Source organism: Osmerus mordax, chromosome 28 (assembly GCF_038355195.1).
Source record: "Osmerus mordax isolate fOsmMor3 chromosome 28, fOsmMor3.pri, whole genome shotgun sequence".
NCBI classification, from domain to species: Eukaryota; Metazoa; Chordata; class Actinopteri; order Osmeriformes; family Osmeridae; genus Osmerus; species Osmerus mordax.
This window is the reverse complement of record NC_090077.1, coordinates 4,957,108-5,087,059: the sequence shown is the minus strand read 5'-3', so window position 1 is coordinate 5,087,059 and position 129,952 is coordinate 4,957,108. Positions and strand designations below refer to the sequence as shown.

General features: G+C 47.6%; 9 protein-coding genes across 9 annotated transcripts; 7 read left to right on the top strand and 2 right to left on the bottom strand.

Annotated features, from left to right (window-relative positions):
- Positions 1 to 13,540: 13,540 nt before the first annotated feature.
- LOC136938063 (protein kish-A) lies at positions 13,541 to 16,498 on the bottom strand. The gene is made up of 4 exons (XM_067231288.1): positions 16,449 to 16,498; positions 15,584 to 15,693; positions 14,449 to 14,483; positions 13,541 to 14,355 (listed from the first exon to the last, which is right to left on the bottom strand). The coding sequence occupies exons 1-4, from the start codon at positions 16,449 to 16,451 to the stop codon at positions 14,285 to 14,287; spliced, it is 219 nt and encodes a 72-aa protein (XP_067087389.1). The 5' UTR covers positions 16,452 to 16,498; the 3' UTR covers positions 13,541 to 14,284.
- A 341-nt stretch (positions 16,499 to 16,839) lies between these two features.
- LOC136938074 (DNA repair protein XRCC4-like) lies at positions 16,840 to 45,229 on the top strand. The gene is made up of 8 exons (XM_067231300.1): positions 16,840 to 16,922; positions 20,762 to 20,940; positions 22,249 to 22,460; positions 32,392 to 32,558; positions 33,130 to 33,309; positions 33,900 to 34,009; positions 36,016 to 36,151; positions 44,302 to 45,229. The coding sequence occupies exons 2-7, from the start codon at positions 20,802 to 20,804 to the stop codon at positions 36,141 to 36,143; spliced, it is 936 nt and encodes a 311-aa protein (XP_067087401.1). The 5' UTR covers positions 16,840 to 16,922; positions 20,762 to 20,801; the 3' UTR covers positions 36,144 to 36,151; positions 44,302 to 45,229.
- Positions 45,230 to 49,138: 3,909 nt separating this feature from the next.
- vcana (versican a) lies at positions 49,139 to 90,277 on the top strand. Its single transcript, XM_067231550.1, has 11 exons — positions 49,139 to 49,490; positions 50,643 to 50,817; positions 50,951 to 51,078; positions 52,406 to 52,699; positions 82,641 to 82,754; positions 82,860 to 82,973; positions 84,973 to 85,131; positions 85,455 to 85,537; positions 87,792 to 87,936; positions 88,060 to 88,242; positions 88,416 to 90,277. The coding sequence occupies exons 1-11, from the start codon at positions 49,139 to 49,141 to the stop codon at positions 88,565 to 88,567; spliced, it is 1,899 nt and encodes a 632-aa protein (XP_067087651.1). The 3' UTR covers positions 88,568 to 90,277.
- LOC136937791 (uncharacterized) lies at positions 64,639 to 66,091 on the top strand. Its single transcript, XM_067230912.1, has 3 exons — positions 64,639 to 64,947; positions 65,065 to 65,932; positions 66,057 to 66,091. Exons 1-3 carry the CDS (start codon positions 64,639 to 64,641, stop codon positions 66,089 to 66,091), a joined length of 1,212 nt encoding a protein of 403 aa, XP_067087013.1.
- On the top strand, positions 66,166 to 67,268 carry LOC136937790 (uncharacterized). The gene is made up of 2 exons (XM_067230911.1): positions 66,166 to 67,028; positions 67,181 to 67,268. Exons 1-2 carry the CDS (start codon positions 66,166 to 66,168, stop codon positions 67,266 to 67,268), a joined length of 951 nt encoding a protein of 316 aa, XP_067087012.1.
- LOC136937789 (uncharacterized) lies at positions 67,678 to 68,911 on the top strand. The gene is made up of 3 exons (XM_067230910.1): positions 67,678 to 68,274; positions 68,362 to 68,559; positions 68,900 to 68,911. Exons 1-3 carry the CDS (start codon positions 67,678 to 67,680, stop codon positions 68,909 to 68,911), a joined length of 807 nt encoding a protein of 268 aa, XP_067087011.1.
- Positions 69,238 to 71,795, top strand: LOC136937788 (uncharacterized). The gene is made up of 4 exons (XM_067230909.1): positions 69,238 to 69,987; positions 70,069 to 70,479; positions 70,564 to 70,725; positions 71,715 to 71,795. The coding sequence occupies exons 1-4, from the start codon at positions 69,238 to 69,240 to the stop codon at positions 71,793 to 71,795; spliced, it is 1,404 nt and encodes a 467-aa protein (XP_067087010.1).
- On the top strand, positions 72,205 to 73,205 carry LOC136937787 (uncharacterized). Its single transcript, XM_067230907.1, has 2 exons — positions 72,205 to 72,977; positions 73,109 to 73,205. Exons 1-2 carry the CDS (start codon positions 72,205 to 72,207, stop codon positions 73,203 to 73,205), a joined length of 870 nt encoding a protein of 289 aa, XP_067087008.1.
- A 2,128-nt stretch (positions 90,278 to 92,405) lies between the features above and the next one.
- hapln1a (hyaluronan and proteoglycan link protein 1a) lies at positions 92,406 to 103,201 on the bottom strand. The gene is made up of 4 exons (XM_067231253.1): positions 102,913 to 103,201; positions 96,894 to 97,268; positions 94,985 to 95,287; positions 92,406 to 94,673 (listed from the first exon to the last, which is right to left on the bottom strand). The coding sequence occupies exons 1-4, from the start codon at positions 103,004 to 103,006 to the stop codon at positions 94,384 to 94,386; spliced, it is 1,062 nt and encodes a 353-aa protein (XP_067087354.1). The 5' UTR covers positions 103,007 to 103,201; the 3' UTR covers positions 92,406 to 94,383.
- Between the last annotated feature and the right edge of the window lie 26,751 nt (positions 103,202 to 129,952).

The following is a 129,952-nucleotide window of genomic DNA, read 5'->3' as shown; positions in this document are numbered from 1 at the left end:
AGAAAGAAATACTTATTTAATTCTTATAGTGTGTCCACTCTTTGTTTTAATAAAATACCGGTAGACCGCAATCCTCTGTTTCTATGAAATTGGATGTGTAGTCTACATAATCAATGTGGGGAGTTCGCTTACTTATAAGAGCCTAACAACACTACGTTTCTGTCTTTGACTTTTTCTTTGTAGCCGCGTAATTACGCATAACCTATTAAAGGGCCATGATTGAGATGCACTACTGACAAAATGACGAATGATGACATCCTACAATGGTGCAGACTATTGATTGCAGTCATAATAATACACCAGAGAGTTCAAGCAGAGCACGAACCCAGCTCATTCATTCATAAACATGTTTCCTCCAACAGGTTCTTACACGAAACTGAAGTCCCATAGGCTATTGTGGGGAGTTGGGCCGGCCCTCTATTCTATGAATGTGGGCCGTCCTTATTCTTCACAGGAATGTTTGAGATAGGCTATGGTTGATGTCTGTCTACATAACTGTCTACTACATAGAAATAGTTATCTCATTTGCAAAATGTAGTGACGTGACGCAATAACGCAATTTAAACCACCCAAACAAAAAAACGTTTTTGTGTACATATGTTCTGATGTGTATACGAGGAAATACCCCCATATTGCATTCGATTGAGTCAAATACGGTATAGCTCTGGTACGTTCTGTTGGAAGGGCAGTTCTCACGCCTGCTTTTACATCTGAATCGTCAGATACTGAATCGGTCGACATTACTATAAGAAGATCTGCACTTATGGGTAAATGATACCTACATTGGAACTAACCCTTTGCAGCCCATGTTTACCTATTTACCTATTTGGATCAATGAAAGTGAATGTCCAGTCATACTTCTATGCCTGTATGGTACAATCACATGCACAATTCACTAATGGTTCCTGAGGCCAGCCACAGGAAACTCAATAACCCTTACAAAGCTATTACAGGTAATGACTTAGTTATTCCGTAGTGGTGCTGGTGTCGCCTTTGCTACAGCTTCACAGAGGTGCAGTTCACAACGGGGGCAGGAAGCTAGGAGGCCCGAAAGCCTAGCAGAGGCCGATTTGCCTGAAGAAGAAGAAAAAAGAGAGGGAGAAGGAAAGGGAGAGAGAGAGAGAAAACAAATCCCGGCCGTGGATTCCTTGCCCAGGAGCCTCGGGCCTAGGAGGAGGCTGCCTAGACCGTGTCCCTCCACGGCGGGGGGATGGGCAGAGAGGGAGAGAGAGAGAGAGAGAGAGAGAGAGGGAGAGAGAGAGAGAGAGGGAGAGAGAGAGAGAGGGAGAGAGAGAGATGGAGAGAGAGAGAGAGAGAGAGAAAGAGAGAGAGACAGAGAGAGAGAGAGAGAGAGAGAGAGAGAGAGAGAGAGAGAGAGAGAGAGAGAGAGGGGGGGGGTTCTCCAGAAATTCTGCAGCCGCGGCGTGACTGCCTCCATGGTTGGGTGAGCGCTTGGTCGCTGCCCCTCGGCCTCACGGGGAGCACAAGATTTATGTCTCCTCCTTTTTCTTATTCATGCACGGATAGCCGTAGACTGCGTGGTGTCATGTTGCCCACTGGCCCTCTCCGGGCTGCTGCTGCGTGCTGCTGGAGAATCTTCATTGTGTGTCATCCGTCGGTGAATCGGGACCTGCGTGTAGCAGTGTAGGACACAGGAAAAACGAGTGTGCTAGGAATAGGAGGGGTGTGTGTGTGTGTGTGTGTGGGGGGGGGGGGGGGGGGGGGGGGGGGGGGGGGGGGGGGGCTGGGGGGGGGAAATGAGAGAGACTGTGGTCTTGTGCTTAAAGATATCCGGCCCTAAAATAGAAGTAAGGGAGAGAGAGAGAGAGAGAGAGAAAAAAAGGCTCGCTCCAGCGTTTCCAGGCCCCCGGAGCGCAGCACTGCAGCAGACCCCTCAGAGACTCCCGTGGTGGGGTGGGGAGACGCCGACCAATGGGGGCTCAGGCACCGCGTGAGTGTGTGAGTGTGTGAGTGCGGCTGACTTGAGCCCTCACGTTTTCCACACGGGCGGATGGGTTAGGAGCTGGTTATAGACTGCGTGTGGAGGTCATTGATGTACCGTGTGTGTTCTCGACGCAGCAATGTCGAATGAAATGCTTGTTGTTGGGAGAGGAACCTTTTTGAGAGCGACAACAATCGGACAAGCGAAATGACCGTCCTGACATCTCGAGGATGGCAGACATTGTAGTTATCGTGGTTACGTTTGCCACTACACTCAATAATCTGAGCCTTGTTGAGTGAGGCACTGTTACTCCTGCTCAGAGGATGCAGCCAGGGGCAAATTGTGACCTTGAATAACATTCACCTGCTGGCCTTCTCCCTCCAGATAGCCGTGAACACACCTCCCCCTTGTGGGGGACAACGAGAACGGCATGTATTTCCTAAACCACATTTTTGTCTTTAGAAAAAAAAAAAATTCTAGCTGTAATATGCCTCAGATTAAGGTATGTTAGTAGTATGTATGTTGAAAGGGGAAAATGCTGACCTTTAGCTCAAAGTCTAAACAACTGTCACCCATTAATGATTTAAATAAAGGAATTTTGTGCAAGCATATGTATACATTGTATGCACACATGTATGTTCAGATGTGTCCTAGAATGAGAGATAACGCAAAGGCATGTTTAATTCACTACAGTAGCGGTGAAGTAGCGGCCACAGCTGTTCCGTGAAGGGAGAACCATGGAGGTGTTTGAAACTAAGCCACTAGATGGTGCTAAAACACAAGGCTGCAGCTGGAATAACTCTTGTCCGAACGGAGGACGTCACGTACCTACACAATATTGTGGTTCCAAGTCCAATATTTAATAATTCAAACGTGTTGTGGCGAAAAGCAATTTCTAGGAAGAAAAAGGAACAGACTGCAGTCGAACAGATGATGTGGCCATGAGTTAAATTATTTTGCTGTCACTGAACTCGTCTAAGAATTCAATTGTCAGGACAATTGAATTCTACTGACATGTGGTGGAGAAACCTGCCCAGTCACTGGAACAGGGGAACTCTCCAGCATTATGAAGGACAGGGCCAAACGTGTGCACAGCCAATACAACAGACATGTTTGAATGAGGTGTAGCTATTCACCCCCATGCAGATCACAGAGTTAGATTAGATGTTTCTGTCTCTCTCTCTCTCTCTCTCTCTCTCTCTCTCTCTCTCTCTCTCTCTCTCTCTCTCTCTCTCTCTCTCTCTCTCTCTCTCTCTCTCTCTCTCTCTCTCTCTCTCTGTCTCTCTCTCTCTCTCTCTCAAACACATACACACACACGCACGTACACACAAATACACACACAGCTCTTGTTTGGTTGCCATCGTGGTGGTCAGGACATGTGTTCCTCATTAAAGCCACTTTGTTGGAGCACAACGGATGGACTGGATCAGAGCAGCACCAGTTTCCCAGCCTTCTCTGTTTTAGACATGTGACTAATTTGTTAACTGTATTCTCCAGGATGGAATACATTTCCACGTGTAGAATAAATGACTATCAATGAACATGAGTCAGTACAAAGGAGACAAACAGTGTGAAACCCAATGGAATGAAATGAGTGAAAACCCCTGTTTCCATACAATGATCGGAACCAGTCCAGTTAGTCAGTAGCAGGGCCCACTGGCTGCATACACTGACTGTGCATGCACACACAGGGACACACAAAAGCCTGCCAGTGGATGATTATGTGCAATTAAAACCCCATTTCCAATGTTAACACATCTCCTCTGGTTCAACTGGCCCTCAGCCACCTTGGCCCCCACTCTCTGCCTTACTCTCCCTGCAGACGAACACTAGTCCCCCCCCCCCCCTCCCTCTGGTGCCTGACTAACAGGCAGAGTGGGGTCTGGGGCAGAAAACAGGTGAAGATTATCTTTACATTATTCTACTTGTCTTTTCAGGGCAAAGGAAGATTACTGAATGTGTTGAGGTTTTTATTGTGCTGTTGAGGAATACTGTACAGCAGGGGTGTTCAAATGAATTGTGGTTATCAGGCTTCCACAGAGCCCTATAGAAAACGGTCTCTGTTTCCATTTTATCGAAATGATTTTGGACGAGAACCTCCCTTACAATTATCAGTTATTCCATATCATCGGTTTGTTTCATAAAAACCTGTCCTGACTTTTAGATGAATGTTGTAGTCATACCCAACTTTTCTCAGGCCCTGGTACTTCCATTCTCGAAGAGACAGTAGGGGATTGGTTGTGCAAGAGTTTTATTGGTCTAGCCCATTAATTCAATTCATGATTCCACGGCCGGAACAATTTTAACTCAGCCGAATGTCGTAAACAAATAGACTTCGCCTTCATTTTTTAAATGTTGTTGTCACAAATCCTTAAACACATTCAATAATTCATACCATCTTTTGTTTGCGTGGGAAAATAAGAACGGTTGTTGATATGTAGAGCCTAATAGACTAGAGACTATTATGACATCCATTGTGTGAAATCTTGGCCTCACCCAAAGATGTGGTGGATCATCGGCTTATTTTCCTTAGCTAAATATTGCACTGATTCTTTATTACCTCCATAAATAGTGTTCTGTAATTTTGTGATGAAGTTGCCTTAATCAAATTCATTGTTTACATGTCACCTGTAAGTTGGTCCTGTCATGTATCTTCGAGTTGACACTGAGATTGTCTAGGCCACGAGGCCTACTGTGAGCATAGTTTGGTACAGTGCAGCACTTCCCAATGAATAATTTATCACTTAATAACCATGGGAAATCAGTGGGCAATCTGGTGTGGGTCAGAGGGTTTGTCTATGGGAAGACAAATATGGCGTGAGCCAAACATTCAGGGGAGTCTAGATGTTTCTGTTTCACTTTATCATCAGTCTGGACGCATAAAACCACCAGATTCTACACAGACATAGCTGAGTGGATTTGTGTTTGTTTGATATCTGCTCTGAACCCTACCCGACAACGGACTCAGAGCAAATATCTTCTTTCTCTCTTTTTCTCTCTCTGAGGGAGTAAATCACTAGTTTTCCTGCCACTGCCATCCTGTTAATACGTTCCCCTCAGGTCTTGGGGCCAAAGGCAGGAAGTGGCAGGCCACATATGGACCTTGTTACTGTCCCCTGGGTTTGGCAACATTTCTGACATCACAGAAGATCATCTATCTTCAGACATATTACCAGCTCATCTACATGATCTAGTTGATACACCATCTCTAACGTTACTTGACCTGAAGCTTTGAAGAGTCAACAGGATAGACTATTGTGTTCACTGGCTTCATGTGTCTCTGCTGAATGGAGAAGGAAGGGGCCAATGTTTCCTAGTAAAACAGTCTCCTTCCCCCTTCTGGGAGCATCATCTAAACTATGGACGTAATGGACCGGGTAGACAGGGCACTTGCAGCAGTTTGCAGCAGCCTCCATCATCTGAAAAAGTCTTGACGTTTTTTTTCTTTCACACCTCATGTACGCCACACTTGGAATTGTCACCACAAAGGTGACAATTCCAAGATAAATTGCGTCGACACATCACCGAAGGCTTGTTAGTCTGGTGCCTTTACGAAAAGCCCCGTGCGTCAGTGGATTCTGATGCTGCGGGCTGTCATTGACGTCAAGAGTATCGCGCAAGACATTTGGATTTGGGATTCCTTCGTTCTCGGGATGATGATGCTGGGGATATCCCTCTTCAAATCAGTCATTTAACCACTATTGTGACAACACATCACATACCAACCCCACCCAGGGAAAGCAGGATATTAATGTTGGTTTGGGGGATTCAACAATGCAACTAGAAAACAACACCCACTTGCACAGTTATGGAATTAACAGCAGGACTTGCCATTCCTCGACAGATAGCCACTAAAACGTTGCGGCTGTTTATAAAGAGTACCAAGAAAAAGAAGATGAAGCTTGTGATAAATAAAATATCCATGACAAAACATCTATCGCTATTGTTATAGCTTAGACAATAGAGTTTAACAAGCTCCTGCTATTTGTCATTTGTATGTGTTCAAACTTTCTGTTTGTCACGGAACATGGTAATCTTCAAGCCCAGAGCTCTCGTCATGATTCCCAGTCAAGACCTTCTGTTCTCAGACAGAGAGGAAGACATGGGCGACTGTCTGGGGGTGTCTCCAGCGTTGCCATACCACCTGGTTCCCATGGTGACCCGAGCTGAGCCTGCAAGGCATCTTGAGTCCCTAACAACCTGTGAACTGGAACGCCTCCATGTCCAATCCAGGTGACATGCGATCCGGAAATATCCCTCGTACAGTTAGACACGCACGGTAAAGGAAAGGCTTTTAGCCCGTACATTTGCATCGAACCCATCATTCGTCACGTTGAAAAACCATATGGGTCAGCCATGGAGCCAAATTGCGCATCTATTGTGGGCAAAATGTCGATCACTCGAGAGGGCATTGTGACTTCAGCTCACATGACGGCAGACTTTTCAACTCAGGCCCATTTTCACATCGCTGTGACACGAATACGCAAATTCCTGCCATCCTTTCTTTCCTAACAGAGGAGAGCTGGCTTCCAGTGCTGCGGAAAGTCTGAACAGGGAGATGTTCACTGTGGCCTGGACCCCCCCCCCCCCCCCCCCCCTCGCTGCCAGGGAATACCCTCTCTGACCATCACTGTGGATGGCATTTGAAAGTAAGGGTCTACAGCCCTCTGTTTAAGTCTGACGAATCTTCGCTATGTGTGGTACGATCCCGTGACCTCAAGCCATTTGACCTCTAACCTCTGACCTGTCCATCCCAGCAGAGTCCAGCTAGTTTGTTTTTGCCGCAGAAAGAAAAGCCTTCATAGCGGAATCCGGATAAACAAGGTGTCACCCAAAAAATGAAATAGATAAATAAATAGCATCTGCTTTTGGAGGGATTAGAGAACGGAATAATCACCCACCTCGGGCAGCGTAAGACACTTAAGAGGCCAGGGCTGGGTGGAAAAAGCACTTCCTGTTGACTGATGAGTCGATGAGTGTGATTGATGTCGCCTCTCTTCTTCAAGAGGGCGTCTTGATGAGATGTGAGACACGAGTGTTCTCCGTTCAAGTTTTAACAAGCCTCTTCGTGAATACACAGATTTGTATTTATTTGTTTGTATGTTTTTTTATTGAGTAAATCAGTCTTGTCAGAGTCGACTTTTCCAGAGTAATAGCAAGGTGTACAGTGTGGGCATTTCAATACGTGTCCTGCTTCGACGCTGTGATTGGACACAGCTGTAGCTTTGTGAGGAGAGACACGGTAAGACTGTTAGAAAACAATGCAGAGCAGTGTGTTTGTGTGTATGTGAGTATGAGCCAGCCGGAATAGTCTAATGCTGTATTCAACAAAAACGATGATGTTCCTCTGTTTTAAAACCAGGCCAGAGGTCAAAGGATCTGAGTGTTCTGAATATCAGATAACTCACCCAGAGTGCTCCATTTTTTCGCTTCTTTCATCATGTAGATTCAAGAGCACTGTCTGAAGTACTGAGATCTGAAGGGTCAGTTAAAAAGCGGGATACTGCTGTAGGCCTGTCATATTCCTATAGGTTTTCCCGTCTCACTGAAGGGTTTCTGACAGTGCTTTGATCTCACAGTCAGGAGAAGATCACTTCCTCCCCTCATCATTAGCCAATTATCAAATTAAGCATTGAATTTAGAAAGACTTACCTCGACAAAAACACATTTCTCCCATTTCCACAGATGAATCCAAAGACTGAGATCTGAGTGAAAGGGGATTAAACATCTGGGCAGAATGTTAAAACATTTCTCCCGCCTAAACGGATGCTTCTGTTAAAAACCACCAGCAAATCCATCCTGTCTCAAAGAGCTGACATACAAGCATAGGTTGTTCTTTGTCTCTTTCTCCACTGCTCCTAAATATGTTAAATAATCATTGAAATGTAATAATGTAATAATTTAAATAATCCTAAATAAACCCACATGTTCCACATGTACACAGCCAAAGAAAGAGGAGACAGGGATTCCAAGTCGCTTCAACGAGGAGAGCAAATACAAACAGTCTTTCTCTGCTTTAGCTGTTTTTGGACCGAGCTACTGTCGCCCAATGGGGATTGTGCTGTGCCCAAAGTCGGATCACCCATGACAACGATGATCCTCTGGAGGTTTTGAGCAATGCAGTCCCTTTTCTATCTGTGCGAGCTGGGAAGTTACACAGTACTGCACCAGAGGCTTATCCAGCCAGCAGGGATGAGGATGGGGGGGGGGGGGGGGGGGGGGGGGTTGTGCAAGGTAAGGGGGGGGGGGCTGTTCATGTGTCATTGCACCACAATGACTCTTGGTTACTGTGTTTTTGTTGTCACTGTTCAAGTCTTTGGAGATGTGCCGAGACAAAGACATGTCCCACATGTACGGCCAATACAAACTATTACCAAGGATTGCTCAATGTCTCAATCCCATTACTGTAAAAGATGATTTCTCCTTTCCAGTTGGATTTTTTGAAGGTAGGTTATTTATTCTAGATGGTGCTAAACAGGCTCAGATATTTCTATAACGTCTCTGCTTCTTCAACGATAACTTAATGGATATTATATATCAGCATGGGCTTTATGAAAGGCACCATTGTTCTTCATCCAAGAGGAGAAGGCTGGACTGAAGTGACCTTGGTCTGCCAGAGCTCTGAGGAACACTGAAAGAAAAGAAAAAAAGAAAACTAGGACTTGGATGGAAGGAATGAGGAGGAGAGAGGGGTCCCAGAGCACAGTTCCCGAGTAACATCTTAGAACATCTAAATCTCTCTCTCTCCTCTCTTTCGCTCTCTCTCTCTTTATCTGGTTTCAAGGACCCTGATGCCAAAAAACGAGATACCAGTGTGAGGGAATTGAACAGGAGCGTAATTCCTACAACAACAGCTCGGCGCCAAGTACCTGAGGAATGGAGAGCATCAGAATAGGGGCTGATAGTTGTCTGGCTCCGTCCGGCCGCACATGAAGGTTCTGTTGTTCCTGTGAATCCCTGACAGATGAGGTAAGAAAGACGAGAAGGTAATGAAGACAGAAAATCCCGTGAGCTCTCCCAGCTCATGTTTGGACCCTTGCCCGACGGACTCGGTAGTCCATCTCAAGTGCCTGTGTGGAAACACATTTCGATCCCGGAAGTCGGGCCGAAACACAAAGGGCTGCCGGTCAGCGGAACCTCAAAAGACGACCTCGTCTTTCTTCTTTGTTGGTCTCCAAATCGTTTCAGCAGAGTAAGAAACACTCGACGAAGCGATCGCGTCGCACACATATCTTCTCATACCGCTGAGCGATTTTACGATGGGAATTCCATGTTAAGAATGTCTAACTCTGCAGTTGAGAATGAGGCAGTGATAGAGTGAGTGAAAGCAGTGCGAAGCTATATTTGCTCCACAATGTCATAACGACCATGGTGGAATAGGGAATATATTTGCTTGTAAATATTATTCATGTATCAGGTTTATATAGCTGATGTCCTTGTGTTCCTGACTACAAAATCAAACTGCAGACACGCACACACACACACACACGCACACACACACAGTCCAGGTGGGTGGTTGCTGAACCAGAGGAAGATGAAACACTTTGTTCCAAAGAGGAAAAGAGGATAATGTTACTGATTGTCCCCCTCTCTCCTGTAAAACTTCAGTGAATCTTTAAATTGGTGGTGGGCTGTGTTCAAACGGAAAATGTGATTGGATGACCGTAGTAAACATTGCACGCTCTTATAAAAGTCTACTTAGGTGCCAACTGAGGCCTCCCACATGTGCTGGCTTGATACACAGATATAGCATTTTGACATTTCTGATATCCAGTCCTGTTAAAGGTACTGTGGGTTCGGCAACAGTGTAATACGGGATTTTATAATTCGGACATTCCTATGATAATGTAGTACAGGACTATTATCAGAACCACCTCCACTATCCAGCCCTGCTCTAACCCCCATGGCTGAGACAAAGTCAAGCCCTCCTTGCATCAGTCACCATCTCCCCCTCAGAGATATCTCATCCTCTCTGCTCGATTGAGCCCCAGTCATGACATGTCTCACTGTTATCTTTACCTGTTCTACCACCCTATTATCCTGCATCGCCATCACAACGAGTCAAGACTCTAATGGTAGTCCGGTGTCAGCGCCATGGCAACAGCCACTCAGGAGTGAAAGGTTAAGATACTGCTTCTGTCTCCCTGAAGACCTAATTATCTGTCAGGGGTTTCCATATGGGACAGACTTCAGACCACACCTCAGTCTAGCTTGGGGTGCTGACCGGTCACGTGAGTTCTAATCAAAAGCGAGATCTTCATTTGCTCGACATATTTATCCACTGTCGTTTTCCATCAGGGTTAATGCTATAAATCTGAGGTCAAATTTAAATGAACCATGTTCTCTTTGTAAATCTGTTGTATTTGAAAGTCATTGTAGACGTGATATTTTACAGAGTGGGCTGACTGAAAAAAAGCGAAATCAGAAACAGAGTATCTCGTTCCCAGCATCCATCTTGTAGTCTGGGGAGCCATGACCCAGATTGAGGACAGATTTCCACAGCGGGGGGGGGGGGGGGGGGGGGGGGGGGGCGTAGGCGTTCCCGGTGCCACTGGGTCAGGTGAGCTTTGAAGGTTTACCACGACCCTTCCCAGCGAGTGCTGAGTCAGCGCCCCAGCCCAGCATGCGGAGACCGTTTTTTCTTTTTCCTCCCGGGGCAGAATGGACTGGAACAATTCGTCCTGGGAGCGATGCTGTCTTCAGAGGAAGTGCTCGCTGCCCCATTTTCTGAGGCCGTAGGGAGCTAGCTTGAAGGCCTTTGTTGTTCACTGTCTCCCTCCCCTCTTTTTTGGTTCGAGCTTTTGGTAGATCAATTACATTTAGTTGAAAGTGACCTACAGTAGATGTCGTCAGTGTTGATCCTCTTTGTGCTTGTATTGTAATGAAGCAACTTCCTCTATGTCAGCGATGCCTGCTCTGGCCAGCCATTCTTCATCTTAAACTCCTTCACTCACTCTAGATTTCTCTCTCCCCCGAACACAATTCCTGTAGACACACATACACACACACACTGTAATCAGGCAACTCACAGACCCTGCACAGAAGATATCGGTGGGGTTCCAGTTGGCCACAGCCCTCCTGTCACCCCTGCGTTTGTCTGCCCTCTTCCTCCGAAGCAAACCAAAGTCAGCAGAGCCTTTCATGGATACGTGTAAATGGAACAAAGGCAGGGCCACAGGACTGACGTCAACCCAACACACAGGGAGGACATTGTTTACGTTTTGCGTTCATTTCTGTCTGACTAAGACTCCAGTAGGGAGAAGTCTACTGCAGACTTAGCTGCCTGTGGTAGCCCATGTGACACCACAACAAGAGCAAAATACACCCAAAGCTCGAACAAACAACTCAACCACAGATGTGGAAATACAAAGCAACACCAATACCAAACACAGGGTCAAAGAGAGGTGAAGACAGACAGACTGTCTCACTGTAGGACAGACGTGAACAGATGAGTTACAACCACACCACCACCAATGCTGTATGTCTCACTTCTGTGGAACATGTAAGAACTACAGGATTGAACCATCCCTTCGCTCTCTTCTCTCTCTTTTCTTCTGGGGCCTCTCCAGCCACTCGGAAAAGCGAATAACTGCACAAGCTCCTGCTTTCCTCTCAGGCGGTGGAGCAAAATTTATAAGCTAAATTTCCTTTGAAGAAGTCCAGCTTTAGTCTACAGGATGTTTACCATCGGTGTCGCACGACCCGGACCCCACATGGACACACTGTAGCAAGTCTCCCCTCCCCTTGGGAAGAGATTTGACTCGCAACTGGCTCTAAGCGGTCAAAGATGCATGGCGTCGGCACGCTCATCCACCAAACACAGCCAGGAGACACATGGAGAGAACATGACCCCCACCGTGCCTTCGGAGAGTTGTAGCTCGATTCCATGACACTGTCATTTATCCTGGTTGTCTGTTTTACCTCTCGTAACCCAGGAGATCATCTGGGTTTATACCGCAAGAGGCCCCTATTAAGTACCGAATTACAATCAATTTGAAATGTTTTTGGAAGCCACGATGAAACAGGAAATCCAGTGTATTGAGTGAGGTGGGGGATAGTTAAAACTGATCAACCGCGACCAGAGAGCTCACCCAAAAATATTTATTACATGCGGTGTGTGCTTTTCTATACATGGTTGACATAGTTTCTTTTCCACTATTTTCTTCTGGGTTTTTTCTTTAGCAGCATACAGAACGCCAGCCAGAGCCCAATAGCGACAGACACAGCTTTGTGTTCAGAGCAGACTCTTTCTGTCATCATCAGTCTGTGAGCCACCGTGGAGGAACTTCAAATAGCTATCTGTGGTTACCTTTCTCTTCACAGAGCCAAAGTGTGTTTTGCTCTGTACAGTCAAATCCAGTGGGCTTAATAGTATAACCAAATGAATATATTGAACTTATCCAGAGTTTAACATTGTACAACTTGGATGGTTTCTGGGAATTCGGAAACATGCACTGTCTGTTGTGATAGTGTGGTTTTCACATTCCCAAGGCTGTGTATCTAAGTAATGACTTGTAAATACAACATTGACACACTGAACATAAAATTACACTAGTATCTTGTATTCCCTATGGTCCTTACCCATGTGGCATCCCTGTAGGTAAATATAGACTGGCCAACTAAAATACATTACCAAGAGTCAATAGAGATTTTATAGTTTGTTTCTCTCTAAGATGTATACTAAGTAATATGAATTAGTGTTATTTTGGGCAACCAATCATAAAGTAATTGCCAAGTATTCCTTTTTGTCACTGGCACACGTCAAGCTATCGAAGTATGAACCAAACATCAGAGATCATTTACATGTCATGCATCTCAAAATCTATGATTCTCTCCTCATGATTTTTAAGTGACATCCCAATACATGAACACGGAATTAGGCATTTAGAGACTGGAACCTCAATATCTGGCTTTGCAATGCCACCATGAAGACACAAGGATAATTATTTCCACACTCCAATAAACGACAAACGATCAACAACATTCCCCAGTTCACGTGTTGTTTTCCTTTCATCCTGAACCAATTCATCAGTTTGACTCACGAGCACACAACTGCTTCCTCAGGTCCATATCAGACCTCTTAGAGATAGCGGCACATGACTGAGTTCATTTCTCCTCCATTGTCAGTATCTTCATCACGGGCCTGATAATCACTGCATTACTGGCAGGCTTCGCTTGAAGAGTCATCTTAACCGATGTGGGCCAAAACGGATACACACTAAAACAGGTCAGGCCATGAGCAGTCACTGCCGGTAAAACTGTGTCTTAGGTTGTAAACGTATCTTCCTACTCACCTATACTTAGAGGAATGTTCAAAGTTAGTATCCGTAAAGTCATTCTATTACTCACAAAAGCATAAACAGTGTACCGTTGAGGTTTTATGGGGGAGATCAAAGACACGTCTTAGACCATGAATCATCCAAAAATAAAGTCAGGTCGAACCTCTCAAACACATTATACAGTAAATGTTTTGAATAAACATTCTCAGCTGGATGACTCTCAGTAGAACTTCCTTAGTAATAAAAGGAGTAACGAGCGTCAATCCAGTTCATAATGGGCTCTCCACGCCACACAAACAAATAAACCGGACTTCATATGGAGAATTTCGAAAAAACGGTTATTTAATAAATAGCGCCAAAATGACACATTGTAAAAACCACCACTGCTCTCTGAGGTGAACATTAAGACATGAATGAAGCCGCTCGGCTGGTTGCAACCAGCTCGTTCGATCCGGAATCCTCACCGACATCCAAGTATATCATCACTGCAAACGAGTATCCTAAATACACAACAGATACCGCCCAGTCCACACTAGAGATACAGCAAGCTGACAGCGAGATCACATCGACTCTCACGCATTTCCATTTCCAGACACAAAATTACTTGTGAAATTGATAATAGCTGATTATTAGACATTACAGATCTTACATATTGGATAGGGCTTACTTAGTTGATGACGATGTTTAAAAAAAAAAGTGTTACAAAAGAGGTTTAAGAACAACAGACAGATGCGTGAATTGCTTGGACCACCCCCACCCCCCAAAAGACAGGGAGACAGTTTGTTTTCTTGATTCAGAAGAGGAAACATTGGTCCGACACAACAGAATCCATGGTGAAAGTCGCTCACACTGTGGGGCAACGACAACACCCCTGGCCCCACCCTCATACAAAGAACCACCCCCTCTCGCCACCTCTCGACATAACCATGACTTGTGGCCGTGATGGGTCTCCCCCCCACTGTCCAGGTGACTGAAACTGGATTTTCGGCTGTGCTTCTTGGATCGTTATGTCCGTGGTCCCTCTCGGTTCTTCCCTTTTCACATCCTTCCGCTGTGCGTTACGCTACTGTACAAACAAGATACTGAACGCCATGACGACACAGCAACAGGCCACCCAGGGACTCTTACGTTCACCTGTCAGAGAGGGAAGAGAGCGAGGGATTTCATATTGGTTTGACAGCTTAATATCCACACACGTCAATGTTATTCACAGACCAACTCACTTACCTATTCTGGCACACTTCCAGAAAATCCCCAGGAGCCTAAAGAAAATAGTAAATACAAATGAATTGGTATGATTCAATACTTATACCTTACAGCTTCAACCATGTGAAGCAGCGATTGCAACCTCTCACTATTGCAGCCTGCGTTAACCCATTCAGATGCAACATTTGTGCGAGCGAGTCTACAAAACCATTATGTAAGCCAGGCTGACCCTCTTTTCTTTAGAAGACAAAGATCAAAACGTAGTCGGAAATACCCGGGCTCCAAACCTAGCAGTGGAGTCATTATCATCCGGCTCCTGGTGTAGGCCTGACCGGTGTTGGTGGAGGATTAGCGGGTTAAATATAGGGCCAGGCGCTGAGGATGAGCTGCTGGCGTGGGAGGGAGCCAGGCTTCCCTCGGTCACCGTGGTGACCACTGGACGATAACGCAGGCCAGAGACCGGAGCAGGGCATCGTCCACCGCGGGGTGCCGAGCTAACAGACAGGGCAGGCCACATCCGCACCCTTGTAGGGACTCTCATTCCGGGCGTGGAGGCTGATAAAAGATATCTCCTTTCCCAGTTGTCACTTCACACCGGCAACTCCATTGTGTTTATGTCAGTGGGGACGCTATTTTCATTCACCGTATGCAAATGAACCCGGTCCCTAACTCGCCAGAGGGTTTCCGCATACCATTCGAAATATCACTGTTCTGTAACTATGTTGCAGTACAGCTTCTGCAGGCTGTGATCTCGCTTAAAGCCTTCTACATTAACAGCTATCCTCTAAGGGACAACTACATGAGACGTCCTTTGTTTATAAAAGTTTAAGAAAATTAGTTCAAGAAATTGGGTTGTGACAGACTAGGAACAAAAACACTGACTCGAGACAACAAATTAATCTTGAGCAAAAGGATGCATTTCCCTTTGGGGAAAGTCCTCCCTATATCTAATGATGCCCCAGACTTATTAGAGAGTAAATCATGGATGGTGTTCTCCCAAAAATATAATGGCTCTATGTTAATGAAGATGAATATTTAAATGGTTGGTCTCCTGGCATGTTCATTAGTTCAGAAACACACCAACTTTCTTTAGGACTACTTGGTGTTGCTGAAAGGGGGGGGGGGGGGGGGGGGCGGCGCTGTGTGAGGTACCTACCCCGTCTTGTTTTTGTCCAGCAAACTTGGGGCTAGGGCTCTCAGGTAAGCACATGTACAGATGAGCAACAGAATCACTGTCAGCAGACTCTGGAAGTTGAAAATGGCAGACTGCACGGAGAGGGGGCGGAAGAGGGCAAATGGTGTGGACGGAAAAAGAGAATTACACATTTGTTCGCAACCAATATTTCATTACAGGTATGTCCCAGTGTAATAAGCTTCAAAACAACCGACAAGTCAGCTGCATCCATATACTGCTTCCCCTACAAGCCACGCTCCGATCTGCACCTGGAGTTAGCTATAATAGTTAGCTACCAGCTGTAGTCTAACTGTAGAGCAGCTTCTCACGGAGAAACTGTAGTTGGTGTCTCACTGACACTGGATATCTGTGACATCCAATGCAATGCAGACCAATCTCACTTGGCTCGCCCTATGCCTATGGCGTGCATGCACTGTATATCGTAGACGTGGCACCACTTCGCACAGCACAAGGCAAAGGTTGTTATCATAGAATGGGTTGATAGTAAGATATAGCTAAAAGCTACAACTTCGTGGTTGTTGCCGTGTAAATGTACGATAAGCACCCCCAGTACAATTAAGTGAGAGGTAAAAGAGTGTGACAAGCAACAACAAGACGGCTCTTTCCATGGAATCCTCAATACTAGCTGCTAATATAACGCTTGCTAGTTTTCGCTACATTGCTACTGTTTAGCTGGCACCATCACTACGAAGCTTCATCATAAAACAAATAAGACGCATCGCAATATGAAGTGAATAGCGGTGAAGGAGTGAAACATGGGTTTTTGCCACGGTTAGAGTTATCATGTAGCTAACAGGTTAATTTAGTTTGAATGCCAACAGCTTACCATTGTTGTTGGTTTTCTCAACGCCACATCACACTTCCCCGTAGTCCCTGGAACTTACGTAATGCGTGGCTGAAGGGAGGCAGTCTGTGATTGGCTAAGACTTGAATATGTCGGGCTTGTCAGACAACATGATAAAATGCGCAGTACATGCGTTTGCTTGAAGAAGTAAAACAAACAAAATTGCTCACCAGATGAAAATGATTTTTTGGTGTAATTCTTCACACATAGGCTTAAAATAAATATTAGGGTGTTAATTAGATTGTGTCGTCTTTACGTGGACATCTCTTGGTGTACAATGTGTACAGTTCAGTTCTGATGCTCAACAGCAGAGCATCCGTGACGTCAGACTAGATTATATGAATTGAAATCAAAACTAAACACATGCTTCTCAGGAACGCGGAAATCATTGCATTTGGGGTGGATTCAACAACTGAAGTAGGCTATAACAACTGTGCTATACAACTGCATTTTTGGGTTTGTATTTCCATACAAAAGGCTACACTATACGTCATGTTTTGCAAATGAAATTCAGAAATTAGGTAAAAGGGTTATAACTTGACAACTAGGGTGGGCGTAGGCTAGAATCGAGCACTTTGAGAGAATAATTGCTGTAAATTATGGCCTTACAGTGTTGTCTTAATTGTTCAATACTAGTGTAATTGGAGAAGCAAAAAGAGGTTGGGGTAAGGAAAATCTGTCATGGAGCCATTGGAGGTTTACTGTAAATGATGCCTCTGGAACGTTGTGCCCTGCTGACGTTAGACTGAAATGCTTGTGGTCCACTTCCCTCACAAGGTTTTCACAATGGGTCTCCTCCCTACAGCCATGCGCAAGTGACAGCATCTTGATCACATTTAAACCATGTTTTCTGATCCACCCCACCCCACTTCCCCCCAACCCTTAGGTCCCAGACACTCCTCTTGTGCCATGTAAGTAAGCAGGAAAGCGATGGGGTATTGAAACCACACATAAATCAATGTATTTTACAGCAAACGTGCTGATGGGATTTAGCTGTGAATGTTTGTTGTTATGATTTGTTGGAATGGAGACACTGGTACATGAGCTCCCAGAGGGATTGTGGAATCCCTCAGGCAGGATGTGTAACATGGCTGGATTAGTAATGAGGCAGTTCCCACCAAGACATGATTATTCAGTTAACCCCATGTTCTTAACTTTTCCTATAAACAAACCTCATTTTTAGGTAAGTGTGCTTGGTGTGCACTCATGCTAATCCGTACTGTTGCTGAGACCTCTGTAGAAGATCCCGGTACATTCCTCTGTTGTCGGAGTGACACATACAGTAGGCCTAAAAAGAGCTTTCTCTGATGTTCCCGCCTATGAGCAAATCACAAGTTAGTGCAGAGCATGTTGGGAATGTGAGTTAATTACACTGCTGGTTGGCCGGCCGTGGCTGTGTTGGCAGTGGTCTGTGTTATTAGGGAACCACTAATCTCTAACAAGCACCTTGAATTAGGGGCTGAGGTTATGTATGGCTTCACCCCAGTTCTCACAACCGTAACTCTTTCTTACTGCTGAGTTCTATGCAAGGCTGTATTGTGAGCCGGCTCAATATAGATTACAAGGAGATTCACAAGTCTTCAGGCTTGTCCTGTGTTCGTTGCTTGGCTACATTGGAACATTTGTTTTACTTTGAACAGGATTATCCGAGGCTGTTTCCAAAAATATTTAGTGTTTAATGATGATTCATTGCTGCTGTGCTTAGGCCAATTTTTTTTGCAATGAATAAACCTGACTGAAAAACACATCCTAAGCTTAGGCCAAGGCTATTGGCTTGTTAGGTCTAGGTAAAGGGGTGAAGGGTTTAGTCTTTTGTGGAACAGCTTCTTATGTGGCTCCAGAAGAGGTGAATCACCCTTCAGTTGCATCCATCACCTGGGGACAGCATAGTGCTCAATGTCTTATCACGCCTATTCGGAAACACACTGTTAGGCTTTAACCAATCATCACCTCATTCCAACCTCATCAACAGCGTCCGCTTTGGGCTATAATCAGACTTGCTTTACATTAAATTGCACCTCAAGGCCTTAGCATGTCAAGACAGAGTGTACAGTACAGTGCGACAGCCTCAAATTCCGTTGACGCGTGTCCAGTACAACACTGCCCTTCTGTCAAACTGTCTTCTCTGGCTTGCAGCTCGTTTGGGGAAATGGAGCTCAGTTAAGGCGTTGTGACTGAGCATTTTGCCCTGAACCACACTGTGTTGAACTCTGACCCTTGCTTCTCTGTGGACGGTCCATTATTCATTTACATTTACATTTAGCAGACGCTCTTATCCAGAGCGACTTACAGTAAGTACAGGGACATTCCCCCGAGGCAAGTAGGGTGAAGTGCCTTGCCCAAGGACACAACGTTATTTTGCACAGCCGGGAATCTAACTGGCAACCTTCAGATTACTAGCCCGATTCCCTAACCGCTCAGCCACCTGCTCAGCCACCTGACTCCCACCTGACTCCCTACTTATTCATGTCAGCTGCAAGGCTTGTACTGGACGGTTTGTCCTTAGCAAGTGAAGTTACCAATGTCTTCAGTGCTTGACCCCTATGGTACAGCTGTTTCAGTCATAAACCCGGCCAAATATTGGAAGAAGTTTGGCATTTAACCTCAGAACAAAGCAGGGCATCAGTGTTATTCAAATGTAACGAAGGTTGCCAGGTGAGATGTCCAATTTGTATGACGGCAGTGTCCACCCTCGAACGGTCACTTCACTTAAAACAATGAACTATGGTGCTGGTCAGTCGTGTCAACATTGCGTTATGCTTTGGTAGTGATTTATGGATTTTATTGAGGGATCAATATATATATATTTTTTATGTGAGTGATAACGTGATATAGCCTAATAAAAGAAGAAAAAAGCACTTCATTGAAAGTATCGCAGAGGCTTTTTGAAGCTTCAGATGAAGGGGTTTGGACGCGCTTGCTCAGCAACATCCATCAACCAAGTCACAGGTTGTCAATCATGCGTCCACGAGCTGATTGGCTCGTGCCCACGCTGACTGACACATTGCACGGGGGTTAAATGCATTCTACTGATGTGAATGCAAATATTCACTCTTAATCTCTGGATTACTGTTATCACATTTTCTTATGACCCTAACCGAGGATTGGACCTGCTTCAAACCTGCCTCTCCAGCTGTACTCTACCTTTGATAAGGGAAGCAGAAACTGTCAAATGCAATTCAAGTCAAAGACTATAAATATAGAAAACGTGATTACAGGAGCAGGGGGAATGGAGGTACTAACAGAGGATCCAGGAACAAAGAGAGGGAGAGAGAGGGAGGGGGGCAGACGAGTGTTGGAGGTGAAAGGCAGAAAGTTGAAGTGATGATTTAGGGATCCAGAGATTGGGCCCAAGTCAGGGGATAGGGCATGGTCAGGATTCCAGAGTTAGCTTTGAAGCCTGTCTCTGTGCGCTCCATTCCTGAGAGAGAGAGAGCTCTGTTTATTTAATTGGAGTGTCCTTCTGTCATTACAGTAGGGTCATCGTCCCCCGAACAGCAGATGGTACCATAACTAATGAATAGCCAGGCTCCCTTTATGAGGTTAAAGTTGAAGCCCCTCCCTCCCGTGTCCCTTTTCTCTCTCTTCCCCTCAATCCTGCCACACCCCACACCCTGTGTGGGGCTCCTGAGGTCAACTTGAATCTACCTGGTGCTCTGTGCGGACAGACAGTATGTGCATGTGTGTGGTGAGAGAACTCGACGTTCTAGCCCTGGTTTGAAGTCACCTTGACTTGCTCCTTGGGCGTCGCAACTCACGGCTTCCACTCCAAAGGGGCCAATTATCTTTTCGTTCTTTTTTTCAAACGTGTCCAAATGGCCAACTGCCAATTAAGCGTCCCTTTTCTCTAAGTCTGTACACAAGTTGCCTTGTACTTAGCAGAAAATATGTCCGACTCACTTCTCACCTCACGTGAAAGCTGTAATCACAGCTTCTGGCATAAGACATACGTAATCAAGTAAAAGTGTAGCTGTGTTTTCCCAAGACTATAAAACCAATGATTTTTGTGATTTGTTTGATTAGAATGTGTTTGCATGCACACACCAAGGCATACACACACACAATACACACAAACACTATTAAGCCAGAAGGCACTGTCCAATCCCTAAGAGAATTTTTTGGGGTCCGGTATGTACTATAAAACACAAGATACTTTTTTTTACTCTTTGCGGGTAAAAACACAAAACAAGGGTAGAGGCTGTCCTTAAGATTTATCATGGTGGCGTTTATGACCCTCATCCGAAGCTCCTCCACGGGTGTTCACGGTGTTGTGTTTCTCTTGTCCATCCCTGCAGGTCTGCAGCACCAGGCACAGGTCCAAGCTGGGGGGCAGACATGAGCGCTACGGTGCGCCAGATCGGCGTGTCGTCGGACCCAGGCAAGCCCTACTTCCTGCGGGTGGACTGGGCCACTGACCTGGGCGCCGGGTTCACTGTTGTCCTCAGTGACTGCGGCTCTGCCTGGATGGGAGAAGGTACGGCCACACAAACAGTGGGGATCACTGGATATCCGTTTGTACACCTGGGTGGTCCCTCACAGATAAGCAAGCGGGATAGTATAACCGCAATGTATGACAGCACAGACTAAGAAAGTGATCAAAACTATTACGATGAAAACGTTCGCATTTTTTTATATTTAAACAAAAGAAAAAAAACAAAAACACAACTTTTAGTCTTCAAATAGCCACAAAGACATGCCAAGCCATTGACGTACAGTGTGATACTGGCTAGGCCATATGACAGTTGTAATTACGTGAAGTTGAAGCTCTCTCCACGGAGAGCTTCCAGAATGTGTTTTCAGTAGATATCCCTCTCATCACGGTACTGAAGGAGGCACCTGGCCTAACTATGCATCCCAACACTCTGACTGGTGGACTGTTCCAGGAGAGCAGCCCCGACCTTGTTTCATCATTCTTCCTCACTCAAGAGTAACAGCTCACAGGTGTACAACATAGAGTTGTCTTTGTGTGTGTGTGTGTGTGTCTTTGTGTGGTGTATGTTTGGTGGGGCTTTGAGGAGTGTTACGAGCAGAAATATAGGCAATGGGCAGAAATATCAGCGTCACTAGAAACGATTTTGAATCATTTATATTAGAATTTGAATCACTCGACTTGAATATTCAACCTCACCAATTCAAATTAGGTAATTCAAATTCCGTTTTTTTTTTTTATTATCCAAGTTTAGCAATTCAAATGATTAATATTCAGTGTCTAGTGACTTATGTCTGCCCATAGAGCATCTGCTGAGTGTTTTGCCACAGCTTCAGGGAAAAAATGAAAGTTCAGACTAAGTGTATTGTAATAAACGTAAACAATGTGCATCTTTCCTCTGTGTGTTCGGTACATGTTTGTATGCGTGTGTGTGTATGTCTATGACTGTCCTCCTCTCCCAGTGCACCTGGAGCATACCTGCTCTCCCCCCTGCTCCTGTCCATCTGCAGAGATGACAGGCGGAGAAGGGACTGTGACAGATATACGCATGAATGTGTCTGTGTGTCCTCTCTCCGTGTACCGCGTGTGCGTGCAGCGTGCGCTCGCGTGTGCGTTTCTGCGTTTGAACCTGCGCTAATTGGGACCCTGGATCGCCTCTGAGCAGCTGGAGACCAGCTGACACCCTTCGGCCCGGCTTCCCGAGGGCCGCGCTTCTTGAAACTGCCACACGCCTGCAGCCGGCCCTTTTTTGTTCACGTGTTTTCTTTCGGGCCTTTCCGTCGGTGGCGACTCTTTTCTTTTGTGCCGTCCGTTCGTAAGGGGATGTTTAAAACGGCAAATTGTTGTTTACAGTGTCGGAGGAGGAGTTGACGAGGGAGGCGAGGAGCGTGGGTGTGGAGAGAGAGGCGTACGTCGAGGACCTCCATCGGGCCTTGACGGGAAAAGGAGGAAGACGAGGCGAGTGCGAAGGAGGCAGTGAGGCTTCCGGAACAGAGGTGTATTCCTTCCGCCTCTCGGCAGACCGCTGTCGTCTGTCGTACGACAAGAGCCTCCGGGGCGTCCAGGTGAGCCGCTCGCACGGGAGTATCCATCGGTACGAGCTCACGGTTGCATGTGCGGCAAGGCATCGACGCCAGACGTTTTTTACGTCCCCTTTGAAACGGGGTATCCCTACTCACTCCGCTATCTAGTCTCTCCGTCACCTTCCATCAGGTCGCCCCAAGGACGTTCGTCCATAATGGCGTACAAGCATGTTGTAAGGAAGCCCATGAGAGGTTTTACAGGGGGCTGTTTCTAGATAAGCTTTATTGTGTCTGGACAATAGCTACACCCGTAAACCAATCAGTTCCCCTTAGGCTGCTAAGGTGGTAGCCCGAATAAGGGCCTTAAATCTGGCTATTTGTTCACCGGTCATGGTGCTAGACTAGCTAGGTAATGATAATGGGTTTGGTTTAAGGATTAACCATGAGATGAGTGCGACAGACTGGTGCTTTCTATACCATGCCTATGTATGTTAGGTGAGGCCCCTTGGACTGCAGGTTATTAGGGGTCCTGGGGCCCTTTCCCAGGTAGACTACAGGGGCTGGAGGAGGCTGCAGGCCGCGGTCAAACAGGCCTGTTGTTAGCCGTGGACACAACAACTTGATTTATGATCTGCCCTCTGTGATATTCAAGAAGACACAGCACAAAAGACTCATTTCAAAGGAATAGCCACAAGCACGCGTTTGTGTTTTTGCGTACTGCTGTGTGTTTAAATGTGAAAGAGAGAGAGAGAGAGAGACAGGAGATGAAAAGGCGTGATTAAATTTTTCTTTTTGGTTTTTCTGCAGCGACAACAGAGGAGCAAATGAGCACTGTCTCTTTGGCAGCTCTGTCTCCTTAAGAATGTTGCCCGATTTCCTCGGACAAACTCTCACACCGAACACTCATAAACGAAACACCAACAAACAAACAAAACGTACTTTAGAAGACATGGCCTAATTCTACAGTTCTACAGTCTATTAACGTTACATCTGTTACATTGACTTTGCACTTTTCACATCTCCTGTATCCTACATTTGGTATCTCTTGAATATCCTCAATCACATTGTCTGTCATCACAAGAGTATAACAGGGTCTCATGCACGCGTGTGTGTGTGTGCGGTAGGTAGGTAGGTAATCTCAGCAGGCTGTTTGCATTAAACGTTAACAACCTCTCTGGTTAACACCTGCTTCTTTTCTTCGCTCCTTTCCCCCCCTCCCTGCCTCTCGGTCTTTTTCTGAACATGTCCCCAAAGTTGAAAAGTGTAACATAACTTCTCAGCAGGATAATTTCAGGGTACGGAAATGAGACAGGCTTCCTTCTGCTGCAGAAGAAAGACATCGAACCAGGTGGTGAACTTAACCTGACATTAATCTTTTATGGATATGACCCCTGTAGTTGTAATCATACGTGTAATACGCAATGTCGCCGTTAAACTGCTCCCAAGCAGGTGTTTAAGAAGTCCTACTCAAACATAAACTCTTCCCTAATGTGACTTTAACTGTCTCCATCATTTTTTGGGAAAATATATGGCTTTTCAACATCATGAATGCACTTTTAGCTTTTTATTTGATCTCCAAATGGAAATATTTTCCAGTCAGTTATGTGTTTTCTACAGTGATATTTTTGCTGTGCTTTGAGCAGAAAACAAGGTCTATACGAGTCCATATGAGATATGTAGTATGTTGTTCATTCAGCGACAGACAGAGTTTAGAAAGGAGGTCTGTTTTGGGCCAAACTAGCTCACCCATCAACCCCAGCAGATGTCCCGCAGGGCAGAACATGTATACAGAGACGAGCTCTGTCTGTACCTGAGCCTCCAGCAAAGGGCGAACACACAGAGGTCCTTCTCAGTCCTCACCTGCCACCTACACCTGCCCTGCAGCGGGACATGAAGAAGCCTTGAACATGATGACACCGAGGCTGAAATCGGCTCTTTGTTTGGCCCTATGAGAGCACAACAGATGTGATGATTGGCTGTTAGACTTGAGGATCATCACGATGATGACGCGAACGCAAGACTTTGCCATCTGGTTGTAGGGTTGCCAGGTTTGCCCCAGTGCCTCCCCCCAGTCAGAGGCAGCTTTGTGGCAGGGAGAGAAGCAGCTGAGTAGCATTCTGTAGGAGTTCAAACTTCATCGACACAACAGCCCTCCCTGTTCGCCCCTGACCCCACCTGGGTAGCAAAGCTATGGATGGCACCCCTCTTAAACCCGCACTGGGGTCAGAGAAGCCCTTTTACTCTGAGGTTCCAGAGCTAGCAGCAACACCTGGATATTATCTGTGGAAAGGGTTTGTTTACGGCTCACACAAGCACATCTCCTAAATGCCTCTACTTCAAGGTTTAACAGAGTTAGATGAAAAGAGATATATCTATCTATCTGTTGAGCTGGACCCATTTTACTGGTCTAAAACAGATGTTTTACTGAACATCATGTACCGCTAGTGTGGTCTTGTTGACAAAGACAAGATAGCCATGACAGATAGCCATAAAGGGGGTGTAAAAGATAGCTATTTGTGAGTGTGTGTGTGAATGTGTGTAAGTGTGTAAGGGTGTTGTAAAGTGATGACAAGCCCACACACTGAGTCACCTGCATATCTGTGTATGTGTGAACATGTGTGGGTGTGAACGTGAGTGTTTGTCTGCCTGTCATCAAGCAACAATGTACTAGTTTTACATGTATCTGAAACTGGAATATGAATCATCTCCTCTACTTCAATGTCATACACTGGATGCAAACTCAATTTGATCCCATTATGGTTACTGTAGTCTTTACAACCCTGCTCTTCCCATTAGCTTCATCCCAGGCAGACCACCCTGATCCTGGGGAGAGGTGTTAATTGAGACCCCCAGCTCCTGGGTGACCCTGGCTGAATTGAGCATTGTCTCATGTTTGTTTCAAACAGCTCTAATGTTACGACTCACCAGGGACCCCTGACTTCTCAGCAGGACTCGGACTCCAACCAAATTAACCTCAGGCCTCCGACTGTCAGTGTGTGTGTGTGTGTGTGTGTGTGCGCGCGTAATGACACCGTGAGAAAGGCGGTTTAATGTCATCTCTGAGAGAAAGAAGGAGAGAGAAAACGATTACTGACAGAATCTTGCTCCAGTATCAATCTCCAGCCTTAATTCCATGTACAAAAAACCTCAGAATGGCAGATCTCAAGGATCTCCCCATTTACAGTCCAACTGGAGCCTTAAAGGCTAAATTGCTTCAATGTTGAAATAGTCTCCCCGTTACAGCCATTACTGGATGGTTATTTCCATTCCATAGACCACATCTTAATGAGTGTGGCTCATTCTTTTGGCTGTGGAGGGGTGGGGGGTGGGGGGGGGTGCCGGGGCAGGGCAGGCCCCCACCCCCATCCCTGGGGGAAAGGTGGATGATGTTCAGATGGAGGAGGCTTTACGGATGAAGTCATTCTTACTGCGTATCCAATGAGATGGAGTGTTCTTTCTACTAAGGGCTTTGACGAAGGGAACGGTACTCTGCCAAAATGAACTTTATCCGTCCGTTTCTGATACTGTCGCTTCAAATCAACAGTGCCCGAGACTTGTGTCTGGCTAATCGCGTTTGGTAGGAAAAATCGTTTGTGCTGCCATACATGCTACTTGGCTGTCTATAGGAGTGAGGTCTTCTAGGAAAAGCTCCTCATCTTGCGGCTCGGAGCTAGCATCCCGGTGTTGAGCCCCGCTTATCCACGCGCCGATAACACGGGACCTTCTCCTGCCCCTTGGGGGCCTTGCCGGCCGAACGCTGGGCCCCGGCAACATCCAGGAGGCCTCGACCCCTTCCTCGTTATCAGTGTTTATACCCGAGGACACCTCCGCTGCCACCCTCTCCTCCGTCTACCTCCGCTGGGCACAGTGTCGTGCCAACGCTGTCGCACCCCCACCGTGGGAGAGGAGACGAAGGGAAGTGGGAGACATCGGGACGGAAGAGCCCCCAATGTAAACCCAAACCCCAGATTAAAAACCGGCTGCACGATAATGCCGTGTCGCGACGTGTTCGTCAAGGTCCTTGGCTATAGGGTTTGAAGTGTACGGATGGCACCGTGGGCTGATACGGAGGGTTCTGTCGAAGCTGCCAACTGATAGAGGGGAACCGTGCCGGAGGAAACGGGAGAGGAACACGCTGGGCAGAACAGTGTCTCCGTATGTCCCGAGAGGCCTGCCTGGATGTCTGTCTCGTCTCGATGCTCTTGGTCGTCTCGTTCACGGCATTGTTCTGGGTTCTGAGAAACGAGAATCCCGCATCAAGATGTGTTGTGGCTTCATGCTGAATAGTTTGATTCCATGCCAGACCTCATTCGGTTTGGACAAGCTGAAACCGTAACAACAGATGGTGTCCAGTTTTGTTTTCCCCTTTTTGTGACTTAAATTTGATGAGTTGTAAATCAACAAAACCAGACATCCAGGCCAGAAAATTGTCCAATGATAAGTTAGCATAACAAACCTGTGTGTTTGGCCACTGATTTATGAAATCAGAGAGGAATACACCACAGCGGAATGCACGTCAATGGGAAAATAACAGTGTGGTCAAACTGAGAAGCACCATTCAAACGCAGGCCAGAGAACACAGAAGCCCAGAATATCCTGCCTTCTCTGTGTGCCTGTGTCTCGTCTGAGGACTGGATTATCCAACACGTACAGTATCTGGCACTGTGGGGACAGGACTTGTGACTCATTCTTGTTCCAAATGAACAACCCCCGTTATGGAAAGGGCCGGCTTATCTCCCTCTCTCTCCTTGTTCTCGGACGCCTCTCCCTTCCTCCTTCTTATCTGAGGCGCTGCCTCTGTGCGTTGGGCACGAGAGCTGGTGGGCACAGCTCTCTCTCCAGCGGGTACCCACGCTTCCCATACTAAAGGCACTCCGTCTACACACAGACACACACACACACACAGGCACGCACACACTTACAGTGCCTGGGTTGACATGCGTAGGTCTTGTGATGATAGGGAAAGAAACGAGCCTTCGGACCACATTTTTGTTGATGTTCGAGACTCCAGATAAGACAGGACAGCGTGTCCTGAGGAGCCCCTGGCCTGCACGTTCTAGATGTTTCCCTGCTCCAGCACTCCTCATTCAAATGAATGTTCCGTATCAGGCTTCTGCTGAGCTTTAGAAACACCCATTCATTAGAATCAGACGTGTTGGAGCAGGGGAAAATGGAGAACATGCAGGACAGTGGGTCCCGAGGACCAGGGTTGAGAACCACTGTTCCAGAACATGCCGGACAGTGGTGTCATGGCCCTAAGCTAATCAGCCTCCTTCCCCCTCCTGTGTGTCACTGTGGCTGCTCATGACCTCGTTACTTTGATAATTTACACCTGTTGCTGTTGGTTCCTCCATTTAAACCTCGTTTGTTCTTCTCCTCTTTGCCAGATTGTTTTGCAGAACTCCTGTGACTGCCGGGTTGGTGTCAGACTCCTCGTGTCTGGATTATTATTTGGAATATCCCGGAGCATATCGTTTATTTGCACTTGTTTTGAGGATAACCTAGAGCTTTCAATATTTTGTGGTATTTTTCCCAGTTTTTTGTACTCTTGGAGACCTGATAAACCCTTGTGCTGCTTTCGGGTCACATGACCCAAAGATTCATAACAAACCATTGTTGTGTTTACCCAATTTTACCCAATACAAAAACAAATACAAATAATTTTCTTTTAACCTTTGCAATGTGGGGGGTCTGAGACAGCCCAACGGTTAAAAGAAAATTCCTCACTTTATTTTTGTATGCGGTAAAGTTGTCGCGATACGACGGTGGGTCACAATGACTGATGGGTCAGAATGACCCGAAGATAACACAAGGGTTAAAGAATTCTTCTTTTTGACATCCGCTGCATGTGATTCCTACCACTCCCAGTGACGAGTGGGTTCCGAGGACCAGGGTTGAGGTATTAAGGAATGCTTTATTGTGTTATGGTAACATTTTCACTGAGGTCATGTTCCTTTTCTTTGTCTTCCACACCTACATCCCTACACCCTTCTCTTTCTCAGTGTCACTTTTGGGCACTGGCTGTCTGGACACACACACACACACACATATGCAGGGAAACACTCCCATCGCTTTTGCCTCTCTTGAGGCCATGTATATTGGCATCAGATACAGCTATTTACTTATGAAATCCACAGCTCCCTATTTCTCTGCGCGGTTGCTTACACAAGTGCTTGAACTTATCTCCCTCACATGACATCTCATGTCAACGGCAGTTTTCTCACAGATTACGTCTCCTTGAATTATCTACCAGGCCATCTACTGCGCAAATCCAGCGCAGGGTTTAGCGTCCGATGAAATGTTTGCTTCGTGGTGGTCATTTCTTATAGAGAGGATAGGGATTGAAGTGTTGGAGAGATGATTGACACCCTATACCAACAGTGTTGTATTATTTGTCCTCCCAAGTGGCTCAGGGTGGTACCTCCCATATTGCCTGGTGCCTTGCCCACGGGACAGTTACATGCCAAGACCAGCTGGCATGGTCCGGCGAATTGGACCTTTCGCTTTATCGCCGCTTCACAGAAGGGCTAAAAGAAAGCAAAGGATTGTGGGAAAGAGACAATTGACAAGGTGACGTTGATCGCGCTGCCAGCCTTTCCACAGGGACCTTCCACCTCGGGAAAGGAGCGTGTTTGCCGCCGTTATCACTGATAACGGGCCAACAATGGATTTCAAGCCTTTTCTTTCCTCTGCTAGCTGTTGAGCAGTCACTCGCCTCAGTACCTCCTTCAGTAGGAGATGGAGATATCTCTCGGAGAGGAGTGTTCGCGTCAATACTTAAACAGTTTGACTGCCTCGGTCACCCAGAGGGGTAGAAGCGTATTCAAACACAAATCTTTCCTTCACAGCAAAGCTTTGTAGCGTTGCCAAATGCTATGATTACCCCCGTATTAGAACTCTGATCTGTTATTACTGTTCAGCCATTGTTGAGACAGCACTGTGCTGAGGCCCAGTCGGGCGCATCACGTAGACCTAACCGACAGGGTCAAAGGCGTTTACAGTAGTTTACAGTAGAGGGCCGCACCAGACCTGTCATTAGAGCACGGTAATTACTAGGAATAGGGACTAACCCTATTGCACAGCGCATATACCAGAGGGGGAACGGGGATGTCAGTGTGACGGTGTCACTGTCTCTGCCCTTACATTAAGACCTCTCACTCCTGATTTATCACCTCAGCACTTTCTACTGGAAGCGTCAGACAGGGGACGACAGGTCTTCTCTGGCACGTGGGGCCAGGTGTACTGTGGGAGGGAGGGGGGTCGCTGGTGGTAGAAGCAGAGGGGGGAGGTCAGGGTTCAAAGGGGAACTAAGCATATAACCCAGAGTGTGTGCGGTATTAAGTAGATGCACAGATACCGATTATCCATATGATAGGCAGGCATACACAGATAAACAAGCATGTCAAACAAGAAAAACTCTAGCTGTTTACAAAACACGCCATCACGGGTCAGGTGGCTGAGCGGTTAGGGAATCGGGCTAGTAATCTGAAGGTTGCCGGTTTGATTCCTGGCCGTGCCAATGACGTTGTGTCCTTGGGCAAGGCACTTCACCCTACTTGCCTCGGGGGGGAATGTCCCTGTACTTACTGTAAGTCGCTCTGGATAAGAGTGTCTGCTAAATGACTAAATGTAAATGTACAATAACAACAGTGTCCATGGTGTCATTAAGGTGTATAATAATTCTTTTTAAAAGTATGATGGCAGATACTGTATCACACGTCTTTTCAAATGTTACAAGCTGCAAGTTTTTAGACCTGGGTGACATGTATTCATCATGATCGACAATTGCAAAATGTCAGTACAACTTTGGAAATCTTGCCTCTCAACCACACATTTCAATGGAATGTAGAAAACAAAAATGCTGACAAATCTTTGTTTGTGTTTCCAGAGTTGAGGCTCAGGCCTCCTCACTCACAAATACATCCCTGGGGCTCTCGATATGCAGTTAAATGCTCTACCGCTGAACTATACCTATCCCTGGAGACAGATGGAAAACGCAGAAGCTAGCAAGGATACATTGTGATTAGACAGAAACACAGAACTATTTATTGACAGTTTCCCGAGGCAGGACTGTACAAATATCGCTGGCCTGCAGTTCATCAAGCAAAATGTGTTGAAAAGCATGCTGTGTAAACCAAATCGATGGTCTGTAAACAGAAATGAGTGCTTTTGCCTTGAATCAGGCTGCAGGCTGTTCATGAGAGACAGACACAGGGGAATAATGGTTGTGTGTGTGTGTGTGTGTGTGTGTGGGGGGGGGGGGTTGTTTATCAAGGTAAATCGAAAAACTGTGAACTGGAATGACGATGACTGCGAGGATGCTGTTGCATTTGCTGTATAAAGTACCTGAGCTGTGAGATCGAGCAACGGGAGGGATGGGTGGAGAGTGGAGCGGAGAAGAGGGGAAGGGAGAGGAGGACATGCAAATAGGCAATGTCGGCGAAGGGGAGAGATGAGCTGTGTGCTGTCCACTCTGCCTCCTCGGATCAGAGGAGCTGTGGAACAGCTGTGTAACCTGCCCGGACAGCTCCGTGCCTGGACAAAAATGGTAGGCATTTAATGGTGCCGTTTGAAGACGGCGGCTTTATTACAGTGGGTCGACGACCCCGACGCAGCCCAGCGAAGATTTAGCACCCCGGCCTTCTGGTTTTCCCTGGGCCACTGTGGATAGGGCCTCTCATGTTCTCTATCTCTGGCTCTCTCTATTTTTCTCTCTCTCTCTCTCTCTCTCTCTCTCTCTCTCTCTCTCTCTCTCTCTCTCCTGGGTGTGATGAAATCAGCATGCATCAGCTCTATACTGTACATGACAGTTGTTGACAGGGATTCAGCCGAGGCATGGTCCAGTATAAATGGCCCTGCTATTTCACCATCCTGTTTCACCGTGTTCTCCATGGTTTTAAAGTTTGAAACAAAGCTGGAAAGATACGATTTTGGTGCACTACCGTTGGTATTTGATCCCCAGAAGCGAAAGCAAGACCAGATACAGCTGTAGGCCTACAGTCTATTTAAATATCTTTGTGCTGGTTCAGCTAGCCTGCGTAGTTTAGCTACGTAACCTGCAGCGAGACAGACCCTGTCAGACTTCCAGGTTCTGGAACATTCTCTGCAGCAGTCTGAACCCCTCAGTCTGTGTCTGCACGGAGACACCAGCTCACAGTGACATGACCACACCATCTCAAAGCAACGCTTTGCGTCAATAGAAGGCATGTCGCGCACAGAGATGCTATAAAACAACTCCCATCCTGTCTCTGTCCACTGAGCTCATCCCCGGCAACATTTGATGACATCATTCCTCATACTTGTTGAACGGCTCCTTCTTTTCAACTTGTCTGCAGTGGTAAAATGCCCCCCCCACAGGACTGTAGAAGGGCCTATCATCAATTCTGTGCACACGGTCAACTTTCTGTCTGTGAAAGATGCGTGTTCTGGTGCTGCGACCTTTGTGGTGCTGACGACACACGCTGCCTGTTGAGGTGCTCTCGCTTGAGTGGTGGGAAGGACGAGGAAGACAGTCAAGTGGAAGTGGGTAGCTTCTCTCTTTCTTAACCCAGGGGCTCTTTTAGTTCTGGTGTGCGTGTGGGTGTTTTCGGAGGCGGAGGGAGGGAGGGGGTTTGGTCTCCCGAGATAACCGATAACCCTTAACCCCTCTCGGGGTGAAGAGGCTGCCGCCCTGGAGCTGCGTGTCCTTCCGAGTGTGTGGAGAGTGGGCTACTTGATGCTGGAGGAGCTCCCGAGGTGATAGTAGGGAGTCCCACACTGATAAACCTTCCCCTATCCTCCCATCCTCCAACTCTCTCTCTCAAAAACCCTTCAGTTCAGAGTCATGGACCCTTCTCCCTCCCCAGCCCAGCATGTGAAGTCCGGCCTGTTCCCACACACTTACATGATCACCTCTTCTGTTCTTCTCTTCCTCTATCTCTCTCTTTCTCTATCTCCACCCCCCCCCCCCCCCATTGGCTCTCTCCTTCTCTAGATGAGTATAGGTTCGGTGGAGCTACTTCCTGCTCTAGATCACGTGGAGATGACCAGGGATCTGATTGGTCACAGTGTGAAGGGCTGCTCTCAGCTGCAGTTGGAGAACAAACAGCTTCTGGAGCAGAACCACACCCTCAGACACAACCACCAGCATCTCCTCGCACAGTAAGGACATGTGTGTGTTGTTTGGCCAGCCCCGTTTGTTGTGGTCTAGAGGTTGTTTACAAGTCTACTTTGCTCAATGTTGGGCAGACAACTCCTTTCTGGACTCATCCAGCAATGACATCATCATCAGGGGCCAGGGCAGGGAGGGTCCTCTGACTCAGCCACAACAAGGAATTTGTCTCATTTCATTTGTATTTACTTCTGTGGGGAGAAGTCTATTCGCTCATGGGTGGATGGAGGAGGGTCAGCACAGAGGCCAGACAGCACTGTCTCATCATCATGGGCAGGGCCCTCTGTCTCTCTCTCTCTCTCTCTCTCTCTCTCTCTCTCTCTCTCTCTCTCTCTCTCTCTCTCTCTCTCTCTCTCTCTCTCTCACTCTCTCTGTGTCTGTCTCTCTCTCTCTCTCTCTCTCTCTCTCTCTCTCTCTCTCTCTCTCTCTCTCTCTCTCTGTGTCTCTCTCTCTCTCTCTCTCTCTCTCTGTGTCTGTGTCTCTCTCTCTCTCTCTCTCTCTCTCTCTCTCTGTGTCTGTGTCTCTCTCTCAGGTGACCCCTCTGTGCTGTTTCTCCCCCAGACTGGAGCAGTGTGTCGAGGAGAAGGTCGGCATGGAGTCCGACCTGTACTCTCGTTTTGCCCTGGTGCTGCACGAGAAGAAGGCTCGGATCCGCGGCCTGCAGGACTCCCTCAAACAGCTGCAGCAGAGCAGCCTGGACCGGGAGGGGGAGGACGAGGACGAGGGGGAGGACATGGAGCGGTCAGAGGGCTTTAACACGCACACGCACACTCAACCGCACATATACACACCCACTTGCGCGCACGCACACACGCGCACGCACACACACGCACCCGCACATATACACACCCACTTGCGCACACACGCTGACTCACAGAGGCTTTATGGCAGTTTTTATGAAAACATTGTTGATATATCTAGCCTTTCAAAACTATTACATTATTTAAACACCCAAGTGCCAACTGTGAGACCAGTGTGCAGGCTCCTGGTCAGTGTGTGTGTGTGTGCCCGTGCGTGAGCGAGTGTAACCCGGCCACACCCATGGCACTTGTAAATGGTGGTTAATATATTTCAACGTTTGTTTTTGTACCTCCCCTCAGGGCTGTAAGTTCAGTCAGTCTCATTGCTGGACAGTGGCTTGTGTCTGGCTGTCACAAAGACCATCATGGCTCACCTAACACCACTCTGTCTCTTTTTCTCTCTCTCCCTTTCCTTCTCCTTCTTCCTCCCTCTCTCTGTCTCTCACTATCCTTCTGTCTCTCGTTTTCTCTCATTTTTCCCCTGTCTTGCTCCTTCCCTCTCCCTCTCTCTCTCCTTCTGTCTCTCTCTAGGGGAGAGACAGTTACTGACCAATCGGAGCGTGGCGACAACGTTCCAAAGATGGGAGAATCGTCCCAGAGCTTCCGTTGGTCCCAAGCCCCAACCGTCCTCATCCGCAGAGGTGTGTGTGTGTGTGTTCATCGATCATCCCATTCGTGTGTGTGTGAATGAGTTTACAGTAAGTGTTTTTGGAACTAATGTTTAACACAGGCACGTGTGTGTGTGTGTGTGTGTAGTGTGTGTTTGAGTCTGTGTGCATGTTTGCATCGTAAAGCCTACGCGCTATTGCAATTCCATTGCTACTCCGTTTGCAGGGTTTCATTGATTGAATTATCCCAAGATTTTTAAATCGACTCTGGGCCAGTCTTTTTTTTTTTTTAAGTATATATTATTATCAGAACACAAATGGAGGTCCTTATGGACGGGTAACTTTCCATGTTCCTATACTGTGTCTAGGGTTGTTCAGACCAGACCAGTGTTTACATAGGTGTCATCGACCATAGAAATACACGAGTGTTAGGACATCTTCAACTCTTGCCCAGTTCGCTGGTGTATGGTACCAGATTGGGTGGACCACAATCAGAGCATGCTTTCGCCCATTCCCGGTAACGCGGGCTAATGAGGTCATGGGTCACATGACTCAGCGTGACGACACCAGCGAACGCGGTCTCTCCCATGCACAGGTCCCTCCCTTTACTGCACAACACTTCACTGCTTTATAAATCAGCCTCCAGATCCCAGTCAAGTGCACGGCGGAAAGGGGGAGGTGATGGGGCGTGGGAGGTAAGGAGGGGGGGGAGGGGGGGGGGGTGGTTCAACTCAAACTGTCTCCCAGAGGGAACGGAGATCCGAGAAACACTCAAGTTCAGAGTCATGTATAAGAGTGTGTGTGTGTGTGTGTGTGTATGCTTGCACATGTGCGGCAGTGTTTACAGTCGTTCACCCATCCAACACATCCAGAGTCGCTGGGCGTTGTCCTCTTGGCTAGGAGGGTTGAGCTGAAGCGCACAGCCCAGTCAGATCCAGCCCTGGCTGTCTGCTGCAGACTTCCATGTACATGTAGCCATTGAGCTGAGACTTGATAAGGTGACGTGAAATGGTGCATATAGTAAGTAAGACGGGTAACAAAGGCACAGATCTAGCTGTATTTCCGTGGCTTTTGCCAAGAAACATACATTTTACAGCGAAGTTCATGCACATTTTGTAAGTGCAGTTTGTTAACAGTGTTGAACATTGTTAATGGTGTTAATATAAGGCTGGCTTTGGATTTGCTCCTCCCCACAACCTTTAAAGAGAACCGTGTTTTTAAAAATGTGCACAATGTTGCTGCTTTTGTACTGTGGTGTGTTTGTGTGGAGTCATTTGACTTCCCCTGACCCCGGTTGACCCTTGTCTTTATAGCAGAGGTAACATTTTATTGGGCCTAGTAAGGGAGATTAGATGGACAGACTGAAGCGGGGCAGGTAAATGAAGAGATGGCAATCTGAAGCACAAACCTGCAGCACAGGAAGAGCTGAAGACCTCAGTGGTGAAAGGATGGATGGATTAGTGGCTGGATGGAGAGAGAGAGAGATAATGGCGGTGAGCAAAGCCTCAGAATGATAGGATGATTTGGAGGCAGGTGTGAGAGGGCAGGAACACGACGCGTCCTCTCTGCAGAATTCACCTTCAGTTCAGCCCACATGTTCCTGCTCATGACTCACAGCACCGCCTCTCTAGATGGGGAACTGTTGCCTGGGTCCACAGGTTAAGAGTGGGGGTGTTTATGTGTGTGTGTGTGTGTGTGTGTATGGACTTGTTGTGGAATGCCCAGTCTGTTATCAGTGGTCAGCAGGATTATCTAAGGTCATCATCCCTCCTAGTAATTGGTCATTGGATGTGCGTTAATGTGTAAACAGTGTTAAAGTCCAAGCAAATATATACTTCAAGTATACTTCAAGTATAAGTACAAACAGTACTTATATACAGTATATTCAAATTTCCAGTAAGTATGTGAATATATGATTTAATAATGGTCTCTTGTACTTAAATACTTGTACCATATGCCAATTTTGTTAACAATCCCATGTGAAAATGGGTATTTCTTTACTAAGTGAGTGTGTGTGCGCGTGTGTGTGTGTGGCCTAGACGTCAGCCCGGAGAACTCCATGGAGGACAGTGTGTTTGACAACTCAGGTGTTCTGCCCAGCAGCAAGCCTCGTCTCCTCTATCCTCGAAGCCCGGAGTCTAAGAAGGCCTCGCTGGACAGGAAATGAACCCTGAGGTGAGGGAAACATCTCGTCAGACATTCTAGAAGATTCCTAGCCTGGGAACCAGACGAATCTGCCGGTTCATGTTTTATTTACATTGGTCTGGCCACCCTCCCATTCAAATAGATTTCCATCCAACTGGTATCTGGTCTGGCCAATCACATTAGTTTATTTGATATGGGGCGGGTTTAGTACGAAGAGCACCATTGAGGCATTGTAGTAATCAATCAAGATGATGTTTCGTTGCTCTGATTGGTTGTATCTATCCAATTCTATACAGTTGCATTTTGGTCTGCGCCCATTGAATAGCGCCCCTTGGATATGCATTTGCAAATTGGTCTGGAGATGCATGGCTAGATGATATCAGTGTCTATTCGAAATAAGAAATACTTTCTTTTTTTTTTTCTTTTTTTACTTTTATTGTAATTCTTATTGCATACTTGTCTACAGCCTCCACTCATTCCTCACAAGTTTCTCCCATTTTTCTCTCTGAAAGTTTTCTCTAGGGTTTAGGTTGGTTATAGCTGCTAAGCTGTGGTCTGTGAAGTCCTCTGTGACATTGCTTGTAAAAAGGGCTATACAAATAAGATTTGTTTCAGCCAGTGTATTTTGACATTGAAACCTTGTTGTAGTGTATGTCTGTTTACACAGCGGCCTCTGATATTAGCAAAAAAGAGAAACAGATGGTATAGTAAGACCGAGTTTCTAGTATGTTCTAGGTCAGAGAGTGTTGGTCTAACCCATATTCTTCTCGTTGGTTTTCCAATATAATCCATTCTATATGAACCAAAGCCAAAGATAAACATCTATCAAATGCAAAAATCATTATGTTTGTTTAGACACCCAAGTGGCTCGGCGAGGAATTCTCACAGGGCAAATATAGGCCTTTATCCTGGACCTCGCCTGTCAGTGCTGTGCTGTTCTCTGGAGGTTCTCATACGACATCCTGGCATCTGATCCCAGTCATCTCCTGGAGTTATTAGACGTCCATTCCATTACTCACTACACACATGCATCTTTCATACTGGGGCATTGAGTCAGAGGTAAATATCTGCAAACTAGGAATCTACAGCCGCACTGCATTCAGAGGGCATCCCGGATTGCTAGTTTACTGTTACTCATCGCAGCATAACCTAATGTGTGCACTGTTTACTGGGCAGACTTTGTCTCTCAGTCACAGCAATGTGTAGTGACTCATTAGTTTGAATTATTGCAGATATCTGTTACTTGTTTCCTATCTCATACAGAGAACAAATAAATATATTTACCAGTTTTTTCCCCTCCCTCAAATAATGTAATTATTTTACTAATTATTTTACTAGTGACAAAGAGATCCCCTAGTTCAACAGCTTTACGGCAGGAGAACATTGACTGGCTCCAGTTCTATGATTATCAGAACTCTCGTCTCTCTGTGTCCCACCTTCACGGACGTATCCCAGTGAGTTGTCTAATTAACCACCGCACCAAACACCACGTGAAACAGCTTGTTCAGCGACAGGAGGTGTTGACAACAGCATCTTGTTCGCGTCATTAAAACATGCGGGTCTCTCATTTGGCACCCTGGCTCTTCCAGAAGGCCTGAGTTCGACTCTTGTTAGCTTTGTTTTACTCAAAACAAATAGCACCGTTTCCCAGAGTGGGACATACAGTGTAATTGAGCTCTGGCTTGTGCGATGGCCTGTTTGGAAAATATTAACTATTAGCTAGCTTTACTGTAATGTATTTCTCTCACTCTCTCTCTCTATTTCTCTCTATTGTTCTCTCTCTCTCCCCCTCCCTCCCTGTCTCTGTCTCTCACTCTGCTTCTCCCTCTACCTATTTCTCTCTCGCTCTCTCTTTCATTCTCTGTGCCAGGAATCAACACCACCCTCGCCCGAACACAATGACAAACACAACCAAGCCACCTGGAGACAGACTGTATGTCTTGTCTGGACACTTGTATTCAGACTCTCTAAATTATACTCAGCATTGTCCATGTCGATTTCTCGCCGGTCGCAAAGGACATGAGCTGCGCTCCAGTTCTCTTTCAGTGATCTTCATTCAGTGTCCTGGCAACGCGTTGGTGCTTGACGTGACGACAGCGGCAGGCGGTGTGGCGGTGGTTAATGACGTAGAGGCCACAGTCGGGGCAGGGGGGCCTGGGATATGGAAGCAATTTCTCAACAAGAGTTTGACTGCGCCCTGAGCTGGAACAGGCTGCCAAGATTCCCAAGGCTCAGAGTGGAGATGCACTGAATGGATGTATACATGACATGATATATCTATCTACTGCCTGTCTGTCTGCCTGCCCCAGAGGTGTCCAGCTTAGCGAGGGCAGGGTTGGAGTGAGGCTTCCGTGTGTCTGTACCCGCTTGACACCACAGATAGGCGACCTTTGACCCCTTGGCCCCCTCCTACAGTGCGCTAAGGACCCAATGATACCTACACATCTGCTCCTGACAACAGGAGGTGGCTGGGCTAATCCCACCACGCGCTGGGTAACCCGGGACCTAATCCCTGCAGGAATGTCCCGCGGTGCCTCCTCTTCCTCACAGGCGAGACACACAGAATAGTCTGAAATCAAGTTTTACATTTTGAGGTCAGAATTTAATATGTAATCCTTTTGGGGGCTACATTTTTAGGCAAAGAGAACTGGAGGGAAAAAAAAGAACTCATCTGTATGGTTTATTTTCTTGTTATATGCTGGTTCATCTTTAAGTAGGTCTGAACCTTTTATAAGCATCGGATTTGACCTTGTGGGGACACAAAATACCCACTGGAGGTTGGTGGGTCAATGCTGGCTCGTCACCCTCGGTCGAATCGGGTTAACCCTGTTGTGAGGGAGCGTTGACGGCTATGCTAGCCTTCAATTAAGCGTCCACTGACCTGCTTATCATCGTTATCCACTTAACCGTGCACCTGTGCCCTGCTCCCTACCCAGGGGGAAGGACAGGCCTCTTCCTGTCCTGCTCTGTTCCACCGCTACGTCGAGAACGAGAGAGGAAAACGAAAGGAGGGGGGAGAGGAGGGAGACTAAGAGGTCTTTGTGTGCTTAGGGAGGTACCCTGTGTTCTCACAACCTGCAGAGATTACCCGAGATGGCTCTCGTGTTCAATAAGCCGTCGTTTGAAATCAAGAAATATGAACGGCTTTGCTGGTGGGGATTTCCCATTCAGCAAGATAGACAGAAAGGGGCTCAGTATGTCTATCGCAGACCCCGATTAAAATGGTTAAACAGTTTGACGTTCGATGAGTCAAGCAGTTTTTATTTAAAGATCCCCTCGTGGTTACACCAACCCGACTTTGAAGTGTCGATTGACAGTCGAAAACCCATAAAAGATGGAGGACGCGTAAGTGCTTGTTTTTCGCTTCTCGGCCTCCTCTTTCAGCAGCTTAATTGGTTTTGTAGCCACAGTCGTGTCATAGTGCATTACCCATCTGGCCTTCAGGCCTCTGTGGGCTGTGTGGCTGTGCGTCAGGGGCGCTGCAGGTATGCGAGTAAAGCAGCACGCTGGCAGTTGGATCAGGAGGAATACATTTCAGAGCGATACAAGCGCGCCAGGAACCCTTCCTGCTCTCCTGCTTTGAACTGACTGTGCCAGCGTTGGCAGATGTGTGTGTGTGTGAAAGAGAGAGCTGCTGTATCAACCTTATCAATCCCACAACAAGCCGGGTCCACATTAGGCGTTTTGTTGTTCGTTCAACTTTAGTGTGTTGGTATACCTTCGTAGGCTTAGAGCTTTTCCCATACTCTCTGTGAATCCTCACACGATTACTGAATGTTCACCCAGGGAATGGCGTTAAAATATGCTTGTTTTGGAATAACAGGATTATATAGTGCTCACTTGGCCTATGTCAGTGTCATGACATAGGTCTTCTAGCAAACTGCTACCAGATGCAGGAGAAAGACCTGTGAGATGGATATAGAATGTCTGCACAGACCAGTCGAACATAACTGTTTACCTTCTCCTTAGATAATGTCATAGATGATGTCATCGACTAACAAAATATAGTGGACTATTACTCTGAAGTCAACAAATTCAACTTGGGAAACATTTGAAAGTCGAATGGATTGGGGTCAACACATGCTTGAAGGCAGGACAGGTTAAACTCTCAAGGCCTCTGGTGTGCCTGTTAGGATGTATATTTTACTAGAGGACTCGGTCTTCCTAAGAGATTTTACTGTCCTCAGTGGGGAGGATCTGACCTTGTGAAAAACCTGAGGTGTTTACTCTTTCCGTGATCAGTACCTTCTGGACCGCTATCTGTAGCCTACGTCTCCTTTTTAACAGGTGTTTAATGTGTGCCCCTATGTTCTGTGCTGGGCCCCTAATTGCCTCGCAGAGGACATTGACGTCCTCTTTCCTCCTCTTTGAATTCATCATTCGGTTAACGAAACAAATGAGCCAACCGAGTGGTTCCTGGTTGGATCACATGACCCATATATAACACTGCTTGGCTTCTTTGAAACGGGCATTTGATTCGTTACAAGTAATGAGTGGTTTGTCTGTAATAAAAAAAAATCGAGTGTTTTCGGATTTGTCTAATTATGTGAAAGTAGCACGAGTGCTGTTATCGACTCGTAAGCTGTTTGTTGACCTGTTCTGTAACTGTTTTAATGACAGCTTTGCTGCTTAATGGCCTGGAGCCCTGGTATAATAAAACCAGGGTTGAGATCAGCTCTGGATTATACTATTGAATTTGAAGATTGTTTAAAGTGTAAACTCCCCTCTCAGTGCTCGACACCTCAGACTTTAGGTGGGTGGCCCTGCTCCTTTGACCAAATAGTATTTAACTTAAACTGTTTCTCATCCAAATGACATGATTGTTTGATTACAGGAATTTCTTGTGAGCGGTTTGGCAGTCTTATGAGTCATCTTCGTCTTGGTCAGAAAGCACCCAGGCAGAAAGCCTCGCCTGGCTAGACAGTCGACTGTACTGTACTTTCTAAAACATCTGAACCAAGAACCGAGAGCTCACGTCTCCCTCATTGATGTAGCAATTGGGAACCGGGGAATTGTGCTTGGAGAGACATTCATCACGCCATGGTCAGGGGTGGGGGCAGGGGAATACACAGAGCCCACCCTCTATTTACTGTCACACGTCTGTGAGTCAGCAGAGTTTCTGGTTTCCCAAAGCCCTGTTTGTCTTTGTTTCTGTCATATGTGACTGGGGTTCGTTACTGAAGGGTAACGGTTCTCAAAATAATTGATTGTTTCGGGCAGAACAGACAAACAAACTTCATCTTGACTGGTATTAAACTCAGCTTGGTCGTTTTCCCCAGACATTGACAGTAAAGGTGTTCTAGTCTTTACTTTCCGCATGCATAGTCATATTGGATCAAAATGACTGTATGTTTGATGTAGTCCGTTCTGTGAATGACATATAGTCACGTGAACGAATCCGAAATTCCGATTCGTGTCCCCGGCGCGGTGAGAAGTGAACCTCCTTTGAAGGAATCTCTCGGGGCCCTGTCTGCTTCTGATACCCGGGCAGACGACCATGTCCTCCTGCATGTGTCTGTACAGGAGCCCCACTAACCTGAAGCAGCTGTCTGGGTTTGGCCCTTCTGCCCCCCCTCCTCCTCCTCCTCCAAACCCCTTTTTCTCTCCACCTCCACCCCCCACCAGCCCCCGATGGGAACCGACCGACCCCCATCGCCGCCACTCTCTCCCTCTGTCTCAATTCATCCGAACTCCGTCTCAACACTGTGGATCTCTTCCTCTCTCCGTTGGGTTAAACCCCCGGTGTCTACCCAAGTGGAGTCACGGTCGTGGAGGATCCGGATAGGAACAGAAGGGTGTGGAGGCAAAGGACCAGGGCCAGTGTGAGTGGCCCCCCCCGTTAGGATGGTGACCTAGCCCATCCCAGGATGACCCCTTGCCATTGACTGCCCCCGTCGGCTGTCTTGACGTGATTGACAGCTCCTCGATTGACACCTGGCGCCAGGCCTGCTCTGATGATTGACATCTGTTAAGGGCACGCAAGTCGGTCACCCTAGTCTTCCCTCGTCGTCGGACGGGAGCATTTCTGTTGACGTCCTTTTTCTCCTTTTCATTATTTTCAAGGTGTTCGGAAGTGATAAAATAGGGGGCGGGGAGGGCTAAGGAGGAGAGTGGCTCTCTGTCTAGCATAGCTGTGTCTGGCCTGTTACTCTGGAGTCAGACCCACTTGTTGTCTAAGTGCTGGCCTCTTGACTAGGGTCCGGGGCACAACAGCTAAGACACAGAAGTTGGTATAACATACTGTTCAACTATACAAGCCTGGTTGAAACTCCACTCCTCAGTTTTCAACCTCTTAATCAGATATGGCGAAAATGTTCAGGAGATGCAATATTTAAATTTAGTCATTTAGCAGACGCTCTTATCCAGAGCGATAAGATATGAAGATCTTTCATGTAGATTGTGTTTCGGGATTCAGTTACAGAAACATTCTTCCGTTGGTCATATTTGGTCAAGTCGTATTTACAGCACTGGAGCAAAACTGGGAAACATTCTCAACTCCAACAGTCCTGCTTTGACCTTGTTATGCTTGAGCCTCATGGAATATGATTAATATCAGCTCCTGAGCTGCCTGCTTAGCCTACCTAGCCCAGAGCTAAGTCTGGGGGGTTCAGCCGTGGTGGTCTTCCCCTGCATCACAGGCTTCTGGGGATCAGGGTCCAGCCCTGTCTGGGGGCAATGCTGCTTTCCCACATTTGGGCTCCGACCGGGGGGTTCACATCCCCCCCTGAGCCAGCTCCCCAGCATCTTGGGAGACCGCCTCCTCTCCGTCGGCCAGCATCAGCCATCTCGCCATGTTCGACACTTGAGTTGTGCACGTTAATGTGCTTTTTTACCCCCAAAGCCAGGGGTGCAATGTGTGCTGAGTCGTGCGAGTTGTTTTGAGGCGGTTAGTCGTTTTTGTTTTGGTCCCAGTTGTTTTTAGCTCGATACACTGATTACATTTACATTTAGTCATTTAGCAGACGCTTTTATCCAGAGCAACTTACAATAAGTACAGGGACATTCTCCCGAGGCAAGTAGGGTGAAGTGCCTTGCCCAAGGACACAACGTCATTTTGCACGCCGGGAATCAAACTGGCAACCTTCAGATTACTAGGCCGATTCCCTAACCGTTCAGCCACCTGACTCCCTGTTAGATGTGTGACTAAATGTTTCGGGTCGCTGAATGAATGAGATATACCCTCATGGTTGCATGGGGATTGCTTCAATGTACAGTACTGCATGTATAGGATATGAAGTGCAAACTAGCGGGATTTAAAATTCACCTACAACCTCAGGCTTAAATCTCCGAACATCATCAGATAGGCCGTGTGTAATTAGAACAAGACCTGTTTCCCAGACTGGGTTTGGCGATGGAACGTGTCCTGTCGGGTCAGGGAAACTTAACGGCCGTTTTATTCCGTCTGAGGTGGCATGGGGCCGGAGGCGGACCCCCTTTATAGGTCATGTGATATGTGGGTCATCTCAGGGCCCCCCCCCCCCCCCGGCGCATCTCCAGGATCAAACACTCTTTGATTCGCCGTTTCTCAATGATTTACAGGCTCTGGAAAGCAACAGGACTTCCTCAATTTCAAATAGACTCCTTTTACATAGCAGTGCCTCTTCACGCTGCCTGAACTGTGAGTCAGTAAAGCAGGTAAAATGACTCGATGGTACCCATAGCACCGATGGGAAAAGTCAAATATTTCGAACATAATCGCGTGGTAAAATTCACAGGATGAATCGGGTCAGTGGTGACATTTTTGTTTACGGACCTGGGACGAGACAGGCGCCTCCCTCGATGACATCAATGCAACCTCTTTTTCAGGTTTCTCCCTTCTAGGGCTGTCCAGATCTTGGGCACGGTTGGCCAGTATTTGTGACCAGTTCCATTCCTGACAGGCATGGAAAAGACACCTAATTGTTTTACAAGGACCCTCAGGGGCAGGCCTATCTTCATTCCAGCAGACAGTTCAGTTCACCTTTGCTCTAGGTCTCATCTGGTCTGAGCCAGTTACACACAACAGTTTCACACAATTAGCATGCGCCGCTAGCGTTGCTAACTTGACCTGCTTGTCATAGTTTGGCAGTGAATCACAGAGCTCCCTGTCAATGACCGTTATTAAGAGCTGTAATTAGTGGCATTATTAGCACTTTACCGTGCTTTAAGTAAACTAACCAACTCGACTTTTGTATGTGCAGGAGGGACCTTCCAACTTGAGACTGCCTTCATGAGAATGCTGCTCTGCCCACTGCATTCACAGTTTAGGTTCTAGAAAAGTTACGTTTTATTTGTAATGCATTGATGTTAATATTGATGTTCAGATTGTAGGACATTTAAACGTACCAATGTTTACAATGTACGTTTCACAACTAAAACAAAGTTTTACACAACAATTTTCTGTTTTATTGCACTGTGATTATAGATGTAAAAAAAAAAATCCTGTTTTTTGACTAAAGCAGGGAAATCACTTTGTCAATACCAGTGACACACAGGGAATGTAATATGTATATTTGTTTTTATTTTCTCATTTACAAAAATGCATGCAGAAATGAATGAATCCCAAATACATATTTTTTCCTGACCGTCACTGAATAGGTCTATGTGGTTGTTTTGAATCCCCCTCCACTGAGATAATTATAAGATACTGTATGTCAAATTGTAACCACTGAGGTCAGCTGCTCATTTGGATGTCCAGGTCTAGAGTACATGGTGACTGTGCTAAACAAAATCTCAGGGTTGGGCAGCGATGTCCAGAATATTGTGGGTTCTAATCGTAAACTGTTTTGGAAAATTGGTGTGCTGAAAGTTGACCACCAAAAGTCAATAACAATAATCCCCATTCTACAAATCTAGTATGTATGATGTTTGTAATGCATCTATGTGTCTTGTCACCGAAATCCAGTTTGAGTGCCAACAAAGCTTCTATAAATAATACATTGATTGTACTGATTAAAGAAAAATATGAATAGAATAGCAAAAGTTTAAAAATAATATTAGTAAAAGTAGCCTACTCTATACAAGCAGCATGAGAGAAAATAAAAAAATCTGTAATTTCATCCTTTATGTCAACAGGTATTTGCTGTAATCCCATAAAAATGTTCTACATTAAAATCCTACCAAAAAGTTGATGTTTCTTCAACTTGTTTTTGACAAATGCTGCTATGCAAATCCCAACAGTGTACATACACCAATAGCATTCTAATAAACTATCACACTGACGTAAAAGATCATCTTGAACAACTAGAATCGTTTCTGGCAGTAGGCTACTGCAAACATGTCTCCTAATAGCAGTAGCCAATGGCGGTGATTCTCCGACAGCAGGTAATGAACCGTACGTGGTCCGGTCTCTCCCCCGTGTGGAAAAGACATGCACAGTGGCTTCTCGCGTGTCATCCGAGGCCCGTTACTGGCTCTCCTCACTGCTGCCTTAATCGTGCTTCTGGTAAGACGCATCACAACGCATAACTGGGCTTAGCGCGTGCTCGATTCTCAAGGTGTTCTGTCCCCATGCAAGTGAACCTTTCGCGGCCACTGTGTTTGAATGTGTAACTTCTATCAAATACTTTTGATTTGTTCATTAGTTTTGATATCTTTTTTTAGTTTTTTACTCAGCACAAATCTTTACTGTAAAGAGCATGCGCAAAAACATATTTTAATGGATTGACCGTAATGGGAGGATACAAATGATGTCAGTTGTGAGTGTGATGGCTAAACTGTGCGAGTAATGTTAGGAAGTTTATCCAGAGCGGAGGTGATCTAGTTGCAGCCTCTCCAATCTTTGTTCCAGTGCGCGCTTGGGTATGCGCTCTCATAGAGCATAGGTTTGGACACCGCGCAGTTATCAAAGGTATTGGATGATTTTCTAAATGCATTGGCCTAGAGTGTAACTAGACATGGATGCCATGAGCATCACCTGTGTTTGATCTGTAACGTAATAGATGGTTGTTTGACAAAAAGACATCTGACAAGAATGAGTGGCCCCACATGAGGAAAAACTCTCACTTAGTAAAGTCTGACCAGTGCAAGTGATTTGTGTGGTGTAGCAACGACGTTATTGGATAAGGATGCTCTTGGACGTGTAATTATGCGTTTTCCCTCCCTCTTGTAGGTGTCCACTCACTTTCGGATTGGGCACGGTGCCCCTCCTCTCCAAAACCTGACGAAATAACAGTGGATGTAAGGCGAAATTTACCTTGAAGACTTCTGGCACTTGTAAGTTTGTCTTGCTTGCATCAGAACATCCAGCGCTGTGGAGTGGGTCCCTGTGCAGCAAGCGCACAGGACGACAGGCGCAACCGGGAAATAAGTGCCACTGCGCCCGATCTGAGGAGGACATAATTTGGGCACTTTTTACGCATGCCTAAAACTCACTGGGACTAACTGGAAATACGGATATTACAGTAACAGTTTTATTTTCATGGACTTACAACTTCGTTTACGGTGAGGTTTAGACCTAATTATTATCACAGAGTACAATTAATTGTATGATGTTTCGGATATTAATTTCACTATTTGAGTTGGAATTGTTCAATTTATAGTCAAACGCTTTTTCTTTGCTCTTTTTTCACTTAAATATTACACCTGGAAACACAAGTGCTTAAGGAGATTTACCTAAAAAACGCAATCCCCAGAGTCCCGATATGGTCAAATAGAAGTCCAGAACAGACATTGCTTTAGTGGTGTTTCCACTCAGTTTACTTCTATTTTCCAAGTTTTTTGTTTTGTTTTTGAGTATCACTGAGACAGAGACTGCAGGTGTTTTACAAACTAAAATAAACGGACTCTGGAATATTTTTTTATTACATATTTTATTCGCAGGGAACTTTCAAAGTGACACATTGGCAACTAGGCAGCAATCGGTAACCTCACATACTCTCCAATCTGCTACCAATTATACGGCCGTACAATGAAGCAAAAGTAGATACGATTTATCATCAGGCGTGACTGCAAAACTTTCCAAGAGCGCAAGACCACGGCAAATGAGTCTGTGCGCAATGAGGGGATTAATATTTTAACTATAAAAAGAAAAATTGCGCTCCCTCACAATAAAAGCCAAATAATATTTGTTTATTGATCATTTTTAGTGTCTGACTCATTCGCTGGTAGTCTCTGACACTTTCTTTTTATACATTTCAGAAACCCTTGCATGACCGTGAAACGTTGGGGTTCGCTTTAATAAAAGAAATCTGTGACAAGTAGCATTGTATCTAAACGACAATGTAACAGTTTTACAACCTAGGCAATCATTAAACGTCCTTTGTTGCTTTTTCATTTGGTGGGGAGACCAAAACCTGCCGTGGGGTCAAAATGCAACAGCCGCGAATGTGACCTGGAACTCGTGTTGACATAGCAGCGGAGCAAATGAGGGCACTCAGGAGGTCTGTTTAGTGTCCCCCTTTCTCCCTAAAGTCTGACTCAGCCCCCGTTGGTTATCTGTATGGGGTACTCAATCTCACCACCCACGCATTCAGAGTAAGTGACAAATTAGACCACCACACACAGATCATACCAGCCAAAAGCGCCCTGGGGATGCTCTCGAGGACAAAAGCACACCACCAACACTCGGATAGAAAAGAGCATTAGGCCTACGTTCAATTCTATCCGAAATAGATTTTCAAGGATTTTCTTCCACAGAGCTTGTCAACTAACATTTGTTTTGGAGTTTATTATGCAATGTGAGGATGTTCTGGTATCCATAACATGAATTAATTCATATTCTCCTTACATCACTCAGGCTCAAGATGATGCTGAATGTCAAACATATCCTGTGGTTATACTGTCTTTGCCAAACAGTATCTGGGCATGGTAAGTCTTCATCTTTGAATGAGCATTATGCAGAGAGATAGAGACTACGTATGTGTCAGTGAATGAGTGAGTGATTGAATCATTGCCTGTAACCCTGGATGCAGTCCGTACAATGACTCTTCAAAGCTTGTAGAGTCAAATCCTACCCGTGACATAGGGTCACCTCCCTGTTTGGCTTGCTGGCGCTGAACAGCAGGAGGTTGGGGGTGGGGGGGGGGGTTTGGGAGCCCAAGTCCCTGGCTGTCTCCATAGGTATCAGGGGGAGTTGGGGACACCTTTCAATTATGGCATGGTCCCAGTCTGGAGCTAACAGCTGGTTTTACCTCTTATCCTAATAAGGCCCTGTATTTACTGCTCTCATGCCTCTAGGGCAGTCCCACTGCTATCCGAAGCATTCCCCACATTGTTACAAAGTTGTGTTCACCAGTTTCCCATCCGATGCGATAATTCCCTGCCTGTGACGAGTGATGATTCAGCCTGTTGTCACGGAGTTGCGTCTGGCATTTTCTTTTTTTTGAATGTGTGCGGCTGTGTGCTCAAACAGACTCTGTAGCTGTTGCCCAGTAGCTTTGCACAGGGGGGGGGGGGGGGTATGACCTGAGGGGGTGGGGAGGGAGGGGGTGGGGGGTGGTCAGAGGAAGCACCGCGATTAAACGCCCACTGCTTACTCCTAAATGTAGCGCTTCAAGCAACAACAAAAAATGGCTCACCAAGGTTGCCATGTTTGACTCCCATAAAGATAACAGAGGGGAAAACTGTGAATCAGGACCTTCTGTCATGGAACTACTAGGATGAAGCCAAGCCAAACTCCTTTAGATGTCACACACGTGTTCACTGTGTGACATGGCCAGTTTCTACACCCATCATTTTCAGGGTGAGGATTGACTTTCCGAGAGCCATTTTAGGGCTATGATGCATGTTGTTTTATAGTCTGGGAGTTGCTGCTACACCCTCTGTGCTGTATTGAACATGCAGCTCACAGCAAAACAGCAATACACATGACACTGTAAGGGATGCAGTTTGAGGTGTCCACAGAAAATCATTTACAGCCGCTTTGATAAAGAACGATAAAGCCTCACTAGTTATATAAAAGACCAAGAACCCTGACTCCAACCCCAAACATGTACTTTTTGGTTTCCCAAATCGAATCCCACCTCACCCACAGTCACTGAAGTGCATCTTGCTAAATCTGTTCTTCTCTGCCTGCCAGCCTCCAACACGTTAACCATGATGAGACCAGTGAGTGGATCTCTCTCGGGGAAGGTCGTTCTGCCCTGCTACTTCTCCACCATCCCCACCTCCGTGCCCGCCATCGGCGCCACCGCCAGCACCGACCACCTGCGCATCAAATGGACCAAGATGGAAAACGAGGTGGAGTCCACAGTGCTGGTGGCCCAGAACGGCGTCATCAAGATCGGCTCCAGCTACAGGAGCCGCGTGTCGGTGCCCAGTCACCCGGACGATGTCGGCGACGCCTCCCTGACCGTGGTCAAGCTCCGGGCCAGCGACGCGGGCACGTACCGCTGCGAGGTCATGTACGGCATCGAAGACACCCAGGACACGGTCGACCTCGACGTGAACGGTGAGCAGTCGGCCCCTTCTTCCTATCTCCTCTCTGTGGCGCTCACCTCAGCCAGTCTATTGATCCGTTGCTATAAGCAGTTTCGTGTGATGGTGTCTGTATTATGTCTTACCATTACTTCTACCTTACTTTTGGGTGTTTGCCATCCTAGAGTTGTTTTATCCTCCCTAGGTAAATTTTTAAGGACTGGAGTTAGTTCCCCTGTTTCCCTCATGCTGTTGGACATATGTTAAGCACGTTGATGCCCTGGAAAGTTACTGTAGGAAAAGGTTCCTGCGTTTACGAGGATGGTGAAAGACTGTCTGAGTGCAGCAGGAGTTGCAGTAGGGTGGGGGGTAGATGAGCACTTTTTACTGATGTGTCACTGAGTGACGATGAGAGGATACCACATGTGGAGACTGGGAATGTCTGTACCTTTGCCAGATATCCTGTGAGGCTCCATAGCTCTTGATAGCTCTCTGTGAGTTTAATGAACATGGTTATTCATCATTGCTGGAGTACTTACTATACTATACTAACAATATGCATGCCAAGATACTTGCCAGGATATTAGCCATAGTATCTAGACTAACAGATGCAATTAAAACCAAATCTTCTCAGATTTGCATCTGGAGGAGGGCAGTGTATACCATTGTGATAAATATCTACTTCATCTTTCACAACTTATCAACCTTATATTCCCTTATTTAAAGAGAAAGATAGAGTATAGAGAAATCTGTAAGACATCATTCATGAACGACGAGGTTGGGGAAAAGGCGTGATCGAATTGAGATAGTTTTGGCTATCGACTGAGCCCGCCCCAATGTCTCAAACTCTCTGCAATGTTAATTGGAGCAATCAGTCATGTCTTCAGCGTCTCATTGCTGTCCACAAGTATGAGGAGTCAGGGCCGTGGCATCGTCAAACTCATCCACAGATATCTTTGTGTTCACTGCAACAGTCTGACTACTCTTCACAATCCATTGCAAGTCTCCTAACAGACAGCAAAAAAGAGGCACTGATTTATTGGTTAGCATTACATGCATTGAGATGTGCCTTGATTTACAATGCACTGGAGTCTGTTTGAGGTGGGGGGGGGGGGGGGGGTTACCAAGACATGTTTATAACAGAGCGTGTTGCTACACGGGCCCTAATTTGTGTGTTTGTTCCCAGGTGTTGTGTTTCACTACCGGGCAAGCACCAGCAGGTACACCCTGGACTACCAGAGTGCTGTCCGGACCTGCCAGAGCATTGGAGCCTCCATCGCTACCCCAGACCAGCTGAAATCGGCCTACGAAGACGGCTTTGACCACTGCGACGCGGGCTGGATCTCTGATCAATCAGTCAGGTGAGATGCCATTCGACCTACGCGGTGTTCACCATAAGCTAGGACTTACACCGCATCTACCGGATCATATCTGTGTCTCTCTTTCTAGATGTTTCCTTCTCTTCTCTAACTCTTCTGATCCTCTCATCTGTAGGTATCCAATCAAGAGGCCCAGACCTGGTTGCTTTGGTAACCTGCTTACCAAGCCTGGTGTGAGGACGTATGGAACCAGGAAGGCCACAGAGAAATATGATGTGTACTGCTATGTAGATAAGCTGGATGGTAAGAGAGATTTCATGAACGATAAGCGCTGAGCAGAGTTCTAAGATCTAAGACCATTTGGTTTGACCGTACAGCTTAGGAACCCGGCGAGAATCGGATGAGAACAGGCTGCTAGTCTCCCATCTCAAATGTCGTCCCATGAATCACCCTCGCATGAAGGCTTAAATAGACACCAGTGCTATGTGCTAATGTGAGCCTTAAACGCCTCTGGCACTGTTCATGAGGAAGTGTGACTGCAGCTAAGCCAATACACATTTTATCTTTGTGTTGATCCACTGTGATTCAACGGCTGACACCCTGAGCTCCCCTCACAGCGTGTCTGTGTCAGCACAAACCGCACCAGCTCTACTCCAGTTTGAGAGGTCGAGGATGTATTCCTAACATGCAGTCCAACCCGCATATTCCGTAGGCGGTTGTTTATCCGAATGAAAAAAAAAATGTTTAAACGTGTTCTCCCCCTCTCAGTTGTATGGGTTTAACTTGATCGGGTAGATTAAAGGTGGAGCATGATGTTCTCATTAGCTTGGGTAACATCTGTAATCGTGTTTTTGATGGCTGGCTGTGAGGTAAAGAGCGCCCCTAAGACCCTTGAGACAGACATTAATTTTTGTTTTGCTCATACTTCCCTGTGATACATATGTCAGTGTGCCAACAAGCCTTATTCAATCAAACATAATTAATACGCATGTATATTATTATTCACCCACTTGGTGAACAAACCTAATCAATAATTGAAGCAGGTTTGGTCATATGTCTGCCACACCTTTTGCTCGAAGGGACATGACACTGGACAACATATGCCAGTTCACAGACTTTCTGTTGTTTGTTGTTGTATTGGACATGTGAAATATGTCCTTTAAGAGGCGGGTAAGAAGGGAATGTTCGACTCATTCGGCAGTTGTTAATCTAGGGGTTAATATGGAAACCACTTTGGAAGACATTTTGAAAGTCCCACCCAAATGTTTATAAAAACACACAGGGTTCCTCTTGGGCTCTTGTTTTGATTAAACCTCAGTTGCTTTTCTGTGAACAGTTTGTGTTGAAACGTGAAATGATTACAAGGTTCAGTAAATTACAAAATACATTTTCCGTCGCTGTTTCCGTCACTGACGGTGGCCTGCTGGATTGAGCAACGTCCGTGGATTGACAATGCTGGCACATAGTCAGCATAGCTCACGCACATCAGGATCACCAAGAAAAAACAATATCTACTCTTAGTGAGGATTGGTTTGGGCCAGAGACAACTGTGATTCGTTTTTACACATATCAGTTAGTCTACAATCCCTAGCAGATGTTTCCCGGATGGTAAGTCAACTCTGTGTTCCAGGTGAGGTGTACTTCGCCCCTGTGACCCGTAAGATGACGTTTGAGGAGGCGAGGGAGGAGTGCGAGAGGAGGGGCTCTGTCCTGGCGTCTCCGGGGCAACTCCACTCGGCCTGGCGTCAGGGTCTGGACAAGTGTGACTACGGCTGGCTGTCCGATGGCAGCGTGCGTCACCCCGTGGCGGTTCCCAAGATGCAGTGCGGCGGAGGCCTGCTGGGAGTCAGGACCATGTATCGCTTCAGGAATCAGACCGGCTTCCCGGAACCCTCCACCAAGCTGGGAGCGTACTGCTTCAAAGGTAGGAGTTCCTTACAGATTCCTCTTGTGTTCTTCTGACAATTTTTGACAATTTCACATCCATGTTTCTGAAGAGACTTGAGGTTCATTTAGGGTTAGTAACCATGACAACCGTGAGGGCTGTGAGCAATCAGGATGTCACCCCCTTATGGTCTGGCTGTGGATGCATTCCCCTCCGTCCTCCGCACCCCTTTACAGAGCTCCCACACTAAAACCAGAAGCCAGAATATATTCATTCCATTAGTCATCTCTTTTTGAGGAAAAATATCGATGCAATCGAAGAAAACGAGAGTCCCCTTAACAAAAGAGCTTTGTGGCTTGCTAGACTGCAGCGACAGACTGCAGTCAGTGAATCACTGACCTCACTGTATTTCATGTGGAGTTCCCGCCCGTTACCATGGTAACTAAAGTGGAGTTGGCTAGGAGGAGGGTGAAATCATAGTTCTAAACGTCTGCTGTCTTTGAACTTAATTAACGCCTCAATCTGAACAGAATGGGTGATTATTGACCAATGGTTTGTTGAGAGATACTTAAATAGTTATTTTCTGAGTTGTTAGCTTGATGACTTCCAGACACTGCACAGCCTGTATTGCTAATCTGTGTCCTCATCTAACCTCTGGTTGAGAAGAAAACACTCAGTAACTACAGAAAATCCTATTAAATCCTATATTAAAACTAATTTGAATCTAAATATATCTGTGTTCTCTCTTTTAAAGCTGAGCTAGTTAGGATATAACGCAAACTGAGCATATAGGTTTATAAATGCACATTCTTTCACTAATCGCTCCCCCCCTCCCATCCCCCCCCAACTGACAGTCGGTATCAGCTTCTGGTCAATGACATGGAAGCTGCCATCACAAGACCTGTCAGCCATTTTAGTCCCCACTATCTCTCCCTTCTTTTTTTGTTGCCTTTCTCCTCTCATTTCCGCTGTCACAGTTTGTCCTTTTCCAGTCACTCTCACTTGTACTTATCACAGCAGACGTTTGGATAATGGACGGAGCTACCGGCGGACTTCTAAAACCAGTCAGCCCTGCTGACCTCTGACCTGCCCTTTCCATCTCCCTTAACCAGGGTCGCTTAGATAAGCCGCACCCTTGGCCGGCCCTTTTGCTCCGCCTGAGTCACTGCTGTCTCCGGGGTGATTACTCCCCACGGGGTTCAGAGGGCACACAAAAAGGCCGCCCCCACCTCCTGGCTTTTGTATTGTGTTTCGGGCTCTCTCGGTCATGTTGGTTTTACTCCTGGCTAAGTGCTTTTCAAGTACCTCCTTTTCCATTCAGGGGTTGGAACACCCCTCCTCACCATTTCCAGTAAAATTGTTATTATTATATATTTTTTATAAACATTTACTCCTAGATCTTACACTTAGATGAGAGCGTAATAGAGAAGGAGAAAGTGGAATATGAGGGAAATTGGAGGGAGGGGGGGGGGTGTTTATGAGGGAGGAAACAAAGGCCTCTGTAACAGTGACGCCTCACAAACACCACAGTGAGATAATGCTCTCTGCTCCAAAAAGAGCGGGGTCTATTTTTCCTCCAAGGGAAAAAAGGGTGTCACACCTTACATCAGAGATAGCCGAGGAGAGAGAGAGGTGAAACACGTCATGGACAACAGCTGGAGTCTGCTTCGACATGGCCTGTCGCAACAGAGAGAGGGAGGGAACAGAGAGAGAGAGAAGAGAGAGAGAACAAAAGAGAGATCGAGAGAAAACAAAGGGATGGAGAAAGAGATCGTGTAATATAAGCAGGCATTCTACATTACGTTTTCGCGAGAGACAGACACAGGAAGATCCTTACCCTCTGACGATTCACCAGTAAGAGTGTTTCCTCAGCCTATCTGTGCAACAGCCATAGCCAAAGCCTGTAAACAGGATTTAACAGTTTTAATTATATGACCAGGGGCCACTTGCGAAAACCACAACAATTGACATTCCTAAACTGTATGTGCTATTTAATACTGTAAAAAGCCACATGAAAACTCCAACTCTGACATTTCATCGTTGGTTTCTGTGCTCCTTGGAGAGTAGAGGAACAGGAGCGTGTCTGCTGGATTCAGAGAGAATGTTCCACTGTGTGAATCCTGGCAGACAGAGGCAGCTGTCATCGTCCCGCCAATACAGACATTGCCCTGCTGCTGCCAGCCAAGCGGCCTTAGACAGGAGGTGTCTAGTTTGAAAATAGAAGGAGTGATCCTAGATGAAACATGAACATGGTCTCCACAAAAAACAAAACAATTTATACTAAGTTGCTGTGTACTGTGACCAATATTAATATTTTTAAAGAACTATTAGATCTGATAGTAAATGTGTTGTGTTGGAGGCTTTCTTTCCACACAGCTTTGACAACCATATTCTCTCTCTTTGTCCTTGTAGGAAAGCGGGATGTCATTAACCAGACCACATGGGTTGACGTGTCAGTGATTGGTGTGACTACAGACTCCCCCGTCATGGTTACCTCTACCGTTCAGCCAACCACAACCCTCGCACCGCAAGACAGTAGCCCCACCCCTCACTCCCCTGAGGCTGTGTCTGAAACGGACGAGTCTCCTGAAGCGGTCCCCTCAGAACCACCATCTATGTTCTCCACAAGCATGGCTCCTCCTCGTTCCACACAAAGCCTGGACGACGATGCCCTCGAGGAGGACACCGCCCCACCAACCCCCTCGCAAGAACACACCGCGACCCCTACTGCTGTCCTCAACGTCGACGACTTCACCGCTAAGAGCCCGAGCTTTGTGGAGTCGCTCCCTCGGGGAGATGTGTTCCAAGCGCCGTCCACCACAACAGGAAGTCCCCCAGTTGTCAGAGCTCTGTCTCCTGCCACTGCTGCTGTCCAGGTCGGGGAGGCACCCCAGGAAACCACCCTCCCGTCCTCCAGCGCCTCCACCCAGGCTCCAGCGGGCAGCAGTGAGGGTTCCGTTTCTGGAGGTTCTACGGCCCAGCCGTCGAGCAGCAAGCCTGGGGAGAAATCGCCAGAGCCCACAGAAGAACCAGAGGATGATTCAGTGATTCTCGTTGGGACGATTCGACCGGACGTTCTTTTCGAAGTGGCCTCTCCTAGCACAGTGCCCATGTTTGCCGTTGGCAAAACCGAGGAAGCCACTCTGGACGGACTCACAACAGAGATGACCTCAGATCTGACAGAATCCACAACAAAGCCATCTGTTCTAATCACCTCAGAGGAAATAACAGTTGACCTCACTGGACACTCTTCGTCAATCGAGAGTCTCACTAGCTCAACTCTGTCCTCAAGTACAGATACTATACTGGAGGAAGACTTCCACACAACCCCCTTCCCTGAAATTGACTATGGTCCAGATATCTTCTCCCCTGAGGACGAGATACAAACCGGAGGATATGTGGAGGCTTTGCCACATACGAAGCCAACAATCACCTCCGAGGAAACGACTGATGACCTGGCCGGACAACCCACTTCCATCGAGAGTCTCACTGTTTCAACTCTGTCCCCAAGAACCGGGGCCACAGCCGAGGAAGGTCTCCACTCAACATCCCCCTTCCCCGTGGAGATCCTAACCAGCACCCCAGACTCTAGTGCGAGCCCTGCTGTTCATTCACCACAGTCCCCATCCCCTCAAACCAAAGTTGTAGGCCAGGTGATATCTTATCCTGACCCCAGCAGTGGAGAGACCATCAACAAACCAGACACTGTGGTACACTCTAGTGCGAGCCCTGCTGTTCATTCACCACAGTCCCCATCCCCTCAAAAAGAAGCTGTAGGCCAGGTGATATCTTACCCCGACCCCAGCAGTGGAGAGACCATCAAAGAACCAGACAACTCAGAGGAGACCTTGACCAGTGTGTATCCCTCAACCACATACCCTCCCATAACCACAACCACCTACATGTGTAACACAAAGCCTGGTGAGCCCTTGGAGGGGTCGGACTCTTTGTCCCCAACAACTCCATCTCCTGAATCCCCACCGGATCATTCCACCATAGACCCGAGACCAGTAACCGTGGAGACGAGCCAAACACAACAAACGGCGTCGAACGAACCCCCAGCTTCGCCCGCAGCTGCGACCTCGCGGCGCCCGTCGTCGGTGACCTCACCCTCGACGACGACAGCCGCGGCCGTCCTCATCGACGGCGACCTCTCCGCTGAGGACGTGACGTCTGGCGTTAGCGTCATCGACGAGTCCACCACTCGTATCCCAGAATCCCCCAAGGACGCCATGACGGAGGGGCAGGAGATGACACCAGACATTGACACCGAGTACTTCTCGTCCACTTCCATGACTTCCTCTGTGTACGTGCCCACGAGTGCCCCGTCTACAGTAGCCCCCGAGGGACAATCCATCCAAGTCACTATTGGCCACGATGACAAGCAGGCGAAGAATGAGTCAGGTAGGGTTCAATTCTCGTGTCTTTCGATAACTGACTATTTCCATTTCCACATTAGCCTTCTTGCATTTCTATTGCTCCACAATTTGCGTGAACTTTACATAATTCTACTGTCTCAGTATTGTACTCATTCATAGCTAATTCATAGCATGTGAGTGGATAAATATTTCAAGTGTCATCCTTTTTGTGGTACTTCTGATCTTGGTTGAAGCATGCTACTTTACATAGCTAAGACAAAGTCCATGTCTTACTCAGTTTGGATGTTGGTCATTTAGTCCAGGTTCAGTTCATGTGTGTAGCTCAAGTTTCAATCCCATCGCATGGAAAGATCAAAACGTTGTCTAATTGGACTTAGCAGTCGTGCGGTGGACATGGGTTTGTTCCAGAAACCCGTCCCATGAAGCAGTTCAGTCTTCTCCAGTTTCAGGTCAAATGTGTTTGGCTCCTTTAATGAAGTGCGCCTTAACCTCCTACAGAGAAGCTTTAAGCCGTCTGTACGGCCGTGCACCGCTCTGCACGCGTGTACAGTAAAGGGGCTTTATGCAAACGGTGGAGCCTGTGCTGTCCAGGGTCCTGAAGTGGAGGAACTGACTCTCTGCCAGTGAGAATGTATAGAGGGAAGGAGTTTGGTGCTGCATTCACACAGACACAGCAGATGTAGCCGTGGGCTGTCTACAGTCGGCTTAGCACGTGCTGTTCATGGTGACACCATGTCATGGGACACCACGAACCAAACAGGTTTTTGTTTTTGCATTCTTCTGAGGTTAATTACAACCTATGCCACGATACCTTGGGTTTTAGTTCCAAACCTCTACTCAAAGCAATTATAGAGCCTGGAAATAAACTGTCCGATTTCATTTTGGTGCATGGAATCCCTCAGAATCACTCAAAATAACCAGGTGACAAAGACTTTTCTTGCCCTGCCTGTGTGACTCATGTGTAATTCTAGGATTCAGCCCAAGTCATCATATGCTCATAGATTAGTTCATGGGCATTTTACAGTTAGTGGTTTGGGCTCTTTCGGTTCCTTTCAGCTCAATCTGTGTAACAAAATCTGTGAGGCGTTGTGCTAAAGTGCATTGGCGAGGCAAGTGGTGTCGTTATATGAATCGGTGGCATGACGTTCTAGGTTCTCCACTTCGAGTTTGAAATGCTTTACAGTGCAGACTTTTTTATTCCTAAGAAGGCTGCTAGTGGCAGTCTTCTTAAAAGGAGGTGAGAAGGAGAGAGTAAAGGGAGTCTTGGACACGCACACTGGTGACATCAGGTTCTAGTCTTTTTTTACACCAGAGATGACTCATGTGTTCCTGAGCCTCACTGCTCTCTTATTGCAGGGCTCAGGCAGTCAGGTGGACACCTGGCACAGCGACACTCGGTAGATCCAGCAGTCAGCCGTCATGTCCATGGGGCCTGAGCACAGGTGATGTGAGGCCCCTCTCAGAGTAGCTGCCCGTGGAGTCTTGAGAGCGACAGCAGTGTGTGCGTGTACGTGTGAGTTTTCAGTCTGTGTGTTTTTCTCTGTATTAGGTTACTAAGTGGTGTGTTTTGGTGTGGTCGGTGTCATGGGTTGTGTTTTCGCAGTATGAAGTACGTGTTTACGCGATTCGTTTTGGGAGAGCGTGTGTGTGTGTGTGTGTGGGGGTGTGTGTGTGTGGGTGTGTGTGTGTGGGTGAGCCCCAGCCTGGCAGCCAAGGAGCAGCTTGGCTGTCTACCTGAATAAGCACAGATGCCTTTTAGTAGTCTGGACACCACCTCAGAGGTGATGTCACCACTAACAGTAACGTCTACCCTCTCCGTGAGGACAGAGAAGAAGAGAGCAGAGAGGGGCATTATGGGTAGGTTCCGTGTCACGTCGTTTGTTGGGGACACTCATTTTAACGTTCCAAGTCTGTGGGGAAATGTTCTGGAAAATATTGTGCATTATTTGAATATGGATAGATGTCACATTTCATTTTAAGTTCACAGTAAACAAAGGGGTGATGGATTTACAATGGGTGTAGATGAGAACAGATGTTACAATGATCCTCCATGGAGAATTGTTCGTTTGTTTTCATTGACATGTTGCAGCGGTGGGGGGTGTTGTCTGTTTTTCATGGAGGAGAGGCGTCTGACACGTCAAAGACGTGTTGAAATATGGATATATGTGGATGCTGTCAGGTTGAAACTGCACAAAACAAAGATGATTCATTTGGTCCCACCAGAGCAGAGAATAATTGTACTCAATTAAAAAAGTGCCTGTTCTTTATCGTTTACTTTGGCTTTCATATAAAAAGAATCGTTGTTTCGGTGTGTGCTCTGATTATGTCGTCCTTGTTCGGTGTCATGGCTGAGTTGCCACATTGCTCCAGCAATCCAATCGCACAAGTGCCTACTGTACCTAACCACCAAATAAGAGTAATGATTTACGAGTTGTGAGGTGAGGTCATGATTTGCGCACAGCGAAGCATCTGTGTCTGCTCTCACAGGACAGGAGAGGCGATGGAACCGTTGCTGGCTGTACCAGTGTTGGTTTTCGTTCAAAACAGAGATGTAATCTAGCACCAGGAGCTTGGACACTGGTCACCCGTGAACCTCAGAGGGACTGCAAGGTTTGTTCCAGAGAGTAGACAAGAAAAGGTGGTAGGAGCGGAGAGGAAGGGAGTGAACAGGGGCTGGTAGGGGTTTCAAGTGAGGTAAGGACGCTTCAGGAGAGAGGGAGGTGTGTGTGTGTGTGTGCGCGTTTTCATGTGTGTGTGAGCGTAAAAGCAAGGGGTGGGTTATTAGACCCTTGTGTTCCCAGGTTGGCTAGCCTTAAAGCAGATGTCTGCCTCTCCTGTGCATGGCTCGCACAGGTGTTCTCGGAGGCAATGATCTCTCTGATCCACAGCTGGCGAGGAACGCCTCTCCTCAAACGGAAGCCGGGGCGATCGAGAGACTGAGACGGAGAGGGGGATCGAGAGGGGGCCGGGACCAGGAGAGGGGGGAGGGAGAGTGAAGAGAGGGGGTGAGAGGGAGAGAGGAATGAAGGAGAGAGTGGAGCGGAGCGGAGTGGAAAGGAGGAGCGTGTGCGGCGTGAATAACCCTTCCCTCCTCATTGTCGCTTGGATTGTAACATGTAAACCATGGTAAACAAGCAACCGGCCCAACAATACCAAACTGTCTCTGAGAGACCACCGCTGAGACCTCTGTTTGTCCAAACCATTTGCCACCTGCTTTAGACATAGCTAGGGTTGCTGTGGTGCGGCCAGACAAGGGCGTGAAGTGTCCGCTGACTCACGGCATTTGTTATTAATTTGAGGGCAAAGAATGGGAGTTGTCCATGTGTGTGTCTTTTTTATCCGGGCAAGTTATGTGTGTTTATGGGACACGCAAGCTCCTCTCCAGGGAGACTCTCAGACAGCCCAAAGGAGGTGTGTCCTGTCCAGGGCTGGTCCCCTCAACAGCAGGCCCCTGTTTGCCTTGCCGGGTAGGACAGGAATAGGATGTCTGTCTTTGCTTAGTGCTTCCTGCTTCCTGGAGCTCTTAGAGAGACCTTCCAACCCACAGAACAGGAGCTTAATTTCCTCCTGTGGTCACCCTGGTTCATTTGAAGTCATATCCCCCCCCATGGGAGACAGATATTGAGGTCACATCTTTGCCAAACATGGTCACCTTGTCACCGAGCAAAGTACTCTCACTGTAAGTTTGAGGTTTGTGAGTGGCATTGCTCTTTTGTTCACTTTGTCGTAGAGGGCGAGGGACATGAGGCAGCTGCTTATGTGTGAGATCACTGTAGGTCATTGAACCGTTATGTTTGTGGTCTATGGCGCAGTGAATGTTATGATGCGGTAGGTCTGAAATATGTGAAGAAATGGCTTCACTCTGCATTGAGATAACTGGCTGCCACACAAATTTTACTGAGGCACGGTCGTGTGTGTGAAATGAAATGGTTATAGCAGAACTGCCAAACACAGAAACATATTTTTGTCATTATCAAACTTCTAAACATTTACAGACAAAACAATCCCCAGAAAATGTCCGCTTACATATTTGAGTTCTCCATAATATTTGTATTCCAGATTAATTTCGGGCTGTAAATCAGAATTATGGTTTGGTTGAAATTCAGTCAACAGGAAGAGGAAAGATAGTATTTCACAGTTTCCATTTAAATGTTGTGAGGGTACAATGTGGTGATGTGTTTGTTTCTTGACGGAAAAAACACTTTCCTCTATCTGTCAGACACAACCATGTGAACTGGAACTGAACAGGAACTGAACAGGTCTGACGGCTTTGTGATGCCTGAGTGGCCCTGAACAAGTTGACAACGCAGGAATGTGGGATTGCTTTTTTGGGGGGATTTCCATTTACCGACTGTCTACACACAGCCTCAGGCACTCACCTTTAAAAAGAGAACTGAGGAGGTGAACCAACTGTCTCAGTTCATGAAGTATGAACAGGACTGTGTTTTCATTCCATGTAGCCTACTTTCAGTATTCTTTCTTGGGAAAATCTTTTAACATAACACGATAACAACATGTTAACAGATATTATTAGACCAGGTCCTAAGACAATATATCACTGACCAACTCCTCCATGATCGAGGTAGAGATATAGTACCATATAATAATATATTTGATCCTTTTCCTGTCTTTTCAGATGGCTCTCAGTTCCTGGTAATCCCAGTGGTGCCTGATCAGGCCACACCCTCTCTGGTGGATGGGGAGCCAATCAGTGGAGACCTTGACCTGTTCCCCTCCATCGCCGTCACCATCACTCCCACACTCAGCTTCGTCAATGGCAAGCATGAGGTCACCCTGGAGCCTCAGAGCCGGGAGGTGGAGAAGGAGGCCCGAGGAGACCAGTTTGAGAGAGTTTCCCCGGCCGACATGAACATGACCAGCCCCGGAGACAGTGACAAGACAGCCCCCGAGTTTGACTACTCTGTTATCGACCTGGGCTTGACTGACCATCTCAATGCCACGGAGGAGATCTTCTTGGATCGCACAGAAGACCCATTCTCGACCACCACAATGCCAGACGTGACAGTTAACTTGGATTATGATGATAACAAACAAGACATCAGTCCAATGGTGGAATCCACCCCCCCTACTCCCCTCCCCGACCAGAGTGAAGGAATCACACAGGGCCCAGCACCGACAGACACGAGAGCAGAAGTGACGGTGACCTCGACACCAGATTCGTCAGCGGAGTGGACCGCTCGGTCGGATTCAGAGCAGACAGCTGCTGCCGTGACGTCACCCGCTTCGGGCCTCACACAGGGACCCAGTGACGTCACACCTACCTCCGCGGGCACTGTGTACACTGTCACACCATCTGGCAGTGCCGTGACAACAGCTACAGAGCAAACCCAAACATCCCGTGCACCCACCACTTCTGAGGACACCTCGGCTGTCGTCACCACAGCCAGTCACCTGGAGGAGGAGGGGACAAAGGTGTCCACCACGGAGGGCGATGGCGACTCCGACGGGCCCCAGGGGTCTGGAGACCACTCCTCCACTGCCGAGCCACGCGTGGCCACAAAGGACCCGGAGATTACAGAGGGAACAACAGACCCATCTGTTTCTCCGGACGTTTTTGTTTCCACTCAGAGCCCCTCGCTTGCTGTCTCCACCCCGGCCTCTGGGGACCGTGACACACAAGCACCGGGAGCTGCCACGAGTGACGTCACAGGCTCTTCATCTGGTGAGGACGGCTCATCACAGGACGCACACCCTCCTGAGGAACACCTCAGCACTGCACTGCCTCCGCCGATGACCGATGGCCAGACAACCTTAGGAGAACCCGTCAAGATGGAGGTGACATCCTCCACAAAGGAAGGCACCACAGAGTTAGCCTCCGTGACAAGCCACGACCAAACAGTCACTCAAACACTGTCCGCTTCTCCTACTGTTCAGCACGCTACTGGAACCGCAGAGTCCGCACGGACAGGTGACGAGGGCTCAGGACATGAAACGCCAGATATGTTCACAACCAGCTTCCCACAATCCGGGACAGACACATCTGCAGGGGCAAGCGTAATCTCAGTAGACTCCACACAGTCAAGTACACACTACACAGAAGCCCCAGCTCAAACCGGACAAACAGAAAGCCCAGAGAAACCCACTCCTGATGTTTCTACTGACAGGGAGACTGCTGCAGATAAGACAACTGCTTCTCCAGTGACAGAATCTCATGTCACAAGTGGTTGGCCACTGTACAGCACTATTGAAACAATCTCTTCAACCATGGCTTCCCTAACAGACTTTGTCATACGGCTCACGAGTCAGGCACCGGAGCAAAAAGAGGAGACCACAGGTGGAGAAATGCCATCCGTCACTCCGGTCGTGTCAGAGGAGGAGGGTTCAGGGGAGCAAGACCCTGGGACGTCCCCTAGCTCCTCTGTAGCGCCACCTAGCCCCACGGTCCATCGTTCAGAGACAAGCCCGGACACTGCGACTGTGTCTCCTGTTTACGGCGCTGAGAAACCTGAAGACGTTATCGCAACAACGTTGTCCGCGTCGACCGTGGCCCAAGTAGCAGAAGAGACCGTGCCAACGTCTGACCGAGAACAACTATCAGCTACTGCTACGACTAAAGACACAGACACGAGCTCAATCATAACTGAGGAGGACACTTCAAGGGACCTGACACCTGATGTGTTCACTGAAGAGACCTCAACATCTTCTTCAACATCTTCTCTCTACAGCACAGAGAAACCAGTAGTGACAGCATCCTCACTTGAAACAGGAACAGCAGATATGTCAACATCAGCCATTACTGCAGCCTCCTCCTTGTACAGCACTGGGAACCCTGCAACCATGACCCAGGAAACAGAGAGTGAAGCCACAGACAAACCCTCAGTTACTCCTGGAACAGATGTGACAGGAACCAGCTCTACTCTGACATCTACAGAAGAGGAGGGTTCAGGAGACCTGACCCCTGATATGATGACCCAGACTTCCTCTGTTACACCAGCATCTTCACTGTTCAGCACAGACACACCAAGTGTTGCTACTGTCAAACCAACTGAGGTGGTGGATCCCCTGAAGGTTGAAGCTACAACTGACCTTTTGGATACAAGATCTAATGCGGAATCTACAATCATCACATCTCCTCCTTCCACAGACACAGCTATCCCAGACCTTATCGAGACAACCTCAACACCTACGGAGCAATCGACAATCATCACACCTGCTCCTTCCACAGACACAAGCTCACTGTTAATTCCTACAGCATCTTCATCTTCAGAGATGGATGTAACCGCAGAGGACTCCACATCAAGCGTCACTCCTAAACCTTCTGAAGGCACCTCATCTTCATCTGGTGTCACTATCCCAGCCACCTCTGTGGACTTCATTTCTACAGAGGTAATTAAGATGGACACTACAGCTATGCCAGAAGAAACATTTATTGATGAGGAGGTGGACTATGAGAGTTCAGGATCTCCAGCTGTTGTGGAATCTATCCCTGCAACCATCCCCTCTTTTGCCTCAGCAGAGACAAGCTCAGTGTTAATACCCACAGATGGTGACGGTTCAGGGACCCTGAGTCCTGATATGTTCTCTAAAGATACTGCTACTACCACCATTACTTCCCTACATAGCACAGAGAAACCAGTAATGACAACTGTCTCACATGAAACAGGAACAGCAGACTCATCAAAGACTACTGCTACTGGAGCCTCCTCTCTGTTCAGCACTGAGAAACCTACAACTATGACCCAGGAAACAGCAGAGAGTGAAGCCACAGACAAACCCTCAGTTACTCCTGGAACTGATGTGACAGGAACCATCTCTACACTCACATCTACAGATGAGGAAGGTTCAGGAGACCTGACCCCTGATATGTTCACTAAAGACACCTCTGAAACCACTGTCTCTTCACTCTACAGCACAGAGAAACCAGTAGTGACCACAGCATCACCAGTGGTGACCACAGCATCACATGAAACTGGAGCAGCAGATTTGACAGCAACAGCCATTACTGCAGCCACCTCTCTGTACAGCACAGAGAAACCTACAACTATGACCCATGAAACAGCAGAGAGTGAAGCCACAGACAAACCCTCAGTTACTCCTGGAACTGATGTGACAGGAACAAGCTCTACTCTGACATCTACAGATGAGGAGGGTTCAGGAGACCTTACCCCTGATATGTTCACTAAAGAGACCTCTGAAACCACAGTGTCTTCTCTGTACAGCACAGAGAAACCAGTAGTGACCGCAGCCTCACTTCAAACTGAAACAGCAGACATGACAACAGCCATTACTGCAGCTTCCTCTCTGTCCAGCACAGAGAAACCAGTAGTGACAACAGCATCACATGAAACTGGGACAGCAGATATGACAGCAACAGCCATTACCGCAGCCTCCTCTCTGTACAGCACTGAGAAACCTACAACTATGACCCATGAAACAGCAGAGAGTGAATCCACAGACAAGCCCTCAGCTACTTCTGGAACTGATGTGACAGGAACCAGCTCTACTCTGACATCTACAGATGAGGAGGGTTCAGGAGACCTGACCCCTGGTCTGTCCATGAGGGCCGTAACTGCAACTCCTGTCTCTTCACTCTACAGCACAGTCCAAACAGACCAGCCTCAAACCACAGCATCTCCAACCAGGTATACCACACCCGACGGGACAGTGACGCGACAGACAGGGAAAACGACCATCATTCCACTCATTGATGATGGAGAGACAAGCTCAGTCTTGACTGCAGCAGAGGAGGAGAGTTCAGCGGGTAAGACAAGTGAGATGCTCACCCAGGAGTCTTCGAGGACACGTGGGGTGTCCACCGTGGCGCAGACCTTGCAGCCAGAGGGAACATCCGTCTCAGTCATTGGAAGCTCTCAGGACGCCTCAACAGATGGGACGGTGAGCCAGTCTACAGAGCAGCCAGGGAAATCCACAAGTACTACTATGATTGATGAAACGGAAACCAGTCCGATTCTCGTTTCGATCGATGAGGGAACCTCGGTAGGTACCTTTTCTACAGGCACTGTAACTGACACCGTAACGGTGTCTTCTCTTCATAGCACGGAAACATCTGGAACAGCAGCGTCACATGTAACAGAACCAGCAGACGCATCAGAGACAGCTGTCTCTGTAGCTTCCTCTCTGTACAGCACTGAGAAACCTACAACTATGATCCAGGAAACAGCAGAGAGTGAAGCCACAGACAAACCCTCAGTTACTCCTGGAACTGATGTGACAGGAACCAGCTCTACTCTGACATCTACAGAAGAGGAAGGTTCAGGAGACCTGACCCCTGATATGTTCACTAAAGAGACCTCTGAAACCACAGTGTCTTCTCTCTACAGCACAGATAAACCAGTAGTGACTACAGCATCACATGTAACAGGAACAACAGACTCATCAAAAACAGCTGTTACTGCAGCCTCCTCTCTGTACAGCACTGAGACACCTACAACAGCAACCCATGAAATAGACGGGGAGAGTTCAGGAGACCAGACCTCTGATATGATTAGCCAGACTTCCTCTGTGATACCAGCAACAGTTTCTTCTCTTTTCAGCACTGAGAAAATCACCATCAAGGTGCATGAAACATCAAAGTCAGACAGCACAGAGGAATCATCCAGCTCAGAGAGACCATCTGTGACTGACTCTAGCTTAGTCCTCACACCTGCAGAGGAAGAGGGTTCAGGAGAACAGACCTCAGACATGTTCACTAAAGAGACCTCTGAAACCACAGTGTCTTCTCTCTACAGCACAGAGAAACCAGTAGTGACTACAGCCGCACATGAAACAGGAACAGCAGACATGACAACAGCCATTACTGCAGCCTCCTCTCTGTACAGCACTGAGAAACCTACAGCTATGACCCAGGAAACAGCAGAGAGTGAAGCCACAGACAAACCCTCAGTTACTCCTGGAACTGATGTAACAGGAACCAGCTCTACACTCACATCTACAGTAGAGGAGGGTTCAGGAGACCTGACCCCTGATATGATAATTCAGGCTTCCTCTTTGACACCAGCATCTTCTCGGTTCAGCAAAGAAACACCAAGTGTTGTTACAGCTACTGTCAAACCAACTAAGGAGGTGGATCCCCTGAAGGTTGAATCTATCCCTGACCTTATCGAGACAACCTCAACACCTAAGGAGCAATCTACAATCATCACATCTGCTCCTTCCACAGACACAAGCTCACTGTTAATTCCTACAGCATCTTCATCTTCAGAGATGGATGTAATCGCAGAGGACTCCACATCAACCGTCACTCCTAAACCTTCTGAAGGCACCTTGTCTTTATCTGGTGTTACTAGTTCACCCTTCATTTCTACTGAGGTAATTAAGATGGCCACCACAGCTATGCCAGAAGAAACATTCATTGATGAGGAGGTGGACTATGAGAGTTCAGGATCTCCAGCTGTTGTGGAATCTATCCCTGCAACCATCCCCTCTTTTGCCTCAGCAGAGACAAGCTCAGTGTTAATACCCACAGATGGTGACGGTTCAGGGACCCTGAGTCCTGATATGTTCTCTAAAGATACTGCTACTACCACCATTACTTCCCTACATAGCACAGAGAAACCAGTAATGACAACTGCCTCACATGAAACAGGAACAGCACACTCATCAAAGACTACTGCTACTGGAGCCTCCTCTCTGTTCAGCACTGACAAACCTACAACTATGACCCAGGAAACAGCAGAGAGTGAAGCCACAGACAAACCCTCAGTTACTCCTGGAACTCATGTGACAGGAACCAGCTCTACTCTGACATCTACAGATGAGGAGGGTTCAGGAGACCTGACCCCTGATATGTTCACTAAAGAGACCTCTGAAACCACAGTGTCTTCTCTCTACAGCACAGAGAAACCAGTAGTGACTACAACATCGCATGTTACAGAAACAGCAGACTCATCAAAAACAGCTGTTACTGCAGCCTCCTCTCTGTACAGCACTGAGAAACCTACAACAGGAACCCATGAAATAGATGAGGAGAGTTCAGGACACCAGACCTCTGATATGATTAGCCAGACTTCCTCTGTGACACCAGCAACGGTTTCTTCTCTTTTCAGCACTGAGAAAACCACCATCATGGTGCATGAAACATCAAAGTCAGACAGCACAGAGGAATCATCCAGCTCAGAGAGACCATCTGTGACTGATTCAAGCTTATTCCTCACATCTACAGATGAGGAGGGTTCAGGAGACCTGACCCCTGATATGTTCACTAAAGAGACCTCTGAAACCACAGTGTCTTCTCTGTACAGCACAGAGAAACCAGTAGTGACTACAGCATCACATGAAACAGGAACAGCAGACATGACAACAGCCATTACTGCAGCCTCCTCTCTGTACAGCACTGAAAAGCCTACAACTATGACCCATGAAACAACAGAAAGTGAAGCCACAGACAAACCCTCAGTTACTCCTGGAACTGATGTGACAGGAACCAGCTCTACTCTGACATATACAGATGAGGAGGGTTCAGGAGACCTGACCCCTGACATGTTCACTAAAGAGACCTCTAAAACCACAGTGTCTTCTCTCTACAGCACAGAGAAACCAGTAGTCACCACAGCATCACATGAAACTGGAACAGCAGATATGACAACAGCCATTACTGCAGCCTCCTCACTTTTCAGCACTGTGAGTGCCATTACTGAGGAGGAGGGTTCGGGAGCTGAAACTCCTGATTTTTCTACCTTGACCACATTGACCACAATTGCTCCTCTCACGCACGGTACTGAAAAATTCACATCGTCACCAATGGATGTCAGCAACACTTTCACCACCCCTTATACCTCAACTGAACATGAAGCTTTAGATCACACAACTATATTTGTAGACATGAAGGAAACGTCTGGGGCCACAACTGTCGAGGGTGACCAAACACAAACTCTCCCAGAAAGCTCTGTAAAGGAGGAACTTGTGGAGACAACCACCAAACCACAAGACCTGTCCATCCCAACCACAGATGAGACTGAAACAGAAGAGGCTGAGGACATATCTGGGACAACCGTAACTAACGAAACACCCCTAGACACTCCCACGACATCTACTCTAGAACCTTCTGCGGAACAGACAACCGGACCGGAAGCCACCACAACGCTGTTCACTGCCTCGACATCGGGTGAAATCTTTACAGAGGATTCAGGCTCGGGTGACCCGACTGATCTTGCCACGACAGCTTCCCCAGAGCACGCCAGTGCGCACGCGACACAGGCAACATCTACCTACGTAGACATGGAGGGGTCTGGGGCTTCTACCACAGAGGACGACCAGGAGACATCTCACCCCGAGGGCTCAGGAGATGAGGGACAATTTGAGAGCACCACTAAACCCGAGGACTCGTTCACCGTGGCAACTGATGAAACCGAAGGGGAGGAGGCCGATAGCACGTCCGGCGTTGATTCCGTGACACCGTTCACCCAGGAATCTACATCCACCCATTCTCCCCCAACAGCGAGTACAGACTCGTCCAGAGAGGAAGGCAGTGCCGATCTTTCGGAAGAGACTACAGCGGAGGTGGACGGAATGGAGGACGAGACTTCGGGTGATGACATCTCTGAAGTGTCCACTCAGCATCTAGTCGTAACAGCCACCCCATGGCCAGCCAGCATGGCGTCAACTTCCCATACGGACAGTTTTACAAGCTGGACAGAAAGGCCGTTGGTACCTTCCATTACAGATGCGACCTTCACAGATGACAAGAGCTCAGATGACCAAACCTCTGAGATTGTCACCCAAACAACCTCTGCGAGGACAGCCTCCTCTCTGTACAGCACTGAGAAACCTACAACTATGACCCATGAAACAGCAGAGAGTGAAGCCACAGACAAACCCTCAGTTACTCCTGGAACTGATGTGACAGGAACCAGCTCTACACTCACATCTACAGAAGAGGAGGGTTCAGGAGACCTGACCCCTGATATGTTCACTAAAGAGACCTCTGAAACCACAGTGTCTTCTCTCTACAGCACAGAGAAACCGGTAGTGACAACTGCCTCACATGAAACAGAAACAGCAGACATGACAACAGCCATTACTGCAGCCTCCTCTCGGTACAGCACAGAGAAACCTACAACTATGACCCAGGAAACAGTAGAGAGTGAAGCCACAGACAAACCCTCAGTTACTCCTGGAACTGATGTGACAGGAACCAGCTCTACTCTGACATCTACAGATGAGGAGAGTTCAGGGGATCCAACCTCAGAGATATTCACTAAAGACACTGCAACTACCACCACTACTTCCTTGTATAGCACAGAGAAACCAGTAGTGACAAAAGACTCACATGAAACTGGAACAGCAGATATGTCAACAACAGCCATTACTGCAGCCTCATCTCTGTACAGCACTGAGAAACCTACAACACTAACGCCTGAAATAGATGACGAGAGTTCAGGAGACCTGACCCCTGATATTTTCTCAAAAGAAACTTCAGTGACCAAAGTCACTTTTCTCTATAGTACAATTAAACCAGTGGTGACCACAGCATCACATGTGACAGAAACAGCAGACTCATCAAAAACAGCTTTCACTGCAGTCTCCTCTCTGTACAGCACTGAGAAACCTACAACTATGACCCAGGAAACCGTAGAGAGTGAAGCCACAGACAAACCCTCAGTTACTCCTGCAACTGATGTGACCGGAACCAGCTCTACTCTGACATTTACAGATGAGGAGGGTTCAGGAGACCTGACCCCTGATATGATGACCCAGACTTCCTCTGTGACACCAGCATCTTCACTGTTCATCACAGAAACACCAAGTGTTGCTACAGCTACTGTCAAACCAACTGAGGAGGTGGATTATGACAGTCCAGATCCCCTGATGGTTGAAGCAACACCTGACCTTATGGAGACAACCTCAACAACTAAGGAGGAATCTACAATTATCACATCTGCTCCTTCCACAGAAACAAGTTCAGTGTTAACACCAACAGATGAGGAGGGTTCAGAAGACCTGACCCCTGATATGTTTACTAAAGAGACATCAGTATCCACTGTCTCTTCTCTCTACAGCACAGAGAAACCAGTAGTGACTTCATCACAACATGAAACAGAAACAACAGACACATTAAAGACTACTGTTTCTGCAGCCTCCTCTCTGTACAGCACTGAGAAACCTACAACTATGACCCATGAAACAGCAGAGAGTGGAGCCACAGACAAACCCTCAGTTACTCCTGGAACTGATGTGACAGGAACCAGCTCTACTCTGACATCTACAGATGAGGAGGGTTCAGGAGACCTGACCCCTGATATGTTCACTAAAGAGACCTCTGAAACCACAGTGTCTTCTCTCTACAGCACAGAGAAACCAGTAGTAACTACAACATTGCATGTTACAGAAACAGCAGACTCATCAAAAACAGCTGTTACTGCAGCCTCCTCTCTGTACAGCACTGAGAAACCTACAACAGGAACCCAGGACATAGCAGAGGAGAGTTCAGGAGACCAGACCTCTGATATTATTAGCCAGACTTCCTCTGTGACACCAGCAACGGTTTCTTCTATTTTCAGCACTGAGAAAACCACCATCAAGGTGCATGAAACATCAAAGTCAGACAGCACAGAGGAATCATCCAGCTCAGAGAGACCATCTGTGACTGACTCAAGCTCAGTCCTCACATCTACAGAGGAAGAGGGTTCAGGAGACCCGACCCCTGATATGTTCACTAAAGAGACCTCTGAAACCACAGTGTCTTCTCTCTACAGCACAGAGAAACCAGTAGTGACTACAGCATCACATGTTACAGAAACAGCTGTTACTGCATCCTCATCTCTGTACAGCACTGAGAAACCTACAACTATGACCCACGAAACAGCAAAGAGTGAAGCCACAGACAAACCCTCAGTTACTCCTGGAACTGATGTGACAGGAACCATCTCTACACTCACATCTACAGATGAGGAGGGTTCAGGAGACCGGACCCCTGATATGATTACCCAGAATTCCTCTGTGACACCAGCATCTTCACTGTTCAGCACAGAAACACCAAGCGTTGCTACAGCTACTGTCAAACCAACTGAGGAGGTGGATTATGACAGTTCAGATCCATCCAAGGTTGAAGCAACACCCGACCTTATGGAGACAACCTCAGCAACTAAGGAGCAATCAACAGTCGTCACATCTGCTCCTTCCACAGACACAAGCTTAATACCTACAACTTCGACAGATCCCATGGCACACACAGATGTTTCTGAAATGAGCTCCAGCAAGCCGTCCTCAGAGGAAGTGACTTATGGAGAGGCCACAGGTGAAACGGAATCCTTTGTGTCAGTCGCCCCAGGTCGAGATCAGGAAACGTCACAGGAGATTCATGGCAACCCTGACGCGGAACCGACCGCCAGCCCACCGCACATCTCTACACATGATCCTGCTGATGTCACCGCTCCTCATCAGACGACAATGGGTACCCATTTGACCGAGAGCTCAGGACTCGAGCGCACAACCATGGTGGACCTCACAACTCACAGGGACCACACGACTGTGAGTTCAGCCAGCGAACATGTCACGTCTTCTCATGCTTCCGGGACTCCCATGACCACCCCGATCCCTTCTATCATCTACCAGGGAATCACCGACCAGCAGGTTGTGATCATCAACTCAACCAGCAGCCAAGCCCCATCCGATCTCACCGACCATACCCCGACCATGGTTTTGCACGGCACCAAGCCTTCCACCGGCACAGCGATCATCTTCACAGAGGAGGCCAAGAATGAGGAAGAGCTGTTTTCCACTGTCACCAGCACTGTGAGGGAAGGTAGCCTCGCTCCGGAGATTATCGCTAAAGATGACATCATCATCGATGCCGACGCTGTGTCTGTGGTGCCCTCCTCGCAGCTCGACCCCACAGTCATGACGGAGGAAGCAACTGGCATCCAGGCTGTTACCATGACGCCGCAGACCTTATTTCCTGTGACAGACGAACTGGAAGGTTCAGGGATTGATGACGGTGTGTCCTCCACCCCTGAAACGTTTACCGTGTCTACAACACAAAATCCATCAGTCGCCAGCTCTGTCCAGACATCTTCAGAATCAAGTTCTTCTGAATCAACATCCTCTGAATCAGTATCCTCAGAATCAACTTCCGAATCAATGTCCTCAGAATCGAGTTCTGGATCAACGAGCAGATCTACAGAAGTGATAGGTCATTCAGGGACAACAAAATCAACCACCCAACCAATGGAGGAAGTTTTCAGTGAATCGTCAAGTTCAGAGACATTGCCATATGTGTCTCAACCCACTCAATTCACAAATATATCCACAATCTCCAGCTCAAAGATAGAGTTTGCCACACCACAGACAGTTTTCTCCACAGAGGAAAAGTCGGCGCAGACAACCAAACCAACCATTCAGACATTAGTTGATGACCCCAACGAAGGCTCTGCAGTAGAAATGTCCAACACTGGAGGTGAAATACCCCAGACTAGCTCTTCTCCCACAAGCACAGCAGTTCCTGACGAGTCTGAGGTGACCGATATTATGGTCAAAACCACGCCAGCACCAATGTCCTCAGAGGAAGATGTGACTGCTGAAGACTCAACATCAACCACCACCCCTGAACCTTCTGAAGGCACCTCATCTTCATCTGGTGTCACTATCCCAGCCACCTCTGTGGACTTCATTTCTACAGAGGTAATAAAGATGGCCACCACAGCTATGCCAGAAGAAACGTTTAGTGATGAGGAGGTGGACTATGAGAGTTCAGGATCTCCGGTTGTTGTGGAATCTATCCCTGCAAACATCCCCTCTGTTGCTTCAACAGAGACAAGCACAGTGTTACTACCTACAGATGAAACAAGTTCAACTGACCCGATCACTATGTTCAATGAAAAGACTGCTACTACCACCCTTGCATCCCTATATAGCACAGAGAAACCAGTAGTGACAACAGCATCACATGAAACAGAAACAACAGACTCATCAAAGACAGCTGTTACTGCATCCTCGTCTCTGTACAGCACTGAGAAACCTACAACTGTGACCCATGAAACAGCAGAGAGTGAAGCCACAGACAAACCCTCAGTTACTCCTGGAACTGATGTGACAGGAACCATCTCTACACTCACATCTACAGATGAGGAAGGTTCAGGAGACCTGACCCCTGATATGTTCACTAAAGAGACCTCTGAAACCACAGTGTCTTCTCTCTACAGCACAGAGAAACCAGTAGTGACTACAGCCTCACATGAAACTGGAACAGCAGATATGACAACAACAGCCATTACCGCAGCCTCCTCTCTGTACAGCACTGAGAAACCTACAACTATGACCCATGAAACAGCAGAGAGTGAAGCCACAGACAAACCCTCAGTTACTCCTGGAACTGATGTGACAGGAACCATCTCTACACTCACATCTACAGATGAGGAAGGTTCAGGAGACCTGACCCCTGATATGTTCACTAAAGAGACCTCTGAAACCACAGTGTCTTCTCTCTACAGCACAGAGAAACCAGTAGTGACTACAGCCTCACATGAAACTGGAACAGCAGATATGACAACAACAGCCATTACCGCAGCCTCCTCTCTGTACAGCACTGAGAAACCTACAACTATGACCCATGAAACAGCAGAGAGTGAAGCCACAGACAAACCCTCAGTTACTCCTGGAACTGATGTGACAGGAACCATCTCTACACTCACATCTACAGATGAGGAAGGTTCAGGAGACCTGACCCCTGATATGTTCACTAAAGAGACCTCTGAAACCACAGTGTCTTCTCTCTACAGCACAGAGAAACCAGTAGTGACTACAGCCTCACAGGAAACTGGAACAGCAGATATGACAACAGCCATTACCGCAGCCTCCTCTCTGTACAGCACTGAGAAACCTACAACTATGACCCATGAAACAGCAGAGAGTGAAGCCACAGACAAACCCTCAGTTACTCCTGGATCTGATGTGACAGGAACCAGCTCTACACTCACATCTACAGATGAGGAGGGTTCAGGAGACCTGACCCCTGATATGTTCACTAAAGAGACCTCTGAAACCACAGTGTCTTCTCTCTACAGCACAGAGAAACCAGTAGTGACTACAGCCTCACATGAAACTGGAACAGCAGACATGACAACAACAGCCATTACTGCAGCCTCCTCTCTGTACAGCACTGAGAAACCCACAACAGGAACCCATGAAATAGATGAGGAGAGTTCCGGAAGCCTGAACCCTGATGTTGTCACTGAAGAAGATTTGACTTCCACAGTTTCTCCTTCTCATAGCACAACCGTACACACTTCAGTATCAGTAGAAGCATCGTCACTATTCAGCACTGAAAAACCGTCAGTTGCTTCCATCGTAGATATTACAGAGGAGAGCTCTGGTGACCACCCCTCTGATATCTTAAGTAAGACAGTGACGTCAGCAGCCTCCTCTCTCTATAGCACTGAGAAGCCTACAGTCAGTCCCATTGCAGACATTACCACGGAGACTACCGCTCCTACGTCAATGATTCCTGGGAGTGACAAGATTTCAGCCAGCACGGTTTCTTCTCTTTTCAGCACTGAGAAAACCACCATCATGGTGCACAAAACATCAAAGTCAGACAGCACAGAGGAATCATCCAGCTCAGAGAGACCATCTGTGACTGATTCCAGCTCAGTCCTCACATCTACAGAGGAAGAGGGTTCAACAGAACAGACCTCAGATATGTTCACTAAAGGGACTGCAACTACCACCTCTTCTTCCTTGTACAGCACAGAGAAACCCGTAGTGACCACAGCATCACATGAAACTGGAACAGCAGATTTGACAACAACAGCCATTACTGCTGCCTCCTCTCTGTACAGCACAGAGAAACCTACAACTATGACCCAGGAAACTGCAGAGAGTGAAGCCACAGACAAACCCTCAGTTACTCTTGGAACTGATGTGACAGGAACCAGCTCTACTCTGACATCTACAGAAGAGGAGGGTTCAGGAGACCTGACCCCTGATATGATGACCCAGACTTCCTCTGTGACACCAGCATCTTCTCTGTTCAGCACAGAAACACCAAGTGTTGCTACAGCTACTGTCAAACCAACTGAGGAGGTGGATTATGACAGTCCAGATCCCCTGATGGTTGAAGCTACACCTGACCTTATAGAGACAACCTCAACAACTAAGGAGGAATCTACAGTCATCACATCTGCTCCTTCCACAGACACAAGTTCAGTGTTAATACCAACAGATGAGGAGGGTTCAGGTGAACTGACCCCTGATATGTTCACTAAAGAGGCTTCAGAATCCACTGTCTCCTCTCTGTACAGCACAGAGAAACCAGTAGTGACAACAGCCTCACATGGAACAGAAACATTAGACTTGTCAAAGACATCTGTCACAGCTGCATCTTCTCTATATGACACTGAGAAACCTACAACTATGACCCAGGAAACAGCAGAGAGTGAAGCCACAGACAAACCCTCAGTTACTCCTGGATCTGATGTGACAGGAACCAGCTCTACTCTGACATCTACAGATGAGGAGGGTTCAGGAGACCTGACGCCTGACATGTTCACTAAAGAGACCTCTGAAACCACTGTATCTTCTCTCTACAGCACGGAGAAACCAGTAGTGACAACAGCCTCACATGGAACAGAAACATTAGACTTGTCAAAGACAGCTGTCACGACAGCTTCCTCTCTGTACAGCACTGAGGCACCTACCGTTGCAGCCATATCAGACAGCACAGACAAAGTGAGTTCAGTTAACCAGACCCCTGACGTCTTCACCGCGCAGCCTGTAACAGCAGCCGTGTCTCCTCAGCACAGCACAATCAGTGCTGAAGCCGTGTCCTCCACTCAGTCACCTGCTACTGGAACAACAAAGACCGCGACTTCTCCAGCTTCCTCGTCGCATGGCACCGAGGGACCAACGATCGCTAATATTTCAGACGTCACAGACGAGGAGAGCTCTGGGGCGGGAACACCTGAGACTTCCGCTCCAACCGCAACAGGGACTCCTCCGTTCAGCGGCAAGGAAGGGACGCCAATGACGCCGGAAACAGTCCCGTCCGAGACGGACAGCGCAGAGGAATCGTCCGGCTCAGAGGGACCGCCTGCGACTGTCCTCACACCCCCAGAGGAGGAGGGTTCGGGAGAACAGACGTCCGACACGGCCACCCCAGAGGCCGTCAGCTCTGCAGGGTTGTCATCGTTCAGCAGCGCCACGGCAACCGTGTCGCCAGATACGTCTTCATCGGAGAGTGGAAAGACGTCAACTCCCTTTTCCTCTTTGCACAGTACGGACACAAGTGAAAAAGAGTCCTCCCAGCCTCTTTCCTCTCTCCCCTCAACCACCGTGGCGCCGTCGGAATCGGATTTCACGGTCCAATTTGTGACTACATTTGATCCCATACATGACAGGACGACAATCGGGGAATCCTTCCAACAGGCTCGATCGGAGGTCGCGGTCACTGAACACCCTCCTACCAAACTCTCCTCAGAGGAAACAGCCACGATCACGACCAGCCCTATGCTTTCTGTGGAGGAGTCAAGCCAAAGCTCCGAGTCACTACTTCCCTCGTCAGTCACCCCAGAGGCTGATGTTGTGCTGTCCTCTTCAGAGGAGCAGGTTGTGGCCTCCTCTATGTACACCACAGAGGAACCAGTAGTGACAACAGCCTCACATGAAACAGAAACAGCAGGCTCATCAAAAACAGCTGTCACTGCTGCCTCCTCTCTGTACAGCACTGAGACACCTACAACTATGACCCATGAAACAGCAGAGAGTGAAGCCACAGACAAACCCTCAGTTACTCCTGGAACTGATGTGACAGGAACCAGCGCTACTCTGACATCTACAGAAGAGGAGGGTTCAGGAGACCTGACCCCTGATATGATTATCCAGACTTCCTCTGTGACACCAGCATCTTCTCTGTTCAGCACAGAAACACCAAGCGTTGCTATAGCTACTGACAAACCAACTGAGGAGGTGGATTATGACAGTCCAGATCCCCTGATGGTTGAAGCTACACCTGAGCTTATCGAGACAACCTCAACAACTAAGGATGAATCTACAATCATCACATCTGCTCCTTCCACAGACACAAGTTCAGTGTTAATACCAACAGATGAGGAGGTTTCAGGAGACCAGGTTTCTGAAATGTTTACTAAAGATAACTCCACATCCACTGTCTCTTCTCTCTACAGCACAGAGAAACCAATAACAACAAAAGGATCACATGTAACAGAAACAGCAGACTCATTAAAAACAGCTGTCACTGCAGCCTCCTCTCTGTACAGCACTGAAAAACCTGCAACTATGACCCAGGAAACAGTAGAGAGTGAAGCCACAGACAAATCCTCAATTACTCCTGGAACTGATGTGACAGGAACCAGCTCTACTCTGACATCTACAGATGAGGAGAGTTCAGGGGATCCAACCTCAGAGATATTCACTAAAGACACTGCAACTACCACCACTACTTCCTTGTATAGCACAGAGAAACCAGTAGTGACAAAAGACTCACATGAAACTGGAACAGCAGACATGACAGCAACAGCCATTACTGCAGCCTCCTCTCTGTACAGCACAGAGAAACCAGTAGTGACCACAGAATCACATGTTACAGAAACAGCATACTCATCAAAAACAGCTGTTACTGCTGCATCTTCTCTGTTCAGCACTGAGAAACCTACAACAGGAACCCATGAAATAGACGGGGAGAGTTCAGGAGACCAGACCTCTGATAGGATTACCCAGACTTCCTCTGTGACACCAGCAACAGTTTCTTCTCTTTTCAGCACTGAGAAAACCACCATCATGGTGCATGAAACATCAAAGTCAGACAGCACAGAGGAATCATCCAGCTCAGAGAGACCATCTGTGACTGACTCAAGCTTAGTCCTCACACCTACAGAGGAACAGGGTTCAGGAGACCTGACCCCTGATATGTTCACTAAAGAGACCTCTGAAACCACAGTGTCTTCTCTCTACAGCACAGAGAAACCAGTAGTGACTACAGCATCACATGTTACAGAAACAGCTGTTACTGCATCCTCATCTCTGTACAGCACTGAGAAACCTACAACTATGACCCACGAAACAGCAGATAGTGAAGCCACAGACAAACCCTCAGTTACTCCTGGAACTGATGTGACAGGAACCATCTCTACACTCACATCTACAGAAGAGGAAGGTTCAGGAGACCTGACCCCTGATATGTTCACTAAAGAGACCTTTGAAACCACAGTGTCTTCTCTCTACAGCACAGAGAAACCAGTAGTGACCACAGCATCACATGAAACAGGAACTGCAGACATAACAACAGCCATCACTGCAGCCTCCTCTCTGTTCAGCACTGAAAAGCCTACAACTATGACCCAGGAAACAGCAGAGAGTGAAGCCACAGACAAACCCTCAGTTACTCCTGGAACTGATGTGACAGGAACCAGATCTACTCTGACATCTACAGAAGATGTGATTATCCAGACTTCCTCTGTGACACCAGCATCTTCACTGTTCAGCACAGAAACACCAAGCGTTGCTATAGCTACTGTCAAACCAACTGAGGAGGTGGATTATGACAGTCCAGATCCCCTGATGGTTGAAGCTACACCTGACCTTATAGAGACAACCTCAACAACTAAGGAGGAATCTACAATTGTCACTTCTGCTCCTTCCACAGACACAAGTTCAGTGTTAATACCAACAGATGAGGAGGGTTCAGGTGAACTGACCCCTGATATGTTCACTAAAGAGGCCTCTGAAACCACAGTGTCTTCTCTCTACAGCACAGAGAAACCAGTAGTGACCACAGCATCACATGAAACAGGAACTGCAGACATAACAACAGCCATCACTGCAGCCTCCTCTCTGTTCAGCACTGAAAAGCCTACAACTATGACCCAGGAAACAGCAGAGAGTGAAGCCACAGACAAACCCTCAGTTACTCCTGGAACTGATGTGACAGGAACCAGATCTACACTGACATCTACAGAAGATGTGATTATCCAGACTTCCTCTGTGACACCAGCATCTTCACTGTTCAGCACAGAAACACCAAGCGTTGCTATAGCTACTGTCAAACCAACTGAGGAGGTGGATTATGACAGTCCAGATCCCCTGATGGTTGAAGCTACACCTGACCTTATAGAGACAACCTCAACAACTAAGGAGGAATCTACAATTGTCACATCTGCTCCTTCCACAGACACAAGTTCAGTGTTAACACCAACAGATGAGGAGGGTTCAGGAGAACTGACCCCTGATATGATGACCCAGACTTCCTCTGTGACACCAGCATCTTCACTGTCCAGCACAGAAACACCAAGCGTTGCTACAGCTACTGTCAAACCAATGTCCACAGTTTATCCTTCAGATAGGACAACCACATCCATGTTGACAAAAACAGACGTGTACAGCACTGAAAAAACAACATTTGACGTGACAGAGGAAGAGAGCTCTGGTGACCACACCTCGGATATGTTAAGTAAGACAGTGACGTCAGCAGCCTCCTCTCTCTATAGCACTGAGAGGCCTACAGTCAGTCCCAGTGCAGACATTACCATGGAGACTACCGCGACCACGTCAATGATTCCTGGGAGTGACAAGATTTCAGCCAGCACGGTTTTTTCTCTTTTCAGCACTGAGAAAACCACCATCATGGTGCACAAAACATCAAAGTCAGACAGCACAGAGGAATCATCCAGTTCAGAGAGACCATCTGTGACTGACTCAAGCTTAGTCCTCACATCTACAGAGGAACAGGGTTCAGGAGAACAGACCTCCGACATGGTCACCCCAGAGCCTGTCAGCTCTGCAGGGTTGTCATCATTCAGCAGTGCCACCACAACCATGTCACCTGAACAACAAACGGTGGAGAGTCTAGTAGAGAGTGGGTCTGGGACATCAATAGATGACACTGAGGCTGGCTCAGCCCAGGCCTCAACTGAGGAAGACAGCTCGGTCAAACAGACAAGCGAGATTTCCCCAACCGATACATCTGCAACAAAATCTCCTCTCTTGTCCAGCAGTTCCCAAAGCACACATTTAGAAAGCACAGAACCAAGTGTTGACCATGTAGAGGAAACCCCAACAAGTTTGGAAGAGGAGAGTTCAGGGGACTCAACCCCATCAATGGTCACTTCAAGGCCAACTGTGACTCTTTCTCTGAACTTGACCACAAAGGACGAAGGAGTCAGCCCCTCCCAGCCTTCCATCTCTTCTTCCGTCTCGACCACAATGGTCCAATCAGACCCTGATGTCCTGATCCAATTTGCCACAACCCTCGCCCCCAAACCAGACCTGATAACACCAAAAGAATCGTTCCAGCAGGCCATGTCGGATGTGGCACTCACCCACCGCCCCCACTCTGGCCTCTCTGAAGAATCTGCCATGGTCACAACCAGGCCAATGGTTCCTGAGGGGGAGACCAGCGAGGCAGCCCGCACACCAGATCAAAGCTCAGGATCGCCTACCGTTTCCTATGTCACTCCAGAGACTGGTGCTGTGTCATCCACTTCACAGGAAGAGGGACAGGTTGAGGGTTCAGGGCAAGAACCCACTGTTGAAGCAGCTGTCAGCGGTGTTGAAAGTCTCTCCCACAAAGATGATGAAGAGGGAGAAACTGATTCCGTCGTGTCTCCGGTGGAAGCGGCCTCTCCCAGCCCGCCATCCTCCACGCCTGAAACGGACGAAAACGTGGACTATGACTCGATCTCCTCAACCCCGGCACTTGTCGAATCGAAGCCGCCACCCTCGCCTGAGACAACTTCGAAGCCCACGGAGGATGTTTCTGCTGTGACTCAATCTGCCGTGTCAGAGAGCAGCTCACGGAGCAGCGCGGAGGAAGTGATGTCACCCTCTGTTGCCGCTCAAACCGCACGCGACGGAGCCGTCACTGTCCTGCCTACCATCTCCGCATCAGCCGTCGAAACGTCCCCTTCGAGTTCAGAGAGCGTCACCGAAAGCCGCCACTCGGAAGAACGGGTGACAGGGGTGGGGCCAGACAGTGACAAATCAGAGCAGGCCACCACGGTGCTGTCACCTGCTATCACTACCCTGGGTACTGACACGGTGACCTCCGGCTCTGAGAGCATCTCACATGAGACACCAAAGAGCGACAGCGGGCAAGAAACAACCCCATCATCGGCCGGGATCCAGATCGCCACCACCCCAACGAACCTTCAGTCCCCAGACACACGGGTGGAACCAGCCAGTCCTGAAAGCTCCTCAGAGAGACAGGAAGCGGCCGGCCAAACCGAGGAAGCTGTCACTCCAGCCAAGGGAGCACCGACGTGGGAGGTGCCAGAGGCTACTACTGCATCAACTTCGGTCCGCACCACTCCTTCCCCTTTCTCTGAGGAGGTGGAGACCGTGGACTACGGTAACACACTTCTCGAGGGCGAGCCTCCAATCGTAGGAGTGGAAGCCACAACCTCAGCTGAAATAGGACTGGATTTGGGGCACACTATCTTCGGCGAGACAGTTGAGATTGCAGGTATGTGTTATTTTCTGTTTTTTATATAATTAAAAGGTATACTGAAAGCAACTTAAACACAATCAAAAAATGAATTTATGTTGTGTGTGGTATACAGTATATATATTTCAATATTGCAGGGCCAATATGCACACTTTGATGTCACTTAACATAACAAGCAAATGAAATGTGCTTGTCGTGTCCTCCATCTCTTTCTGGCTGAAACCCTCAGGTATCCACACGTGCTCCGAGAACGTGTGTCTGAACGGAGGCTCTTGCCGTCGGAGTGGGAGTGTCTCCTCCTGCAGCTGTGCCCCCGGCTACAGCGGTGACCTCTGCGAAACAGGTAATAAAAATCGCACCCTCTCCATAGCCCCGTCGCCCAGGCGTTGCTTGCGGACGCCTTTCAAGACTTCTCACCGTCTCCCCTCTGTTTTCGCCGTCTGTTCAGACATCGACGAGTGCCACTCGAACCCCTGTCGCAACGGAGGAACCTGCGTGGACGGTCTGAGTTCGTTCGCTTGTGTGTGTCTGCCAAGCTACTCTGGGCTGTACTGTGAAGAGGGTAAGTTTCCCAACTATACCGCTTGCTCATCATGCCTTTTTAGATATCCATCCACTCTGGGGGGGAAGTCAAACCTGGCCATGTCCTTAGCAACACAGAAGAGAGAGATAGAAAGAAGGGGAAAAAAGAGAGGCAGTGGTGGAAAGGAGAGTTAGATTCCTGGAAGGGGGGAGTAGATCTGGTTGGGTGTTTGATCTTTGACAGGATGTTAAGATAATGTTATCCTTTGGAAAATAAAGCTGGTCTGTGAGTCACTCAGACATTCGATACACAGTAGACAAATACCTAGTCGCATCCCATCTCGCGGGCTCATAACCTCACACACAGTGAGTCATGAACATCTTCTTTATCTCATTAGGATGTCTGCCACTGACAGACTTCAGTGTTGCCTCGGGGTAGTCATTCTGTTAGCATGGGGGAGTCTTAATAAAGATATTTGCAGATAACTGGAGAGCCTCGGGCACCAGACTCCACCAGACTCAGACAGTCCTGTCCCAGCTTCCCCACGTGTCTGCCAACTCAAACAGCTTTCATGGATCAGACACGTGGCGGATACTCGCGACTGAGGTGCGATGAGTCACAACTGCACACACCAAAGCCGTTGTTCTTCTGTCCCAACATTCACTTATCGCTTTCGTCGAGGGAGACGTTACCGCGGGATGTTTATCGACAGTGATGGATGGAAACATTTCGACGTTTTCGCCTCTCATTCCCCCCCCGTTGCGACACTGCGCCCCCATTCTCGGTCATCGCTTGGTCGAGCCGGGTCACTGTCCTCTGCTTTCAGTACTTCCTCCCCAACTATAAGCACAACCTGAATGTTGCTGTCGTCAGTCACTCGTGAGTCAGAGCCAGTAACCCTGGATGCTGAGTCCCAGCTGTTTTCTCAGGCTGTCCTGCCAGCAGAGTAATAGCAGCTTAAGGGAGGACAAGCAGAGGACAGGCCAAGATGTCCAGCCGTCTGTTTCGTCTTAGTGGGCTTCACAGCTGGAGGGTGGGGCCTGTAGTGTCATGACATAGATCTGTCACAAGGCAAAAGCCTTGGCCACATACACACACTGATTTTACAGAATAAATGAATACAATGCTATAAGTAAAAAGTAGGCTTAGTAAGTGACAACTGCAATTTTGGTGATTTTGTGTACTTTGGTCGAAATGTAATGCAAATGCTTCACATTGTGACCAAAGTACAAAGTACAACCACAATGATAGATCGCTTACGGTAGGAAAACCTTGCTCCAGAAAATGTACTAGGCCTCATGATTTGACCTATATTTACCTGAACCAAAGCACATGGGTGAACAGTTACAGAAGTTTTCAACTGCCCAGAAGAACACTGAAAAATGAGTCATTGCACAATAGACAGAAAGAGCATAGTGCATTATACCTACCTCCCGTTAAGTGTGACTCCCCTCCACCTCAACCCCTTGCCACCCTCCATCCCCTGCCCCTTAGGGGTGTCAGGGTAGGGGGGTTAGGTGGTGGCCTGTGGGCACCCATCTCTTAGTTCTGGACCTCCTGATTACAGAGGCCATTCAGTGACAGCAACATTCCCCCCAGGGCTCAAGATAACCTTATTAAGACACACAAATACCCCCCCCCCCCCCCCCCCCCCCCTCTCTGTCCCCTAATTATCTCCTGTACCTAACTGGTGGAAGGTGAAGGATAAGAAGGAATTGTAGATAACAACAACACAGATAGTTAAGTTCTTACTGGTGTTGGAGAGATTAGGGCAACATATAATCACCTCTAGCAAGACTGATTGGTGGGAGGGATGAGATGTTTACTATGTGGGCCACTAGAAACATTTAGAAAAGGAATTGTAAATAATCAAGATTGCTAAGTTAGAATCTAACATAAACTACATTGTTACCTTATTTACTGTATGGTAACTACAGTTTACTGTACAAACTGTCTTTCTGTTTGAATATGTTTTGGGTAGTGTCCTGTTTGCAGTCCAAGCATACGGTCTAAAACCCTGGGCTCTCTCTCTCCACAGACACGGATATGTGTGACTATGGCTGGCACAAGTTCCAGGGCCACTGCTACAAGTATGTCCCTCAGAGGAGGAACTGGGACATGGCCGAGAGAGAGTGTCGTCTGCAGGGGGCTCACCTCACCAGCATCACCACCCACGAGGAGCAGCAGTTTGTCAACCGTGAGTGTGTTCTTCCACGCACGGATCCCATTTAGGTTGACTTGACACACACTCAACTTATAATGCACCTCGTTCTTTAATAAAGATAGTACGTCATATGTTCTACGGCGCTATGGCTAAGAGTGGGTTCAATCAGACCTCCGGACAGTTGAGCTGGAGTGTATGTTCCGGCTGGTTTGCTCTGTCAATGGAGAAGATGGCCTGCTTTTGGGGCGGAGAGGGTAAGAGAGAGAGAAAGTCCAATGCAGGCAGGCCGAAACAGGAAGAGTGAGGCCGGCATTGAAAAATGAAAACATTTGTGTTTCATTCTGTGATGTGGGCAGGTCTTGGACAGGACTACCAGTGGATTGGCCTGAATGACAAGATGTACGAGAATGACTTTCGCTGGACTGATGGAAGCTCTATGGTAAGCTTATTCCCACACAAACATGGAATGGATCAATCTAAATATTTGGAATGGTGCTGACAACCAAAGCACAGTCATCTGGGATGCTGGACATTTTGCTGTCACTTTCTCATGACGTACTCTGCCCTCCCCCTTTCACCCTGCTAGGATCTGCTATGACGTTCTTAGCCTGTATGTGCAGTCAGTGGTGGTTCCAATTACACTGATCTCTTTTAAATTAGCCACAGACAACATCATCTAGAGCAACACAATCGCTGACATTGGCGCAGTCATGTCCTGCGAGCTGCTGTTTCTTTTTAAAGATATTTTTTTGCGGGACCTTTATTGGAAAGATAGACAGCAAATGTAGAGGCAGAGACAGCAGGGAAGACATGCGGAAATGGCCCGAGCCAGAATCAAACCCAGGCTTCTGAGTCAGCCCGTACTGTGCGAGCCCTACCCGGGCGCCCCGAGCTACTGTTTCTGTGTGAGTGTGTGTGTGTGTGTGGTGTGCGTGCGTCTGAGTAAACACAGGTGTCCAGAGAGTATGTGTCCATCTCATCACAGAAGTGGCGGCGTCTTGCTCTGTTTGTTTGTGTGGAGTGGAAGCTGACTGATGAGCCACCCCCCCCCCTCCCCCCCCCCCCAACTCCCCACCACACCATATCTAGACAGGAAAGTGGCTAATTGCTACGTACAGCCACGCTGCTCAGTCTTCACTTCAAAAGCTAAGAGGGAGGAAGGGGGGGGGGGGGGGTATGGAAGACAAAGAGGGCCTGGGGGGTGTAGGAGAGAGACCCCCTCCCCCCACCTCTACCTTATCAGATGGGAGTGAAGGCGTGGGTGACGCTTTGTGGCAGGGCTCTGACAGGTGGAGACAGGTAAAGCCCCCCACCACCACCACCATCTCCTTCTTTCCTCAAGTAGCCCAGCAGGCAGCCTGCCACTGTGGGGTCGGCCCACCACCATGCAGCCAGACACACAGATGGACAGCACCTGTGCTGGGCAAGAAGAGGAGGGGGGGCTGCCTGGGTGGTCAACTACAGAAGATATAACTGTGTTGACTTGAATACCAATATATTCTCTCATTTTGAACTCATGGCTATGTATTACGTGAGCAAAACAAGTTTTCAAAGCTTTCGCTTTTGACTGTGTTTATGTGTGTGCGCGTTGGTAGGAGTCTGTGTGTCTGTGTTTGTGGGAGTGTGTGCGTGTGTCTGGGTGTGTGTGCGTGCTTGTAGGAGTGTGTGTGTCTTGGTGTGTGTGCGTGCTTGAAGGAGCGCGTGTGTGTATGTTTATAAGAGTGTGCGTGCATGTGTCTGGATGTGTGTGTGCAAGTTTGTGCACATGGTCCCACTGGGCGACAGTGGGGGCCGTAGGGGGGGGGGGGGGGCGACGGTGTAACTCGTTAGTAACCTCTCACTCAACCAAGCAGGAAGCCACAGTGATGTTTGCTGACCATAATAACAGGCTTGCAGGGCCCGAGGGCAGGAAGGGGGGAGGGGTGTGTGTGGGGGGGGGGAGCGGGGGGTCACGGCTTTGAAGATAACGTTTGAACCCGGAGCCTCGCTGAAAGACTGTAGGCAGCGATCAATGCTGCGCCGCATTCCACCCCGCTGCGGCAGCTGTGTCCACACAGTGTATGCGTGTGTGCGCTCGGGAATTAGCCATGTTCAATTAGAGTGACACGCGTGATGTCATGCTGTCTACGTGATGTCATCGCGTAGCACCACACAGGCCGCTCACTGTGGCTGGCTGTGAACCCTGACTGATTATCCTACGGTGTTACTAAGCGGTAGCTAAAAGAAGTGAAGGCGGAGCAAGGGGCCAACTTCAGTGGTCGTGAAGTGTTTTTCCTGTTTGTGTTTGCACCGCCACGTGATTCGAGTGATGGCCGGACACAGGGGAAATGGCTCCCTCCGGTGGTCAGTCTGAGAATCGGCCTCACCTGAGACGTTGGCACGTCTTCCGTCTCCCAGGACCTCTGGCCGTTCTGACCTTTCACCTCCCACGGCTGCTCAGGCAAGCCAGTCACACAGTGGCGGTAATAATACACGCAGTGTGTAGATGACCTTTGCCCCCGAGGTGGCCAGAGTCTGGGAGAGTGTCGACCTTATCAGCTGTGCTAACTATACGCCGCCAAGAATGGTTCCTTTCAGGGGCCTGTGTGCGTCTGATGACGGACACGGCGACACAGATGGAAATAGCGACGGTTATAATTGTGTTTTTTATTTTTATTTTTTTATATCGTGTCTCCTGTGTCTTTCCCTCTCAGCAATACGAGAACTGGAGACCCAACCAACCCGACAGTTTCTTCTCCTCGGGGGAGGACTGCGTGGTGATGATCTGGCACGAGGACGGCCAGTGGAACGACGTCCCCTGCAACTACCACCTCACCTTCACCTGCAAGAAAGGCACAGGTAACCCTCGCGCCGCGCCGCCACGCCCAGGCTACCCCCATAAGAGGCGGAGAGGAACGGAAAGAAAGGTAAATGGTGTTTTGGAAACCGTTGTGACTCACCTCCTCGTCTCTCGTCCCCCAGTGGCCTGCAGCCAGCCCCCCCTGGTGGAGAACGCCCGCACCTTTGGCAGGAAGCGAGAGCGCTACGAGATCAACGCGCTGGTGAGGTACCAGTGTCGGCTCGGCTTCATCCAGAGGCACGTGCCGACCATTCGTTGCCGAGGAGACGGCCGATGGGACGCCCCCAAGATCGCCTGCATTAGTCGTAAGTTTGCTAAAAGCCCCAATTTGGGCCTTCGTCGGGCTCTCCGTGCAATATTTGGATTCGGTTGGTGGCAGTCCACCAACAGTACCTTGATTTAGTTAAGAGAGCCACCACATGAAGCTGAACTCCTAAACGATTTGCTTTAATCACTGCTTTGTCTGTCTGTCCCCCAGCCTCCAGCTACCAGAAGGTGTTCACCAAGAAGCAGCAGGTCAACACCCTGTACAGCATCAACAAACTGATAAGGCGCTCCGAGGGAACGGCCCTCCATCGCCATCGCCACAGAGGACGGCGAGAGAGGACGGAGGAGAGGCGGAGGCAGTGATCGAGAGAGATCCCCTACGCCGTAGGGAAGCAAGACTGTCCCGTTGGGGGGGGGGGGGGGGAAACCAGGAAGAAAAACAAAGACATTTCAAAGGATTTCGCTTTTTTTGGGGGGGAGACACGGAAACAGGAAAAACGTTTCAAGTGCCTTCTTGAAAAACATGCTGTTTTTAAGAATATTCTTATAAAGGGACACTGTTTTTATAACAATCTGGACACCTTCCGCCGGCTTCTGGACAAAAGGGAAGAACAAATCTGCGTCTGCAGAAGTACTCGAACTTTGAAGCAAGTAGAGAACTCTTTAACCGTTGTACGTTTGCGCCTTTGTGCAGGACTGTGCAATCATTGAAGCGTGTTGATGATGTCAAGGGCGAGAATGAAACATGCATTCACACGCTTCCGTGAAATGATAGCGCTTAAGGTCAATCGGAAAAAAATCCGTACGGCAGAACATGTGCTCGCCATGTCAATCAAATGCATGTCCTGTTTATAATACATATTTCAGACGTTGTGCTTTCTTTCAGCACTTTAACATAAGCATAATGGTTAATTGGACAACTATTATACTGTAACCATTGGTGGCCTTCCTACCGACATTTTATATGATTAGGACAATAATTGCCAAGTTCTCACTCCTTTTGTCCTTATGGAACATGGCCTTTTGACACAACTGCTTCAAACTAAAGTGTTGGCGTAGTGTTTGTATCTGCTCCTCTCTCTTCGTGCCATTACATGTTCTGCTTAGATCTATATTTTATGGAGAGGATGTTTCATGTGACAATAATGTGTTGGTGTTTGCGCACATGCATTTTAGACGTTTCTCCGACACGGTACACCACTTGACTGAAGGCCATTGACTTTCTGAGTGTCGACCTTTGGGGCCTTAATTCGTTCATTGAAGTAAAGCCATAGTAAAGGTTTTGTAAAAGAAAGAAAAGGTTGTTTTATTTTGTTTATTTTTTATTGACAACTAGTAAGGTTGTGTTTGACATTACAAGCCAATGTTCAGTTTGGTCTTTTTCGGCTCACAGTCAGAGTTCTGTCTCCTTGCTTTACGGCTCTACGTGTGGTATGGTGTTTCCTTAGGTCGATGTAAAACTACGATTGAGAGAATGTATTTTTGTGAAACAACTCAAAGAAGACTTGAACACGATGCCTGTATACCAGAGATGCAAATAATTTATTTTTCAAAGCTGCTCCTCATCCTCTATCGATGAATGCTTTCAAAGTATTCTCGCAATGCAATGATGTGGCCCAGTTTCAGTCTCCATACATTGTTGTTGTGCTTGTGCTTTCCTGGAGACAGATGACTTCCCAGTTTGTATTCACTGTTATGAAGGTAGTCTTTTATTTCGAGCTACATTAGAGGCCTTTTTTTTATATGACATTAGGGGTCAGCCGTGGACCAAAGAGTATTAATGGCTCCTGACACACATACGTAAGCCTGGTTCTATGATAATAGTGCTATTTCTGCTCAATACAATTGTACACATGTGTGAAAAAATCATCCATTTGTGGAGTCCCCTGTAGTTGTCTCCCTAAGACACATTTTTGTGTGTTTGTTTTGTCTGGCTGTTTTGTTTCAGCATTAAAGTGCACATAATAACATCTAATATTTATGGTATAACATTTATTTTATAATGTGAATGTCTGGGATGTTTTGTGAAAGAACTGTTTCATGAAAACAGACTGCTTTATCTGTTCTCTGTCACCAAAGAAATAAAAACAGCATTTTCTTATTGTATTTCACCTATTTATTGGAAGCATATGTTTATTCTGTCTCAAATCTGTGTGTCTTGTTTGGTCAAAAACATGAATTAAGCCTTGCTCTGTGTCGAGGGCTGATTGCCTTTGTTTGTCAGTAGTACAGTTGTGTCACCAGCAGATAGAGCTATGACACTAATGACTAGCCATGACAACCAATTTGTTTAGCTGAGGTAGTTGTATATAATGTTGTAGACTCAATGGTGTTATTTAACCCATGTTTGAATGGCTTTCTTCTGTAGAAATTACAGTATTATAGAATAGTATATAGACTGATTAAGTCAGTAAGTAAAGTATGCATGTGTAAATCCAAATTTTCTAAATATACTTTGGGGAAAATGTTATTGTATAGTAGGAATCAAACTGTATAGCTGTATGAGCAGCATGAGCCATAGATTAGTGTGCAGGGGATGTTCTCACGGTGTCTTTCATACTAATCTTCGATTTCAACACAACCGCCTCCAGTCTTTGAGCTGTGACAACTGCTAAAAAAAATAATAGTCTGTTATAAAATCTTCAGCATTACATGAGGATCTCTGGAAAGTGGATTATACTTGCTCCAAAAGCCCCTGGACAGACAGACATTCATACGGGAAAACACAGGGATTTGGAGTGTAAATTATAGTGAACAGATGGAACACAAATTGGGGGGTGAATTGGGGCTCTTGCCCAAATGGATGACTGTGCAGAAACAGTAACCACCATAAATATTCCATTTTGTTTTCACTTTTTTTGTTTTCCAGTAGCATGTGTTAAAGTGCTTGGCTGCAACTCAAGTTGATGTGGTGGAGCAGGAAGAAAGCAGCCAAGCTCCCCAGACAGTACAACTGGAGACCCACCAAACAAGACATGTAGTTCAGTATTTAGCAGTGCATGGACCATCATCCTTGCCTTCACTTCAGGGATGCTTGCTGAATCGTCACCCACTGACGTGTATTCAGGGACCAGGCATTCGTTATACAGTTTCTGTACTTTGAGAAATGTACTCTCTCAGGTTTTTGGTGAATGGTCTTGTTTCTCTCGCACAGACAAGCTTTCCATCATTAGAGAGGCAGAGACTTGGAGTGATTACAGAGTACGGAGAGAAACAAACTCCAGTCTTTCTCGTGAAACGCAGGCGTCCCGTCGTGAAAGCAACGAAAAAAAAAAAAAAAAGGCTCTCAGCCGGTTCCTCGAGGATAACTGAGGGTTTCTGGGATTGTTTTCTTCCCCTGAAAAGAGACACAAGTTTTGGAACGGAAATGGGCTCTGGCTCGCACTGGTTTCCCCGATCAACTCGGTCTCTGTCTCAGGCTAATGCAGCGTGACCACAGCTCCTTCAACACCCTGGCATGTCAGACACCTTGGAACTTCATCTGGGTGTCTGGGACCAGACAGAAACGTGCGCCGTATGAGCGGGTCACTCCTCCTCAGATGCACACACATGTAACAGAGTAGAAGGCACACCAACATGCATTCATACATACATACACGCACACACACACACACACACACACACACACACACACACACACACACACACACACCCCACACACACACACACACACACACACACACACACACACACACACACACACACACACACACACAGAGAAAGAGGTTATTGTACTAATCTGATTACTACACCCAATCTGGAAATCTGTGTGTAAAACGCAAAAAAAACGTGTTGTCTGGTCTTCATTAATACTTCTGGAAGAGGCTATTGTGCGATCTTCTCAAATCAGACAGTGGACTTTTGGACCAGTGAAACACTAACTCTTTCATAAATGGAGCCTTGTAATGAACACTGTTGCACATACTGAAGTTTACTTGAACTCAACCCCATCTGCACATCGTTTACCAAGATCAATAGTGTCACTCTGTGTCGCGTCATGAAAAGAACCAGAATCCATGTCAGTCACACATTTAAACCTATGATGCATTTTATGAATAAAGTCACGGCTGCGATAGGTTTTATCTAAACAACTTTTATTTTGTGTTTGGTCTTTTGTTCGAAAAGGTACATGAAATTAGGATACCCCCCCACAAAAAAAAGAAATCCTCCACCAAGTGTTGTGGCATGAAGAGACGGCAAAGATGGGACAACTCTGCAATGTTTATTAGTTCACTTTTCGTTTCCGTGAAACCAGATTCAACCAATTCAGCTGCAAGCAACCTTTACACTATACTGTAGTTACCAGACGTGACAAAGAGAGAGAGGGTTGAATGCAAAACAAAAAAAAAGGAAAAGCAAGACAAACACATTCAGTTCTTCAGCTATATTATCCACTGTATAGATCATTATTGGCTGGTGGTTTTGGCTTTCTTAGTTGGTTACTCCCTCAGTGATCTAGCACAATTGAGACGCAGAGAAGCTGTTCTAGTTGAATTTCTACTGTCTTTCTCACAGTTACTTTGAGCTTCACGCTCAAACTAGCTACTGCCCATTGATCCCTAGTTTAGAAATTGGGCCTCTAAGGATCCGAATCATTACAACATTTGGCCGTGTGATATCCCCTCATAAGCCTTATTCTGTTCTGCTGAATGTATGGCTATGGCAAGCCCTGCATTTAATGAATTGTTACATGAAGTTAAACCATATCAAAGACTGAACAGAATATTAGTTGAGTTTCCCTTTTTTCAAGTCCATCAAAGGTGCTTAGAAGGATCCCCCAAATTGTGTTGGGTCACTAACAAAATGGTCATCTTGAAACCATTACTGTATGTCTGTGAGGGTGTTGTGTGCCTTGTGTTTGCGACTCGTAACCTAAGCAACTCTGTGGGATCGACTGTACTCTGCGTCAGCAGCAGTTTGGATTGGTGTTGATCTTTAGTTGGCTGCCATTCCAGTGTGACACACATACAGCTGCTACCGCTGCCAATTGCAAGTGTCAGATTACCTCACGGCGAGCAAGGATGAAATTCAATTCTGATGCAACCGTAATATACTCTTGGCTGTGGATACGAGTCTGGGGATGATGTTGGGTTTGAGGAGAATAAGTATGTACGACATGAAAAACATTACCAAAAATTTATATCTGAGACCGTCATTTATCACACACTGTACATACAAGCTAATGTGAGGGATGATATGGTATCTTCAAGAGAAACAGTAACACAGACATTTAAAAGGAGTCAAAATACAATATGCCATGACAAACGAGACAAAGGAGAACAAATGACACATACACACATTAGAAAATACAAACTGTTTGTTAAAAAAAAGCAACACTAAGGGTTACACTTGTTAAATGATGTGTGAAACCTGATTTTCCCCTCATCCGAGTTATCCATGGATGATTGGTAACAGTCCTGGACACAGACATCCATTTCACCTTGCTCTGAACTGAAACTGGGAGAGATTGAATCCTAGCTCATGCCGTTGTACAGGATTCTTCAGGGTTACAAGTAGAGGAGGAACAGAGTGGCATTCTCTGAGTTGGTTTCCCAAGCCAGAACCTTTCTTAACTTTCCAAAACTCATGTTGAACACACCTTTACCCGGTTATTTGTATTTTATGTGCAGCATTGTCAGCCTATTTGACACTGCTTTGTGAGAGACACAATATGAGAGTTTTGTGTTTACTTAACTGTGTAAGTGTTAATCTTATATGAATAATGGCATGTTACTGCCTTATTTTTTTTTACTTCAAATGTTATCTATTAGCTTATGCACCTGCTCTAGATGTTCACTCCCTTTCACAAATCTATATATGGAAGACAAAACAAACTCGGATGCTGTTTCACAATCATCCCGTTTCTGTCTCTGTCACAAAGTTTGACCAAAGTGCAGTGTTTTGTATGGACTGTGTGTAACATTGACAGACTACTACAGAGAATGGTGAAAAGTTACAAAATATACGAGGATCATTGCAGTATGAAAATGAGCTTTTACAGTATTCATTCTTTTGTAAGAATAATAAAAAAAAAGGTTATCACAGTTTTGGTAAGGTAATGAGCTCATGCTTAGTTCATGCGAGTTAAGTCCTGACATGTAGCTGTCTTTTATTGCTGTTGTTGTTTACTGTGGTTTCTCTTTGGTGGTCGTGTCGGCCCGATGCTGAGCCTCTCGCCCTCACTGCTGGGGTTTGAAGCAGTACACGCCGTAGAGCTTCTGCTTCTTGTCGGGGAAGCCCACGAAACGCACGGCGGCCTCCGTGGGACTGCAGTTCTTCCGGGGTCTGGAGATGGGGTAGCGGACGCTTCCGTCGGCGAGCCAGCCGGAGTCGCAGCGGTCGTAACCGTGCAGCTTCCACGCGGCGTACATGTGACCCACTTTGGCGATCTCTGCGCCGTCGTCATGGCATGCCTGCACGGCCTCATCAAAGGACAGCCTCAAGGGTTGGACCAACCAATAAAAATGACCTGAGGGGGGAAGAGACAAAAAGTTGCGATTTATTATTCTTTCTTGTATTATTATGCACAGTAATGATACAATATGGTTAACTTTGGCAAATAACAAAGATGAAATGTGTTAATAATTAATATTTTACCAATACCTGCACTGAGTTCACATTCATAAATAATTTCCTGTTCAAATTACAGTGAGACTGACAAATGAGCCATAACCACTCAGTCTGCTTCACTGCTCCAATAACAGTGTCTGAATATTTTGCTGTTTTTGGCCCAATCAACCCCCTAAAATATCATGATACTATAATAAATCATGGACTTGCCGTTAAGAGCTGAGGTGAAACAGAAGACATCGTAGCGGCTCTTGGACTTGTCGCGCTGGCCGTAGTTCCTGAGGCCGGCCCCGGAGTTGGTGCCTCCGCAGGGTTCTCTGGGGTTGGTGATGGGGTACTGGACGGAGCCGTCGTTCAGCCAGCCGGCGTTGCACCAGTCCAGGCCGCTCCTCCAGGCCTCGTAGAGCTGGTCGAAGTTGGCCACCACGGCATCCTGCCCCTGACAGGCCTGCTCGGCGTCGTGGAAGTTGAGGTTGTAGCGGCCCAGGCGAGGAGAGTAGGGGAACACCACACCTGGAGGAGACCGAGGAGGACCGGACTGTCACCTCAGAAGACTTCACTTCCTCACGACTCAATGGAGTCCCTCAAAGGGAACTATATCATACATCATAATAAAGTGACATGGCATAACATGACAAACACAAGCATGTGGATGTTCTGTTCAGTAATTTATAATCTGAAAGGAACAGTCAAGTCCATTCATTGGCAACATTTTCCTTTTTATGGAGGCATTATGTAACAGAGTTTTTCGTTTATTTTTCAGACGCTCATTGTCAATCTGATTTATAGATCCAACCTTGCAGTGTGGGTTGAAGAGTGTGTGGTCTCTCGTATACACATAAGGGAATAATGCATTTGCTGACATATGATTTGATGTGTTAGTTTCAGGCCTATTACTCTTTCCAGAGAGTTGGGAGTGTTGAAGGAGCAACCATCTCCACAGGGGCGAGACTGGAGCTAACTGCCTCATTTCGCGTCTGTCTGCCCCTCAGCAGGGAAGGTACAGCTCATCTCACGCGAGCTGAAAGGTGTTACCTCAACTGCCTCTTCCAAAAGTGTTTAATTACTTGGCTTAAGTAGAAAGACAACTTACCAGGCCAGACTCACACACACTGCAATACTTGCTACTTTTTTGGAGCTTATGTGTTTTCAGAAGACATTATCTAAGGGAATTTGTAACTACGCCCAACTGACAAATTGAGCATTTGCCCACTTCCAAGCATAAGGTCTACATCCACACCAGTCCATGTATCTAATTTGAATATAACTCTTTTGTCAGTATAAGCCGACATCACAGATGTTCAACTGGTTTTGCATGTTATATATTACTAACAATGAATCCCATAGTGGTCCGCAGTGAGTTGGACAGCTGGCTACAGTGTTGTCAGATGTGGAACTGCCCCAAGTAAGTTCACATTTGATTTGATTACCCAGATTCAAAGCTTTTCATTGGACGTGACTGTGACTGTGCCAATGTTAACAATGGCTAGTTGTGTCAGACTGTTTTGATTATGGCTAGAGATCCTGCTTCTCTCTGTTTAAAGATCCCCTTTTGTTACCTTGGAGCCAAATCTGCTCTGGAGGTCTTGGCCCAGACTAGAAACTACTACGATCATGAAATAGGACTGGATGCATGAAGACTGCTGAATCAGTTTTACCAATACAATGTATAACAAGTAAAGAACCGTTTTTCTTTGTTATATATTATACAGTATTTATGCAATGTGTACTCAGAAAGAAAAAGAGTCTATTCATGATCATTCAAGTGAAATGAATGAGTTGGAGGTTTCGGAAAGTTGGGGCGATGGATTAGATCAACTGGAAAATTAGTTTTACTCTGTTGCTGTTACAAGCTGCTCACGGTCAATCAGGAAAATATAGAATTACTTATTGGAGAAAATGAACAAAAGCGGTTTGCTCTTTCATCTTTCTCTACAGATTACGATGTTGAAAGTAAATGGAAGTGTCGAAAATGAATGAACTCAAGAAACCCCAAAGGAACTTTGGGAGATGCTGATGCGTAGACTAATGTCTCCAAATGGATTCCTTTTCACCAGATGCAATTATTTAAAATATCAACAGGGCGACACAAACGCACCAACAAAACGGGAAGATTTACCATCGGTTTGGCCTGGCACCTCCAAGATCACATCCTGAACGGTGTCGTCCATGCCGTCGATGACCTCGCAGCGGTACTTCCCCGTGTCGTCCCGGGAGACGTCTTCGATGATCAGCGATGCGTCATCCTGGTCGGCCTCCTGCAGGCGGACGCGCCCGTTGTAGCTGCCGTAGCTCTTCTTGTGGAAGCCCATGGACACCAGAACGTCCTCCTCCTGACTCTCGTCGGCCGACAGCTTGGTCCACTTCACCCTCATGCCCGTGCTGCCGAAGGCCATGCCCATCAGCCGGTGGAGCTGGCAGGGCAGAGTGACGTTGCCGCCGGGGACGGCAAGCACCCTCGTCCCGGTGTCCATGTCCAGCGGAGGTCCACTCTCTGGGGGGGAGGAAAGATTTGGAGAGGAAACTGCATTACACGGTCGTCTCTTTTGATGTTGTATCTCGAGTTGAGTGGCCGTTTTTTCTTCAAACGTGAAATCAACGTGTTGGTTCTACTGCTGACTGGATTGCAAACACATGAAATGGACTGAAGATTGACCTCAGAACTGTGGCTTAGCATATGTGGTTAGCTACCAAGTATCACTGGAACGAAATGGCCCAACTAAAACGTCCCATAAAATATCCTCTGCGCTTTTCGAACTTTTTGAAACCATTGATGACTACGTTTTGGAAGAGAACAACATTAGGAATCGCTGCCAGTTGTCATAGAATGCCTTGTAAAGTAAACTCGAATCCCTCTTATTTCGGCTTGGAATTAAAACATCATGCTATTTTCTAACAACCAAACTTTGGATTGTGAAGTAAACTCACTATAAACTGCATGGCCATCATTATCATCAAAACCTCTGTTTCCTCGACAATATATAGTATTGGATGAGGTCTACATTGTGCAATAGAGCTTTCATGTAGGGAAACATGTTGGTTGTATTTACAGCACGTTAAACATACCCAGAGTTACAGTCGCATACACTACAAACGTACATACACACACTCTCAGACACACACAAACACACACACACACACACACTGCAGAGGCCAGACTAAGCTCTGTCATCAAAGTGTCCCCGGGGCCCTGATTAGAGTCATGTCTCTTTGGGCATCAGCCAGTCTCCCTACGGCCTCTGGACACAATCAGCAGCAGCAGGCTGAATTCGGACCCAGCCGCCGCACCACAGCCAGCACCGCCACTTATCAGGCTCCAGGTTGTTTCACATTAACCCCCAGGATCAACTGTTTATCTTTCATCCGCCCCAGCTGACTTGTGTAAAACATGAGCCGGGCATCCCGCCAAGGCATGGAAACAAAGTCCGCTATTCATCTCCCCCCCACCCCCCCCCCCGACCCCCTCAACAAAAAAAAAAGGTGACAACTACGGGTTAGCAAAAACAGGCTGTCTGTTCTCACACACCTAGAGGTCTGAGTCATTCTCTTTTCCTCTCCTTTTCCCCCTCTTCATCCTTCCGTGCCGATCAGGCCACCATTCAGTTCAGGGAAGCCGGTACCGTTACATATTCCTAATGCGTTCCCACAATCTCCCTGACCTCCAGGGCTGGGAAGTCCTTCCAGGCAGGGCTGCCCCTCAGGAACCACCGCAGTGTGATTGCCAGGCTGCTCAGCCCAGGGACTACCTGATGGATGCACTTGACCCATGACCCCTACACCACAGTATCTGTCCTGACTAGTAAAAGCTGGAGCAGTGCCAGAAGATCTACAGTTGCCTGGGCAACACACACCACACACAAGTTACGAATTTGTTCTCCTTTTGGTTGGATACATTTAAATCCTATTTCAATCAACACACTAGGTTGATATATCACAATTTAATGACCCCGTACAAATGGAGTTGGCATGGAAATACGTTCTCAGAATGAAAAACAGGGGATTGATTGTTTTTGTGTAACCAAAGCCAAAACATTGTTTGGCAGGTTTGGACCCCGTATCCCTTGTTGCAGAGCTTGCCTGCAGATGTTATGTAACTTTTCGTAACAAATCAAAACTAGTTCCATTTCAGAATCATGCAGTTCGAAGGGTCTTGCATTAATTTGTAATGTATTTAGAGCAGAACATTTCTCATTTTCTTGCGCGTGCAGTAATCAGTCTCTTTCCACATCTCTCTTTCTCCCTCTCTCTCCCCCAAAGACTCTTTTCTGCATCTGTCTGCCTGGCCAACCCTCTCACTGAGAGCCCCGTGTCTATATCCCTGCAGGCTTCTCCATCCTCACCAACAGCCATGACCGGAAAAGCAGTTCCTCTGGCTCGTCGACGAGCAAAACCTTTCCCACATGTGCCATTACGGATGCAAGGAATCACTACCAGGCGGTCCGGGTTTGCTGCCTTCTGCTCGGATCCGCCACGACCCACCTCCCCCACCGCCGGGTCTCACCCATGTACTTCCCGCTACCTACCCTACCACCCCCCCCCCGCCCCCGACCTCCCTCACATGGTGGACACGTGGCCGGACTTTATGATATGGCCTACGCCATGTCAGTGGCCCACCATCGTGTGGAGTGATTTAATGAACAGAAGCTGTGCCGTTAAATTCTTCTTTTTTTCCACCTCCAACCTTTCCTCCTCGAAAAAAAAAGATTTCCTTTGGGTTTCTTACACCACCGTCACCCCCCCCCCCCCCCAACCCCCCCCACACACACACACTTCCAGACACCTCACTTCCAGCCAGGCAATGAGACCAGACACACACACCTCACACTTTATGGGGCAGAAATGACCAATCCCTTTCTGCTGCCAATCTCAGCGGAAACAATGCAAAGCCCTTCTAACGTCCCACGGCTCGACAGTTCTGGATCCGACTCCTTTCCAGTCAATCTCTCACGGATCACTCCCATCTTCTCTCTGCCCCATAAACCCTATGCTTGGGAAGCAGCTGACGGGAGTTGTGATTGGAAACTGAACGCCCTGAATGACAACATCAGTCTTCAAACCCGCGGGTACCATGACGACGTCAGCTCCTCCTCGCCAGCCCGACTCGCCAGGAGATTTACGCCGAACCATTTCCGACTTCGGATTGGGCAAAGATTCGCACGAGGAATAATGGACTTCCTTGTCTTGTTTGGTGGAAACATTGTTCTAGATGAATGGGCCCATCGTCGTCTGGTTGTGATTCCCAGTGCTCGGACGTGTGGTTGGGGAATGGGAAGTACATGGGGAAAACTAAGACATCACATGGGACAGTCGGATCCAGACTCCAGGACCATGCACCGTACAAAAGATACCCTGCACAAAGAATAGCCACACACAGCACGGCGAATGAAGAGATACACGACTCTGTCCAAGGAGGAGAGCCGGCGCACAAAAGCACATTGTGACCGACAGATATATGGACACGCAGACATGCCCGAGGTCGGGAGAGAAATGGAGGGAAAATAGGGGGTTTTAAGAGTTCTTCCACGCCGTTTCCTGCTACCTCAGTTACCAGTGGATATATGGCCCTCTGGGAGAATGTGGCCCCAATCCCTGAACACATGAAGTGACAACCTGGCATGTATTTAGGTTTATTGGCAAGGGGAGTCCTTTTCCCCGTCTGTCCTTTGTCACACCATGGCTTATTTATATAAGGCTGTTCCTGTGAGGTCGAGGGTCACCACCAATTTAAAGTATTTAACATATACAGCCGGGTCATTACGCCATAGCCACACCCTTTCTCACAGAATATTTTCTTCAAGGAGACGGGGGGGAGAGGGAATGAAAAAGTGAGGAGATTAAGTAAATGAACACATGTGTGCGACAATAAAAATAGAAAAAGAAGGAAAGCACTGGCCAAGACCTACTGGCATTTTACGACCATGCACAATTCTCTCTCACTCCGTAAAGACGACACACTACTGAGCGATTGAAAACAGCTGCTTCTTTGAGGGGTAGCAACATGAAACTATAAATTTACTGTAACATAATAATGGTCCAAGTGACACGTATATGTTCAGCGTCTGCAGGAGTTTAACAGTGTAGTTAACAATCCTTTGTAAAGTTTCCCCATTAGCGGTGCCGGAGAAGTCGAAGACGTTGAGTAGATTAGCAACTAATTACCCAGTCTGAATCTGAAGGGATATACAGGACGAGATTGTATGTTATACAGCTGTACTGTGTGTGTCATTGACTAGAACACCACACCCTAACACAGACCTTCTAGACATGGTACGCTTTACAACATCCTACATCTCTACAGGCAGACTGAGTCAATATTTTGAGGGAATTAACAACCACAGCTGTGACTAGACACACATCTACACAAACACCCACACGCACACAAGGTAACAAACGTGCACTCGGAAAGTGCACAAAGCTCACAGGTACACACACACACACACATGCTGGGCATGTTAAACTAATATCATCTTGATACCCTGGCGGTTATTCCTGTCAAATCAGAAGTACATCGGTTTGATTTACTGTATCTGTTTTCACTTATCATCCATAAAACACAAAAGCAATGCTCCACAGTCCAGATGACACAACCCATACCAGCTGGTTTTCTGAGCCCCAAGCCATGTTTCCCGAACCAGCCCCAATCCCAGAACAAAGTCCTGAATCCCAGCCCCTAATCCCTATCCTTATCCTTATCCTTATCCTTAGCCCCAGCCTAAGTCCTAGTCCTAGTCCTAGTCCTAGCCCTAGCCCTAGCCCTGGCCCTGGCCCTGGCCCTGGCCCTAGCCTTAGCCCTAGGCCTAGAACTAATTAGAGACCCAAACCTTAGCCCTTAAACTAGCCCAATACTAGCCCCAGCCCCAGCCTAAACCTCAACCTCAGCCCCAGATGCAAAAAAAAAAACCTCTGAGTGATCAGACCATGACCTCAGAGGGAAAGGGAGAGTCATTTGGACCGAGTTCAGCAAAGGGCTCTATACATTTCAGTGCGGTTGTTAATCTTAACTCCAGTCCTGTCAGGCTGCATGTGACGCAGAGAATTTCCAAACACTCGGAGGGTCTGGGTGAGTCAGAGGAGCAGGCACACCCCTGGAACAAGCATACATCAAGACCTCTCCATATGGCCAGTATAAAGATCTACTGTATGGACAAGGGCTGTGCCGGCCAGAGTCAAGTCTCTGACATCATGGGGCTAGAAACACAAACACACTCACTCACACTTAAACACTTTTATACACACACACACACACACCTTCAGTATGACATCATGAGCCCACAGGAGTAGAAGGAGAATTTTACACAGAAGGGGCAGCCCCTCATCTCCATACCCTGAGACCTGACATATACCTAGACACACACTTTCCAGAACTAACAACTCTTTTGATTTGCAGGGCAAAAACGATAACCAATATTAAGGTGTGCTTGCAATATCATTTTTGTTCGATCCATCCTATTTCTCTCTCGGTGAAATGTATTTTTCAAGGGGAAACCTTGCTTTTCAATGTACAGATGGGATTTGAAATGAGACAGAGATGTAATGGGTCCCATCCAATCTATGGATGGGGGGGAAATCGTGGACACAAATGGCCACAGAGCGAATCACCCAGAACGCTTCATTTCCGATGCCAAAAAATTACCAATACTTTTCGGCATTAACCCAATTTTCCTCACAGTTGTACAGAGTGAGTCATTTTGTGTGTAAAACCAGTAGCCTGGCCTCGATCCAGTGGGGTGGGCAGAGGGCCTCTTGGAGTGACAGGGTGATTTATCCTCAGCTCAGCGAGAGCTGGGAGAAGAGAGCCAGAGAGTCAGTAGTGACTCATTCTGTGGATGGCACCCCAGAGAGGTTTCCATTACCAGACACTACAATGACCCTGCTGTTGCATAATGGTCACACCATTTCACTGAGCTCCGATACAACACTCACACAGTACATGTGCGCGCATTCACACGCGCACACAAAGGAGACACACAAACGCATGCCGCATTTACGCGGAGGGGACACGCGCAGGCATACAGACATGGACCCACGCACACACATAGAGAGACGAGACTCTCTGCGTACTCTACACACACACACACGCACACACACACACACATACACACACATACACACACACATACACGCACTTTTCATCTTACCTGTGATTGGATGAGCAGTGCTGTTGACTACATCACCGTACACACTGCTGGCCAGACTGAGGGAAAGCAATGCGGTGCATAGCAGACTCATCATTTTCTTGTCTTTGTTTTTTTTTTCTCTCTCACCAGAGGGCCTGTGGACTGGAAATGCAAAAAGAGGTGCACCAAAAAAGAAGATTTAAAAAAAAGAAATACACAGATTTGTTTGCTCAGTAGCAAAGGTAGTCTGAGGAAGAGAGTTCTTTGTTCTGTGCCGGTAACCTTGGTGCAGCAGCCGCCGATGGTGCTACTGGAAAGTTTGGGCTCCTCAGAGGTCCAGACAAGTGCCTTTTATTGTATCCCGGCACGACTGAGACCACTCCCCCTCCCCTCAGACAGAGAGAGAGAGAGAGAGAGCCCATCACCCTCCACAGCTCCACAGAGACTCCCATCCGCCACACCGTACCCCCTCTCTCCCCCTCTGTTCCCGCTGTCCCAGAGGAGCAGGGGAGACGTGCATCAGAGTCAGACTGCCTTCAAACGCATCTCTGGAACCTTCTTCCCCCGAACCCCGAGGGAACCTTCCACGAGGAAACGCATTCACCTCAAAGGAAAAATCCCAATGTCATCGAAATGAGTGACACAGTCACTAAACTAAAAGTTCTACTTTTTCTTTTCTTTGTATTTGCGGTGTGACCGTTCCACAACAATGCCAGTCCATGTTCTGTAGCCTGGAACACGGTGCTGGTCCCCCAGTAATGAGTTTTTCTTACGGTGCAGGGTTCCATTTGGAGTGCTTCACCTTTCCAACTAGTGAGCAGGCAGAGGGCACACGCACCTTTACGGCTGAGACTGGGGAGCGAAGTACCTTAAATAGAGGCTGCGCCCACCTGCCCTGGGTCGTTGGGGGACCATGTGTGATCAGGGTTGGGCTGACGTGCGCCCCGACGATTGATATTTCTCTCGTTTCGATGTCCAACAATGACACGAGCCCCTTAAAATTTACTGGGTTGCAGAACGACGCCAAACACGTTAACAGACCATGTGGTGTTTCTACTGCATTACTTTTTTGGGGACATCACACACCCCACAAACTCTTCTTGTCTGGGCCTCGTTTTCCATCCCAAAATGTGACAGTCTTTACAGTAGAAAAAGGGCTTATAGTCTATTTTTATTTGCACACACACACAGCACGCGAGTTGTTCTTTCGCAGAGGTGGCGTACAACAGCTGACTAGATAGGGGACCAGACCAGATAGGGTCCACTCCACTGAAGAGGTTTCCACATTTAAACTGTAATCTCTGGAGGTCTCCTGGTCTGGGCTGTTTCCTTTCCATGGATGGGATGGCTGTGTGGTTCCAGGGATGGGTGGGTGGTGGGGGTGGGGGTGGGGGGTTTGTCTGGCCAGGGCTGTGTGTGGGTGTGGCTGACTTGGGCGTGGAGAGGGGGTTGGAGGGCGGGGGCATGTGTGGTCTCTCCTAATCGTTTTCTCAGGCGTCCAGCCCGGACCGGTCTTTGAGTGACGGCAGCGCCGAGGGAGGAGGAACACGGTGCAGGTGGCGCGGGCCTCCTCCATCACTGGAGTTGTTACAGCTGGGGGAAATTCAAACATGTCTGCCTTTGTGTCTCTCTTCCTCAACCCTCTCTCTCTCTCTCTCCCTCCCTCCCTCTCTCTTTTACACCCCTCCAGGGTTGTGACAACACCCGTGCCCCCTGAGAACACAGTGAGCCCCTGCCGTCCCGACTGAAGCCCCAGTTGTCGGCTCACATCCTCCGAACCCTGACGTCTAAAGCCACTGGAGGTGCCGGAGTGCTTACATAAGCCGGTCGTCCTGTCTGCCTGGCACACAGTCCAGAAGACAAACAAACACGACACGAGCTCCCTCAGAAGGTTGCCAGTTCGATTCCCGGCTGTGCCAAATGACGTTGTGTCCTTGGGCAAGGCACTTCACCCTACTTGCCTCGGGGGGAATGTCCCTGTACTTACTTTAAGTCGCTCTGGATAAGAGCGTCTGCTAAATGACTAAATGTAAATCTCGTGGCACAATCCTTGCGCCCCTTGCCGTAAGAGTGTCAGAACGCAGGGGAGTAACCTGGCAACACTGGGGGGATTGTGTTTGACAACACTCTGTGTATATGCTAATGTGAATCCCGACGAAGGCCAACCCACATTCAAAAGGCTTTTCTCTGAAGTTGAATCGTACAAGCGATATTCAGGCCACATGCTGTTTCGGGTAATCCGAATACTTATGGCAGAAGTGTTTGGCAGTTCATTTGAGAACTTCTCTGCTGCTCCAGGCTAGAAAGCAACTACAAACGTGCAGCTCTGCAATCACTGTGGGATCTCATCTCAAAACACAGTTCTGTAGTGTTTCCAGCCTAATGACAGCAAGCAAGGTCGTGATTGCTATCATTTTCACCCACTGAGGGAAACACTGACATTTAAACCACAAGAGCAAATGTACGGCTTTCAACTACTCTCTAGTCAACGCGGCTTGTTCAGCATTCAGGCCCGGGGCAACAAGCTTTTTCTTGATTTTTATTCTGAGCAAAAAACCCTTAATCCCCCTCCCGTATGCTTTATTGCTTGGATCTCTCATCACCCACCGATTCCACCTCTCCCTGTCTGCATCTTTTGTCAGTAGCAATCCTTTTTATCATTTCAAAACCTGTTGCCTGAATAGAAGCCAGTGAACAACTCACACAACACGCCCCCATCTTGTGACTGAACTCTATCAGACGTTGAACAAATTGGCCTCATAAAGAACTTGCAGAGAGATATAAAGTAGATTAAAAACCACCCACCAAAACATAAAGTCACATGAACATGACAAATGCAAAGAAATTCTGTAGCCTACTGCACATTACCTCTAAAAGAACATGCCTGGCCAGATGATGGTGTACAAACGGTATAATTATGCAAAATAGTTCCTACAGCAATCATTAAATTGCCTGCTATAGTTTAGAATATGGCAGAAAATTGACTTTCTCTCAGCACAGGTAATTAATAAGCAAAGAGTCAACTAAATTACCTGTCAGACCAAAGAAGCCAGTTTTTTACAGACAAACTACCAAAATACCAACATATACCAGGGTATATAATATTATATATAGCAATGGGAGAGAGCCCAAGATAAACACAGCTCACCCTGGCTTAATTCAAACTGCTATGGAAGCCACAGTGGAAAGTAGTCGTCAGCATTGTAAACATGTCATTTGCTTTTGTGTAAGTGCATGTGTGTGTGTGTTTGTGTGTGTGTGTGTGTGTGTGTGTGTGTGCGAGCGACCGTGTATTTACACTTGCTTGTATCTGTTGGCCTTGCGCATTAACAAATCTATGCTGTGATTCATTTTGTGTGCGTTCATTACTGTATCCATAAGCCCGTCCATCTGTTGGCTTGTGGGAGTGCGTGTGTGTTTGTGTGTGTGTGTGTGAGAGAGAGAGAGAGAGAGGACTGGGCGTACTGGACATATAGATGTATACGGAATGTCTGGAGGCTCTGAATTTGGCGTCCCACCTAGAGACTCTTTCCCTGAGTCTGTGGCGTCAGAGCCAAGTCTCGGGGCCGTGAGCACATTCACAGCTGCCTCTCTCAAGGCGTGCTCTTCCTGCTCTTGGCAGGCTGGTATGTTTCCCGTTAGCGTAAAGGAGTGTTCCCGGAGCCCCTGCCATCGGGGGCCACTGGACGGGGGCCGGACGACGGCAGGCCACCAGAGGGGCCGCCCCGGGGGCCCCTCAAACCAACCTACACAAAGACCCCGAGGACAGGGGGTCAAAGGTCGAAGCGAAAGAAGTCATCCCATGTTAGCAAAGGTAGCCTCCGCCAAACACATGTTCCACATCATCTCCACAGACACAATATGTGATCGGGGTGGGGAGAGACGGCGTAGGCCGACGCCTGGACAATGACTTACTTGCTGACAGTAACGTGAGGCCTGGTCAGGACAAAAACAAGGTTGCAGAGAGGAGTTGATGGGCCAGGGGAGGATGAGCACAGCAGGGACGAGTCGGATCAACCCCTGGATCCAAGCTCCAACGCAGCCAGCGTCCACGCCGCACAGCTGGCGTGTCCGCGCCTGATCCTCCTCAGATGAGCTCGGAACAAAGACACAGTGTTTCGTTACCCTGTCTTATCGCATCTGTCATCTGATCCTGATTAGGGATGGATCGGCTCGCGGTGCGGTAGTGCTGGCAAGGCCATTCCCAGCATATGCCATCTGTGTGCTTGGCGCACAGGGCGGAGGTGGTATGGACAGACGCGTCCTTCGGCGATGCCAGCTCCGTGTCACCCCGCATTATTTCAGTTGGAAGAAACGCTGCGAATTGAAATTTGCCCCGACGGATTCCAGATGGAAGCGCACACTCCACAAGACGACGTTACAGTCGTGAAACTTCACTCCATGCCCAGGGTTGGGGTGGTTGTAGGGGGTTGAAAGAGTGTTAGCTGATGGCTGAACAGGGTTTAAGTCCTAACTCAACCTGTCTCACTTAACATTCATGTTAACCTCTCTTAAAGTTTCCCACGCCAGCCTTTGAAACTCTACACAACTTCTGATGGAACGCGCGAGAACCGGCGGGCATAAAACACGCCTCAGGCCAGTTTATAACCACGGGGGAGGTTGGGAGCACATAATATACAGCAGTGTGGCCAGTCTCGTTCACTCTCTCCCCCTCTTCCTCCTTTCCTTTCCCCCTTCTCTCTCTCTCTCTCTCTCTCTCTCTCTCTCTCTCTCTCTCTCTCTCTCTCTCTCTCTCTCTCTCTCTCTCTCAGTCCCAAAAGCCTCCCACTCCATCCTATTTTCCCCCGTCTGAGTCCCGAGCCTTTTCTCTTGGCTGTGCAGTCTTCTTTTGGGGGCAAGGCTGCACAGCTTCACTTTGGCCACAGCTGTCGTCCATTCTGGCGAAGGACCGTGGGAGCCACGCCATGATTGTTAAAAGGTTGCCTGAGTTATTACACCTCTTACGACGGCTTATAACAGTAAATCATGTATTCACAGAGCGGCCCCTCCCGCTGGTTGTTGCTGGCGAAACTTGTGTAATATTTGTGGCAAATTTCTTATTTGCGGGGAGAATTGGACAAAAGTAGGTCGAATTTTTTTTAAGAGCAGTAGAACGATTTTCTAGAAGATTCTTGTTCGGTTATCAAATCTCTTACAACCTCGTACTGTAAATCAGGAAACCACTGGAAATGTCATCTCATATCTGTGCCCAGGACTTTGTTTCTGCCAGCTGACTGTTTAATGGATACATTAGCGGTGCTTGTAATGGAAAGGAGTGGTTTGGAGTATTTTCTCGAAACGTCATTTGTTGCAAAGACTATTGCGTGTGTGAGCTGCATCTTGGCAGCCACCTCTCTCTCCTGCCAGCCGCTGGCTTTAGCTCACGTGTGGCCTGAAACACTCACAGTGTCCTGGTGGTGCAGGGCAGGGCAGGACTCAATGGAACACCATATAGCTGACTCAGCGATGCGTCATAAAACAAATGGCCCATGGTGTCAGTGAGAATCAGAGAATAATTGGCCTCGCAACAGGATTCATTTGACCCGTGTTTGGGGCGAGTCTATAGGGCTTGGAATATGGAGTCAGCCGTGTTGGAGACAGAAAGGGAGAGGCTATGATGTGGGAACAGCCCCATCATTTCCAGGCATGGATCTGTTGTGAGTGAGTCAGGGGGAGAGAGAGGGATTGAGGAAGTGGTGATCTGCAGAGCACATAGGCACATTGGCTGGCTTCCTAACTTGGGTCCGGACAGAGACAGACATGTCTATGTTCCTTAAAAAACAAGGGAATTCACTGACATGGAACAATCAACAATCAAACACTGTGTATTTTCTTGTGCTCTGAATAGGGTTGCTTTTGGCATAGCGCTCAAGAGCACAGGACAATTATGTGTTATTATGTATTATACTGTATAATTTAAAGCATTTGAAAGAAAAACATTCACAAACAAAAAACTATTTGTCTTCCATACAATATCTAAAGATAAAGCAAAACGGATGGACTTGGAACTCAGATGTGATGGCTGTACAGTACATTTCACTCCTCTGTGGAGAACATTAAGTTGGCTGTGTTAGCAGAACATACTGGTATGGTTAGTTTATATTTGTATATTACTCACTAGTGAGTGAGTGGTGCAATGTTGCACCACTCACTCATTGGAAACGAACATTGAATAAAACTTGAACTGCATTCAATTCACATTTGACCGCATCCACTGGTGTGTCACCAATAAGCGAGGGGAGGCTGGGGTTCTTGTATTTTGTCCCTATGGACTCCTTCAAACTGAACTTCTCATCATGGCATGAAATTGGTTAAACGCTTTCGTCTGCAACATTATCTTGATTTGTAAGACATGCAAAGAGAAGCACTCAGGGGACAGAACACAGGAAAAAGTCAGGATTATGTGTTCATCTCTGGTTCTCGGTACAGTGACTGGACCACAGGCTCTTGCAGAGTCAGCAGCAGAGGCTGAAACCAGGCCAGGATGACCTCTGTCAGATGTCTAACTGACAACAGATTAGCTTACAGATGACTGAACGGGGCCGGCGCTGAACTTCATCGTTCTCATAAACGTATCCCTTTTTGGAAACTAGTCACATATGGACACATGCTACCTGGAAAGCCCATGTGCTTTTCGGTGTTTTTGAAACAATAATTCCTTTGTTTTTGAAAGTGAATCCAATCCCTGCTGAAACGAATTGATGAGTTTGGACACCGCAGTGAAGAGCCTGAGAGGGGTTCAGAACATGTGCGGTTGGAGGCCTGTTCCAGATGACGGGAGGAACTGGCTCACAGCACAATGGAAGACACAATGAGGTGGAGTGTACAGTAGTGAATCAGAAGGTGGATTCACAGCCATCATTGCACCCCTGGTGATTTCATGAATAAGGCGGGAGCTTGGCGTGGCCCGATTTTTACAACCACACGTGTGTGTTAATCATAACTGACTCAAGGAGCCATCAAAAGTAATATCATCGGTTGGACATTTGGGGCCGGGATCGAGAACTGGCCAAGGACAGGGGCATGGTTTCACTAAGTCACTTGGCGCCGAATACAAAAGAGGCACTTCAAACCACTTTTCGAGCGTCATGTCAGTTGTTTAGCTATTTGCTTTTCGTTTGGAATAATCAACATATTCTGTCCTCGCGAGTGAATGGCGCACACAGAATGGACTTGCGTCTGTTTGGAATCGTAAAATGGGCCGTTCAGTGTCCTTCAGCAGATTGAAAACAGATGCTCGAAACACCGCGGCAGAGTTTGATCAAAACTTGATGCTTTGATATAGCAGACTTCAGGGATCGCACACAATTCCATGGCAGGAGCTGCACACGTTGTGCTTTGGAGAGCGAATGTCCTGACGTGGTTGAAGAGACCAGGAGACGCATGTAGAGCACAGCTACCCACTGAGAGTACGAGAGGTTCAGATGGATCACTTCCCTAAACCTACAGACAATACGATATCTTGGCTCAAGTGTTCTCCCAGTGGGAATACATCGCCAAAGGCAAAGAAACTGTGCAATGAAAGGATAACAAAAAAGTATAATTGGGGAAATGAGGCTCTTAACACGTAGGTCTGAGATGGAAAGGAAAATATGCCCGCAAATCGGGTCAGGATTAGTCATTGGTTCGCAGCTGTCAAATTCTTTCACCTCCTGTTTAATTAAGTCTCTGTGCTGCACATTACAGGCCACAACAGCCCCACGTAACAGAACAGATGGGTGGTTAAGTCACCCATGCAAAAGGAAATAATCTATCTCTTGGGGATGTTTCATTGCAACGAAGCACTTACCACGATAACAGCATACTTACCTTAATACTGTACTTAATACTGTAAGTGCAGCCTACAGTTTTATAACAAAGACGGAGATTGATTGTAGGAGAAGCATTTTTTGGGAACTACCGTACTTAAAGTATTCTCTTTCAGTTGTGGGAGAGTTTGGGACCACACACACACCACACACACCCACTCCCCACCTCGCCGTGGTAAGCCTACTGGCCACATCCAAATGGGCTTCCAAGTTGGAAACATCCACTTCGTGGGAAAGAGCACTCTACCTCAGTGGTATGCTGGTGCCTGGGTGACCAGATCATGTCACAGGTCCTTCAGTCCTATTCTGAGACAAAGAGGTATCTTCTACAATCACCTGACACCTGTCAGAAAGAGATCTAAAAATGGACATGGGATCAAATGAGTGTTTCTGGGTGAAGGCGCTCGGAGCTTTGCTGCGCGCCCTTGCGAAAACAACCTTAAATGACGTGTTCTGGTTTTGCGTCAGACTCGGAAAGGTGTTCTCATGAACGCAGGTCTCTGGAGGAACGTTTTCTGCAAGGCGTTGTGTGAAAATGCCAAATCTGGCAAATGACTCACATGGCAATCACTTCTCTGGGAAAATTGTGATTAGTGAGATTAGTGAGAGGGTGTGGGTCAGTTCGGTGTTTCTCTAGTAGAGCGTTAATTGCTCTGGAAAAACAAGCACTGGAAGCAGAAATCAGGGGATTCCTCCGTTTTCTTGGCATCCATATTCAACTGAGCACTTTTAAATCATCAACAATGGCACCCTTTCTCTGTCTTTTCTACAGTAATCGACAGAATTGCCGCACAGAACCACCAACAAAAAAACAGCAATTATTTTACCCCTGTACCAATCCTCGGTTGTAATAGAGAATTCGTTGTGTACCTTAGGAAAGAAATGTGACCAGAGACAGAAGAACAGAGAGGGAAAAGTGTATCCACTCATTCCTCCTCCCAAACTCTATTTGAAGTAGAATGGCCTTGAGTCTGGGACCAGCTCAATCAATCCCTCAACATCACTGGTACTGTAATTACAGCCAGACCCCAGGACTAAGTTCATCTAAGCCCGGTTCAGCTGAGCTTCCCAATCGGATGTGGCTTCATGTCCTTCGACCTGCAGACCTGCCGGGCAGCATTGAGGCACCGTCCCCCCCTCCCTACCCACCACCCTCCCACAGCAACATTCCCCCCCTTCCTCCTTCAAAGCCCATACAGGAACAAACACCAACATGGCAACGGTCATGTGTTCACCAAGAGAAGTCCATTAAAACTCAAAGGGAAGGGAGGAGAGCAGAGGGAGAAAAAAAAGAGAGAGAGAGAAAACAAAAATTGATTAAAAACACACCGCCGATCGCTGTTCCAAACGTACGTTTCTCTCATTATAGGTTTTTATGACGAGACTGGAGCCCTTCCCAGCATCTGATGGCGCACACTTTGAGGGGCCAAAGGGGGCCACGTGTTCCGAGCCTGTAGCCCTGATACTAAAGGGCCAAAGCTGGGCGACTATCATCACACTCGGAGGTCAAACCTCGCAGTTTAGGGTCAATGAGTCATTGGCCCATTGACGTACATTACCCAAAGTGATAGCTCCACAGCTTGGCCCAGACTGACTATAAACAAGATTGTGACGAGATAAACGTCAGATTAGAGATTAGAGCGATTCAACTCAAACTAAATCATTACAGTATATTTTACTGTGGTCGGCCCCTGAGTTCCAGACAACCCCCTTTTTACTCCTCCAAATCCACGCAGGAAATGTGCTTGATTATTGGGGTTTTTCTGGGTCGGACTTGACTTTATTCAAGTCTGTAAATTATTGTCTGTAACTGTAAACCCAATGTCCCCTTTGTTTACGAAGCAATCAATTAAGCAGTGCCTCTTTTGTCCTCACTGCTCCCTCACAGGCCCAAGAGGAAGTAACGTTAGCTAAGTACTTTGGGGATGGAGAGACGCGGACCACCCGACAACTCCCAAACACCGCAGAGGTTAGAGACCACCCCCAACAATCTCAACTGGGTCGAGTGACGGTGTTGTGGTACAGTCCCCAGCTGTTGCACTTCTCCCCGGCCATCTCCCCTGAAGTCCTTAGGACACATATCAACAACTGAAGAAACATATGGGTTTAATAGGGCCTTTTGTTGAATCCAGGCTTTGGTGTTTTCCCCTGTAACTTCCTCTGATGATATAACTCATAATGTCCCTCCCTATCCCTCTAACACATACAATATCCCTTGGCTGATGAAATCCCTTCCCTCGTGAATACTTGTCCTGCCAGCTTGAAACACAGACTTGGACAACTCGGACTGGTTTTTCATGTATTGCTACGCAAGACAATATTGTAACCCACACACAGTAGAAAAAAAGAAGACTTTTGGCCACACCAAAGGAACTTTTCTCCCACTCCAAGTCTGTATTATATCAAAATGAAAGATAATCGGCTTACGTAACAATATCTAAGATTCGGTTAGAGACAATAATCCGCATTTTAAAATTGAGGCTACATGCAGAATTCTAAACATGTACTGTGTACACTGTTCTGAACACGATGGCTGTGGTCCACCACATGAGTATAGAGAGTCCCTAATGTTCCCCTTCTACCAATGAGAGCACAGCACACGTTTCCCCCCTCCCCCCTCATCTCCCCTCCTCTCCCAGAGCCTCTCTCCCTCCCTCCATCCTTCCCTCTTTCTCTCTTCCCTTCTCCCTCTTTTTTCTCTTAACCCCTTCGATGAAACGGCAGCGCTTTTTCACGCTCTGTAAAAGCTTGGGCCGTAAAGGAACGGGCAAAGAGAAAAAGACAGAGAGAGAGAGAGAGAGAGAGAGAGAGAGAGAGAGAGAGAGAGAGAGAGAGAGAGAGAGAGAGAGAGAGAGAGAGAGAGAAAAAAGGAGACATCCGCTTACAAAGATTACAATGGTCAATGCACGACAGTGAATCCAAGAAGAAGAGGGGAAAGGATCAGCGAGGCGAGCACCGATCAGCCGTTGCTCCTCCGCTCCTCCTCCGACGGCCGGGCGGCAGGCTGGACAGGGTGTTCCGTGTGTCCCCGGCGGCCTGTTTCAAATCAGACGGCCCGGCTGACTGTTGTCGATTGTGCTGCTGCCATTACAAGCCGCCTGCAGCTGCCTCTCACTTGGGTCCCGTTCCCATCCAGCCCAGGGGTCTCTCCTGCTGCAACACGTGAATGGCTTCCACATGTTCTCTCCCCAGAGGAAGGGGTTGGGGGAAGGGTGCCGGGGGGGGGGGGGGGGTTGGGGGTGGGGGGGGGGGGGGGGGCTTTCCACCCTACGCTGCTCGTTGGTGAGCTCGGAGTGAAAGAGCTTTCATCAGTCTCGTATAATGAACCAGATGGCGGCGTGAGGGCGCGCTACGGACGGCAGGGGCGAGGCTACAGGGCGCTCAGGACTACGACTACATGGCATCCATTACCTTTCCACGTCCCACATGCACGGTGTGCTTGAAGCATGCCATGAAAAGGCAAACAAATTACTGTGGGCCTGCATATTGATATCATTATTTCCCCTGTTGGCGCCTGCAGACTACAGGGCCCAGCTCTCCCGGAGAGCGCGCTGGGCCCCTCCCTTCTGGGTCGGGAAGCTATTGGCTACCTAGCGTCAAGCTGGTTCTCATCCAACGCTCTTGTCTTTCCCACCAGCATGCAGTAATGGGATTAAAGCAGAAAGCGCTAGGGAGAACTGTATGGCCACATTGTTAGACTTGGTATTGATGAAGTAGCTCTGGAAGATAGAGGGACAGGCAGAGGACAGAGGGACAGACACTGACGAAAGAATAGATATTAGTGTCATGAAATGATAGAAACGGTTTTTGTATGAGGTGTTTGTATGAGATAGTCTGTGCATGGCACAATGTCATAAATGTAAGAAGTAAAATAAAAAATCTATGTCATAATGTACATACTTGACAAGGTTTAGGCATGAAAACTCAGAGCTTATGCTTAACACTAGGAATTGGATGTGTATACAATTGCTACCTTCCAGAAAAGGTCGCTAATGCAAATCTGAGCTAACAGACATCGTCCAAAGTGCCTGGAATGGTGTCAGAAACCTTCTGTAAAACACCTAGTAACTTCCATCGCTCGCCTTTAAGTCCGTGCGGAAAGTTGGCCTGAAGTTCCCCATAAGTTTTGGGGTTAGAAAGGAGCCAAATGGCACCCTGCTGACTGTTGTGTCAGTGCGACCTGGAACACAGCTGGTGGGAAGTTGTACAGAACTGTGCAGAGCTCCTTTCCTTGTTGGTCGACCCTAACAGTGTCTTTACTGTACATTGCATGGCGCTTGATCGGCCATGTGTAACGTCTTTATAATCCCTGGTGTCTGTTGAGTGTCATTTTGTTGACCAATATGACAGTGTGGTGATGGTGGTGAGGTATCTCAGTTTAACTGTGTACAGGTGGTTACTCTTTGGATTTACCTCACTGGCTCTCATTATCCGGTACCCCCCCCCCCCCCCCCCTGCCCTGCACCCCACCTCCCCCTCTTCCCCCCCCCCCCCCCCTCCTCCCCCAGGGTGTGAGTCCTTAGCGAAGCGGCCCAGAATCCCACACCATGAACTTGTAACACGGTGGGGGGGGGGGGGGGGGGGGAGGGCTCTGTGCCTCTCTGCTCCTTCGAACCTCCTCAAAGAAACACAAACCTCCATTTCAACCCGTTTCGCCTCTGAAACGCCATCCATCGGAGTTTCTGTTACCCCCTGCCAAACGGGAGGCTCCCCTCTCTTTCTCCCCCTCTCTTTTTCTCCTCCTCCCCCTCTCACCACCCCTTCATAGTCCAGCTGACAGCCTGTGGTCCACCCCTAATTTAACACCCCTCGCCTCCCACCTCGATCCCATTTGCCCCAAAACTGCTCGCAGGCTAGTGATATTCACCCTTCGCCTCACTCACCCCAGGCTGACACCCCCCCCCCTCCGAAACAGGTCGGTACCTCATGTTTCGGAAGGCCGTCATCTACATGTCAGTCAGACCTGAAACCAGACCGAGCTTCCAGCAAAGGGGGCCACTTTCCCAAATGAAAACCATCGCGGTAATGACTTCCCGATTCCATGACCAATGAGTGCCTAAAAGGGGGGGGGGCGGGAGCCTTGTTACAGAGAAGGTGACCCACCTAGTATGAGGCTGATTGTAGCCCTGTCCTGGGACTTTTTACCCTAGCCCGCTGAGTCATGCCTGTGGCTGAGGTGGGCCATGTGGCGGTACTCTGTGGGTCACTGTCAGCAGGAGGGGCTCTCTGGGAGGCCCAGCTCTGGAGCTCTGTACCTGGCCGAGGAGGAGAGAGACGGCCCCTGGAGAGGGATTCCGTGGTGCTTATGCAACCCAACGGTCCTGTAGTCTACCTCACGGTTAGAACTCTAACGTATAGCCCCTGCTTCTAGTTAACACGGCCAAAGGGGGGAAAGAGAAACGAAAACGAGTCACATCTGGAAGCTATCTCGCCGTAAACTCCCTGTAAAGGAGGCTGCCGACGGGAGCCAGAGAAAGGCACTAAGACGGATCAATCTATCACACGAAAGGCTTTTGGAAGTTGATACACAGCCGGTGTCAGAAGAGTTTGGTTCCACCTCCATCATGTCCCGGCGGTGAAATTCCCGCTGCACAGCACAAAAGGAAATGAAACCTATGAAAGCCAGCGGAGCGTGAAGAAATCACGTCAGTGGTCGAGATCTGGGGGGGGGGGGGGGCTTGGGGGGGGGGGGGGGGATTTCTGTTTGTGACCCCCTTATTGCATTCACCCCAGCTTCCCCAAACCGAAATCTCTCCGATCTCTTTCTTTTCTCCATAAAAGAACCCGGCTCCACAAAACGAGCCAGCTCAACACTGCCCCATTGTTGGGGGGGACAAGACATTTGGTAACACTTACTTGTGAGGGGTCCCACATGAGCTTGTTCATGTATACATGAGAGCCTGTGAAGACCCCAGAGGTTTGTCCATAGGATAACCTCCCCTTCTCTGGTGCATTTGATTTCAAGAGATTGCGAAACAAACTAACAATTATTCCCAATGTTTGACACAGACTCACACAGTTTGGATTGTGAGCAATACAATCTCAAAGGGAAAAACGCCAAAAACAGGAAATGTGTCAAGTTTGACTTGTGAATGTTCTTGTTCTGGGAAAAGTTGGTGGTTATGGCTGAACTGTCACAAGCTGACAGAAAATACGCCCCCAAGCCCACTGAAAGCAACTACAACTCATTTATTCAATTGTCTGATCATCTGCATTTTCACATGAGGAAGTGGAACTGCAAAACTAGCATTAGCAGGGTGATGACAGGGAGGGAGAGATGGTGGAAGAAGGGTCTGAGCAAAGGGTGCACAGAGACAGTTAAGACGGAGAGAGAAATGGAGAAAGAGAAAAAAGAAGAGAGAGGAGAGAGAGAGAGAGAGAGAGAGAGAGAGAGAGAGAGAGAGAGAGAGAGAGAGAGAGAGAGAGAGAGAGAGAGAGAGAGAGCAACAGTGTAGTGATGTGCAACATGGGCCATTTTTGAGAACACTCCATTCTGAACACTGGTTTGGATCAGCCTTACATTTTGACAAAATGCACAAACTGTTCAGAATGCACAGTAGGCAGACACTGCAGAATTGGATCGCTTTCCCTTCAATGTTTTATGTTAATCTCCCTTGGTAACACTTTTGCATGAAGCTCACAGGCTCAAGACATATTTATTGCCTTTTAGCAGACATGCAATGGAATATATGATTTATGTCAGAACAGGATGTTACAGAATAGTATGGATATTTCCATGTAATCCTGTGTAAAGTGTAATTTACCATGATTGCCACGGGAGGGCAATATATTTATCAGACTTGCATTAACGCTTGAATAGCTTTCACTTCTGCTGCATGCTCTAAGGGTAGAGTTTTACAAAGGGCTACCTATTCACCTCAATGATGTACAAGAATCCTCTGATAATATCAATGCTATGGCTTTTATATAAAGACTAAAATATAATTCGACTATGTTGGCCAAAACAATACTAGTTTACAGAGGGTGAGCAATAACCTAACGCTCACAACAACGTTTATGCTGAAGTATTCTAGGGCTGAGGTGGATAACTGCTTGCCAATGAAACACAGCCTGTCTTCCACACCCTCAGGTTTCCTCACCCACTTCCGCTGATGAAGAAAGTGTTTTGTCCGTCTCTTCATAAACGGAGTGACTAAGTTCAGTTGAGTTCTGGATTTTAATAACAATTATCAATCTGCAGATTGGGAGAGAAAACCAGTCTTCTGACCATAAATTACAACACAACACCAAGCTTAGGTCTCAACTATGTCTCTCTCCGCTCTGAAGGCCGGAGTACCATCTTTTATAGGGTACAAGAATGTAAACATAGATTGTGACAGTCAGGCAATAATGACGTTACAACAGTCTCAGAGAAAGAGATTCACAGCTCCCAACACATAACAACTCTCAGACTAGAGTTCATTGGTGGAGCTCTCCTTGTAGTCATGACAAGGATCGTTTAGCCAGTACTTTCTCCTGACCCCGAACATATATTAACCCTGACACATAGACACAATCTACTCTTATTAATAGCAAGCTTACATGAGAACATACTAACTAGTATCCAATGACTAGTTCTATTGATTAGTGAATAATGTAAGCACACAGGAAATACCAATTTATTCCACACCACAAACGCTCTGACATCACTAGCACTGCCCGAGGGCTGTGACCCCAAGGCACCAACTTCTCTTTAGTTACCGTGACTGCAACCCCAGAATGTACAGAAGCACCAGCCTTAAGTGGTGGTGGACACCCACGAACCAGTTGAAAAAAACAATTAATTCCATACCTTTGTCCCTGTTTACTGCATGTTTGACAGGGGCACGTTTGACTTTATTAACCAATGAGAACCCTTGACAACGCCATAGGACTGCATACACTGAAAATAATGTGTATATACAATGAATAGGTATCACCCTTATGGGAAATTGAGCACAGATTCAGGGGACTGCTTCCACTAACAACACAAAGTTACACAAGTAATTTGCAGATAACAGGCTGCCTGCTCACAAATCATTACAACACTTGTGCTTTTAGTTGAGTCTTTGAATTACCTCTGAAAGCCAATCTGCTTGCTTCAGTGCTTCTGAAACAACAGCTATACTAATTTAATTTCTTAGGGGTTCAAACGTCAGACCTGAGTGAATCCACGAATCCCCTGCTTGTTTAACATGTCTGGTGTCTTCTAGGGTGTTCATGAGAATGAACAAGGGAAGACAGTTTGCTATTAGACCGCTGAAGTTTCATGTTTTGTCGTTGGATATCATAGGTGGTCTACTGCCTCACACACTGTAGGGTTGAATGCTAAAAGCGTATTGTTTCACTTGGAAGAAACTCTGAGTTATCAATTATCTCCAATGCGGAAGGATAGAGTTATAAAATAACGTGTCGGAAATTCCTTCCAATGAACATTTTACACATTTTATTCTTTAAGATAAGATGAAATCAATTAAGCACTTAACAACAAGCGATAAACTAGGGTTCTCGTCGTGACACGTAGGAGCGCTAACACGTGAGGCGTTCGGCCCCTGAGAGATCTCATGCTAACCATAGGATTCACCAAGCCTCCCTTCCTATGATGTCATGCTCTTAACATTAAAATCCCCTTGAAAACCCTTTGAGCCAAAGGTTTCGAACTTGGTTAAAGACTCCGACAGATACTTTGATGTTTGTGTCCTTGAGCTGGTCTTGCACCTGGCCGTTCTGGTGGTTGTCCAGACCATGGGGCACTGACCCTGTCCACAGGGGCTTGTACACAAGCAGTTGACCTTTCACCTCTGAAGTCATAGAACACACAGGCAGTCTGTATGGTATATGATCTCCCTCACGGAGTCCCAAGGCACCATTAAAGCACTGGTCACACTCATCCATGACGTGCTGACTCCAGCGGTCTAGACCTTTTAATTAGTGGCCAGATCAATATCAAGGTCCAGGCAGTCACACACACACACACACACATATTCACACACGCGCACACATACATACACACAGTGAGGTATTTTGTTGAAAGCACACGCACGTAGCATGTGCACAAGTTGTTATCTCCGCACGTATGTCGCATGCTCCCAATCGCTGTTCCTTCTCCAGAGAGGGGTCAGTCTGGCGCGGGTCAGGATGACGATCTTGGCTGTCGTCAGAACGACAGGGATCCAGTGACATCACTTCCTATGCTGAGGTCGATGCCTGCTCATGGATGGAACTCTGCCGTATGTTCAACGCACTGGGGAACAAGGATTGTCGTTATCCCTGCGTGGTGAGTGGATTGAAGGAGAAGGGGATGGGCATTATTAACACAGATGTTATGATATTACCTAACCTCTGCATTAACTGAAACACTTCTCCCGGCATTGGACTTGGGAAATGTACATCTGACACTCACTGTTGTTAGTTGATAAATACCAAGGGGGATACCAAATGAAGTTCAATACATTTTGTCCTAGTACCAAGAGTCATAAAGGCCACTCGATGGCGGGTGTGGGGGGGCGGGGGGGGGGGGGGGGGGGAAACAGATGTGCATGTGTATGTACAGGCATACAGTTGTGCTATTCATTGGGGGGTTTTCCCGCCAGATATGAATATGCAAATGTGGCTCCCAGGAAATGCACACAGGCCAACTGATCTTCCTTCCTCTGCAAAAGAGAACTGAATCATAAATCAAGTTCACATGGAACTTATTCATTACATATGAAAGAGACAAAAAGATATGTCTGTGAGGATGTAACATGCCGGAAAAATCAGACAACCAGTCCATAGTCAAACAGATTTATTTAGATCAAATGCAAGCCATGAGGACAATTTCAGCGAAGGACATGAAAGACGACCCCGATTAATAGTGGGAACATTTCCCTTCAAGTGTAATTGTTTCCGACAATTCCCAGGGACAGACAACTGTTTGTTCAAGCGGGCCATGGTGGTATTTGGGAGCCAGGTATGTTAAACATCTCCGATGACCTTTGACCTTCTATACCCGACGCAGCACCTCCCGTGGGTCTCGAGTCAAAATAAGGGGAAGTCACAGTTTATTTCTCCTTTTCTCTTTGCACACTGTTTTTGCGCCCCGCTTTTGTATATCTTCTCTCTCCATCCCATGTCACCTCCATTCTAAACAACGTGACTGAATGAGTTTCATCTTGTTTAGTGTTCTCATTCTCGTTGTTCAACCGCTCTTCTCAAACTCCTTTTCCACGGGTTTACGCATCAGATGAGATCAGCTTTTGTCTATAGTGCAGCCACTAGAATGTTCCGTCACCAATGACATGAAAATGGACACGCAAACCTCGACAAACGCATGCCCGTTCGTCATGCTTATTTCTCCATTGGTCACAATGTTCTTCTTTCATGCTGCTGACAAGAATATACATACAAGCAGTGACACGACAGTATTCATGCCTGTTTCACGTACCAAACCCAGTCGACTCGTTAATACAAAACCTGAGGGAGTCAGTTGGCTGAGCGGTGAGGGAGTCGGGCTAGTAATCCGAAGGTTGCCAGTTCGATTCCCGGTCATACCAACTGACGTTGTGTCCTTGGGCAAGGCACTTCACCCTACTTGCCTCGGGGGAATGTCCCTGTACTTACTGTAAGTCGCTCTGGATAAGAGCGTCTGCTAAATGACTAAATGTAAATGTAAAACCCAAGACCATGTGATTAAACTCAAAATAAGAAAACATCCTGACCTCATCTAACAGTGAGGGAAGCCGTTCACATTATGTGCTCTCCCCAATCCCCTGTGCTTGTTTGGGTGGTTTTCTATTGACACCAAGGGGAATACATTTCCAACTCATTACCCGTGCCTGGATCTCTGTCGGAGAGAGAGCGGAGGATGCGATATTGAAAAAGCGGCCCTTCTTGGCAGAGTGGGCCAGGGGTTCGAACGCCTAGTCAAAGCAGTGGCGATTGCTCCGACTTATCGGATTGTTGAGCCTGCGGGTTTATCGAGGGTATTAGGGGGGTCATCGAACAGCAGAATGGAAATGTTCCATCTCGGCCCCGTGGTGGGATTTCATCCAGAGAGTTTCCGTTCGCCCAGCCAGCCGCTCATCAGCAGCTGGGGGGACGGGGAGAGATTGATCGTCAGGGTGACAGCAAACACAACACAGAACACACAACACAGCCATGAACAGAACACCCCCCCCCCAAAACCTAACTGGAAACAAGCCCTTCTGCAAATATGTGCTGGATGGTACAGTACACACACAGCACAGCTGCTGTACGCATGTTTGTCATCCGGCATACATAGATACTCCCGAACAGGATTGAACAACCTCTCTCTCTCACACACACACGCTCTCACACAAACGCCGTCTAAAACATCTACACGTCAGTCGCATTCAGCATCTGAAATATGAAGTCAAGGAGGCAGGCACGGGCCATAAAGATTCTGTGTGGACTCAGCTGTAGAACAGACACACAAGACCCCAGGCAGAGATATACGACACTGAGGTCGGGAGACTAGGTTTGACAACACGCCCAGTCTTTAGAGAGACGCATGCAGACTGACCGAACACATCTTTTGCAGTTGAATGAACAATGTGCGCATATGTAACACAGCTATTCAGCAAGATACAGGGCCGTTTACAGTCAATTATTCAAATGATCTACCGGGCCTTGTGATTAGCATTACACAGGAAAGGCAAACATGGCCCTTTCAGAACTTGTATGAAGTATGGCTTGACTGTGGTACTCTCCAACTCTAAATCATTTAACATTGTGACAGATGTGAAAACATTTACTTCCTGAAGACAATTGCGATTGGTCTTGTGGATTAGATGTAAGGGGTTTGGCAGTTCAAAAAGCTTTGATCACTGAACTAAGGAAATGTATTTGAAGCATCTGGCTAATATGCTATTAGAGCACAACATTTAATTAGGCACTTAAAGAAAGAACAGTTACATTTGAGGTTGACATTTACAAATAACCCTGGTCAAAGTACAGGCCAAAACAAATGAGGCCCAGCTTGGAACGTACGTTTGACATGTTTGCATTAAAACCCAAATCGTCCCCTGGGGAAGCGACTTAAGTAACTGGAATAGGAAGCAAACCCCCTCGACAATTATGCCAAGTTCAACAAGAGCAGGCCTCCTTTGCTTTCCCCTGTGAACGTACACCCCCTCCCCAAGTGTAGCATGCCCTTCATACCGTACCGAGCTGACCTTCCATTACAAAGCTCATCTCACTCTCTTCTCTCTTTACCTCTCTCTCTCTCTCTCTCTCTCTCTCTCTCTCTCTCTCTCTCTCTCTCTCTCTCTCTCTCTCTCTCTCTCTCTCTCTCTCTCTCTGTCTTTCTGCTATTCTACTCACTTTTTTCAAGTTCAACTTCTTTTCAGAAGAGTGGTGGCATAGTCCAATGTGCAGTGTTATAGAAAAATCAATAGTAAGTTATGCGTCCCTGCAAAAGTCTGTCAACAGATGTTTGGTCGTTTTCTAGGGGACAGGTAAATGTGGATGGGTACATTGTGTGGTCGAAGACGGACGTCTCCTTTCTCAACGCATATATTTACTGCTCTAACTTTCAAAAGAGCCAAACAGATTGGAGCCCTTCTTTACTGCCGTAAGAGCACAGGTTGGGCCATTTCGAGGTTGTGAAAATCACCGCGGCCGCGATATGCTGCTAAATGGTCTGTCACGCCGACGGCTTGGACAAAGGGCTTCACGGGACCACTGAGAGGGGCCGACAGGAACGTTTTCTCACCTTGACGAGGAACAGCGGCATCGGCGACAGCCGCTGTCGTCCGCTTACAAAGAAACAACGACATTGCCGTTGTTCCCGTGTAACAAGGAAGTCGGGTGACAAACGAGGGGACCGGGTTCTAGGATCCAGGAGACATTGTCTGGCTCAGTACTCGTTCACGGAAAACACCCAGAGGAGTCGTTTTACACCCCTCAAAAGTTCCTAACTGGCTAAGGAAAAGAAGTCGGCCGGGCGGAGATAGTGGTGATTCACTGGGCGTTTGTGCGTTGTCGTCTTCGAAGGGCTCTGGTGTGGGAAAGGAGGGGGAGGCGACAGTGGAGAGACCAGTCTTCTCTGGAGGTGTGGAGGGGGAGTGGGGGGGGGAGATGGGGGAGATGGGAGGCTCGACGCCAGGTCTCATCTCTATCTCTGGGTGGATTCCTCTGTAGGGATTATCTGAAGCCCGGCTGCTATTTTGACAGAGGGATTGAGCAGTGCTAGCTTGTTTTCTCCTTTCAGATAGGACCATGAGAGATGGAAAATGCTTTGTCTGCTATCATCAAAGCCCACAATAATCCCCGAGGTGGGAAAATACAGTGTGAGAAAGGAGAGGAGAGTTTCACCAGTTAGAAAGCAGATAAATAGCTGGTGTAGAACGAGATGGGCAAGGCGAGAAGGTCAACTCCAGTTCCGCATAGATTCCTCCGGCGTCTTACGCGTGGTTTAACATGACATGACGTGATCGATAAGCAATAAGGTAAACAGTCGAGCCTGAGATTGCGTTGGGCCTCCCATCTCTAATATAAAGTGATGGGCTGCCACGCAGCAGCTACAGTCGATCATAGCCTGGTAGATTATTATGCAAGACAGTTTCTTCTGCTGACCCAAGCACAAAGGAGCCAGCCGAGTGACCTTTTCTCTTCCTCCCACCAGCTCTCCGACAGAAACACGCCACGGGCAGGGGAAGCTGCTGAAAACAGCGACGCGGAGAGAGGAAATTCTTTCGAACGAACGCTCGTTCATCTCCGTCGAGGTTCGGCTGACGGTTTGACACCCCCCAGGCCAGTTTGCCCGGCACTGCGTTGGGTAACCCAGACCGAGAGGAAGACCAGGGGTGCCAGCTTGACCAAAATGCCTTCTTCCCCTGTGTGAGTCGCAGGCATGCGATCGTGATGACGGTGATGGAAGGAAACTTCAGTGTCCACCAAAGAGTCCATATGAATCCAATTATCATGAAAGTTGGCATCAGATGATAGTATTTCCCTGTGATCTTATGTTCCATAGTCTACATTTACATTTAGTCATTTAGCAGACGCTCTTATCCAGAGCGACTTACAGTAAGTACAGGGACATTCTCCCCTAGGCAAGTAGGGCGAAGTTCCTTGCCCAAGGACACAATGTCATTTTGCACGGCTGGGAATCAATCCGGCAACCTTCTGCTTAATAGCCCGATTCCCTAACCGCTCAGCCATCTGACTTCCCTAGACTCAAAGAGTCGCGAGGGGATTTCAGGACAAAGGCTACCTCGCGTTAACGCCTGCGGTTTGACCTTACGATCATCCGGTTCATGGTCCATCTAGCGAGCACATTCCATCCACCTCCAGTGCAGGCTGGGCTTGGATACTTAGTTCCACTTTCCCTGCGGCCTCCGCTGCTCCACAAGAGGCGGAAGGTCACTCAAAGGTCAAACAAGTGTTGTTCGTTCAAGGTGACAAAGGAAGGGGGACGGCGGGGTCAATATTGACTCTTGTCTTTCTCCCTGCATTCTTCCTGTCTGGAAGTGTGACACACTGAAAAGGATCCCTCGGGTCGGGACAAAAACGAAGGGAACGCTCCGTGCCTTTTATTCCCCCCCCCCCCCTAAAAAATACGGAAAGAAGAATAGCTCAGAGGCTTACGAGGAAAAGCCAAACACATCCAGGCTTTTAGAGGCTGCTGTGGAGGGTCCTTCTCTCCCTGGGCCCAGCTGAGCAAACTTCAGCAAAGCCGAGATTTGCCCCCCCCCCCCAACAAAAATGTTTGCCACATGTGTCGAGGATTACTTTCAGTGGCATGTGTGCCAGAGTGTGGACGGGAAATGTTGCGAAGCTGTGGGATCGCACCTGTTTCCCATAGGCGGACACGGGATCGGACATGTTGACATCGCCCAGCTGTGTTCTGATAGGAACGGGGGAACCAGGTAAACAGTGTGGGAAAACTGGGGGAGGTCGGGACGTCTCACTCCTCCTCTCCCGCGCTGTGCCAGCCCAGAGATACGCATGCACTTACACACTCACGCACACACACCCGCACACCCGCTCTCAGACACATACTCACACTCACACACACACACACATTCTCAGACACATACTCACACACACACACACACACACTCAAATGCACACTGACACACTCGGACACACGCGCCGAAAAACACATCCCTTTAAATGCGCGCGTGCAGCAAACGCGTCACACACACACACGTCACACGCATTCTCTCAAACGCACGCACGCACGCTCACCGTCGGCATCATTGAGCGATAATACGTCGTGCACCTTGACCCTGGTGGCTCATCTATCATCGCCTCGTACCGGAGCTCCAGCGCCTGTTTCCTGCAGACCCGTCGGCTGTGGAAGGGGCCCTGACGGATGTTACCACGGGGGGACGGCGTTTATCACAAGGGGGCCGGTAATGGGGCGGGACCACCCCCACAGCCAGTTACCATGATAGAGAGAGTGTGCAGGCGAAGGAGAGGGGTGGGGGCGGGGGGGGGGGGGTGGGGGGGGTGGTGTGGTGGGGGAAGAGACGGAGGGGAACGGAAGGCGGAGGAGAGGAGGGTAAATGACGAACGAGCCCTCTTTGCGATGACGGATTGCGGCGCGGCGGTTTGCCATTGAGCAAGATGCGGTTGGGCCTTTGCCGAGGAACACGCCTCTCCCGTGTTCGGGATGGTTCCATCCCAACCCCGCGACGCGCGGCGTCCCACCGTAGACATGCAGGGATCCTTGGGACTGAGGGAGACAGATGGACAACGCACACGATAGGATTTTTCATCTCTTCATTTAATGTTCCATTTAATGCCACTTACAGTACCGTGAACAGCTGCATTGAATTCACCCTGCTGAACCAGCAGGTATACAGTAATGACGTGTAAACATCCAGAATAAATCTGGGTCATACACTATCTGTCCAGCTTGATTAGATAACATCATAGCTGAATGAATGAACCTAACCAGCTTCAGTAACACACACCAACTGCTACCCTCACACAAATTAAGGGTTTCAAGGACCCCCCCCCCCCCACACACACACACACACACACACAGCCACAAGCCCAAACATAGAACATGAAAACGAAAAAAACACATCTTCCAGGACTGTATCCAGAAATGGGAGACGGGAGTGTGCAGTTCTAAAAGTTGGACAGCAGATGGCGCCCCGATCCCCCTTTTCGTTGTGCTCTTGCTCCCCCTCGCGGCCAGGGGGGAGCGCTGCAGAGGAGGCGGCAGCCGTCGATAAACAGAGCAGGGTGAAGTGGACGATAAGGCTCCGTTCATGCTCTTCATGGCCATCAAGGCCTTTCATCCATTCCCCTTTATGTGGGAGTCAGGTGGCTGAGTGGTGAGGGAATCGGGCTAGTAATCCGAAGGTTGCCAGTTTGATTCCCGGTCAAGGCACTTCACCCTACTTGCCTCGGGGGAATGTCCCTGTACTTACTGTAAGTCGCTCTGGATAAGAGCGTCTGCTAAATGACTAAATGTAAATGTGTAACCAGAGACTGTCCAACTCCAACCCTCCTCGGTGTGCGGGGATGATAGGTGGGTGAATCTCCTGTACCGTTGCTCCTTTTCGATGTGGAAACAGGAAAGAGAATAACAGAGCGTCTTTGAGGCCCGTCGTCCTTCCTAAAACGTCGAACGAAAGGGAGGAGAGTTGGTGTGGAAGAGATTCCAGAGGCGCAGGAAGAGAACAAAAACGTTATGACAGTCCAGTTCAGGCCAGGTTGCGATAAGCTAATGGCAGGTTAGGAGAGGTTGCTAATATAAATTGGGCTCCAGTGTGAGGGGTTAGAGGTATTGTATCTCTACCTTTACGTAACAATAAATCACCATGGCCACCATTGTGTGGAACCTAATCTGAGAGGAAAGCACTTTGTGTAGTTCAAGATGATGGATGTAGCCAGTGTAACAGCTTGTAGTGGCATTGCATTGCAGTTGTCCATTGAAACAGAGTACATTCGTATTCAAATAAAAGACCAAAGTGATATTCTGCGATGTGAGGCAAAAGAAACTATAAGAATACTTTCCAATACATACCTGTATATCTGGATGATTCTGGGATATTCTACATCAGTCTAGACCAGAATATCTTAGATCCTACTGTGTGAATATAATTGAATTGCAGTTATTAGTGAGCGTAGGACCCCTGCAGGATGTCTTTTCAGATGGCATGTTGCCAAACCAGAGCAGTTTCTCACAGACTCCCCACTGTTCACAGGCCAGCGACTCCAACCTCACACTGTTAGGTAATACAAGAGGAAATTACTTTTTTGAACTGTGATATCAAATCTTCTATGTTTTGGCCTTGCTCGACCGGACTGTAGGGTAAACATCCACTGGCAGAAACAGATTTCCGGCGACGCAAAGTCAATGTTCTTCTTCAGACCGTTCCCTCACGAACTTGGACGATTCACAGATGAGGGCATCACCCTTCCCCTCCTCTCCCTCCATTCCCCCAGTCTTCTTGTGTTTCAATCCATCTTCCCTCCTTCCTCTCGGCCTCTTAATTTCTGTCATCTCTCCCTGCCTCCCTGCTCCGTGGCCCTGCATTATTGAGCATTCTGCGCCGTGGTGAGGTGGTCCGGGGCCAAGGGGCAGACAGAAGCCCTGTTCGCAGTCAGTGACTAAGGAGCACCTGTCAAAGACAATCAAGACGTGGTACCAAAGCGGTGCTGCACGATCCACAGGGGGACCGGAGAGGAAGCCACGACGGGCTTTGGAAGGAAGTTCTCGTTATGGAGTTAAATGTGCTTTCTCACCATCAACAACAATGCATGTGGTTAGGGTTGGGGCCGGATTCACACATCAGACTGTGTTTGGAATTCAGCCTCACCCGTCCGTGGGAACCAGAGAATGGGCCTTTGATTGAGGTTGGAGGTCAGTCGAGGAGACACGTCGGGAGGGGAAATCACTCCCAGATTGACCGTTTTGTAATTATCCACGAGCAGAACCTGTCAGTCTTTTGACAGTCTTTTAACATCGAGGACGGTGCAATGTAAAGTGCTCGATCCTCATCACGATAAGCTGATGGAAAAAAACGGGTCGTAAAACATCCTAGAACAAAAACAGCAGACATGTGGGTACTGCTACACTGATACTGAAAAACACATCCTGCAAAGTCAGTTTCCTATTCCATAAAAGCATGTACCAATGACCCTTCACACTAGAATCCTGTCATTAAGGCAACCAACCAAACCTACTGCTGAGGAAAAACTGTGCCACTGGAGAACTGGTTGATAAAAAAACAATGTTTGTTTTTCTCAAATAGGTCTAGTCCACCACCATGGCATGAATTGGTAGAGCCCTTCTCTGAGTCTTTAAGGAATCTTCTTATTAAACAATTATTCACACAGTCATTGGAGCCAGAAATACTGTAGGCTTCTTTAAGATAATTTTGCTGCGCAGCACAATCCCACTGTACGGGTAAAGCAGAGTATCCGGGGTGTGAAAAGTGCTGCTCTGTCTACCTGAACATTTTTCTCAGCGTTTGCAGCCTTTCCAGGCTAGGGCTCCACGGGAATGGGAGGCCCCTACTCAAGCTGTTTTCCTTGGCACCAGGAGAGCCAGGAAAAATAACTCCCTGACCTGGTCCAGGTCCACAGGCAAAATTTGACATGGGTTGAATTTCATCAGAGAAAAACGAAACTGGTCAGCGCTGGATAGTGGGAGAGAGAGAAAGAGAGACAAAGAGAAGAGAGAGAGAGAGAGACAGAGAGAGAGACCTAGATGGAGAGAGAAAGAGACAGAGAGAGATACAGAAGTAGAGAAGATAGAGACAGAGAGAGAAAGAGAGACAGAGAGTGCATGGATATAGCGCTGCAAGACTGTGAATAATACTTTGTTGCTGTTTGAATATATATTATATTTGAATGCTGTGGCCTTCATGGTATGCCTAGCTACAAGTGGGTGATTAGTGAAACGAGTAAATATGCTTCTGTGACCATCGTGATGATGGCCCACCGCCAAGAACACGTACAGTACATGCTGTACCTAACAAGGCCCCTCATGCACTGCAGACAGTGCCTAAACAGCCTACCTTTATTAAATGACCAAAAATAGAGACCACGAGAGGTTTATTCTTGCACTGAGTAACACCATGAGGGCCGAAACGGAAGCAGATTTGAGGCCAACTGAGGTGAAGACCATTCGAAAGAATTCCAAATCAGAGAAACACTGCAGGCTGCATCTCCGCGTGTCGGCTTTCTGTGCGTATTCTGGATAGCGGTTCACCCCCCCCCCCCAAACATCCGTGTGCCTGACTCGTGTTTCCTGATCCACCTCGTCCTCTCCCTGCAACAGCTACCACTGTGTCATGCCCTCA

Coding starts and splice junctions, on each gene's coding strand:
- LOC136937791 (XM_067230912.1), top strand. CDS start 64,639: ATGACAACTGTCTCACATGAAACAGGAACAGCAGACTCATCAAAGACT. Junction 64,948..65,064: donor TGACCACAGCATCACCAGTG/GTGACCACAGCA, acceptor GAAACAGCAGAG/AGTGAAGCCACAGACAAACC. Junction 65,933..66,056: donor GCAGCCAGGGAAATCCACAA/GTACTACTATGA, acceptor TTCTCTTCATAG/CACGGAAACATCTGGAACAG.
- LOC136938074 (XM_067231300.1), top strand. CDS start 20,802: ATGAGCGCTACGGTGCGCCAGATCGGCGTGTCGTCGGACCCAGGCAAG. Junction 32,559..33,129: donor CACCAGCATCTCCTCGCACA/GTAAGGACATGT, acceptor TTTCTCCCCCAG/ACTGGAGCAGTGTGTCGAGG. Junction 33,310..33,899: donor GAGGGGGAGGACATGGAGCG/GTCAGAGGGCTT, acceptor GTCTCTCTCTAG/GGGAGAGACAGTTACTGACC.
- LOC136937789 (XM_067230910.1), top strand. CDS start 67,678: ATGACCCAGGAAACAGCAGAGAGTGAAGCCACAGACAAACCCTCAGTT. Junction 68,275..68,361: donor TGTACAGCACAGAGAAACCA/GTAGTGACTACA, acceptor AGCACTGAAAAG/CCTACAACTATGACCCATGA.
- hapln1a (XM_067231253.1), bottom strand. CDS start 103,006: ATGATGAGTCTGCTATGCACCGCATTGCTTTCCCTCAGTCTGGCCAGC. Junction 95,288..96,893: donor GGTGCCAGGCCAAACCGATG/GTAAATCTTCCC, acceptor GGTCTCCTCCAG/GTGTGGTGTTCCCCTACTCT. Junction 94,674..94,984: donor TTTCACCTCAGCTCTTAACG/GCAAGTCCATGA, acceptor TTCCCCCCTCAG/GTCATTTTTATTGGTTGGTC.
- LOC136937787 (XM_067230907.1), top strand. CDS start 72,205: ATGAGCTCCAGCAAGCCGTCCTCAGAGGAAGTGACTTATGGAGAGGCC. Junction 72,978..73,108: donor GTGTCCTCCACCCCTGAAAC/GTTTACCGTGTC, acceptor CAATGTCCTCAG/AATCGAGTTCTGGATCAACG.
- LOC136938063 (XM_067231288.1), bottom strand. Junction 14,484..15,583: donor CTGGACAAAAACAAGACGGG/GTAGGTACCTCA, acceptor TATTTTCTTTAG/GCTCCTGGGGATTTTCTGGA. Junction 14,356..14,448: donor CTGGAAGTGTGCCAGAATAG/GTAAGTGAGTTG, acceptor CCTCTCTGACAG/GTGAACGTAAGAGTCCCTGG.
- vcana (XM_067231550.1), top strand. CDS start 49,139: ATGAGACCAGTGAGTGGATCTCTCTCGGGGAAGGTCGTTCTGCCCTGC. Junction 82,755..82,859: donor CGGTGACCTCTGCGAAACAG/GTAATAAAAATC, acceptor CCGTCTGTTCAG/ACATCGACGAGTGCCACTCG. Junction 88,243..88,415: donor CAAGATCGCCTGCATTAGTC/GTAAGTTTGCTA, acceptor TCTGTCCCCCAG/CCTCCAGCTACCAGAAGGTG.
- LOC136937788 (XM_067230909.1), top strand. CDS start 69,238: ATGGAGGGGTCTGGGGCTTCTACCACAGAGGACGACCAGGAGACATCT. Junction 69,988..70,068: donor ACAGCACAGAGAAACCGGTA/GTGACAACTGCC, acceptor TACAGCACAGAG/AAACCTACAACTATGACCCA. Junction 70,726..71,714: donor TGATGACCCAGACTTCCTCT/GTGACACCAGCA, acceptor TTCTCTCTACAG/CACAGAGAAACCAGTAGTGA.
- LOC136937790 (XM_067230911.1), top strand. CDS start 66,166: ATGATCCAGGAAACAGCAGAGAGTGAAGCCACAGACAAACCCTCAGTT. Junction 67,029..67,180: donor TTGACACCAGCATCTTCTCG/GTTCAGCAAAGA, acceptor CTCCTTCCACAG/ACACAAGCTCACTGTTAATT.